General features: G+C 36.8%; 5 protein-coding genes and 1 long non-coding RNA gene across 8 annotated transcripts; 3 read left to right on the forward strand and 3 right to left on the reverse strand.

The window, feature by feature from the left end:
- Positions 1-2,586: 2,586 nt before the first annotated feature.
- gorasp1a (golgi reassembly stacking protein 1a) lies at positions 2,587-11,616 on the forward strand. 2 transcript variants are annotated; one of them, NM_001007411.1, is given in 9 exon segments: positions 2,587-2,775; positions 3,412-3,492; positions 4,463-4,666; positions 5,243-5,329; positions 5,442-5,572; positions 5,682-5,754; positions 7,649-7,736; positions 7,817-7,957; positions 10,042-11,294. In NM_001007411.1, coding segments are annotated over 9 exon segments (1,317 nt in total). In that variant the 5' UTR covers positions 2,587-2,709; the 3' UTR covers positions 10,488-11,294.
- Positions 11,617-15,728: 4,112 nt separating this feature from the next.
- On the forward strand, positions 15,729-26,013 carry vopp1a (VOPP1 WW domain binding protein a). Its single transcript, NM_001115072.2, is given in 5 exon segments — positions 15,729-15,894; positions 17,918-17,976; positions 19,715-19,792; positions 19,946-20,079; positions 21,606-26,013. Coding segments are annotated over 5 exon segments (480 nt in total). The 5' UTR covers positions 15,729-15,849; the 3' UTR covers positions 21,770-26,013.
- A 13,504-nt stretch (positions 26,014-39,517) lies between these two features.
- On the reverse strand, positions 39,518-114,998 carry tgfbr1a (transforming growth factor, beta receptor 1 a). Its single transcript, NM_001037683.2, is given in 9 exon segments — positions 39,518-40,281; positions 50,767-50,897; positions 52,997-53,121; positions 56,248-56,404; positions 58,915-59,082; positions 60,717-60,947; positions 64,240-64,479; positions 73,973-74,206; positions 114,880-114,998. Coding segments are annotated over 9 exon segments (1,503 nt in total). The 5' UTR covers positions 114,971-114,998; the 3' UTR covers positions 39,518-40,155.
- On the forward strand, positions 46,251-49,449 carry LOC147837098 (uncharacterized). 2 transcript variants are annotated; one of them, XM_087240829.1, is made up of 3 exons: positions 46,807-47,367; positions 47,544-48,007; positions 48,090-49,449. In XM_087240829.1, the coding sequence occupies exons 1-3, from the start codon at positions 46,915-46,917 to the stop codon at positions 48,424-48,426; spliced, it is 1,254 nt and encodes a 417-aa protein (XP_087096955.1). In that variant the 5' UTR covers positions 46,807-46,914; the 3' UTR covers positions 48,427-49,449. The 2 variants fall into 2 exon arrangements, with proteins under 2 accessions (XP_087096954.1, XP_087096955.1); XM_087240828.1 differs by having other exon boundaries at positions 46,251-47,367; positions 47,544-49,449.
- On the reverse strand, positions 80,591-84,915 carry LOC147846354 (uncharacterized). The gene is made up of 2 exons (XM_087240816.1): positions 83,271-84,915; positions 80,591-83,189 (listed from the first exon to the last, which is right to left on the reverse strand). The coding sequence occupies exons 1-2, from the start codon at positions 83,716-83,718 to the stop codon at positions 80,821-80,823; spliced, it is 2,817 nt and encodes a 938-aa protein (XP_087096942.1). The 5' UTR covers positions 83,719-84,915; the 3' UTR covers positions 80,591-80,820.
- On the reverse strand, positions 92,455-95,156 carry LOC147846355 (uncharacterized). The gene is made up of 6 exons (XR_015478493.1): positions 95,110-95,156; positions 94,684-94,789; positions 93,629-93,709; positions 93,369-93,454; positions 93,095-93,137; positions 92,455-92,997 (listed from the first exon to the last, which is right to left on the reverse strand). It is a non-coding gene; the product is annotated as an uncharacterized LOC147846355 (long non-coding RNA).
- Positions 114,999-119,270: the final 4,272 nt, after the last annotated feature.

Raw genomic sequence — 119,270 nt, forward strand, 5'->3', positions numbered from 1 at the left:
ATCTATCTAAATGTAGTCTATATCATGGCATTCTATAGATTAAGAAAAAAAAAACGATTTTTATTTGAAGCTGTATGTGATTCAAAATTTTCAGACACCCATACCCCTCATATTTACATTTCTGCTGTTCTTAGTCTAGACGGGCCACAAGAGGGCCCCAGTAAACAATAGATTCTCAAAAAGCCTTAAACGGTTAGTTCACCCAAAACTTATTTCTGTCATCATCAGTTACCCACCCTTCACTTGTTGTCGCAAACCTGTTTGACTTTTTTTTTTCACTGTTGAACAAAAAACAGATATTTTGAAGAAAACTGCAAACCATTAACTGCAAACCAAGTAACCATTGACTTACATGGTATTTCTTTTTCCTTCTATGGATGTCAGTGGTTATACCGGTTTTCAGTTTTCTCCAAGATCTTTTCTTTTGTGTTGAACAATGAAAAGAAACTCACAAAGGCTCACTTCAAGGTGAGTAAATAATGAGTACATATTCTCATCCTATCCAGAACTACAACAGGAAACGATATTTTTGTATTATTTTGTTTTATTATTAGTTTTGGCCGACATGGTAGCTCAGTGGTTAGCACTGTCGCCCCACAGCAAGAAGGTTGCTTGTTCGAGTCCTGGCTGGGTCAGTTCTCCCTGTGTTCACACGGGTTTCCTTTGAGTGCTCTGGTTTCCCCTACAGTCCAAAGACATGCGTTAAAGGTAAATCAATTAATTGATTAAGAAACATAAAAAGCAAAATATGAATATACAATACTTTTTTATTACTTTTAAATTCAATTGTATATAGTTTAGGCGACGCAGTGGCACAGTAGGTAGTGCTGTCGCTTCACAGCAAGAAGGTCGCCGGGTTGCTGGTTCAAGCCTCGGCTCAGTTGGCGTTTCTGTGTGGAGTTTGCATGTTTTCCTTACATTCGCGTGGGTTTCCTTCGGGTGCTCCGGTTTCCCCACAGTCCACAGGTACAGGTGAATTGGGTAGGCTAAATTGAAGTAGTGTATGAGTGTGTTTGTGTGTGGATGTTTCCCAGAGATGGGTTGCGGCTGAAAGGGCATCTGCTGCGTAAAAACGTGCTAGATAAGTTGGCGGTTCATTCCGCTGTGGCGACCCCAGATTTATAAAGGGACTAAGCCGACAAGAAAATGAATGAATGAATGTATGAAGTTAAGCCACGCATGCTAATTCTAAAAAAGGAGAATGTGTTGTGTAGGATTGGCCCTCATCTTCTCCATCCTCTGGGAGTCACCAACAAATAGGCTGACAATCTCAAGAAGTTTCCAAATGGATCCTGTTTAGGTTAAGTTAGGTTGCTTTATTTATACCATAAGGTAGATTTGTTTTGCAATTATGAGTCCTCATTCATGACACAGTGTCACACAGAAACATATTGCCCACATAAAGTAACAACAAACAGACCCCATATAAAGTAATATAGTTATAAACTGAGCACCTGCTTATTGAGAATACCTGACGATCGAGAATAGCTTGAGAATGCTTTATAGACAATTCTATAGAATACAAAAATCATGCTTTATAGAATTATCTGTTGTGTGTTGTCTTAGACTCGACTCATGGCCAAGAATTACACCGGAAGCAGAGCAGCATGTCAGCATGGAGCAGGAGAGGTGCGTGCATGGGGCACATGGGTGTATTTTTTTTTTTTTTTGGGCACATGCTCAGTTTGCTTTTCGATTAATCTACATTGCTTTTATCAGCATTGGTTCAGTTGCACATAAAGAATAACATCTTCATTACTGAATTACCCCTCTTAATAAATACACTTAAAGTAAATTGCACCTCAAAGCATTTACCGGGACACTGGCAATTTTTAGTGGGGCACGTGCCCTGAATCCACCAAGATGGGATGGTCCATGTGAGACCCACCGGGGATGGTCCGTGTGGGACTCAGTGACCACAGTGTACCCATCTTCTGATAGCTACTTCCATACTTCCAGGAATTGGTGTACCTAAAAAAGCCCATGTGGGACTCAATACCTGGTAAAACCAATTAGGCCCCATGTGGGGCCCACCTGGGCTGGCCCACGTGGGGCCCAACTGGGGTGGCCCACGTGGGACCCTCCTTGGATGGTCCGTGTGGGACTCAGAGACCACAGTGTACCCATCTTTTGATAGCTACTTCCATACTTCCAGGAATATATATTTAATGCCCTTGTGGGTCCCACCTGGGCTGGCCAGTGTTATTATTTATGATAATACTTTTTGATAAAATCACATTTTAATTTAAACGTTGACATTTTATTATTTTTTTTTTTACTATAAGTGTGTTATTGTTCAAACTATTTATTATGTTTAAAGTGGCTGACATTAATAAGTATTCATTATAATACGAATTAATCTGCCACGTTTTTGAACTATGCATAGCCTTAGCTGCTTAATAAGGCCTCTGTGTATTTCAATACCAGTCATTTTAGTGGTACTTGGAGAGATTTTCTTTTCTGAGGTGGTACTTGGTGGAAAAAGTTTGAGAAACACTGCTTTAGTTAACAACATCTTTACAAGTATTATTACTAAAAAGACTAGAGTTCGGAGACAGAAAAGTGTCTTGATCGTTGTCATCATGTTCGATTGCTCTCCCCTGTCTAGATGGACAACATGGCCACGATGCGATGAGTAATCTCTGTCTGGGTCGTTTGTTTCGGAAAAGCTAAACATAACTCTACAAAACATCGAAACACTCAAAAGCAATGGGTTTGACGCAGAGCAGTGGTGATGGGCCCGAGGGGGGAACAGAAGGATATCATGTCCATGGGGTAAATCACTTCTATTTTGCTGACTTTGACATCGAACAGCTTTGCATGTTAGCTTTGGGTTGATGAAGTTCTCATGTCCGCATAGGCATATTATATGTTTTGCTTTTTTCATGGCGTACTGAAATGTTTCGACAAATAAGCAACTGTGCCAGATTTTGCCACTAAAACCTGAAAAATAAAGAAAAATAGTTGCTGAAAATGTCAGGAAAATTGTAGTTTATGTTTGACAGTTTTTCTGTAGCATTGAATTGTCTTGTGATTTCCTGAGCACTAAAGCATAGTCCTCAACGTCTATAAAGTGATTGTATTGTTTCTTTGCGTTTTGGAGTGACGTGGTCTGTAGGGTAATCCTGCAGCTCGTGGATTTAGGAATATTTAAGCGCAGCCGCCACGTCATTGAAGAGTAAACCCGCAGGGAGACAGCGAGACATTGCGTAATATTTACATAAACACCTTCTCAGTCTCTCATAGATTTATCACTTCAGAATACACACTACTGTATTCCATGGATGCTATTATAGTTCCCAGTATGTGCAATATAGTACATCTTCAGTGAATAGGGATTTAAATGTGTTTCAAACAATAGATCTGTATGGGATTTGTGCTCTGTAGTGATTTGCTCCAATTGCTTTACAGGTTCAGGAAGACTCACCTGCAGAAAGAGCTGGTTTGGAGCCCTTTTTTGATTTCATCATATCTATTGGCCATAACCGCCTTGTAAGTTTGTTGGATTGGGCAGTTTTTGTTTCGCACAAAGGTTTATTTTAATCCCTAGACCTCAGCTAGTGTCTGAGACCTCAGTGAAGCTATAATTGTTGATTATACATAATAGATGATTATGTTCACATAGAGAATAACAACAAAACTAATGAGTTTTTTATTATTGTACTATAAATATATATATATTTTTGTTGTTTGTGTGAAGAACTTATGTAACTTAAAAGATGCAAAACGTTAGAATCTCCTGACAACCTTTCTGCTGTTTTAAGACACATTAAACAAGTTCTAATGCAATGTTTAAGATAATGGAAAGTGAAATATTCAGTAATGTCAACAAATTAAGCAAAGAAAGATAATAATTCAAATTATAATCTCACATAGCTAGATTTATATAGTTTAAGCCAGGGGTGTCCAAACTCGGTCCTGGAGGGCCGGTGTCCTGCACAGTTTAGCTCCAACTTCCTTCAACACACTAGCCTGAAAGTTTAGTATACCTAGAAAGAGCTTGATTAGCTGGTTCAGGTGTGTTTAACTGGGGTGGAACTAAAATACGCAGGAAACCGGCCCTCCAGGACCGTGTTTGGCTGCCCCTGTTCTAAGCTTTACTTTTAATCAAACTTTAAGAAGAGTGTATTTGTAATCACCTCACTTGTCTGTGTGTTGAGTTATTAAATGGTTTCTTCAAAACATCTACATTGCTATAATCATATACTTTCTTAACTGTTATTGTCTCACAGCGGTCATTTTGTGTTCTGCATACACTGTCCTTTTAATAATGCAATTTATTTATTTGGTTCTTATTAGTCAGTGAAACTGAACAGATATAATCACTGAAATGTACAAGAATGTTCTGGAATATTGAAATATGGCCAATGGCTACTCTTCTAATTCTTTTAATATGTCTACTGTAAATGTGGTCAAAAGTGTTTTCTTGGATTGTAACGTTTCAAATATGGCGTCTGAACAGAATCAGGAGAATGATATGCTCAAGGACCTCCTCAAAGCTAATGTGGAGAAACCAGTCAAGATGGAAGTTTACAGTACAAAGACGATGAGGATGCGGGAGCTAGAGGTGGTTCCCAGCAACATGTGGGGTGGACAAGGACTTCTGGGAGCCAGTGTTCGTTTCTGTAGCTTTCAAGGCGCTAATGAAAATGTCTGGCATGTTCTTGTAAGTGATTTTTAAATTAAAAGAATTTAAAACATTTTTTGGAAACAGGCTCATTTTACAAGTCATCTAGAGGTAAACAGTTGAGTTTTACCGTTTTTGAATCCATTCAACCCATCTGCAGGTCTGGCAGTAGCACATTTAGCTTATCTTAGTTTAGCTTAGAATCAATCATTGATTCAAAGAACAACCATGGCTGCAGTTGGTGCATTGCTATTAGGCAATGCTGTTACCCATTGACCCTGCTTGGAGGGGTGGGGGAGTGCTATTTTCAGGCACTACATAATTTCATTGCGCCTGCTGCAGCCATGGTACTGCAGCAAAGTTTCCTGGTTATTACGCCAGAAGGAGAGTTAATTCAGACTTATGCTAAACTAAGCCAAAATGCTCCCACCAGATCCAGAGATCAGTTGAATGGATTCAAATATGGTAAAACTTAACTGTTTAACAGTAAGGGAATTGTAAAAATGTAATAAGGCATTTTTTTCTTTTAACAAGTGATCTCTGGATTTTTTGAATTTTATCTTGGCAAATGTGTTTTCTCTCTTTATAAAATTAGTTTGCTCTCTTTGGTTTTAGGATGTGGAGTCAAATTCGCCAGCAGCATTGGCCGGACTCCAGGAACATTCAGATTTCATTGTTGGAGCTGACCAGGTTCTGCAAGATGTAAGATGTGAATAATCATTAGGAATTTGCTGTCGCTATTTCTGGAACAAAGTCTGTGTATGCGCTATGCAGGTTTATTGTTATGAAACATTGATTTGTCATTTCCCAACAGTCTGAGGATTTCTTCTCCCTAATTGAAGCCCATGAGGGGAAACCATTGAAGCTGCTGATTTACAATACGGAGACAGATAAATGCAGGGAGGTCATTGTTACACCAAATGGTGCCTGGGGGGGAGAAGGAAGGTATTGACACTGTTACTAATGATATAAAACTGTAATGATTGTTATGTTTTACATCAGTGCCTTTTCTGGAGCTGTTGTTCATTTCATTGTAATGTTTTTGCGTTTATAGTCTTGGCTGTGGTATTGGATATGGCTACCTGCACCGAATCCCAGCACAACCCGAAGGCCCAAAATCTGAAAAGGTCAGTTCAAGAGAGTCACCTGTGGCAGGGACACCAGAGCAAGAATATCCAACAAATGGATTCTCAGAGGTATTTTTTTCACATGTGGTGTTCACAATATTACATTACACTAGATTTTACATTAGAGTTTATTCAGAAATTTTCTGTTGTTTACTTGCCTGCACATACTTTCAAACCTCACAATAAGATATTTGATATAAAATTTTTATTGTTCATTTATTAAAAATGGAAAGGGTCCAGGTTTCGACAGTGCCATGTTTCACAATGAAATTAATTAGAGCTACGTTGAAAAAGCATTTGAGAAATCGATTCTACAATTTCAAAATGCGCCGCATTCTAAGCCTTGTTTTTACAAACAGATGGTGCTGAATGCTTTACAATCAGCCATACTCCACTTGCATCCAGTTTTTCTTTCACTAATACCACCTGTACCAAAAAAATAATCATTAATAAAATTAGGAAAGATTTAGGTGATTTTATGTTTACATAAAATCTTGTGATCTAGAGAATTTATTTAGATCACCAGCTATGACAATTGTACGTCATGATTTTGCCAAGTACGATGTGATCCTGTCATTATCTATGTTGACATCTATGTTGATCCTGGAACATCATTTTTGTTCCGAAATGTAATCCATACCCATTCCCTACCCCTAAACCCAACCATAATTGTAAATCATTCCCAAAATCAGAGGGAAATAATAGTTAGATAACAATCATGTAGAATTGTATAAACCTAAGCGTAAACCTGAACTTAACATAAATGGTAAACAAATCCCTTATTTCTGATTGGCTGATTGGAATGTTGTTCCACGATCAACATAGATGTTAATTCAGGAACATGTCCTACTTGGTGAAATTAGGTTGGCGTTGACAGTTTAATAAATGTATTATAAGCGATATACCAAAAATTTGTTTACTTTTTTTTTTATACCTAGAAGAAAGAAATACAGAATGGTTTAGAAAAGACCTGGGCATTTTACAGCCCCTGGGCCAAATGCGGCCCGCTGGACTTCTTTGCTCGGCCCATGTGAAGTATTTATTTAATTGAAATTTAACCACAAACAGGGCCTTGTAATGCGCAGGTCTGAAATTGCGATTCGACAAGAGAAAACTTCCACATATAGTGTCTTTTTTGTGCTCAGTTTTGTTATTTCAAATGGAGATGCGTGGTTTCAGGGTGAAAATAGGAAGGGATGCACATACGCTCACGTTTTCTATGCGCAGCGAGTTAAAAAAAAACTTTTCGTAGTGTCGTGAGCGAACCATGAGTCATGTGACAAGAACCAGCCAGGTAGTTTCACACGTTGTATAGAATTACACAGTAATAAAGGTAGACTGATTACCTCAGATTAATAATTGAACCAATCCAGATACAGATTCTCTCAGTCATGATCATTACATCAAATATTCATCTTATATTCAACCTGATTTTAGTGCACTTGTTCAGCCCAAGACAGGCTAGAATTCACTCACTGAACATAAAAAAATGAATGAATGAATAAATAATTAAATAAAAATTAACTAAGGTAAAGCAATCAAACAAACAACCCTGTGGCATTTATATAAGATTGATATTGTGATGCTGGTTTTGAAAATACTTAACTGTTTGTGTAAAACTGATCCTTTTTTAAACTCTAGAGTTTGTTTGAGTCTAATGTGGCCCCTTTTATTAATTAATTGCCCATGCCTGGTTTAGAATGATATAAGGATGAACTAAACGCATACACAGTTTTATTTTTTGGTGAAATGCTTAAATGTTTTATGTATGTGCATAAATTTATTAAATAACACATTCAGATTTGAAAAAGATACTGACATGGAAAAATACTTAGAGATTAAATTGCAATATATGCGGTAAAATTATAATATAACCTAAAATGACTATCTTCAGGTGTCGCTGATGGCGTCTGGTCAGTCATTGAGTGGCATGGATCTTGAAACCCCACTGCCTCCTCCCATTCAGAGAGTCATGGATCCTGGTAAGGCCTCGATATAACTCTTCTGTAGAACAAGAATTATGACAAGACACAGTAATGCATCAAAGCAATGGTTTCTCCAGGCTTCTCGGATCACTCAGAAGTGGCCTTGATGAATTCGGAAGTTTCAGACATTGCAGATCGACTGGACCTCTCCACTTCCTCCATCGACATGACAAACACATCTCTGGCTGTCAAAGAAGATGCAGACGTATCAGGTGTCGGTGAGGCCACTTTGCTTACTTTAGGTTATATTTACACTTGTGTGATTTTAAAATGAGAAGGATCCTTGATCATACTGGCAGTTTTTCCCCTACGAGACCTTAAATTCAGGTCAGAAGCTGAAAATAACTATAAAGTTATATTACATATTTGTAGCCTGCACACAACTATTAAATAACATTATACAAATTATAATGGCATTCATTATAAACAACTAGCCAAATGAAGTTAAACTTAATCAAGCAACACGCTTTCGCAACAAATGCAATTGTTTTGTAGTAGTTTAGCAATCAAATATTACATTGCAACCATTTTTATGGAAGCAGTGCATTTCAATTCACACATTCCAGTTTCCACATCTTCATTTGGCAGTACAGATTGTAGTTGATTGTTAGACTGCAGTTTTCAATCTCAAGTTAACAATGCTGTAATATATTGTGTACATGAGAGATGCTCCAGAGTGATCATATATTTTGTCATTATAAAGTCAAAACCGCTTAAATTTTCCATCGTTTTCAGTCTTGCAAAAAAGCCTAAAACATAATTAGAAATTGTAATAGGTTTAATATATTTTTTAATTTTTTGTATATAGTCACAATAAAGTAGCATACAGCGTTTTTTCTCTCGGTTTTTTTTTTTTTTGCAGTACAAAAAAGAAACATGAGAGGGGCTTATAAAAAATACAAAGATACACAATGATAAGACGAGTTAATCAGGAAGTGGATGTGGGCAGCAATGTCTTCATTTTGAAATTTGTTGTGGTGAATGCTGAATGCAATCCTAAAAGTCCAAATAGGGGTCTGCAGCATTTCCAAAAGTCTTTGTTTTTGAGGATCAAATTCTAGTGTAAATGTAGCTTTAGTATCTGTGTATCATTTGTTCTTTTCATATTCCACTTACTCAGTAAAGCAATGAAAACGTTGCATGCAGCATTAAAATAAACGTTGTTCCATTTATAACATGCTAACAAAAAAAACTAAATCCCATTATTACAAGAAAATACCTTTTATAATTGAAGAAAAATAATAGCCTATAGTAGGCTAGTCTGTGTGTGGCAGCATTGCGTCACCGTGAATAAGTCAGCCTTTTTGTTATACGATTTATAAAATGAAAACCTACTCTTTTAAAACTTTGCTTATCCATTTTTTTACAATGAAAAAGAAAAACGCCTCGTATTTCAATATTTGTTTTTTGTTTTCCTTTTTCGTTTTTCATTATTTGTTTCTAAAATGAAAATCCAATGACCAAAATATAGATGGACCCCTACCCTGATTGGATCTGGGACCTAAAACACTAATTTAAATGTAGTGCAAATTCAGAAAATACATTCAGTGCAATACATTGTTTAAAAAAGAAATAATTACTTATTTTTTGAAATGTCATGCTCAGATTGACAACAGTAAATTGGATGCTCAAATTGCTAATGGGAAAAAGCACAGATCTGATTTTGATGTTTAGCTTTCCAACTTGACATGATCCAGAAGTTTGTAAGAGTGCAGTTGTGAGTGTGCAGTGTTTATACAACAGTACTTTGATTTGGTTCAAGAGCTATTTGAAAGTGACAAGATTCATGCAGTGGTAAAGTGCTTTAAAGGTGCAGTATATAAGTTTAACACCCAGTGGTTGAACTGGGTAATGTACTCCTGGATAAAAACAAACACAAGCGCAGGTTGCCAGATTGGGGATAAGAGCAAGTGATTTAAAGCCTTTCTGAATGAATGAATGAAATATGCGGTTTTCCACCAAGGCAGCCTGGTGTGCTGAAGTACAATTGGCTAAACTGGCATTGGGCAGGTAAAAAAAATTCCCAAACAAAATGAGCATTTCGGCATTTTGGGGGGGATGGGGGGTTGATGTCAAGGACGAAAATGAAGTTTTAATAAAGCTTGTCACATATTTTGACCTATATCAGATGGTCATGGTATCAACAGACTTTAAGGTATGCTCCAGCATCAGTTATTTTGGCCTTTGGGTAAACTGAATATGAAAAGATGAAATGACACACAGATTGATTAGGTGAACAGAATTCAATTTGTGAGCTCAAGTCATGGTCATGAAATGTGCTCTGATTTGTCTCTTATTGCAGAGGAGCTTCAAGACAGTGATTTCCATAGTGGTGATCCTGAGGAGCAAATTACAGAGGAATATTCTGCAGTGGATTTCAGCTCCTCCATTACACCACCTTCAAATGCTTCTCCTCCTCTTTCTCTGTCACACTCTCTTCTCCCAAATCCTCCTCTCGAGAATAGCGTGCCGACAGACGTGGCATCTTTGATGAATTCTTCAATCCCGCCTCTCGACTCTTCCATACCTGCACTAGACATCTCTTCCCTGCTCATTGACCCCGCCGCTCTTCATTTGGAGTCGTCTGCTCTGCCTGAAGAACATTTCCCCTCAGAAACTGATGGTGTCAGTCAGGGTTTTTCAGAGAAGCCTCAATCATTTGAGGGCCAAGAGGAGCCTGTTTCCTCTGATCTGACCTCATTTGATTCTCATAATGCTGATGTTGAAGCTGAAGCTGCTCTCCAGTAGTGTCAATACCAGGTACAGTCTTGTATCTTGTTTACGAGGTTGCTCAACAATCATCGAGTGTGTGTTTTCTAATGGCTTTGTTACTGTTAGAATCTTGAGAGTGTGTTTTTTTAATGGTTGTGTGCAATTTATTTTATTTAGTGTTTTTTGTGCTGATAGGCTTTATTATAGGCTGTTGGAATGTAAGTAGGCCACTGGTTCCTTTTAGATACACGATCTTAATTTAGTTTTATGTTACTAAGTTGAAACCTGATTAACTCTGCTAAGATTCCTTAGACTTGTTTAAGTCCCACGGTAAGTTGAAAGTAGCACACTAATCCTTTATTTAATTGACAGTTTGTTTTAAATATTTTAGTATTTATTCAGCTACTTCACGAGCACTCATGGATAGCTGCATTCAATTGAACAACTGTAGATTGTGTAGAGTTAAAGGCAGAATATATACAAAGGATCATTGGAACACTGTGACGCAATAGACTTATTTTGTCTAGACAAAACATTACAATATTTTGTTGCTATTTAATCGTTAAGAAGTTTTGCAACATATTGGGTTTTTATTGATTTTGTTTGGGTGTTTGTAAAGCAAAGCACAGTTTTTAAAATACTGGATGTGGGTTTTGTGTTTTAATCAAATTCTTACTTGTTACTTTGAATTTTTTTCCCGCTGAGTACACAGCCTTTCTAATAAAAAAAAAAATTGATAACATATATATACAGTTGAAGTCAGAATTATTAGCCCCTCTGACGTATTAGCGGCCGTTTATTTTTTCCTCAAATTTCTGTTTAATGGAGGGAATATTGTTTCAGCACATTTCTAAGCATAATAGTTTTAGAAACCTATTTCTAATAACTGATTTTTTTTTATCTTTGTCATGATGACAGTAAATAATATTTTACTTAATATTTTTTAAGACACTTCTGTATCGTTTAAAGTGCCATTTAAAAGCTTAACTAGGTTAATAAGGTGAACTAAACAGGTTAGGGTAATTAGGCACGTTATTGTATAACGATGGTTTGTTGTGTAGACTATCAAAAAAATAGCTTAAAAGGGCTAATAATTTTGTCCCAAAATTGTTTTTAAAAAAATTTAAAACTGCTTTTATTCTAGCCGAAATAAAACAAATAAGACTTTCTCCAGAAGAACAAATATTATCTGACATACTGTGAACATGTCCTTGCTCTGTTAAACATCATTTGGGAAATATTAAAAAAAGAGAAAAAAATCAAAAGGGGGCTAATAATTCTGACTTCAACTATATATATATATATATTTTTTTTTTAGGTGCACAATAAAGATTCGGCCTAATCCAATGCAGGTGCTTTTTGTTTTCTTATGTTATAAGTAGGCTTGCACGATTAATCGAAAGCGATTGTGTGTGCATTTTGTCAGTTAAGCTGATTCTGTAATCAGTAGGAATGTGCTTTTAAATGGAGCAGCATTTACTACACAGAGTCTTAGTTTACTGACAAGCTATGCAAAATCACGTGCATAATCACAGACAATTTAATTGTGTATTTCTAAAATCTGCAGTGTGACCGCTGCTTTCGTTATTTCTAAGTGATCTATGGGTGTGTGTTGCTTCTACACCTGAAAGTATATTAATATACTACATTTAATAACAGTATAATAAATAATTTCATAGTTTTGAGATTATTAGTCGTTGAATTAATGAAGGCAGTTAAATCAGCTCTGTTTGATATCTTGAGTCTCTTCTGTTGCGCCGTATTTACAGTTTGTGCATGAGAGTGCCCTGTTAGGATTTACTACTGATCACAGAGCCATGCTTTCCTGACCTGATGTGCATGATAGTTGCAGCTTATGCTAAATTGCGATATCAGTTTCAAATCGATTTGATCACATAGCTTTAGTTAATGAGTGACAACATTTTTGTACTCATTTAAAACAATATTTTAAACCCCTTACACAAGTGTGTGAATACAAGTGTCTATTGGTTTTGCTGTCAGTGTTTTTTCAATTGCTGTTCTTGTTTTATTCCCCTTATATGTTGTTTGTGAAACAGTAGCACAGTTTAGTTTGATACCTTGTGGACAGACCAAGTTCTAACAATCATGACATTCTAATCAATCATAAAACTAAACAAGGATGAAAGTTTGTATGTGTTGGGTTTATGGTTTATAAGGCTGTGAGTTTGACTATACATGTATCCATAAAAATAATCGATGTACACTTTGGGCTTTAGTTTTTGGGCCTGTCCAAATACCCACATTTGCTTTTTTGGCCGCTTGAAAGTGTGCACATATCTAAAATCCCACTTCAGAGCAGTTTTCAACGCTAAGTGTATCTCCTCATGCATTATGTTCTGGAAACAAATGATAATAATAGACTTTTTGTCAAGATCTTGCTATAATTTGGTAGGTTCATACTGCAGAAATGTTTACTCTATCATTTAAAGAAGAACACCACAACTATTAAATTGTTTTGTTTGTTATATGAAATATACAGATTTTGTTAGTCTAATAATAAAACAGTTAAATATCACAAAATATAATACAATGTAAATTCAGATTTACAGTTAATATACTTTAAAATCGTACAAAATAATACATATTACTCTTTATTATCCTCCAGCAAAATCCTCTGAGTAAAATTTACTCAGTTCAGAGAGTATTTGGTCCCTCTTTATAATAAGGCACACAGGTTAGTAATAAGTAAAGCTGCTGTTTGTTGAGTTGCTTATTGATCGAGTTGATCTTCTGCTGAGATTTTGAGAGATTCAATTTATTATATTTAAGGGTGTGACTGAAGTCAGCAGTACATAAAGTTTTGTGTTTCTCTTCTGTGTTTCTGCTTAATAACAGCAGGTGTTCATCATCAGTCCTTAATCATCACCTAATATTTTCATTGTCTCATTAACTTGATTAACATTAACTCAATTTAGAGAGGGACCAAATACTATTGAAACTGAGTCAATTTCACTTAGAGGATTTTGCTGTTCACCCACTTTATGAACACATAATTTAAATACACGAAAAATATCATTCAAGTAGACATGTGTTTAAGTGACCAAGACTGTAAGTGTGGGTTTGTGGACAGGCCCTTTCTCAGGTGTGTAATTTAGGCTGGAGAGAGTAATGCTATATTCATGCTTAAATGTTAGTTGACAATAGTGTTAAAGCAACACTAGAAAAAGTTGTCAAAGTTATATATTTTGCCACTTTTAACTTTTTTTGACATGTATTCGGTTGTTAATTGTTTTGGATGTTTATTTGTGATTAGTCATTTATTGATCTATGCAAATATGGGTATTGTGTTGAAAATTCAGTGGTGTTAAGATGAAGTGCAACTATCACTGCCACATTTAAGAATAGTGTCATATCTTTACACTTCTCTGTGTCTTGTTGATGGGAAGGTCTGAATAATACAATACCTCTTTGATCGGATGTTCTTAATCATGAAGAGTTTCAGCTATGAATAAAGACTTTATATGTGTCCATTCCTGAAGAAAACATCTCTTTGGGGTATATCATTAATGGTACGTTGTTATGGTTATGAGGAAAAACTATTTGACTTTTTTAAAGACAAATGTACAGAATATCTGTTCTTCCTGATATGTATATTTTTGTATTGTAATGCTACCAATGCTTGACAAGAAGGTTAAACACAAAAATGGTTTAATTTTACTGCACAAATTGTATTCTTTTGGTTTGTGGGGAAATAACAAAGTGAAAACACTGGAATCGTACACGGCAATAAAAGATCCAAACAATTAATTGTCGTTAGTGGTGATCTTTTATACTTTGGTGTTGTTAATTATTGAAGGTAATTACTGAAGAGAATTTTCCTTCTCCCAAAATTAAACATTCTGTCATTTTTTTTGCTTGTTATTATGACAAGCCTTTTAAAAGTTTACCACTTGTACTTATTTATAGACAATAGTGTCTTCATTATTATGGACTAGTACTTTTTTCAGCTAGTCAGTGGATGTTATACTAACACTGATTTATTAGACAGATTTATGAGATCTTTTGTATTAATCATTTTTATTTGACTTGTCAGCTGCTTTTTACAACTAGTCAAAATGGTCACCATATTAAATCTTAAAATTCAATTAAATTAAATCTTGTATTCAATTATCCACAATCTAAAAGTGTATAGTAGGCTATGTAATCAAAAAGTAGCCCACATATCTATTTATGTAATAATTATTGCCTGATAAGTAATAAAAGATCTGGTATCTAATGAATATGTTTAAAAAGGGATTTAAATCTAACGAAAGTAAAAGTACGTATTTGTACTTTTGCAGTTATAATCACAAGGTTTAATCTAAAGATGTCTAATATGCAGGAGTGAAACCACATAAAGAGTCAGTCTTTTTATTTATAATAGAGCAATTCCATCGTTATGGATGAGACATTTGCAGTAAAAATTTAAAACATAAATTCACAAAGAAAGTATATATTAACATTTATAGAAACATCTATTTATATTTTCCAAAACTACTAACCACAGCATTATGGGATCAGAAAAATATCCGTAAATGTTTTTCAGATTTTAAATGACAAAAATAAACATGCGTTATGGATGTGACTTAAAAAGTTAGCGAAAATTCTGTGAATTAAACTGCACAACCTTAAAGAAACAATTCAAATTAAAAGAATAAGCGTTTGCTTACTCTAGAACAAATGTCATTGATTTTATTTTATTTGACATTTTTGCATTCATGAGGAAAAAGCTTTGGTATGGATGTGACATCTCTCTGTTATTGATGTGACTGATGTGAAATTGTCACTTGTGTGACTTTGGTAAATCAAATATAGTTTGAAATATTAGTTTGAAAACACTGACATACATCTGGAGTATTTTTACAGTAATGTAAAATATAAGCCTTCACAAATAACTTAGAAGGGGTTTCACTGTTTTAGCAAAAACTTTTATTTTTTCAAGGAAAGTTGACATTTAAATGGAATTGCTCAATAGAGTTTTTGTAATAATTAGATTAAAAAGTTGTGTGTTGCGCTAGTAGTGTAACTAGTTTATAGATTTGTTTACTGGTTTACACCTTGAAGTAAGGTTTTATAAAAAAAGAAAAAAAACTCCAATAAAAGCTCACAATCCAACGAAGATATGAACGAGTGATGAATGTGATTAGTGTGACGTTTTAGTATGTCTGTAAACAGTGATGAAGTAAAGGAAAGTTTCACAAGGCTGTCTTTGTGATGTTCAGTCATGTGATGTGATCCTCCTCACTGTATAACGGGCAGTTGCTGCTCGAGCTTTGCATGGGGTCTAAAAACTGTGTTCTAGTGCAGGACATGAGGATCAACAACACGCCGATTCTAAGGTTTCTCCGGTAACCGGTCCTGAGGAAAGACCTCAGGTCTGTACTCGTGTATGAACACGATGCGACAAATATGCGGCCTCCTCATCACACTTTTGTTTGCTGAGGTGAGTAACGCGATATGAGTCAAATTTAGTTTTATCCACTTCAAGGTATTTTATATAATGTAAAACTTTATAAAATGCGTATGTTTTTGAAGAAGACTTTGATTTGTTTTAATATACCGTTCTCGCTATGTGACGAAAATAAATTATTACCACACATAGATTCTCTGTTCAGCTAACACAAAACATTGTTTATTGTTCTTGTCTATGACAAAGACAAGAAGCTCTTTCTTCATTGTATCAGTGGTGGCTTTCATTTCAACTGTAACAAAACAAAAACTTTTTAGTTAAAAAAAAAAAAAGCCTACAAAGTCCTTCAAGTTCATTTTATTAAAATGATATTTCAAACGCACACACAAAAGAAAAGAAAATGCAGTTTGCTTATTATTTGCTCACTCGGTCGTTCCAAACCTTTATAAGTTTCTTTAGTCTATCAAACACTAAGAATTTGGAAATTTTTCAATATAGGAAAAACAAATGTAATGGAAGTCAAGGGTTACAGGTTTCCAACTTTCTTCAAAAAGAAAAATGAGGGTGAACTATCCCTTTTATTCTACTTGGGTTCAAGTATATTTTATGTATTTGTTATGTAGTAGTTAATGTCAATGTTCTGTTTCAGCACCAATTGACACTAGAACTAAACTGGCGAACATTTTGCTTATTTTTATTTGATTTATTTTATATTGTTTACTATTTATATATGTACAACTTAATTAAATTTTAGTTTGGTTTATTTTAAATAATTTCACTAGAAATAAAATTGAACCATACTGAAATTAGGTTTAATGTAAATGTTTAATTACCTTATTACCGTCAGTGGATTACACAAAATTCACATTCAAATTGAAAGTATATTGATTGTCTTTAAAAATTCAAATGTATTGCACTGAATGCCAAACCATATTACAATGAAACTGAAATTTACATCACAATCCAAGACAAACTGCATCAGCTAAATGAGATTTGTAATGTAAACTATATGAAATATAAAAAATATGCTATTTAATAAGTTACTCATACATGAGTATAATTAGAATAAATTATCCTATTTTAGGTAGCCTGTATCTCAACCATAAGACTGAGTACAAGTATTATGTAGGCTAAATAGACTTTTCTGTCCGTACGTATAAGTAGAACTCTATGTATATTAAAGTTAATTAAATATAGACTTAATAATTCAAATTCTAATGGTATGGTTCACCTTTTGCTTACTGAATAATAAATGACAGCATCAAGTAAATTGGATCAGTAGTTTCTGTAATCACTGAAAACACACAGTTTTACACAGTTGTCTCAAAATGGCTTGTATGACCCAACTGGCTATACAGGAAAAACTAGTGTCACAACATGGTAATTCTTTTTCATGAGGATGTCTGACACAAAAGACAAATAACACGAGAGCCAACACTAAGGCTGAAAGAGTCTTACTTTAAATATTAGATATGATCTTTTCAGAGTACATTTTTAGTCAAATCTTGATTTTGCTTTGCATTGTTCTTTAATGCAAACTGGTTCAGTTAAGAGCTTATCGCTAAAAAAATGTATGAGTCCATTTGAAAATTTTACGTTTCTTTGGATTTATTAGATTCACAGGATGGCTTTGAGTAAAATCTTAATATTTATGTCAGGTAATATTTTTTCCAAATTTTCAACTACATGGTCATTTCTGATGTATTTTTCCTCTTCTGAAAATGACTGTTGGTCAGAAAAACAAATGTTTTATGTTGTGATTATTGATTACTTAAACCTTTTTATAGTTCAAACAATAGTATTGTGTTGTCTAAAATTAAACACATTTGAACAGATGGCACCTTTTTGCTCTAGAAAAATGCTCAAAACAGTTTTATTTTAACTTCTGAAGCAGAATTACGTTTTATTCAAATCCACACCTAATAAATCAAAATTTAGGAATTTCTCAGAAACTGATTGGCTGCTTAATGTTATCCAAAAGTGTACAAATATCTTTATTTTGTCTTTTTTTTTTTTGCTTTATTTTGGAAACTCAGCAGAATCTCTTCTTTTGCAGACAGTTGCTGAAAAAAAGTACTGTTGGTACTTTGAAGGAGATTATCCTGTGTATTTCATGTAAGTTCAGTAAACAAATGATAGGTTGAAATGGGCAGTAATGGTTTTAAGTACTGAAGCAGGAGCCGCATTTTCTTTTAATAGTCTTCACCAAACTCAGCCCTTTAGCTTTGTTCTTATTAGTCTTAACAGAACAGTGGTTAAATGATTCATTCAGATGTCCATTGAGAGAATCACTTAGCTAAGAAACTTTGCCTCTCTGTTCTGCTGGTGTGAATGAGAGTGATTTATCATTGGTTTTCATGTTTGGCCGGATGCTGACAGACGCCACAGGAGGTGTGAGACTGAACTGAACGGCAGAGGCTTCTTACTTTTACTTCAACACAACACATTCATCATCAAATCAATGTGCTTTTACCTCACAAGTGCAGCGTTGTGCTGAATGAAACCTTTAAATATACTATATATAAACCTATGCTATGATAAATAAGCAGACTTTTCTGAGGTACAATACATTATACAATGTATATTGTTTTAATTTAGCTAAGTTAGCTAAATTGATTTTATATATTTATATTTTATGTAGTTTAATGCTTTTTAAATATGTATTGTATGCCCACTGGGGCTGTATTTATTTGTTTGTTCAAGTTTAGTTGATTCAATACAATGCTGATATACGTGAGCTTAAAAAAAAAATTATTTTCGGCTTAGTCCCTTTATTAATCTAGGGTCACCACAGCGGAATGAACCGCTAACTTATCCAGCATATGTTTCACATATGCTTCATATGTTTCATATGCTTCCAGCTGCAACCCATCACTGGAAAACACCCATACGCACTCATTCACACACTTATACTACGGACAATTTTAGCATATAGCTAATTCACCTGTACCGCATGTCTTTGGACTTGTAGGGAAAACCAGAACACCCAGAGGAAACCCACGCGAACACAGGGAGAACATTCAAACTTCACGCAGAAATGCCAACTGGCCCAGCCGAGGCTCGAACCAGTGGCATTCTTACTGTGAAGCGATCGTGCTACCCACTGCGCCACCGAGTCGCCAATTTGTTTTACATTATATATTATAAAAATGGGTGACGCGGTGGCACAGTAGGTAGTGCTGTCGCCTCACAGCAAGAAGGTAGCTGGTTCGAGCCTCGGCAGGGTCAGTTGACGTCTCTGTGTGGAGTTTGCATGTTCTCCCTGCGTTCGCGTGGGTCTCCTCCGTGTGCTCCAGTTTCCCCCACAATCCAAAGACATGCGGTACAGGTGAATTGGGTAGGCTAAATTGTCAGTTGTGTATGAGTGTGTATGGAGGTTTCCCAGAGATGGGTTGCAGCTGGAAAATCAAAACATATACTGGATAAGTTGGCGGTTCATTCCACTGTGGTGACCTCTGATTATTAAAGGGACTAAGACGAAAAGAACATTAATTAATGAATGAAATTATAAAAATAAATATAGTAGTTAGCATTTGAAGTGGATTAAAAAAGGTTTATAAAAGTTGTCTAAAACTATTGAACAAAACTTTTTCTTGTTTTGGGACAATTAAAAAAAACATTTTTTGATCCACTTCAAACGTTGACTACTTTATCAATAAATCACATCTTAACTACTACAAAAACTATTTTTTAACTAAATTGAAATCGATAAAACGTATTTAGTTAATATAATATTTAAAGCCTCACACTATTGAATGTATATAAAACATTAAGCTTATCATATATATTTCAGCATGACCTTCAAGCCATAAAAGGGCTAAAGGATGAGGATGAATATGTTTTTTTCTTCTAGATGCAAGGCATATGAGGACTGCTGTGGCACAGAATGCTGCGTTCGAGCTCTTGCTGTTCAAAGAATATGGTATTTCTGGTGGGTCACTTGCCTCAAAGTTCATTTTATTTTTGGTTTCCTACGAAATTACGTTCAAAATGTACTTGGCTTAAAGAATGAATTGGAACAACCATCAATCTTCGCCCTGGATTGGAGCATTTCTAGTGATTTTCTGCTGACTTTGATCTGCAGGTTACTGCTGATTATTGCCATTTTATGCTGCTGCAGCACTGGCTACTTCATCCGCAGAAGGGCTCACCCTTACCCCCCATCCGACAGGCCTGAGTTTACTGTAGCCTTCAGCAGAAACCCTATCATAACACCTGGTAATATCTCCTTATCCACATTTTCCCACCCTTAACTATACTGTTTCATATTGTGAGATGTACTTGGGAAATTTCCATTCACAAGAACTGAAACATGTTATTTTTATATAATAAGGCCATGCTACAAAGTACATAAGGAAAACTGAGTGAGGAAAAAAAGCGATTGGTTACTTTAAAAAATGTGTAAACCCATTGTAACTTGAAACTGTTAAAGGGTTAGTTCACCCAAAAATCTAAATTGTGTTGTTTATTGCTAACTTTCATCTTGATTCAAACTCCTTAGACCGTCATTCATCTTAACACAAAGTTATTTTGGGTGAAATCTGAGAGATCTCTAATCCTCCACACACAGCAATGGCCTCCACTCATTCAGTGTGTAGAAAATATACAAAAAAAATTATTAAAATAGCCCATTTTTTTTTCGATGGTTCAATCTGAATATCAAGTTACAATAAGTCTTAAGTGTTCACATAAAACTAAAATAAGGATTCAACAATTTCTTGTCCTTAGTGTCAGTATAAGGCGCACATTCACGTATTACACTTAGTTGTGCTATGAACGAATATCTCAGATGTGTCTGTGTTTTGTTTGGATAATAAGGAATGCTTTCAGATTTCACCTAAAGATCTTAATTTGTGTTCCGAAGATGAACGAAGGGGTTTGAATCAACAAAAGGGTTGATTTTTGGGTCAACTTGTCTTTTAAGTTGGCCTAATTATTATTTTTTAAATCACAGTTCATTTACATAATAATTTTAAGGCAATGAGTTCACTCACATTTTAAAATTAAAGTCAACTGATACTTTTTTTCAGTGTATGTTTTACTTTGTGCTTTATTTTTTGTCATAAAAATAACATTACGATTGATATTTTAATGTGATGTTAGCATAAGCATAACTGCAATCTCCGAATTAATTGTAGAGTGTGAGAGCTGTCACTTGGGGGCAGTACCTTTTCTGAAGGAACCCATTTGTATTTAAATGGTCCATGTTTGCTATTATTACCTAACATATTCAAGAGGTACTCTTGTGTACCTTTTAGGTACTAATATGTACCTTTAAAGAAAAGTTCATCCAAAAATTTAAATTAGCTCATCATTTACATTCACTCATGTGGTTTTGCTGGTTGCCAAGACTCATCGACTTTAATGGTAGGGAAAAAAAACAAACAGAATTCAACCGGAATTCTTCAAATAAACCCTTTCTTTGATTTCAACAGAAGAAAGAAACTCCTAAAGGTTTAAAACCACATGAGGGAGAATAAATTATGAGGTAATTTTTGGGTGAACTATTCTTTACGGCACTAAAATGGATTCTTTGGGATCAAATGTGTACCTTTTGAAAGGTTAAGTGACAGCTCTAGTACTTTTAAATCTGAGAGTGTGTGTTCATTGTTCACCATGTTATGTTTCTTCAGATTTGTTAGTTTAGCAGAAGTTGCTCCCATAATTAACCAAAGCATCATGAGGGGGGATGGAAATGGTGGATAAGTCACTGATGTGCTGTGATCTGCTGTGGTTATTAATAGGCCTGCGTCAGCCTGGCTTTCACAGTTATGGAGACTCAGAAACCGCAGTCATTTCCACTGTCTTCCCTGCAGTGAGTGCGCTTTCCTACTACAGCCAGGGTCCTCATCCTCATCATCCTCCTCCTTCATATGAGCAGGTCATGCAGGACTCACAGAAAAAATAGAAATATCAGCAGGAGAACACTGAGTCCTGAGGATCAACCCTACAGCACTGTGACCTTTACTTACAGCCTTCAAGACACTGACACAGCTCAACAGCTCAGACAAGACTGGAGGAAACAAACTGGAACAAATGTAAGAATACAAAACAAAAATGAAAAGATTGAAATGGCTTCCATTTCTTTGTCAGCATAGAAAACCAAAAGGTTTAAAGGTTCAAAAGTTTAAAGTTCCTCGTTTTTGAAGGGTGTAAAAATGCACTTCAGTGTCTGGTATGTGTTCTAAACTTGTACAGTAGCTTTAGTAAGAACTGCTGCATTTTAGATTTGATTATACCAATTACTAGAGTTTTTTAAAAATAAATTACTGAATCATTTTATTATCTGTATCCATAAGTTATATAAATCAAATTCACAGTGGAATGTTTTTTTTTTTCTTAATAAAAATGAAAGTTCTATATATTTTGCATACATGAATAATTCAAATAATTCTTTGAATATATATTATTTATTATTTCAGTATTACAATTTAGAAATAATTCTGATAAAATATATCTGAAATATGATGCTTTGAAATATGATACAACACTGCTTTGTTTAATATATTAAAATGATTAATTTTGAAATAATATTAATTAAATATTTTTATAACGGCTGAATTTTCAAGTCAACACTGCTTTATTGCATTGTTAAATATTTGTATTATTTATTCGAAGTAGTATTATTAAATAATATATATTTGAAATACGATGTGTGAAATATCTGATCAACGCTGTTTTGTTTTATATATTAATATTATTTCTTTTAAAATAACATAAAAAATATTTGGAACAGGACAACTGAAGTTTCTAGTCAACACTGCTTTATTCCTTTAATAAATCTGAATTATTTATTAGAAATACCAGTAATAAATAACATATATATATATACATATACATTTAAAATAATTTCTGCATGATCTAGTCAACACATCTTTGCTAAAATATATTAGTATTGTATTAATAATTTATAAAGAAAAATTGTGTATATCCTAATTTATGTCAAACAGAAATATACGAGATATTTTTATTGTAAATTTTCACTATCAACCATTCATTAGCACCACAAGGTGGCGCTGCAATGTAATAATCCCCAGTTAGTTCTGCTATGCATTACCAGTACTTACTATTGTATTTGTGAGGGAGGCACACATGCCAACAACATTTTATATCTCATTATGTCATAATTTTATCCTCAAAATGATGATAAATGCAACATTGAGTCAAACCAAAAGACTGAACACCCTTCGGTCTGTCTATTCCATTGCACACTCATGTAGACGAGTGAATATCATGAGTGCCATATAGAAATATGTCTGAGAGAAAGTTTCACTTCAGGAAACAAATATTACAGAAGCGCCTCTGAGGATGTTCAAGGTGAAAAAGAAAGCAGAAGATAAAACGACACCAAAGCACACAGTTTGATGTCGGAGATTGAGTTTGATTAGATCCGAGATTGTGTTCCATTCAGGGTCATATCCATTCATTCTCTCAAGAGCTCTTGCACATTAGAAGTTATGCTTGAAGAAGTCATTCCTCTTAATCCTGCTGCAGTTTGAGCCTTTTCTCAGACCAGATCAGGCATAGTGGCAGATCTGGCCTTGTGCAACTTTGTTTCAGCCTAGAGTGCAATATTTGATGTAGATTCTTTTAGAGCAAACAATATTTCTGTAAGGAATCGGAAGCGAAGGCCTTGAGAACAGCGCTGAATCCATGAGGAAGGTGGAGGCTGTGAGCACACACAAATAATTAACAAACAATTGAACACAAATGTTGTGACTCTTAGATTAAATCTTACAATCTTGATGCTTTTGTTTTGATAGATCTATTTAAAAGATTTTTTCTCCCCTCAAGAAAACAAAGACACACACTCTTTCCTCCATATGCACCAGACACTTTCTTATAAACACTCCATGTTATAAGCACTTAAGAAGATGACCCATGTTCACTTATGAATGCACCACAAATCATATTTCACTGAAAAAAATATAGAAAATAGAATATTATAGATATACACTGTAAAACATGATGATACTTAAAGTTAAAAACTGAAGTCCAGATTGTCCTTTCCCCCTATCATCATGTAAATGCGATTGAAACAAACACCGGCTCATTGGGAAAATGTGCTCAGGGATACATTTTTGAGAACCAAGAAATATGTATTTTGTGTGTAAAACAGTACTACAGGGTGGTACCTCTGACTGCTTACCTCCATATGGACAGCATGTCCAGTGTGCCTGGTTTGCTTGGTAGCTCACCGCAAAAAAAGCAAAGGATGGTTTCTGAAACCAGGTTAAACAAAACACACAAAAAAAGCGGTTGATACCGTGGTAAAACCAAACAGCCGTGATAGCTTTTCTCTCTAGTTTGCTTTTAAGAACACTATTGGTTGGGTTTAGAGAAGGGGTAGAGTCAGTCAGTTGATATCAAACTGATACATTGTGCATAATGACAAGTCGACCGGCTTCTCTGATGGACATGTGAGAGAAGGACATTTAGGCCCAATCCCAATTCTATTTTTACCCCTACCCCTAAGAAATGGGACAGAACTATAGCACCTGCACACGTCATCATGTGTCATCGCGATCTCTTACTCCATGGGATTGATGATCGCGACTGCTGTAGTTATTCTAGTTGTGTTATTTTTTAGTATTTATTTTCAGGAAATCACTCAAGGCATGTATTATGTTATCATAAAAATGTGGCAATAAGATTGTTACCTAGTGGCCATATTTATCTATGTAAACACAAGAAAACAACGTTAACATTATAGCAGACACTGTAAAAAAGCCATTCCCAGCCACTAGACTTTTCTGACAGGTGATTGGAGTGTCATCGAGTTTCAGATGTGAAAGTATCTTGTGGCACTGCTATACAGGAGGTATTATAATGGATTATAGATAGCCAAATTTAGCGGTTTTTATTTGAACTTTTTTTAAAGCATAATGCTAAAACATGAACGCCGTTATTTAATTTTCTTACTCTCTTGGTTTCGAGTGTCGTCCTGAAAATCTCAGTTTCAAGGGCTATCTAGCCCTTCCCCTAAGCCCTACACCTTTAAGCTAAAAATATTTGGGACACCCCTACCCCTTCAAGTGAATGCGCAAAACTAGGGGTAGGGAAAAAAGGAAGGGCTAAGGGAGAGAATTGGGATTGGGCCTTAGATAGGCAGAGTTGTACACAGCAGCCTCTGGGGGATTTGCAAAAAAAAAAAAAAAAACCTGTATGAGAAAACATGCCCCAGTAACACATTATTAAGATCATCACTAGTGGATTTGTTAAAGCAAAAACTGATGTAGTGCAGGATAGATATTTCTCTGTTCTCACAAATGTATCCCTGGCTACATTTTTCCAATGAGACTGGGTTGATTGAAATGATTTCTGAAATTAGAAAAAAATGTAGGGCGGTGCTCAGTTTCATCCAATGGGAAACGATTGGATTGTTGGAAGATAGGCGTTGCTAACAAAATAGAGAATTTTTTTTATTTTATTTTTTTTAATAAAATAATAAATTGCACTGATACATAGTTTATACCAAGTGCTAGAACATATACAAAAAGAATAATACATCTTGATTTCATGGCAACTTTATAAAAGTGAGGTAACCCGTGGCCTTAAAAGCGTTATGTTGATTTACTTAAAAAAGTAAGTAGACTCGTTGTAATTTTAAGTTGGCTTTATTTTTATACACTGTAAAAAAATCCGTAATTTTAGAATTTAAAATACTTAATTTATGACGTAAAATAACAGCCGTTAAATCACAGAAATATACCGTAAAATAACGGATATTAAATTACAGAAATGTCCTTAAATTTAAATTTCTGGTAAACTTCTGCAATTTAATATTCATAATTTTATGGTAAGTGTCTGTAATTTAACAGCTGTTATTATTTAAACCGTAAAATTATGAATTTTTTTAAAGTGTAATTTTCCACATATTTTATTTACTTCTTTTTCAGGCAATGGGTTTCCTCTTGTTTTAAATGTAGTCAACATTACTTTTTTACTCACCTTTTTGAAAAAGTACAATGTATCATATAAATGCAGATTGACTGCTGTATGAATACACTTGATGGCTGTACTGTCCACCCTACTCACACTGATTTTGATTGTAATGCAATAATTTGCACCTTTTGTAAATGTTTGGAAGAAGAATTATTTTGAAAGGTGCTATGCAAATAAACGTGAATTGAATTTGCTGATACTGATTTAAAGATTCGGTTCATTGTTTTTCAGTCACACTTTTATCTTACAGTTTATCTCACAGATTCCTGGTTTACATACTCCCCCCCCCCCCCCTTTCAGAACTTATCTAACAACTTGAACTTTTTACCCTCAAAATTGTGATGTAACATCTCATAATTCTGCATTTTTACCCCATTTATAGGCCAATGACTATTTTATTCCATATATAGACATTGAAATAAAACAAGTAGCTTTTTGTTTCAATAATTTGATCTTGAAAATCCACTTCATCCAGTTCGTTCGGAAAATCCACTCCATATCTTCGTAGATTTCATGATGCTGTCTGTTACAATGAAACTCTATTCAATGAAAAGAAACTTGAAGGATTCATTCATCGATGAGTGCCATCACCTGTGCAGTTGATAGAAATACAGGTAACACAAAACTGCTGGAGCATTCACTGAAAGCGCAGGATGTAGGATGTGTCTTATATGTGCTTCAAGACACTTGAGGCCTCTGAAACAGACAGGACAACATTTGTGTGACCTTCAGCTCCTCTCACTTATTTATAATGCAGACTTCATAAAAGTTTGAGTACAACAGAGCACAGAGACCGTCCACCGTCCAGAATGTTGATGAGTTCAATCTATTTACCTTCAAAACACATACAGACAGCCCTGAGAAACAGACACAGCATGAAATACAACAAACAGACAGATGTTCCAGATGAAAATGCAGAGGAAATGTTTGGAAAGCAAAGATTTAGATGTTTATTCACTTCTGTTTACTTGATTTACCCAGCGATTTCAATTTATCTTGTCTGCATATGAACTTTGCAAAGACAAAAAGAAATTTGCAACAATCAGCAAAATAAATAAGCAAGGTCTCAGTTTGTGAAATATCATACTGTAAAATATTCAGTGGGTAACACTTTACTTGAAGAGGGTGTTCATAAGACTGTCGTGACACCTTTATGATCATGTCATGACCCACGTCATGATTATGAATGAGATTTCATGCATGCATATGACAACTGTCATTAAGAGTCATTTGCTTAGTTATGTCATTTGTAATTCGAAGACACCTCTCATCATTTGGGATGTAAAGATAAGGGATTTTTCATTTGATTAAATAAGTTAAAAACATAATAATTAATAATGTGTCTCGTTAAAAATGCACACATCTATAATGAAAGCATTCGATGGCAAGCATGCAAAGATGACATTGAGATGTCTTTGTTGTGAAAGCTTGACATTAACAAGACAACATATCTTGTCATAAATCTGTCATAAACATGACAGACATGATATTTTCATAAATATTTTTCTGATCACTTTTTTCCAGTGGAACAAAATTAATTTGTACTTACAATTTCTCATTAAAAATGTCAATACTCTGTTAAATGAATTTATTACAATATAAACAATATAAATAAATTATAAATAATCATTAACATTTGAAAACATTTGATGACATTTTAATGACAAATTCCATTTGTACCACTGTAGCTGTCGTCATGAAAAATATTAAAGTTACTGCTATTTTAATGGCCTCATGACTATTATGTTTATGACAGATTTATGATGAGTTTTCGTGTCTGGGTAATGTCAACTTGACATTATAAAGACAGGTTATGATGTATTTGGTTTATCTCAAGTTGTCATAACAAAGACATCTCAAACAAGGTCCATATGTTGTATTTATATTCTTTTTATATATGTATACTTTTAAAAACCAAAAACTAGACTTTTAGAAACCCAAAGTTAATGTTATTTATGCATGTGCTTCTTGCTTAACTGTAGTTTACAATCAGCTGAATGGTTGGATGGTGCCAGTTGCTGGAATATTGAGCTGACACTACATTTACATGGACACCAATCATTTGATTTAATGCGATTAAGACAATACTTCGATTAGGAGTTAAACAGTGATTTTTGATTAATTTCATCAGATTAAGGAACTAATCGAACTAAAGACAAATCCAATTTAGACGTGGAGTATGCCAAATTTGGTCGCATCGCTGAAGTACAGCACAGGCATGAAAACACCTTAATCGAATTATTACTGAAATTGCATGAAACTCCGGAGGAAATGCAAATAGGGTGCTGAAAGTAACACTCAAAAAGCAACTCATGTAAACACCTTAGTCTTATTATTCTCTTAATTAGACTAAAGCAAATCATTTGAATAATGGATGTTCATGTAAATGTAGTTATATTTGATTATATGACAGGATTCTACCGAACTGTTTAGACCATAAATCTGAAACTCAGTTCCTTGAGTGCTGCAGCTCCGCACAGTTTTGCTCCAATCCAAATCAAACACAGCTGATCCAAACAATCGAGGTGTTCAAAAGTGTCATGACAATGATTTGATGATATGATCAATAGGATTTAACTAAACAAACTGTTTAGACTAATGATTAAAGACAATGCTTCATCATCTGTTTGTATGCCTGTGTAAAAACTGTCCTGAATGAATGTCCTTAAGCAGCCAGAATGGAACCTCTTGCGTTTCTTCTGTATTTTTCCTTTGCTGCAAGCACATTAAATCTCAGTAGATGAATCTTCCTGAGTTTGGAATCATTTCTGATTCTGACACATGCATAAAACTTTACTAATATTCATGAATCATGACATGTGTTGTAATAATTATAAAGGCTTTCGTCTTTTGAACACCTCTTCAAGTAAAAAGTTTGCAGTGTGCAGTGCTTTTATTATGATCAAATTTCTTCTGGAATCAGTTTTTCTGTGTGTTTCCTCGATGAGAGGCATTCGTTCCGCTTCTCCAGTTTCCTCAGCCATGATTGTTGTGTTGTTTCTAGGTACAAGAAGCGGGTAGATTCTGAAGTGTTTCGAAAGAAAAATAATTGAGTTGGTTGACTTCCAATGCACCTCGACCCCTTGAGATGCCTGCAAAACCTGAACAGCAACTGGGACGCTCAACACAGAGTGACAACAGCAGTGACTTCATTGTGTGGAGCTGATAATGTAAACGCAGTTAAGTGCTCAGCAATTTAGTGAAATATTGATAGAATTTATTAGCATTTAATGTAGCCCTTCCTTTATTAGTATATTTAAAAATGTTATTTGTTTCAGAGGTTAACATTTTAGTATCATTGTCACATGAACATAAAATCATGGTACACTGTAAAAAAATGATCCGAATAGTGTTAGGACAACATGAAGGACTTAAGTTAGCTTATTAGTTTTTAATTTTATTTTTACAAATTTAAGTGAATTGAACATAAAACAGTAAAGTTGTGCCTAAAAAAATCTCAAGAATTGTGTTGTTTTAGATTATTTTAAATAAGTAGTTTAAACAAACAGCAAAATATGCTTAACACAGGAAAACAATTATTGTACAAGATGATAATTAAATATGAATTATATTATTCAAAATAATAGTAATAATAATAACAAAAAGTAATGAATGAAGGTCCACTTTTAACTAACCGTCATGTATATTTTAGCTTGTTACAAAACTCTATGAATGTGATTGTATAAATTTGTACTACAAACTGAACTAAACTTAAAGTGAAAACACTTGTGCTGCTTATTATTGGTCTTATGATTCCAAATGTGCCAAATCAAACCATACATTGGCATTAAAAATTTTACACAAAAAGGAAAATTCTGTAGGTCATAATTCTTCTTTAATGCCTGATGTGCTCCAAGGAAACCTGTAAAGAGATTGGAGAGCATTCTTCCCTACAGAATTTCAGTATATATCCTTCAGGCTTTCTGACCTTGACCAGTTTTTCTTATATACACTGTATAAAATGCTGGGTTCCACACAATGGATTTGTGTTTGGACAACATAGAGCAGTACTAGTACTAGTACTAGTACAAATTTTTTTTATTTGTACCCCTAAAAAATCCAAGAATTGTGTTGTTTCAGCTTATTTAAAATACTTAGTTCGAACAAACCTGTATTTTTTTTGAGTGTAGTTTGTTTGTTTGTGTTAGTAACCAAACTTTGATTAATAAATAAAAAGTGCTTATTTCTTCATTGTCGATTGGAAATTTCCCCTGACCCAGCTTACCTAATAAAAATAGGAAAAGGCAATTATCAAAATCTGTTATTGTGTTTGTAATAGAATTAGAGCAATCCTCAAAAATATAACGCATACAATATGTGTCAATGATCGACACACACTGAGATCTTCATTCTCTCTCAAATGTAAAACAGAGACTGGACTTACTGCCTGTGGATTGGAGTATAACAGTACTGCATTATACTTGTATTGATATTGAAGCAACACTTAGATGTAAACCTCTTAACGTTGTTATTTGGACTGCCAAACTGAAGTGAATCTCTTTAACATTCTGACCTTTGCAGTGAGGCAGAATATTTTGTTGCATCCAGATAAAGGATGACAGACGATGCAATTTTTTTCCACTAAAAACCTCATGCATAATTCATTTGAAGACAGACTTTTCTTATAAAGTGTTGAAACTATTAAGTGTCATGATACAGTGGTTTCTTCCTTAAGGACTTCTCTGTTTCACTGATAAAGTATTATGCTGCACTTATTCTCTCTTTTGATATAAGTATACTTTTTTAATAACGTTAGAAAAATAATATTTCAAAATGAGCAAGATGATCGTCATTAACATCGTCATTCAGAGTAAAAGATTTATGGCACTTTATATAAGTTCTATAAGTAATGTATTTACCCAAATAAACGAAGAATAAAACTATCATTACAGTATTTATTCATCTTTGCTAACATTAGCTGGTGAAAATGGTTTCATTGTTAGTTTATGTGTAACTTGCAGGACATTAACTTGTGCTACCAGCTGGCACAAGAGACACTTTGGAGTTTAATCCAAACAAAGATTATTGAATGCTGTTCATATATAGTTTAGGTTAGCAAATAAACCAACTACTGAAACCTGAATGTAAAGTATAAGCAGATATATTAAAGTAAAAAAGCATACAATATCTCAGAAAAAAGGCATCATGCTAATATTCATTATATGTGACCATCACAAAACCATATGTCTTATGTTACATGTATTTTATTACAATAAACTTCTAACATTTTATTGTTTTTTTCTTTGATGGCATAAATCATTACAATATTTAGTAAAGGTCATGTTCTATGAAGAATATTTGTACATTTCTTATTCTAAATATATAAAATACATTTTCATAAGTCTTTTTTAATGTGCAACACTGTAAAAAATGCAGGGTTCCTCACAACTTGACCATGTTGTCCCAACACAAACCAAGTAAGTTAACTTAAAGTTATGTGGACATAAAACAATTCAGTTGTCCCAAAAATATCAAGAATTGTGTTGTTTCAGCTCATTTTACGTAAGTAGTTTGAACAAGCAGTAAAAATAATTTTTAAAAGTAGCAACATAAAGGGCTGGTCCACTACGATATCATATTTTAAACTCTAGTTGATGTGTAATCTAGCTGTGTGTTCATAGTTTAATGCAAAGGGAGACAATGGCTTTTACAGAGTTAGCTTAGCAAAGCCTAAAGAGAACGAAGTTTGGGGACTACAAAAAATACGTCCGGGCTAGTGAGATCACAAGGGTTTCCGGTTACACGTATATACCACGCACACACCCTGCACAGTGAAGGGGTGTGGCCAGAGACACTGTAATGTTACAGCAGAGAAAGCTAAAATGCCGTCCAAACACTGCTATTTCCACAGAGCTCATTCTGTTTCTGTATTTGGGCTTCCAAAGGATACGATACAAAGTCAGAGGTGCTTACAGTTGAATTTGTTTCAGAAAATATATAGCTAGCATTTGACAAAAGACAGCTTTCAAAATCTCTACCAGTTCAGTGCTGGATTTGGCTGAAAACTCAAAGAAGGAGCAGCTACAACCATAATAGTTGGAGCTGTGGATTGTGAGCCTCAACCTGTGAGTATTTTTAATTTGGTAAAATTGATCAATTGCATGCACAGTTTCTAGCATTAACGGTATATTGTTGCGAGGATGTAAATAAGGATGTAAACAACGAGAAATGCTGTTTGGCACTGTTAACAATTTAGCTACAAATTCAGATTTATCAGTCAAACTGCTGTAAACACCAACAATCTTCAGCAGTGCTGCAGTGTCTCATTATGCCACCGCTTTCCCTGCATTCTACATCTCCGATAATGAACTCGCACATATGTAAACATTTTATATTACTTACACATGCTTAAATTAGAATATATGTGAATTTCATGTTACTCGATGAGTTAGGAAAAAAAAGAAGCGCGCGCTTGTGGAGGCGTGACGCTTTACTGAAGCCGATAAGAATGGGAGAAAAGGGAAAGTGAGGGGAGGAGGGCAGTTGAGGAGGGGGATCGGTAAAATGAGGTGCTGGATCAGATTTCAACTTAAGCCCTGGACATGAGTATTAAAAACTATCCATTCTCTGAATGAGAGTGAAAAAAAGTTCACTGTAAAAGTTGGCCTTCTCCAAGATAATGAACTTTTTTTTCTTTATTAACATGGATTTCAAATTTACAACATACAGACAATAACAAAGCTATACTTAGTAGACATCCTTAAGCATTCTTATTCTCAGTATTTCATCTCATCATGAAACTAATTCAACTCGGCATGACCTGTGAAAACTCTACTCTGAATGACAACGTGACATTGAGAAAAATAAAATAAGGCTTTCTCACGACTCCCAAACATTAAAAGTATATAGAGAGCAATACAATACTATCACTGACAAAACAAACAAACAATGCAAACCGCTTTCACTTTGTACAAATCAAATGAACAAACCGTTATGTACACCGAGGTAAATGATTGGTCCAAAGAGGTATAATGCTTTGACATGAGTTATGTTTGGGTGTTGCACTGTAGTGTAAGATGTCTGCTTCAACGTGACTGAAACCCCCCGAAATAACTTACATTTTTTTCCACCGACAATATTGTAGGCACTGAATATAAAAAGGCTTCTGGAATGATTCATATGACAACGTTTGTTCAAAACCTTGGAATGAACAAGAGGTATGACCTTCAACTATCAGGTAATAATACAGATTCCTTCAGTATGTGCGAAGTTGGAGCTACCAAGAGTTTGTGATTTCCTTAAAAAAGCGAGGCACTTGTATTGCACTGGAGAACACAGTGAGATTGCATATCACAGCGTAACTCTTACTGGTGGCTTCCCACATCATTTCCTGATGTTTTGTGCAATTGATTGATTGACTGATTGGGTTCGTTCCAGTGTGGGTTGCAGGACAGTGTGGTGCTACTGTAGAGTGACAGTGACCCTATTCCTAAACACACATTGAAAATACTGCACGAGTCACGTTTCCTAATACAGTTGACGTAAGAAAATTGGTAAAAATGGCTGAAATTATGTAGGCCTCTACAGTAAACTAGAGTTCTGATTGAATCTTTGACTAGTAAAATGTACTGAAGGCAGCTGGTGATTGTTGGAGATGAAGAAATGAAAATTCAGATTATTTACTCTCATGCCATTCCAAAACTGTGCTTCTTTTTTAATCTTTGCAACACAAGTATTTTTTTAAAAATCCATTCCATTCAGTCCACTAAACATTCATCAAATTTGAACTTTAATGCTTTAAAATGTTCATGAACCTTTAAAGTTCCTGAATTTTACAGATGGAATTGACATTGATAGAGCATTTGAGTTCAAAAGTCTTCTGAAGAGATGTGATAGCTCAATTTGTATTGATTTCTGTGACAAAGATGTTCTTCATGAACAGAAATCAATGAGGTTTTATAGAAAAAGAGAGGAGTACATCATCTATATTTCAAGGTTTAGCCAATTCAAATGCTACTTGATTTAATGGATGTTATCAGTAGCTGATGCACTGAAAAAAATATTCAGATTCCTTGGATTTAATCCTTGGATTTACGTTAAGTGGTTGTAAAGAATTCATTTGTGTTGAATTTAAACAAACAAATTAAGTTGAACATTATTAAACTTAATTTGTTTGTTTAAATTCAACACAAATTGCAACAATTCTGAATGCAACACTTTTTTTCAGTGCAGATATAGGCCAGTAGGGACGTTCTGGGCCTACTGGTAGGCTCAGAAAGCTGTTATCATCCATCCACATGGTTAATCAGCTATAGATTGCATACTGCTGCGGCCGGAAGTTAATGAGAATTATTTATATTATTTATTAAATTTCCAATTGATTGATTTTTTATTAACGTCTACCAATAACCCAACCCTAAACCAAACAGTCACAGTGATGTAAAAACAGATCTGAATCTGGAGTCTTCTCTATTGGTATAACTAATTAACCATGAGATTTATTCATATAACTTCTTAAATTTCCCATTAATTGTATTTTATTAATATCTACCCCAGCTCCAACTTAACCATCACAGTGATGTAAAAATAGATCTGGAGTCTTCTCTATTAGTATAGCTGATTAACCATGTGGATGGATGATAACAGCCTTCTGAGCCTACTAGTAGACGCAGAAGGCCCCCACTGGCCCATATCTATCAGCTGATAACCACTGATAACGCTCATTCAATCTAGTGATAGCATTTAAAGTGGGTGCAAGGTTTTGGTTGAATAGACAAAAACCACTAAGATTTCATTCAAAAGATCTCAGGTTTTTGAAGCACCAGTTTTAGTTACATGCTTTTAGATTTAACTCCCAACAGGTTTGGAGAAATTTCTTTTATTTAATTAAAAATTTTTAATTTGTCTTTTGAATATGAGCAAATCTCTAGAATGTCAAACATTTGGCTACACTGGCTTTAAAAAACAGTGTGTTTTGAAAATAAGTGTCAACGTTTTGATCACAGACTTTTAAAATCTCTCAGGCTTTATGAAAAATTTGTGTGTTTCGAAGACGAGTGCATGTTTTTCAAAAGATGGACAGATGTTGCTCTGGTTTCTCAAAGATGAGCACAGGTTTTGAAGTGTCAAAACATTGGCTACAAGTACTTCTAAGCAGTGTTTCTCAACCACAATCTTGGAGGACCACCAACACTGCATGTTTTGTATGTCGCCTTTGTCTGTCACACCCATAACAGGCCTTTTAGTCTCTGCTAATGAGCTGATGATCTGAATCAGGTGTGTTTGGTTAAGGAGACATGGAAAATGTGCAGAGCTGGTGGTTTTCCAGGAACGTGGTTCAGAAACACTACTTTAAAGGGTTAGTTCAACCTGAAAATATTGAATTACTCACCTTCCTGTCATTCCAATACCCAGAGACTATTTGGAAAACAGATGACGGTATTTTAGATGAAATCTGAGAGCTCCCTCATCCTTCATAGACAATCAAAATCCAGTAAAGTAACCAAAAACTGTAAAATGACTTTGTTTTTCTGTTTAATGGCTCATATCAGGGTGAACGATTACTATGGGCCATACAGTGCTTGTCTTCTCGAAGCTTCGTGTGATTACAGTTGAACAATTAAAGCCACATGGAATACTTTGACAAAGCTTTTGGTTCCTTTTTTGGGTCGGGACTCTTGTGGTCTATAGAGAATGAGAGCTCTCGGACTTGATTTAAAAAAGCTTAATTTGTTTTCTGAAGATAAACTCAGGGGATTGGAACGACAATCAGTTACAGAGTTGTCATTTTTGGATGAACTAATTCTTTGAAACGACAGACACAATACAAAAGAGGTTTCATTAAAAAGGTCTGCATTTGCATTTTGGAGATGAGTAAAAGTCAATGGAATGACATGAGTACGAGCAAATGATGAAATTGTTCACTTTCAGGTAAACTATCCTATTTTTATGCACTCATTTTTAAATAGTGTTAAGATTTCTATCTGTCTGGACTGTTAAAGATAAAAGACACCCCTAAAGATCCTTCCTGCTTTATATATGGCAGACAGAATAAAGACACATTTCTCTAAAGTGTCTATAGACTTTCTAAAAAAAAAGGAGAGAAATGTTGGGAGATGAGAGTTTGATGAGAGACATAAAACACATTCATTTACTCTCAGTGCTCTTTTTGCCTCAATAATAAAATAATCAGTAATCAATAAAGGAGCACTTATTGCTTAGCTTGACCAAATACAGACTGAGCGACACGATACATCTACAAGATACACTGCGGCTTAATGACTACAGTGTCTGCATAATTATTGTGCAAGTCCTAATTCTGATCTTTTTTAAGCCCATCACTCATTAGCTTTTATTAATTTTGTAAAATGCACTAATTCACTCATTTTCTAAGTGATGATCATTTTTAAGGAGGTCTGGAAGTGAAAAAAAAAAGCTTTATACCGAGATATGTAAATTTTTTAGAGATAATTTAGTTTTTTCCCCTTTTCTTTTTACAGCTATATCAAAATGGTCTAAAATGACAATTCTGACAACATTTACTCATCCTCCATTTGTCACAAACCTGCTTGAGTTTGATTCTTCTGTTGAACACAAAGGAAAATGTAATGAAGAATGTTAACAAAAAGCAGCCATTGATTTCCACAGTATGTTTTAGTATATTTCCCACTATAGATGGCAACAGATGTTTTTTCCAGCATTCTTCACAATATATTTTTTTGTGTTCAACAAAAGAAAGAAATCCATAAATGTTTAGAACCTTTTGAATGTGAGCAAATGGTAAGAAAATTGTAATTTTTGGATGAACGATCCATTTAAGACATAACCAATTCTCACTGGGGCAGCAGACAAAAAGTCCAGGTTGAGAAGAAAGCACTTCAAGAATTAAAGTGAAGAGTCAGGGGTTAAACCATTAACCAATGAACTTCATTAGCACTATTTTGCAGAAACTGCAGTGTCTAACAGTACGAGTTGTCTATAATCCTTACACATGACCCCAAGTTTCCTAAAATGTTCAAGTATGAGAACAGCAAGGTGCTGAGGAAAATGAGCCTTCATGACTGACAATGGACTTAAAATGAACTCTCAAAACCTACAGCCAGATTCTGAAAGATGAATTCTTCAAACAGTGTTACGTGAGAAAATGGAGATGCTAGTCACTTTATCTCCTAACCCTGAAACATTAAAAGCTCCTTTTTAAATGATCGTTTTATGGTACTTATCACTCATTAAGCAAAGGTCATGCTTCAAGATTCACTAGCTTTGTTTCTGAGAATAACTGTACTTCTTGACATTCTATATAGACCGCTGGTCTCAAAAAATAGTAACAGTTTCTAAAGTACTGCATCTTTCTTGTAGGCATTTAATGATTTTTTACTTTTTATTGATATCTTTATCTCTATCTCCGAAAAGATGCTATTTGAAGAGTTAGTTCACACAAAAAGGAAAGTAATGCCAAGATTTACTCATCCTGAAGGCATCATAGGTGTACTTGACTTTCTTCTTTCAGTCAAATCCAAACTGAGTTATTTAATAAATATTATACATTATATATATATATATATATATATATATATATATATATATATATATATATATATTTTTTTTTTTTATATATATATATATATATATATATATATATATATATATATATATATATATATATATATATATATATATATATATATATATATATATATATAATTTAAATCAGAAGACCAAAACTGGTCCAATAAACTGCATTTATTCCTAATTTAAAATGATGTTGATTCATGAGTGCAAACTAAGAAACACAGTGAAGAGAGACAAAACGGTTTATGAAGTTTTAAATGTGGATATTGTTCTTATAAACCTCCTGAAGCCATGTTAGGAACTATTTATTATGGAGGGATTTATTGGACAGCTGATTAAAAAAATAAATAAATAAAATTACCTGGCCATTGCCTAAAAAGCCAAATCGAATACTCAAAATAACATCAACTGGATTTGACTGAAAAGGACAGTCATATGCACATAAAAAAAAAATCCTTTTTGGGTAATCTAAACCCATTAATAGCACATCTGAATATAGGGCAGCGCTTCTTGTTGTCAAAACAATTATACACCACTTATCATGATGTGATTCATGATTAAATACGAAATGAATAGTAGTTATTAAGATTAATCTGGGTTGTAAGTGGTAAATGTGCTTGGGGAAATGTGATCAGAATATTAACTCGTAGTAATTATGCACACGCTATGTATGTGTGAAGGTCACATAGAAAACAATCAAAATGGTGTCTTGCACTGATATAAAAACAACATGTAAAGCAAAATTAAGCCTGGATCACTTAGCTTGAGGAACGTGTACAGGCTATCCCCCAGAATATCTTTTGGGTGAGTAAATGACGACCATTTAATTTTGGGGTGACTAATCTCTTTAAAGTCTCAGTGTGCATGAATGGAAACTGTTAATTATTGTAGTGCAGACAAATCTAATCAGATATGATCAACAACACCATACTTTCCTGCCTAAAAAACACACAGATTAGAGCAGATGCACTGTAACTGAGTTGGCCTTTGTACAAGTGGCTTTCATGAGTGACCCAGACTGTTTTTTTTTAAACTGGTCCCATCAGGCGGCATTGCCAGCTGCTTCTAATATGCAGAAAGGATGTCTATGATGCCCTCATTTGCTCTCTGTCATTAACAATGACCGGTTCACCCCAAAATTTCATCATTATCTGAATATCCCAAATGTGTAGGAGTTTGATGTTAACATAAAGAAAGATATACTGAAGAATGTTGGAAAGCAGCAGCCTTTGACTTCTTTGTATTTTTGTTCCTCACTTTAAAAAGCGATTCACTTCTTTCGTTAAAAAGTGAGTAAACCCAACAAAATTGGGAACTGTTAGTTTAAGTAAATGACTCACTTTTTACAGTGTACTATGGATGACCCAGGCTCATTGGAAATACTTGCCAATGTCTACAATCATGTGAAACATGACATAAACACTGACATTTCCTTGCAGCTTGTGATGACAAATCCACTAAAGGGCGCTGTGTACATGTTTGCAAATCTCAAATACTGGGATAAGTTATCTTATAAATGCTATTTACACGTCCTTCCCGTCCACTGTCCATGAGAAGTCGAGCCTTGTTGCGCACATATCACTTTGCGATCGACTGACCCATCCCCTTCCCTAAACACATCTGATGGTTGTTTTCAAAAACAAGCATGAAGAGAAAACTTAGCCGCATAGCTTTATCAGGATTTTTACATCCTCTTTTTAACCATTTAATAGAACTGTCCTTCACTGGACTCAAAATCGGATTTCAAGAAACTGACCACGCTGGAGATGTCGTCTATACAGAGATAAGCAGGTGAGTCAAACACATTAGATTACAATCCATAGATGGATTTAAGTTGCTTTTGAAGCATTTATTCAGTAACGTGCAATGAATTGCACAAAAACAATCCTTTATTCCTAGATGTATGCCTCTGTAATTGTCAGTAGTCTGAAAATGAACAAATGTTGCTAGCAGCATAGCGCCCGTAGCATTTGTTTCACCCAGAAACTGCAGGCAAACATTAGTCGAAGCCCATTTTTGCAAAAAAAAAACGTAGCCCAGGGGATGTATTTCCAATGAATCTAGGTTTACAACAGATGTCAATGGATGCTTTTTTCCCACCACTATTCTTTAGAATATCTAGTTTTTGCATTCAACAGAAGAAAGAAATTCAGTTTAGAATCACTTGAGTGTGAATAAATATTAGGACACTTTCTTTTTTGGGTGAGCTATCACTTTAGCATTGAAACTACTTCTGTGTAATGAGACGAGACTTCAGAGTCAATGTTAGCAGAACATGATCATTTTCTGATTTCCTTTGCAAACAAGTGCTTGATACTAACAAACTTCTTTTTTCATCAAATGTGAGTTATTCAGAACAGTGGCACTTTCTGGGACTAAAAATAAACATACATACACACACACACACACACACACACACACACACACACACACACAGTATGCCTGTGTGTCTGCCTACCTGTGACTGCACGAACGAACAAGTATACGTAAGCAAGATATGTACATCTATAGACATCAGGCTATATACAGAAATAAGTCAAGTCCAGCTTGCAAATCACATAAATGACACTGAATGGCTGTCGGTTGAGTTGTTTTATTCACTCACCGGTTAAAGCATGAGTGACTGATTCCTAGTAAAGGTTGTCTGAGGTGATTTTGCATGTATTTTTTTCATAGACTAATCCTAATCCTAACCTTAACAGGGAAGAGCACCAATTAAATCTGGTCCTTCGGAATCCCTGATTGAGGTAAAGCTCCTCAGAGGATGAAGCTCTATCGCTGAGCTCTCTGGATGTGTGGAGCGAGCGGACAGGCAGTGGAAAGATGATGAGTTTGCCTTTATATCTTGATGCCCTCTTGTTGACTGAGCTGGGACAGTGACTTCTTGACTCTCAGCGCGGTGAGACGAGCGCCTCCATTGGCGTACCAGCATTCTCTCATGATCTTGGCCATCACACGCAAAGCCTGTGGACAGATAAGAACATCAAAACCTTCAGCTATGGAAAACACTACGAGACTACTTGACAATTCTCTGTTTTTTGGATTCACATTTTGTTTGAGTACTCTTATGACTTATGGTTAATTTAATATTGATTTTACTGTATATACATGCTCAGAGTAATGTTTCAACCAAATTAAACTGTAGAAAGATAATGAAGTATAATAATGAAGTCTAATTAGTAAATGTTAGTTAATGCATTAAAATCAGCGGTGAAAATAAGGTTTATTACAACTGAAATGTATTATTTAACTAATGAATAAAAGAGTTTCACTTGTAATAGGATTATGATTACTTTATAACACATTATCAGACAATAACCCAAAAAAATCAACATCACCAAAGATTAATAAAAGCTTTTTAAGTCTAATGAAATATTCTAACGTTAACATTTGTAGTCTTATTGTAATGTTTAGTAACTGAATTTTCAATCAATAATTTCAATCCCATACCTAATTAAACTAGAAAAATAGATCTTTTTTTAAAGCTGTATAATTGTGATAAACACATCTCTAATTTTCTGTCTGCATTCTCAGTCTCTCCTATACACGCAGTAAAAGAAAGGGCTGCTGTAAATTAGGGGATCTTCTGCAATATATTTCTATTGTTACTGAATATTAAAAATGTATTCAACATTGATGACAGTCAGGAAATTGATTTGGATGAGCATTTGTGTCAGAGTTAAAAAGGTCCTGCACATGATGCCAAATCAAGTTCAATATAAAATTTTTCAATATACAGTTGAAGTCAGAATTATAAGCCCCCCTGAATTATTAGCCCCCCCCCCTGTTTATTTTTTCACCAATTTCTGTTTAACGTAGAGATTTTTTTAACACATTTCTAAACATAATAGTTTTAATACCTCATTTCTAATAACTTATTTATTTTCTCTTTGCCATGATGACAGTAAATAATATTTTACTAGATATTCTTCAAGACACTTCTATACAGCTTAAAGTGGCATTTAAAGGCTTAACTAGGTTAATTAGGTTAACAAAGCAGGTTAGGGTAATTAGGCAAGTTATTGCATAATGATGGTTTGTTCTGTAGACAGTTGAAAAAAAAAATAGATTAAAGGAGCTAATAATTTTTACCTTAAAATTGTTTTTTTAAAATTCCTAACTGCTTTTATTCTAGCCAAAATAAAACAAGACTTTCTCCAGAAGAACAAATATTATCAGACATGCTGTGAAAATGTCCTTGCTTTGTTAAGCATAATTTGGGAAATATTTAAAAAATAAAAAAAGATTTAAGAGGGGCTAATAATTCTGACTTCAACTGTATATACACAATTAAAGGGAAAATTGCCACTATTTAAAATGTATCATTGAAAAGCATCATAAACACATAAATTAACAAATAGAATGCAAAATTTACCACAAAAGATGAAAAAAAAGTTACCTTTATTTTTTTAAAGTTTTATGTAATAAAAATAAACTATATAATAAATTTGTGTTATAAATTGTTTTTAATGCATTGTCCCCACAAATATTATTGGTTAACATGATGTCCAATTGTATGATTAAACCGTCTGTAAAAAAATATGTTAGAAACCATTTTTCTGCAAACAGGAATAAGTATTCTTACAGTTCAGATAAATATTCATAAGGTTCAAATAAAGTCACTATCACTAGAGTGAATAAAAAAGTAACAAAATGTATTTAACTAAAACTTAAAGAGTTCACACTTAGCTGATGATTGATTATAAAGCATGTTTGGTATGCTGTCCCAGGAGAGAGCCCTGAGCTCAGAAGATACTCAGAAGATAAATGAACCACCAACCATACCAGCATATGGTTACGCGGTGAATGCCCAGTACTAAAACACTCATATACTGTGATAATTTGGTTTACCCAATTCACCTATAGCGCATGTCTTTGGGCTGTGGAAGGAAACCGGAGTACCCGGAGTAAAGCCCACGTGAGCATCGGGAGAACATGCAAACTCCACACAGAAACGCCAACTGGCCCAGCCAGGACTCAAACCAGCGACGTTCTTGCTGTGAGGCAACAGTGCTAGCAACTGAGCCACCATGCCACCCTGTCCTGGATTATTCTAAGAAAGACAGGGAGGAGTAGGGATGGATGGAGAATTCTTCACGGCGAAGATGACTAAGGTAAGGAAATCTGGATTTTTATATGCATTTGGATTCATCTGATTAGTCAATCATATGATAGCTAATGTGGCATCAGTGGTCAATCATAAGCACACAATCCTCTCAAAATTAGTTTATAAATAAACCACTTACAGAACTTAAATCTAGAAATAAGCTATAATTCAATGTACAGAAGCGCTTCTGAAAACCCAGCTTTATCAAAAAATTATGCTGTTTATGAATTAACACTGCAAACAAAAAGGTTATTTGGCTCCTAAAGCTATTCAAAGCTATTCAGCCAAAGATTTTATTGTAATTTTTAAGACCATAAATTGAATCTGCAGACTTGGGCAAACATAAGTGTTCAGTGCAATACTTACAGTAAGGTCATGTAAAGAAATCCCTATAAGGCTAACATGTGAAAGAGCTCATATCATTTAGCTGCTTCAGAAAAGCCCCAGAATTGAGTTGGAGATGATATGTTCTCATTGTAGTCGTTTAATGCAAAGAACCTGCTGTGAACAATCTGACGTGGCCTTCTCTCATCCTTTACACTCAAATGAACCGTCTAGACAGCTTTTTCTATTAAATGTACCTGTGTGTATAGAAAACCTTTAACTTAAAGTATTTCGAACTTTCTTACGCAAGGCGAGCAGGATCTTTGGGTCACATCAGAACTGAATATCATCCCACTTCTTCTTAATGTGTCTACATTAGGGCTGTGAAACGATTACATTTTTAAAAAACATATAATCATTTGAAACTTTTTTAAAAAAATCTAATTCAATTACAAGATTATTTGATCTTATTAATCTTCTTTAATCACAAATAAATATTGGCTGAGATATTTTGCCCTAATATAATATTTGAAATTATTTTCAATGAAATTTAAACAGATATTATAAAAACAACTTACTTCACATTTTTATCCAACATTTGTGTAACTGCACACAAAATTCACAGTTTGGTACATATTTAGGTTAAGTCATCGCCACAGTGAAATAAACCACCAACTTATCCAGCATATGTTTTACAAAGTGAATGCCCTTCCAGCCGAAACCCATTACTGAGAAACACCCATACACACTCACATTCACACACATACACTATGGATAATTTAGTTTATTCAATTCACCTAGAACACATATCTTTAGACTGAGGGGGAAACCGGAGCACCCAGAAGAAACTCACATGAACACAGGAGAAATTGCAAACTGCAACTGACCCAACCGGGACTTGGACCAGCTTCTTGCTGTTAAGTGGCATTGCTAACCACTGAGCCACCATGCCACCCTTAATGACTTTTCAACAACAAGAAAAAATCTTTATCACTTTGAGTCAGACAATGTTTATTTTCCCACAAATCGACCTGTGAGATTTGAGTGTTTTAGTGTTTTAGTGGTCCAGGGTCACATTTATTAACAAACTGAAACTAATGATATCAGAATAGAAAAGTAGTACAATTTATGTGGAGTGTCTGCTATTCTAAGGTAGTTTCTGAGGGATCGATTTCATTTCCTACATTTGCTCATTACTTTGTACCCACAGGCAGGTGTTTTTGTTCTCTCTCTCTAACCAAATAACACCATAAATGTGACAAATGAACAGTGACATATAATTCATAGAGGCAAATAGGACATATTACAGATGGGTAGGCATAATGCTCACTTGCGACAGTGCTTTCTGGTGCATGCAGCTTTTGGAGATTGGTGGATGAGTAAACGAGTGTGCGCTTTCAGACTCAACTGGCTCTATGGGGTAATCACTTTTTTCCACATGGATGCACTCTTAGAAATAAAGGTACAAAAGCTGTCACTACTGCAGTACTTTTTAAGAAGGCAGACTACTCTGAATATTCGGTCTGAAATAGCATGGAAGTGTGGCTTAGTAATACGAGTAATTCCTGCATGCTGTCGGCCAACCACTAAGCATAGAGTAGTCGCTTTAAAACAAAGAGTGTGAGAAAGTTAGACCAGCGATGCTTGCATGCATGAAATATTCCACATTATGACAAGTTCTGCTTGCTACATAACTGAACACGTGTTAGATATAATACAGTTTTTCATTTGGAATTGTGGTATTATAAAGTACTGTAAAGGTTTCTAACTGGCGAATGACATGATCCAGCGCAGGGATTCTCAACCAGTGGTCCGCGGCCCAATAGTGGGCCTTAGTGATCCAGCAGATATCAATATTATACTATAATTTTGGGGCTTCATTAATAACATGCTATATTAAAATGATTAAATAATGCACTTTCTCCTGTTCTCTCCTTGATTACTTTAAACTCAGCGCAAAAATAGCCTCATGATTGAATCTGCAACTAGTATACGTAAGTCTGTTCATTCACAAAATATCCGTGAAGTGAAAGTCTCTCTTTGTGTATTTTTGTGTGAGCTATTTAAGTTGCCCTGTGAGTTTTTTATAACGGACACGCGCCCATACAGGAGGATCTAGCGAGGCTCAATGTTGTTTCTGCCATAGACTATAAAATAAACTTGCATATGAGCTTCAGACCCGCTCTGGAGGAGCTGTTCTCTGTTCCTGTCAGTGATCTCCCAATATTATCCAGCTGCAAACTTAACTACCATCAGATTGACGTGTTTCAACAGATTTAGGGTGTTTAACATTTGTCTGTATATTTTTAAATAGTAGATATTTAATAGTAGATTCAGTCAGTCCAGTTCAAAGCAGTAGCTGGTCTTTTGCAATCTCCCTGCAATCTCCCAATATGTGTTGTTTTAATTAATAATATATATTTGGTAAATAAAGGTACAAATTATAGTAAGTATTATAAGTATTATAGTAAGTATTATAAGTATAGTAAATAAAATTATAGATTTTTTATAAAATGCTGATAATAGGAAATAATAGAAGGCATAACAATATATATTTATTTGTTTTTATTTGTTAATAAATAAAGGTTTAAATGAGCATTTCATACAAAACATTTTAGAGAAAATGTAAGACATGTGGTCCTTCAGAAATTGATTGGAGAAGGAAGTGGGCCCCGTGGTGAAAAAAGTTAAGAACCCCTGATCTAGCGGGTTGTCTACTGTAACCTTTAAAGGGTCATGAAACACCAAAACACATTTTTTGAGCTGTTGACAGTCGTATATGTGTCCCACACTGCTAAAAACACTATTAGGACACCTATATTTCACTAAAAAGTGTAAATTGGTTGTTTTTGCGTTATTTCAAGCAAATTCGTACTTCCGGTTTGAAACAAATTTTTGAAGCTGCGTCACGGCCATGACATAATAGCGTTGTATTCCAGCGTGCAGACTGGACGTCTGTGCCAGAGTGAGTCATATTACGTCTTACAGTGTGATGCATTAATGCATGAGTAAGGCTTGGTTCAAACCAATCAGCGCGCTCTATTGTGCAACTTCATTAATATTCATTACTGTCAGAGTGTAGACGACAGAGACGCCACGTTGTGTTGGCAAAACAAGCGTGAAGTGTTGCTTTTAGAGTTTGCTGCAGTTAAGTTTTGTTTTCATTTTCTCTCTGTGAGAGCGCAGCTGGCGTCACGTGTGGATTAACAGTGTATGCGACGTGCAACAACAATAACTTACGTGTCTAAGGAGGATTATTGTTTACCTGAGAGCTGTTCTCATCTGCAAACGCTGAGATCCGGATTCGCTTGTAGTCTTCTCTTAATAAAGACGCGGCTCTAGTTGCTGTGGATTGTCAGGGTTCTGCCACTCTGATCTTGTAAATTCTTGTTTTGGTGGCAGATCTCGGACACTACTCGTGTCTGGTCCTGTTTCTGTCTCTGTGTCTCTGTTTCTGTCTCTGTCCTGCTTGACGTGGCCGCGCGCGCGCTCTGCGTCCCTCAGACGCGTGCGCTCTTGTACTCGTGTTTGTGTTTTCGTCTGTCAGCAGCATGGTGTTTCATTCCCAGCGTCTCAGTCTTGTTGGTTTCGGTTTTGGTCGGCGCTGGGATGAAGCATGCATGCTGCATGTGTGAGCGCATGGTGAGTGTTTTCATTCATCGTGTGCTCGTGTCTTGCGTCTTTTGTCAAAGCACGTGGCTCGGTGTTTACATTGTGGTCACGTGCTTTTGTCGTGTGCTTCAGTGTTGTGTTATGTGAGCGCATGGCTTGTATGGTCTCTCTGTGTCATGCGCTCTCCCGTATATTGTCTTGTCCCACCCACCTTGTTACCTTGTTTGTAATTATTATTTTCACCTGTCCGCCTGTCTGTTTATTGGTTTGTCTTTCCTATTTATTCTCCTAGTGTGCTCTGTTCTGTGCTGGTCCGTTATTGATTGTTCCCTTCCCTGTTGCTGATTTCCATTCTACAACAGCGGTTTAAAGTATTGTCTTGAAAAGTTCCAGATCTTGTCTAGTTGAGTGTGTAATATAATGTTGTGTTTTTCCCCACATGGGGAGATTTGAGTTTTGTTTTTGTTTTATTTTTTCATTAAATTCTTCATTTCCTGCATTTGGGTCCTCGCCTCTTCATCACCCCCATACCCTGACAGAACGGACCAGCCAGAATGAGGACCCAGCGGAGTGAAGATGGCTCCTTCGCTAGCCGCATTACTAAGTTGCTGCATTTGCAGTCACTGAAACAGTGTGGCTTAAATTTGGAGGAGTTTGCGGAGAAATTCCGCAAGGCAGCTGAGGGGCTGAATTTTAATGACTGGCTGCTTATGACCCACCTAAATTTTGCTCTGGACAAGCCCCTTCTTCCTCTGCAGATCCAGAGAATGGTGGGCTGGTCATACCAGCAATTTATTAATCACATGGTTCAGCAGCAGGAGAAAGGGATCCTTCAGGAGGAGAGGATCTCTCGCACCACCACCAGCGCCGCCTCCCAGCCCATGTCCAGCCCTCATGGGCTGACCCGCACTCAGAAGCGGAGGTTAAAGAGGAAGACCTCTGCTGCAGTGTCGGCTCCAGCCCCAGAGCGCCCTCCAGTGTCGGCTCCAGCCCCAGAGCGCCCTCCAGTGTCGGCTCCAGCCCCAGAGCGCCCACCAGTGTCGGCTCCAGCCCCAGAGCGCCCTCCAGTGTCGGCTCCAGCCCCAGAGCGCCCTCCAGTGTCGGCTCCAGCCCCTGAGCGCCCTCCAGTGTCGGCTCCAGCCCCTGAGCGCCCTCCAGTGTCGGCTCCAGCCCTTGAGCGCAGCTCAGTGCCGGTCCCAGTCCGGCTCCTTGCCCTGCTGGCACCACCCAGACGTCTTGCCCAGCCGGCCCCAGCCCGGCTTCTTGCCCTGCCGGCGCCACCCAGACGTCGTGCCCTGCCGGCATCAACCAGACGTCTTGCCCTGCCGGCACCACCCAGACGTCTTGCCCTGCCGGCGCCACCCAGACGTCTTGCCCAGCCGGCCCCAGCCCGGTTCTTTGCCCTGCCGGCGCCACCCAGACGTCTTGCCCTGCCGGCGCCACCCAGGCTCTTGCCCTGCCGGCGCCACCCAGGCGTCTTGCCCTGCCAGCGCCACCCAGGCGTCTTGCCCTGCCGGCGCCACCCAGGCTCCTTGCTCTGCCGGCGCCACCCAGACGTCTTGTCCAGCCAGCCACAGCCCGGCTCCTTGCCCTGCCGGCGCCACCCAGACGTCTTGCCCAGCCGGCCCCAGCCCGGCTCCCTGCCCTGCCGGCTCCCCACAGGCCTCTAGCCCAGCCGGCTCCCCACAGGCCTCCAGCCCAGCCGGCTCCCCACAGGCCTCCAGCCCAGCCGGCTCCCCACAGGCCTCCAGCCCAGCCGGCTCCCCACAGGCCTCCAGCCCAGCCGGCTCCCCACAGGCCTCCAGCCTCAGCCCAGCCGCCTTCAGCCCTGCCGGCTCCCCAGCAGCGGCCTTCTGTCCAGCCGGCTCCCCTCAGGCCTTCTGTCCAGCCGGCTCTTGTCAAGTCGCCTCCAGCCCAACCGGCTCTCTACAGACCTCCTGCCTTGTTTCCCCTCACAGACTCTCCCTGGGTCGTCCCCCCTGCTCCTCCCTGGTGTTCCCCTCTTCCACCCTGGATGGATCCTCCGGCTTCACCCTGGTTCCCTGCCGGGGCTCCCGACCCGCTGAACCCACCCTGGACTGTCCCTCCTGATCCTCCCTGGTTTTGCCCTCCCATCCCTCCCTTGTTTGTCTTGTTGGGTCTGACTTGGCTCCCCTCCCTCCCCCCCTTCATGTCTTGCCTGTTCACCTCCCTGTCTTGTGTTTGTTGATGTTGCCTGTTTTGTTGTCTTGTGGTGTTTCTTGTCTGTCTTGTACCTTGTTGGATGTTCCCTTTAGGGACGCCAGGTGGCGTCCCTTTTGGGGGGGGGTAGTGTCAGGGTTCTGCCACTCTGATCTTGTAAATTCTTGTTTTGGTGGCAGATCTCGGACACTACTCGTGTCTGGTCCTGTTTCTGTCTCTGTGTGCGCGCACGCCGTCGTTGGTGTACGCAGAGTGTGCGCGCTCCTGCTTGACGCGGCCGTGCGCGCGCTCTGCGTCCCTCAGACGCGTGCGCTCTTGTACTCGTGTTTGTGTTTTCGTCTGTCAGCAGCATGGTGTTTCATTCCCAGCGTCTCAGTCTTGTTGGTTTCGGTTTTGGTCGGCGCTGGGATGAAGCATGCATGCTGCATGTGTGAGCGCACGGTGAGTTTTCATTCATCGTGTGCTCGTGTCTTGCGTCTTTTGTCAAAGCACGTGGCTCGGTGTTTACATTGTGGTCACGTGCTTTTGTCGTGTGCTTCAGTGTTGTGTTATGTGAGCGCATGGCTTGTATGGTCTCTCTGTGTCATGCGCTCTCCCGTCTATTGTCTTGTCCCACCCACCTTGTTACCTTGTTTGTAATTATTATTTTCACCTGTCCGCCTGTCTGTTTATTGGTTTGTCTTTCCTATTTATTCTCCTAGTGTGCTCTGTTCTGTGCTGGTCCGTTATTGATTGTTCCCTTCCCTGTTGCTGATTTCCATTCTACAACAGCGGTTTAAAGTATTGTCTTGAAAAGTTCCAGATCTTGTCTAGTTGAGTGTGTAATATAATGTTGTGTTTTTCCCCACATGGGGAGATTTGAGTTTTGTTTTTGTTTTATTTTTTCATTAAATTCTTCATTTCCTGCATTTGGGTCCTCGCCTCTTCATCAACCCCATACCCTGACAGTGGATTGTCCTGTCTCTACAGATTTGGTAAGTGAGCGACCAGTGCTCTTTGTTTATTCAGTTCGTATTTTATTCGTATCAAACAAACTATTGCACCAGTGTAAACAAGTTAGCACTAACAGTTACAACCAAACTATAACCTCGTATTGGATTTTGTGACCGGAATAACACACGCGGCTTTCTGACACTACCTGCCGTGTGCATCTAAGTTTCCGGGAAATGCTGAGTTTTTTTTTTCTCTCATTCGCCGTGCGGTATCAAACATTGCATGAAAAATACACGCTTAGAGCAGCTCCTCGAATCAAATATCACGTTTGTTGGGAGGGACATGAATGAATTCCCTGAATGAAAGAGCCAAACTGCAGTTAAGGTCCACCATTTAATAATTTGCCAAATAATTCGACTACAGATGTCCATGTAAACACAGTCACATTGTCCGCTGTGGTTGTGTGTTTTGACTCTGAAATTCAGCGCGCCCAAATAGACACTCCCACACCAAGCCTCATTTCTTCCTCCGACACTCCCCCCTAAACAGAGCTGGACACGCCCGCTTTTTTGGCTTTTTCCAAAGTAGAGGTGTGAAAACACCCTGCTGAAACGAGGGGGTTTCATGGCCCTTTAATGTGCATGTGCTCATGTTTCAGGAGGTGTGGCTTAGGACAGCAGGGGAGGGACTGTTTCAAAGATATTATGCTAACCGGTTAGCATTTTGGCAGCTACTGCACCTTTAAAAAAATCATGAACAATTATAAAAATAAAAATAATAATGCGATTAAAAACCTGACATTCAACATAAGTTACGAAAATGCCAAACACTTGATAGCATAGCATAGAGTCCCAGTGTTTCATCCAGAATATCATTTACAGCCTGATCTAATAAACCTGTTCTCTGCATCTGCTTTTCCCCAAATAACCACTTACGAAGTGTGGAAATCAGAGAACAGCCATTTAATATCGGCCGGCACTGTCATCAAACATGTCTTTTCTACAAGGGCAAGCTGAAAGAGCTCTACAAACAGATAGTTAGATTAGAGGCTTTTTAGGACAGCAAATTGAATGTAATCGAATCTTCCCTTTCATAGCAGTCAAAAGCGCATCAAGACTGAGTGAGGAAAGAGTGGTGTCTCCAATTATGCTGATAGCGATTGAAGAGACACGAGAGGGAATGCAATCAAATGGAGATCAACGAGATGAAAAAGGAGCAGCTTTGGGCAATCGCTTCGTCTACAAATGAAATCCTCCACAGAGTGAAGAAAAAGCAAGCTGAAGGATGCTCACCTCGCAGCTCTGCCACCTGTTTGGGATGTTGGGACGCAGCTTTTGGTCACACACTACCCGCTTCATGTCCTCTACTGATGGATCCGATGGTACAAGGTCATAGTAGGGAAGCTGGTAGTCCTCATGGATGCCTGGATAAATTAGCCCACAAGAGCACACAGTAAATGAGCGTGTATATCGTTATGTAAACTGTTATCAAATGAAATCCTCATTTCTAAGAATAGTGTGTGGGCAATGTAAGGGGGCTTCAAAAGTCTGAAAACAATCTGGAAGTGAATTTTTATATATGATAATATGTGACAGGATCACAAAATTTGAATTGTCTGAAGTCTATATAGTCTTATATTTGCACAAGAACATTTTTGGCAATAATCAAAAATAAATGTATGGGTCAAAAATTTTATTCCAAAAATCTTCAAAATATAATGTAAAGATCATGTTCCACGAAGATATTTATTATTTATTTATTAAAACAAATTTTTTAAATTATTTATTTTATTTAATTTATTTTGGACAACTTTAAATTAGATTTTCTTAGTATTTAGATTTTTTTTCAGAAACTGCAGGTTCCAGATTTTAATAAATATCTGCTAAATATTGTTTTATCCTAGCCAACCAAACATCAATGAAAAGCTTATTTTGTCATCTTTCAGATAATGCATAAACTTCAATTTCAATTTCAAAACCACAGTTTTGGTCTATGCATAAAAATGACAAATTATGAAAAAAGTGATTTTACATACTTTAAAAATATGTATTTTATTGCCATTGGTAATTGATCATTATGTTTTAACATCTGCCTATGTATTAATGCTGTTATTTACTCATCAATATATAAACATATATCTTTTAAGAGTAACAATGTAACATTGCAAAGCCACTAAATTCTCTTTTTTGGGCAAAATGTCATTCAGTCTAACAAGTTATCATCATTCAGCAAAACAGACGCAGTCATGTAAAAATGTAACAACATACTTATTCTAATCTGTATAACCTAAAACATTTAATCACACTAAATTTAATTAAATGTTGAATTATTTGTGTTTCCTTAATGTCTTCCTAACACATGGTTAAAAGCAAGCAATTTAAAGTATAAAGATTTAAAATAGAAATTACTACTATTATAACTATTATTTTGGGGCTTCACTGTCATCATTAATAAAAAAAAAAACATAATGGAAAATATAGAAATAAACAGGATACTAATGCATATACATGTACATAAAAAGCTGCATTTAATTACACCTTAGTTTTATAATGCTTAAAGGGCACCTATGATGAAAATCAACTTTTGCAAGTGGTTTGAACAGAACTATTTGTAGGTACGGTGTGTCCACTGTCATATTGGAGTAATTTGTACACAACATTTTCCTGATGTTAAAATACGATGCAATTCCCAGTGATTTTGATGCCCACTGCAACGTGACGTTGGAGTGCCCTTTTCCTGCCCACCAATTTGATTGACAGACCCCATGTTTCTATAATAACATGTATACACATGTCCATAGAACATTTTTTGCAAAGAAACTGGGATTAAAACAGGTTACAACTTTCTGTAATTTTTATAAGTTTAAAACAGAGCATGTTTGTAATAAAGACAGTAACATCGCTATGTAATTCTTAACCACTATAATCAATACGGCAGCATGGTGTCAGTAAACGCTATTATTTTTGTGTGCAAACAGCATCCGTTTGTGACTCATTGTTTCAAAAAGGCTTGGATAAAATCCACCACAAATAAATCAAATATACTTGATATTTTTGACTAATCAGCTGTATTTCAGCTTCATCCGTGTCTGTCTCTATCACTGACTGCTGTTTATCTGATGTAATGTAGGAGAAGCAGACACGCACGTGGGAACAGTGGGCAGGGAGAAGCAGCTCATTTGCATTTAAAGTCAAACTGTACTCAAGACACCAAAATGGGCGGATTCTGGAGCTATAATGAATTATTTGATGGGTATTTTGAGCTGAAACTTTACAGACACATTCTGGAGACAACCAAAGGCTTATCTTACATCTTGTAAAATAGGTGCCCTTTCACACTTTAACCTTTTATAGACACGCATACTACACTATTATATTCACACACATACTGACAGAGAAAAAGAGAGAGACAGCATTGCCATCATTAGTATGCAACTCAACAAGCAGGAAGAAAGAAAATAAAAACAGCAAACTGGAAAACATATTAGTATTAGTCACTGTCAGCTTCATCAAAGTGTCCTACCTCCAATTGAACACCTGCGAGCAATCTCCCAAAACACCAGACCCAAGGCATAGATATCTGCCCTTTTAAAAGACTCAAAGTGCCTCATGTTAATGGAGTCATCCAGCACCTCAGGGGCCATATACCTGTTAACATCAGAGATTAACCTCAGATTAACAAGCCTCACACAGAGACGGACACAAACATGTTTTGGAACAAACTACAAATATTCGCTCATCAGATTTGTATAATTAAAACTGAAACAGATGTATTTAATTCAAATATAAGTAATATATGAATTGACTTTTTTCCTACAATGAAAGTCAGTGGTTACCCGTTTAAAACATTCTTCGAAATATCTTCTTTTGTGTTCAACAGAAATAAAAAGTGTTTTGAAATCATTTGAGGGTGAGTAAATGCTAAATAAATTTTCATTTTTGGGCAAACCATCCATTCAAAAAGCTTCTTTGTGTTATGTAACACAGCAGTGAGCAACAGTTGCTCAATAGGATTGCTCTACAGTGTTTTAAAGATTCAGCTGGTGGTTGTACGGTGGCCTAAAACTTGGTTTTCCTTTAAAAAGCAAGAAGACGGAGCGAGACGGTTCACTCAAGTGAGCCCCGGGGGACAGAAGGCTGTGAGGCTTTGACATTCAGAAATCACATTGGGTTATCATCACAGCAGGGGATGGCAGTGGGTGTTGTATACTGTGTGGGGGGTGTCAGTCTGTCACACCCAGGAGGAGTCTGTGTGTGTGTGTGTCCAGGGGGCACAGACGTGAATGGGTGCTATACTGAGAGCCTCTCGCTGTAGATGAGATGTGACAAACTCCTGTGGTGACAGCAAGCAGCAACCTAAAGGACTGTCCTTTACAACACACATCTCACCCTCAGAGAGTGTCCTCAGATTCAACTCAAGACCTGCTGAGGGTCCTGCTACCTGATGGGTCAATGACAAGAAAGGCTCTCTAATAAGAAAATGAATGTGCTTTATTCTTAGAAACACTCTTGTGTTGGTTTAATATGTTTTTGTATCATTTTGTAAAAAAAAAAATGCTTGCATGTCATGAATCTTAAAGTGTACATATTTTTGTTAAAATGTTAATAACAGGTGTACAGTACATAGAAAGAATGTATGTCTGGTATGTACCTCAGTGGTGAAATCAAGGTTTGGTATGTTTTCCGGTCTAGAGTTAAACTAAACTAACCAGTTTCTGTTATCCTTTCTTATTAAACAGTGGTTTGCTAAAAACAAATTGTGGCCCTTGTCTTAGAAATGAATTATTGAATGTGTATACTAAACCCTATGACCCATAAAAAAAGTTCACACCTACTTTAAATATATAAATGCAAATAAAATTTGTTAGGGTTATTTAAAAAGTAAAAGGTTATAATTATTATTATTTACAACTGTTAAAATATTTTTGGCACATTATATTTGAACTAATCTGAAATGAAACCTTGACAGTAATGGAGTTCCTATATAGCATCTCCTTTACTTTATGCAGTTTTACATGTTATTCATACTGTTTGACCTAGAGCTGATAACACATTTCCAAATATTAAGGTATTGTTATTTTTATTTTATTTATTTATCCTTTATTTTACCAGAAATTTCCCATTGAGATATGCATCTCTTCTACATAGGGAATCTTGGCCAAAATGGCAGCACAAAAAGTTTCAGATACAAAAACACACATTTGTAAAATATCACAAAATAAAATGTACACAAAACATTGACAAAATGATTCCAGGTAAGACTTCAAACTATTTTTAAAAACATTTAGAGATGGAATTGTTTCTACATTGATAACACTTTGCATTTCATTCCATAATGTAGGGCCAAAGGAGGAAAATGTTGTTTTACCAAACTCTGTACACACTCTAGGAACAGTTAAATGTAATTTATAAAGATTTATGTAATTTATGTAAGAATGTTGTGTACTATGACTACAAGTATAATATGACAAAAGTTTTCAGATATAATAAGATGACAATTTATCCAATAATGTCCTAGTGGTGTATAGAAGCATATGCATTTTTTTTCCTTTAGTGCAGGGAAAACCATCCAACCATTTTGTTCAAAATACAATGATGGGTATGTGAAGATGCATTCATCACAACTCAACAGCATGATATACTATCTGGCTTTTTTAATGATGACAAGTTTGCATGCATATAAACTACATCCCCATAATCCATCACTGAAAGGAAACAGCTTTGGATAATACTTTTTCTTGCTTTGAGAGGAAGGCACTACTTAATAAGAAAAAGATAACTCAATTTAGGCCTGAGCTTCTTTACAAAACTTGAATTATTATTGGGATCCAACTGTTTATCAAGCCATATCCCCAAATATTTAGAACTGTTTACTCTTTCAATACAGTCCCCCTCCAGGGTTAAGATTGGTGAAACCTTCATTTTCGTACGATTACAATTAAAAGCCATTTATTTAGTTTTTTTTGCATTAAAACCAACTTCAACTTTAGTAGTGAAAGTTGCAATAACCGAAATAAATAAATATGTATAAATGTGTATTTTTATTAAGCAATAAATATGCATTTTAATGCATAAAAATAAAATTTATAGTAATAAGAATTTAAAGTAATAAGAATTGTAATAATTTTTTGATTATCTCAAAGTAATTAAATAAGGGATGAAAACCAAAAAAACAAAACACTATTTTACCCTTAAACTACAGAAAATTTACTTTTGTTATTTTTTTGCTTTTATTGCACATTGCAAATAAACAAACCACACATAAAAATATTGCCATAACTAAATTGATATCAATATAATAAATATGATAATATATAAATAACAAACAATGCATAAATAAAATTTAAAAAACAAAAACAGAGTAACTTCTATCTGGGCTATTATTAGGCATGGGGTCAAAAATGGCTTGTTATGTCACTTCCAATTTTTTTTTTTTACTCTACTTCAAAAGACAATACAAAGTTGACAGGAAAGTAGAAAGTAGGTGTGAGAGTGACGTTACGTCACAAACACACACACACAAAAAGCCATAAAGTGCTGTCTTATGAAACCGCACACATTCAGTAGCCTCTGTCAAATCTCACGCTAGCTTGAATCGTAGAGTGCTTCACAACACTAATATTCACAGGCACACAAAGAGCCCTCAGCTCAAGCAAACACTCAGTTATAAGCCATATCTCTGCACACAGGAATACAAATGTGGGAAAGCGCGTGTCTGCAGACAGGATCTAGACATTCGTCGCTGTGAATGGTGCCGAATGATGAATTACTGACCTTTTTGTGCCCACTCTGTGATTGGGTGCAATATCAATGGTGTCTGTGGCAGAGTCGTGGCGCACAGCCAGTCCAAGGTCAGCGATACAGCAGGTCCCATTCTTCTTTACTAAGATGTTTTTGGATTTCAGATCACGATGGGCAATGGCAGGCTTACCTGAAGATTGAACATGACATGGTACAGCATGTCAACTTTAAATCAATTTTTGAAAGCTTGCTTCTCTGAATATGAAGGAAAACTTTGAGAACCTTGACTGTTCCACCATAATTGAGTTTTTCTCTTAAAGTGCCACTAGGAGGCTTTTTAGTGAAATGCCCACCACGGTTTATCAACAATATAGTAGTCAGAGTGCATCGCTCTTGTTTTTCCCAGGGGTCTCCCATATTTTAGACCCCTCTCCCGCCACCCTCCCGTTTTGCTATTTATCTGGAAAACTCCCATAATTTCCATTGTAAGCGTGTAGTTACTGAAGCACTCGTCAGAAAAATGAGGACTATAATGCTGAGGTATTTTTGCAAAAATAAACCTCAACCACTGACTCTTCACAGTTTCATCTTAACACTAACTTACCCCTCACGCTTCCAATAATATCCAGCTGAGCACAGCATCTTCATGGCTTGATTCAAACAGGATTCTTAGCTACTGTTTGTGGGCGGAGCCACAGGTTTTAATTTTCCTGGGTTTGCGCGCACAACAAATGGACGGGCTTAAGTTTTGTATTGACGTCACGCTAAAACAGCTAAAGAACTCGTTATCAATACGATTCATTAGAAGAACTCATTTGAAAACTCTTTTATTAATGAATCAATAGTTTTAAAAACTGCACTTTTAGATTTAAGCCTTAGCTGGATTTTTCACTTCACTTAGAGCTGTTACACACTACATGCAAGGTAATTTTTCAAAAACCCATGATAAGCGTTCTTTAAGGGCATATGCATAATAGGACTCTTAGTGATGAATGGTATATTGGTATTGGAAGATAAATGCTTATTTTTAAGCAGTTATAATTATTAAGTTATTAGTATTTGCTTGATAAGAAAACAAATGATCAAATGATTAGATAAGGATTATTTTAGATGTTTTATCCACAAGGGTTTTAACTGCCGTACACATGAAGTGACATTTTGCAAACAACAGATGCTCAATTTAGAAGTGTTTAGGCAAAAGGAAAGACAAGATGTCAATAATGTGGGTGTTTTTCACCATAGAAACTTCAGACTTAAGAATTGCTATTTGTAAACAGGTAACAAATGGATATAATTTGAAAATAGAATCATTTTACAAGTCCCCTAGGGTTATAGATTGTATAGGCTTAATTTTAACTTACAAAGCTGTTCATGGTTCTGCACCTGCTTATATATGTGACCTAATATCAACCTCCTCATCCTCTCGCAATCTAAGTTCTACTTCGGGGCTCACCTTGTATTAGCAAACTTAGCAGCATGGGAGGCAGGGCTTTCTCTTATCCTGTGCCTAAATTGTGGTATGCTCTCCCCACAAACATCAGAAACGCCAGTTCCCTGGACTGTTTTAAGAAACTTCTTAAAACACATCCTTTATTATTGCTTATAACTTAAGAGGCCTTCTTTTAATATGTATATTTTTATCATTTTTATCATTCTTACTTTTTTGTGTATTTCATGTTCTTCTGTGTGTTGATGCTCTTGTTAGCGCTTTGAGTTTGAGAAAAGCGCAATATAAGTAAAATGTATTATTAAAGAGTTTTTATTTTTAATTTATACGTTTTTCATTTTTTTATGCGTTCAGCCAATCTCCAGCTCTGACGACACTTTTTAGCACTTTTTAGCTTAGCTTAGCATAGATAGTTTAATCGGATTAGACCATTAGCATCTTGCTCAAAAGAAAAAAAAGAAAAAAAAAAGAGTTATGAATATTTTCCAATTTAAAACTTTACTCTTGTGCAGTTATTAAGACTGACAATATGGGAACTATACTCTGATTTTGGAGCGTTATTCAGGGAACTTTGCTGCCATACCATGGCTGCAGCAGGTGCAATGATATTATTAAGCACCTGAAAATAGTCCCTGGCTAGGTAACTAGGTAACAAGGTAAACAGCACAATATAATTGCTTTTGCTGCAGCCATGGTACGGCAGAACATTTCCTTAAGTATTACAATAAAATGATTAATAAATGAGATGTATCTGATTTAAATATATGAACTTGGTTCACCTAGGCATCCATATTACGTGCATTAAAGGCCAAACCCCTGATAGTCAATGTATAATTCACACATTGACTATAAGAATTACACTAATCAGAACAGACTGATACATCTGTCTAATAAGAGCTGAGTAGACTACAGGAATTTAAGTGTTAAGAGAGACTGGATTCTGAGTAAAGCACTGTAAGAAAAGAGTTGATACTGAAAATTAAAACTGTTTTTTATACCTTGGATAGATATAAATCTATTATGAGAGGCACCTTTTAAAAAGAATAATAAGAACACTTAAAAAAACGAATCACCTGATTATAACTTCACATACCTTTATATAGACCTTTATAACTTCACATAAAACATCACAAATAAACATTGTGAAGGAACCGTGTAGCACCACAAATTTGGATATGAAAACATGTTAATTTTCATGTAAATATTATTATGTGTCAGGAAGAATAAAAAGTGATGTGAGTGTTGTGACTCACCCTGAGTACCCACAATCTCCATATGCAGATGAGCCAGACCACTGGCGGTGGACAGAGACAGCTTGATCATGCCCTCCACCGTGACCGTGTACCTGTTCAGGTAGTCAAAGAGAGAGCCGTGCTCATGGTAATCAGATACCAGCCACAGCTGAGTCCATGTTCCGTTATCTGATATGCAGAAAGAGAGAGAGGAAGATGAACCAGTGAATGCTGTGCTTGGAGGAATGACAAACTTTCACATATATCAACATAAAAATGTACAGCTAAACTGATAGAAAAACACTCAGTTCCTTTTTTTAAAAATTGTACTATACATAATGAGCGGGTAAATGATGCTATTAGCATTGCAAAGTTCTTCATTTATTAAAAAAATACCATAGTGTGGATGAAGAGATTTTTTTTAAAAACAAAACCATGATTCTCAAATGAAGTAGAGTAGATGTGTCCATTAGCTCAACATTGATTCAGTGTATTGAATCAACTTTGAATGTTTCAATGCACATTAGTTCTGAAGTGAACTCAGTTTAACTGCAGTGCAGCCTCCCTGTTGATTTCCTCTTGAAGAATACAAATAAAATATTGGAAAATGTTGTAAAAACAGCAGGGGACTGATGCTGGTTTCTAAAGGACAATGCCAATGGCAAAATCTAAGTTGGATTAAAGGGTGATTGATATTCATTTTCTTGTCGGCTTTTATTAATAAATTTCCCATTATTAATCAGTGGTCGCCACAGAGGAATGAACTGCCAACTTATCCAGCATATGTTTTATGCAGCAGATGCCCCTCCAGCTGCAACCCAACACTAGGAAACACCCATACACTTTTACATTCACACACATACACTATGGCCAATTTATCTTGATCAATTCCCCTATAGTGCATGTCTTTGGACTGTGGGGAAATCGGAGCACCCAGAGGAAACCCACGCAAAAACAGGGAAAACATGTAAACTCCCAACAGAAAATGCCAACTGACCAAGCTGAGGCTCTAACCAGTGACCTTCTTACTGTGAGGCGATTGTGCTAGCCACTGCGCCATCTTGCTGCCCTGGATGTGTTATAATTAAGTAAATGACAACAAAAACTGTTAAAAAAAATCAATTTTCAAAGCCTGTTTTACAGAATTTTTCTTCAAAAAGCTGTACAAATAATTGACAACTTGTCATAAAAATTGAAAATGAACACACCTACCATAGTCTTTCAGCAATACAAAGAATACAGTTATTTTGAACAACAATTGCTTTCTTTATTGCATTTCTTTGTTTACTTGTTTATTATAATGTAAACTAATATATAATTATATTTTAACTATTTGATTTAAACTATTTTTATTAACAGCATAAAAAGTAATGTTACAAATTATTGCAAAACATATTTTAACAACAATGATAAAAATATATTTTTTTTAATTATTAAAAAGTTTAATTAAAAATATATATATTTTAAATAATTATTAAAAAATATATAAAAACATTATAAAAATTATCAAAAAATGTATAAAATAATTAATATAAAAATGATTAGAAATGTAAAATTAAATTTAAAATATATACAAGTATTACACTTATTAAATTAGTATCATTATTTAAAATAAATGTTATTAAAAAAAATAAAATAAAAAATTACAAAAAATTATTACAATTATTGAAACTTCTAAAAATACAGCATAAGCAGCTAGATAAAAGATTTGGCATTGAACTGTTACTCAGTGAGTGTGAATATTACCTTCAAGATGAGCAAATGTGAAACACTATCCACACAAACACACTGAACTGAACTCACTGCTTTCACTGTTGTCTGACCTTTGTTGTCTGCAGCAATAAAGCCCAGGATGTTCTCATGACGGAGCATGACAGTCTGGTAGATTTCTGCCTCGCGGAACCAAGAGCGCTCCTCTCTGGAGGAGAATATCTTCACCGCCACCTCCTCTCCACGCCAGCGGCCTCTCCACACCTCTCCAAAACGGCCCTTCCCAATGCTCTCTTGGAGGATGATGGTCCTGGCGATGGTCCGTTGCACTAGCAGAGGCAAACCTGAAGACCACAAGAAAAAAATACTCCACTCAAGCTCACTGTGTTTGTTCTAATTTATATTTAGTTATAATTATAAAGATGCATTTTGTCCTCAAAAAAGTGTAGTTACAATATCTGCCAGCAGAGCATAAGAGAGCCACGCAAACAAGCCAAATCTTCAAATTTATGCACAATTTTTGATAGGAGATTGTGACAGTCCTGCTTAAAGGAGCTGAAAAACAAACATTCGATCAAAGGCACTGCCAAATTTAGCGTTCCTTGGCTTAGACAAAAGAGCTTCTGGACTAAAGAAAAACCTACAATGAATTCAACTTGGAGTGAGGCTCCGAACACACTGGAAGCAATAAACTGTTGATTTACACATCCTCAATTGTTCCCAACGGGCACTGAAGGCAAAGTTATGGAAATTAAATTGGCCTGAGCGCACTTTGGGATTTATGATTGGGTTTACAGGGAAAACAACTAGCAAATACAAGCAAATTAAAAAGGATTTGATGAGTTGATGGGATCTTTGCATATCAAATGGGAATAATTATGTTTTTTTTTACTTTCTTAAGTGCGGAAATATGCTGTTTGTGCATGAAAATTATGTGCAAAGTTACAAAGCAAAGGGACTAATATTACTCCAAAGAGAGTAATCCGTAAACAGCTTTTCTGAACTCCTTTTAACGCCTTGATTGTTTGCATCTGGGAATGCTACAATATCCATCAATTTACAAATCTCTTAACAGGCAAATGCCAATAAAAAGATAAGAGTTTTTGTTTTGTTGTTCCTTTTAAAGAAAGTAGCAGGTGGCAGCAGCTCATTTGCATTTAAAGAGAGACACATAAAAACAACACAATCCCCTTCCACAAAAAAAATTGGGATTTGCAGTTTGAATTAGGGATGCAGTGGTTCTCTGTAAAAAAAAACATATTTTCCCGTTGTCCTCCCACGGTTTGGTGTGCCCTGTGATCCGCAGTTCTGAATATATGCATTATTAATATTGGTTTGTTAATAAAACAACTGCAAAAAAAGCATTTCCGCCATTGTACACTTCCGAATACCTTCCACATACATAGCACGTGTGAAGGCCTGTCCAATCACCTCTTAGTATGTAAATCTGTTGTTTACATACTAAGAGGTGATCACACCTGATCACACCCGCTATTCACTCTGTTTACCCGCTGTCTGCTAAGCACAGTTTTTAGTTTTCCGAACGCTGAATCATAACAATCTGGTAACACAATTATATAGAAATCATAAATAAAAGTTTGTTGCTGCCTTGGTAATGCAAGCATAATGTAAACAGAGGTAATCAATTATTGTTCAATTATTAAGATGTATTGACAATTATTTTCTGCATAATTGGTTGAAACTGTTAAGTTGAGATGTTTTTCTCTTTATTTTTTATCAGGCAATTTATTTGAACATACAATTTTCAAAATGCCCTACTTTTAATTAAAATCATTTATTTTAAATGTTTAATTAATTAATTTTATTTTATTAAAATTATTATTATTATTTTTTTTTCATTTGTGTGAGCTGTTGCATTGTCAGGTGTTTGTTACCCAATAATTATGTTTCAAGAGTTCCCACTTAGATATGCTTAGCATTTAAAGATTTTTTGGCATGTTGTCCCAGGAGAGAACCCTGAGCTCGGAGATATTTGAGTCCAGGGCTCCCGCCTGGTCAATAAGCATATCAGGGGATCCGAGATCAGGTAGGTCTAGATAGCTTCCCCCTTAGAAAAAGGGGGGAAAAGGAGGAGATGGGGTGGAAGGGGGGATTCTTCCAATACGAAGATAGAGCAGTGAGGAGAAAATTATCCATTTATAGTAAGCTAGGATCACTCTGATTGGATTGTTGCTGATTACAGATGATTGGCCAGCAGTGCTCAATCATATCACGTGCTCCTCTCGAAATTAGCTTATGAAACTTCACTTATTGTTCTTTGAATTGACCTGTAGACATTTTTTTCTAAGCATAGCACAAACCGTATCATACCGAAACTGTGACCCTAAAACCGTGATACATACCAAACCGTGTGTGGATTGAATTGTTGCACCCCTAGTTGGAATGTGTTATATTTATAGACTAATAAAATATTCATTTTAATTGTTCTTAAATTTTATACTGCCTCTTAAAATAAAGATTTCAATTTGTGTCTCAGAACACAGCAGTTTCAGTCCTAAATTAATCAGTTTTGAATAGAAATGATTTGGGAAAATAGCTTAATTACACAATCTTTTAAGACTGTCACTTGTCTCATTTCTAAAGAATCAGCCGTTTTAAATGAATAGTTTGGATGAATGATGGTGTCTACTGGTGGTTTTAGTTTCATATTTAATACACTGCCCTGCAAAAGTCTTGCCGTCGATTGCAGTTGTAATTGTCACAAATAATAATTTGACTTCTAGTTGATCATTTGGAAAAGTGGCAGAAGGTAGATTTTTCTGATGAATCATCTGTTGGCAACATCAACAGCCTGAGGTATCAAGACATTTGTACTGCCCATTGCAATACAAACTCAAAAGAGGGAAATTTCTTCAGCAGGATAGCGCTCCTTCTCATACTTCAGCCTCCGCATCAAAGTTCCTAAAAGCAAAAAAGGTCAAGGTGCTCCAGGATTGGCCAGCCCAGTCACCACACATGAATATTATTGTGCCTGTCTGGGGTAAGATGAAGGACGAGGCAAGAACGCCTGCAAGAACGCTTTCTTTGCCATTCCAGATGACTTTATTAATAAGTTATTTGAGTCATTGCAGAGATGTATGGATGCAGTCCTCCTTGCTCATTAATATTGTGAGTCATACACAATATGAATTCTTTTTCCACTGCACCATGACTTTATATTCTATACTGTGCATTATTTCTGTTAAGTGACAAGACTTTTGTCTTAGCACAGTCAGACCTTACTGTCCTGATTAAATAATTAAGAATCATGGCGTGATCATATTTTATTTTGGTAAAATATTAACAATGTAGAGGCCTTTGCCTGTCATATAAGCCACCTCTGATACCAAATCATCAACTAGAAGTCAAGTTATTATTTGTTGTTCCAAAAACTTGCATAGGCAACAAGACTTTTGTCAGGCAGTGTAGATTTATTAATACATCACAGATTCAAACCAGCCAAGGTTCTGGCACAAAGAGTGAAATATTGCATTGCAAATTAGTGCTATGGAACACAATTTAGTTTCCAATATCCCACATCTCTAATTTAAACATAATGTGTGGGAAAAATGTTTAAATAGAAAAAAGGCTAATTTTTAGTAAGATTATAAAAGTCTAAGCTGTAATATACAGTACCTGAGCCTGATCCAGAGGTGGTCATGTCATAGATGAGGTCCTTAAGTGTGGTGCCATCAGCAAGGAATGGGTGGTCCATAGTAGGGTCTTCTTCACTTGGCACACGATGGTGGATGATTGAGCGATTATGGCACATGTAGAAAAGCAGCACCAGCACAAAGCTCAGCACACAGATGGGGACAGCAATCATTGCGGCCAAGGCTATGGGACTCATAGACTGGGGTTCAGCTTCAGGCAACTCTGAAACAGGTAGAATCAAAGCACACATTTTAGGCTTTAAGCTAAGAGTGCGCCGTCTGGTATTTTATGGATTTTGTTCTTACATGTAAAAATTGTTATAATAAAACAGTAGTCACAGACTTTTAAAATAAATTTCATATAATTAAAATAAAAATATTTTTTAATTTAACATTTATGAATATACTGCCATTATGATTTATTTCAACATCATGAGTAGCAGAGAGCCTCATCAACTGTATTCAATCAATCACATAATATCCTTTGGGTTAGTTCTTGATTTATTAGGGGTCTCCACAGCAGAATGAACCTCTAGTTCCCCTTCGGGGGGAACTTCAGCACTATAAGTGGATTTGATTGTAAAATCCACGCATTGGGAGGTTCGGTTCAGAAGCTACTCGTCTGAAAGAGTATTGAACGGGCCAATTAAGAATGAATTGGCAGCGCAAGCCTGCGCAGGTGAGCGGCATAAGCAATCAACTGAGTATATAAGCTCACCTGGCGCCAGCAGACGCTATCCTTTTCGCTTCAGAGACTTTCTGATCGAGTCGATGAGGGTTCCTCCTGCTGTGACCAGCGATTCTGAGCGAACGAGAGCATTCTCCCGGTCCAGAGTGTGTACACGCAGTGGCAGACGGTCGAGCTGGGTTTCTCCCTTGCCTGGCGTTCTTTGGGTCCGGTCCTCCAGAGCGGTGCGTATAAAGTTGCAAACTTCACAGAAAGAGCAACACAGTCGTGCAGCACGTCCTTATCAGGACGGCGCTCCGACTGTGCGTTTCTGGATGCGGTGGTTTCCTGTCCTCGGATGATGGGCGCGGGCACTGCGTTACATGTCTGGGGGTCCAGCATGTTAATGCGCTGCTCGCGGGCAGTTCATGTCGTCATTGCGATGCCATGACTGTTGCGCAAGATCGCGGTTAGCCTTTGCAAAAGGGCGAACCACCCCAGTTGTCCCCTGCTCTGCAGCGGGCACTCGGGCAGATCTGAGGGTTTCAGCTAGAGATAATCCGCGTGATTACGGATTATCGGGCTTCGGGCTGGTGAGCGCTGTCACTACGGATCCTGAAACGGACATGTTAGCCGTGCTTTCCCGGGCTGCTTCGGCCGTGGGTTGGAGATGGTTTATCCCCCAGCTCCGCGGCCGGACCGACTAGAGGGGCGTTCCCTTCTTCCCGGAGGTGCACAGTAGGCTCACGCGGTCTTGTAAAGCACTTTTTTTCTGCTCGTGCTGCGTGTTCCTCCACCCTAACCACTCTTGACGGTGAAACAGCCAGGGGGTATGTGGCGATTCCTCAGGTTGAGTGCGCGATGGCGGTAAATCCGCGCGGCGCCTCTTCTTGGCGGGGTCCGCCTCGTCTCCCATCCAAAGCCTGTAAGTTATCTACCTCCCTCGGAGCTAGAGCTTACATAGCTGCGGGCCAGGCTGCTTCCGCCTTGCATGCGATAGCCACCTACCAGCGCTACCAAGCGCAGGCGCTGGCCGAGCTGCACGAGGGTGGGTCCAGCCCAGGCTTACGAGCTTCGCACCGCCGCCGACTTAGCTCTTCGGACTACTGAGTCCGCTGCGTGTGCGTTGGGGAGGACGATGTCCACATTAGTGGTCCAGGAGCGCCACCCCTGGCTGATATGCGCAAAGTCGACAAAGTCTGCTTTCTTGACTTTCCCATATCCCCAGCCAGGTTCGGCGACACTGTCTGTGAATTCACCCAGGAATTCAAGGCGGTGAGAGAGCAGTTGGTGGGTGATGTCTTATCGGCAGTCCGTAGCCCGCTCCGCCCGCCGTGCCATTCATACCTGCTCCTCGCCGAAGGCGCCCGCCTATAAGAGCTGCTCCGCCCCCGCACACGCCTCCGGCGAAGTGAGCGCGTCGGGCACCTCGGAAGCAGGCAGCCCCCCTGCCCAGAACGCCGCTAAGTCCGGCAACGGACCGCGAAGCGCCCCTGGGACAGGCCATCTGGAGAAGAGGGAACTTGCTCTTTCCCCGCTGGAGGGCGGGGCCCCATTTCCAACGGCACTTTTTACTGCCATGAAAACATTATGAAAGGGCACTTTTCACTTCCCCAGATGTGACAGCCCGAAATCTGCCAGTCTGGGACGCTATGCTTTCTAGCTTGTAGATTCGGTGCGTTTCGCCAGTGGCTCACGAGCGCTGGGAGGACGGTCTCCTTTCTCCCACCCCTCGAGCCTCCCCTCCGGAGCTCGGGTTTGGAGTGAGAGTAAATATCTCACCTCCAGCTTTTCCGTGGGACCCGCGAGCTTCCCGGATCAGCACACCCACTCCGCGCTGCCCCACTGCTGGTACGTCAGCGATTGTAGCGATGAGTCCATTAGCGAGAGCTCTGCCTGCCTGGTTAGCGCGGGCCAGCTCTTCGCGGTGGCTCATACGCACAATCAGACTCGGCTATGCGATTCAGTTCGCGAAACGGCCCCCCAAGTCACGGGTGTGTATTCACCAGGGTCAGCCCCCTGTCCGCCCCTGTCTTGCGAGAGGAGATTGCTGTCCTCCTGGCGAAGGATGCAATCGAGCCGCTCCCTCCAGCCGAGATGGAGAGCGGGTTTTACAGCCCACGCTTCATCGTGCCCAAAAAGAGCGGTGGGTCACGGCCAATCCTAGATCTGCGCGTTTTGAACCGCTGCCTGCACAAGCTGCCGTTCAGAATGCTCACGCAGAAGCGCATCCTCCGGTGCGTTCGTCCTCTGGGTTGGTCTGCAGTATTAGACCTGATGGACGCGTATTTCCATGTCTCCACTCTTCCTCGCCACCGACAGTTTCTGCGGTTTGCGTTTGAAGGTCGAGCTTGGCAATACAAAGCCCTCCCCTTCGGGCTCTCTTCGGCTCGCGGGCATCTGCATACTCTTTCTTTACGACTGGCTGATTTTTGCCCTCTCTCGGAGCAGTTGATTATGCACAGAGACAAAGTGCTCTGGCACTTCCACCTGTGGGGGTTTCAGGTCAACCGAGAAAAGAGCAAACTCGCCCCCGTGCAGAGGATCTCTTCTCTCGGGCTGGAGCTGGACTCGGTCACCATGGCAGCGCGCTGTCTCTCACTGTCTGAGAGAGCTCGACAGTAAAATAGTGGTCCCACTGAAACTATTTCAGAGGCTCCTGGGGCATATGGCATCCGCAGCCGCTTCATGCCGCTCGGATTATTCTATATGAGACCACTTCAGCACTGGCTTCACGATCGAGTCCCCAGACGCGCATGGCACGCGCGCGCACACCGAGTCTCTGTTACTGCGCTGTGTCGCCGCGCCCTCAGCCCTTGGAGCGACCCCTCGTTCCTACAGGCCTGGGTGTCTCTAGAACAGGCGTCCAGTCTTGTTGTCGTTTCAGCAGACACTTCCAACACGGGCTGGGGGGCTGTGCGTTGCGGGCATGTGGCTGCGGACCTGTGGAAAGGTACCCAGTTGCATTGGCATATCGCCTGGAGCTTTTGGCAGTGTTCCTCGCTCTCCACCGTTTTTTTCCGGTGCTGGAGCGGCAACACGTGCTGGTCAGGACGGACAGTACGGCGGCGGTGGCGTATATCAGCCGTATAGGGGGTATGCGCTCTCGCCGCATGTCTCAGCTCGCCCGCCGTCTGCTCCTCTGGAGTCATCCGCGGCTGAAATCGCTGCACGCCATTCATATTCAGGCTAGCTCAACCGTGCAGCCGATGCGCTCTCACGGCAGCCTTGCGTCCTGGAGAATGGAGACTCCACCCCGAGTCTGTTCAGCTGATATGGGCGCGATTCGGGGAAGCCCAGATCGATCTGTTGCTTCCCCCGAGATCGCTCATTGCCAGTTGTTCTTTCCCTGACCGAGTGCTCTCGGCACGGATGCACTGGCTTACAGCTGGCCTCGGGGCACGCGCAAATACGCGTTTCCCCCAGTGAGCCTGCTCGCGCAGTTACTGTGCAAGGTCAGGGAGGACGAGGAACGGGTTGCTGGTTGCGCCCCTCTGGCTCAACCGGACCTGGATGTCAGAGCTCTCCCTCGCGATAGCCCTCCCCTGGCAGTCCCTTCGAGAGAGCACCTACTCTCTCAGGGACAGGGCACCACCTGGCACCCTCGCCGATCTTTGAAGAGATTTTAGACGCGAGGAAGACTTAGGTAACCTCCGATTGCGGTGGCTAATACCGTCACTCGGGCTAGAGCCCCCTCCCCGAGCGCGCCTATGCCCTGACGTGGAGTCTATTCACTGAATGGTGTGTCTCTCGCTGAGAAGACCCCCGTAATTTGCCAGATCAGCGTTGTGCTTTCTTTACGCCGAGAGAAGTTGGAGAGCAGGCTGTCGCCCTCCACACTCAAGGTTACGTGGCTGCCATCTCCGCTCTCATAACGCGGTGGCTGGCAGCACCGTGGGAACGCATAACCTCATCATCCGGTTCCTCAGGGGCGTTAAGAGAATTAATCCACCCCGCCCCCTCTCATGCCCTCTTAGGATCTCGCCCTCGCTACACAAGCCGCGTCAGATCCCTTCGATCCTCGACTCATTATCTTTCTGTCCCTGAAGACAGCTCTGCTGGTCGCGTTGATATCGATTAGAGGGTCGGGGACCCGGAGGCATTTTTCGGTCAGTGACTCGTGCCTGTAATTGGGCTGGCTTCTCTCACGTCCTGAGACCCCGCCCGCGATATGTGCCCAAGGTTCCTACCACTCCGTTTTAATACGAGGTAGTGAGCCTGCAAGCGCTGCCCTCGGAGGAGGCAGACCCAGCCCTTCTTATTGTCCAGTTCGCGTTTTGCGTATTATCCGGACCGCACTCAGAGTTTAGATCATCTGAGCAGCTCTTCGTCTGTTATAGCGGTCGGCAGCAGGGAAGTGCCGTACCGAAATAAGTTCCCACTAGATTGTGGATGCCTTTCTTTCACTATCAGAGCCGAGATGAGCGCGTCCCCCGAGAGCGCGTGCGCACTCCACTCGGAGCTTCGCATCCTCTCGAGCGCGCGCACGCGGCGCCCCTCTAACAGACATCTGTAGAGCTGCGGGCTGGGTGACACCCAACACATTTGCAAGGTTTTACAATCTGCGAGTGGAGCCGGTTTCCTCAAGGGTATTAGGTAACCCTTGGTGATTGAGGAAACAATTCGGTAGGGTGTTGAAACACGCTTGCTGCGCCATTTTCCCTAACACGGAGATACGTGCGCCTTTTTATCTGTCAGTAAAGTTCCCCGTCAGGTGAGCCCTGCAGATTCCTCCGTGGCCCCCAGCACTGACTCAGCGGAGGAGTCACTTGCTGGCCCACTACGTTGTAGGTCTGCCCGCTGGTCAGCCCGCGTTTTGGGTAAAGGTGCCTGCTATGCGTGATCCCCACTAGGCGATCCCATATGCTTATTCCGCCACGGTTAAGTCCCCCCCCTGGGCGGACCCGTGTCTTCCCTCCCCGCTAACCACTCTTTTGCTATGCGTACTCCCCCTTTTTAGGGCTAGTCCATATGTAAATTCTGCCATCTATCCCCCCTTGGGTAACGGATGGCCTCCGCAGCATCCTCCCTATCGGGATTGCACGCTTCCCAACGTACTGTCGTATTTTCCTAGAATTATCTAGATGCTCACGACTTCCCAAAAAATATATCTAAATCCGTAAAACTTCTGTTGAAGTAGGATAAATTAGGGCCAGGGACACGTTGGAGGACCGCGCCCCCCATGATGTGGGTGCGTCACGCTTGCTTGACTATCTCCTCATCGGGGGTGTTGGTAAGGTGCAGTCATTATGGCGCTTTCAATGGGCTCCCAATGCGTGGATTTTACAATCAAATCCACTTATAGTGCTGAAGTTCCCCCCGAAGGGGAACGTTCGAGGTTACTAAAGTAACCCTTCGTTCCCCGAGGAGGGGAACGGAAGCACTATACTCCGTCGCCATAATGACTGTCCCTTAGCTGTTGAAAGTCTCTTCAGCTTAAAAAGGATAGCGTCTGCTGGCGCCAGGTGAGCTTATATACTCAGTTGATTGCTTATGCCGCTCACCTGCGCAGGCTTGCGCTGCCAATTCATTCTTAATTGGCCCGTTCAATACTCTTTCAGACGAGTAGCTTCTGAACCGAACCTCCCAATGCGTGGATTTTACAATCAAATCCACTTATAGTGCTTCCGTTCCCCTCCTCGGGGAACGAAGGGTTACTTTAGTAACCTCGAACGTTACTCTGGTATATGTTTTATACCACAACTTATCCACTTAAGTCTTTAAATACAGTTTCTGAAAAAGGTGAGCTTCAGATTCAAGAAAGTTTTCAAAGCCACTGCTTTAAGCACACTCATACAACAAAAGTAAAACAAAAATGAACTTTCTAAACTTTACAATATAAACCACGAGATTTTGACAATTTGAACTACAAACCAGGGAAACATTTACAGAACATCTGTAACATTCATAATGGTGAGGCAAATAATGTTATTAAAAAATGTTTTGAACAATCATGATAAAGTTGATAGAAAACCTTTTTCGAATATTATCAGAATGTGAACTGTCAAGAGTCAAGACTTTTAAAAATATGTTTTGAGAACATTAATATAACATGACACTGGAACATTCTAAAATCATTTTAATAATGTTATTATAACCAAACAGCAGCGTTATTATATGATAATATATACGTTTTAATAAGAGTTATTATAAGTTAAATTAAATGTTAGGAAAACACTGTGGATGGAATGTTCTATTAACAGTTTAAATAACATTTTGAGAAGAACATTAATATAAAATTTGACAATTTTAGATTGAAAGCATTACTAGCATGTTTTGTTTTCTCTCTGATTCTACTTAAGCTGTACTAAATATGTATGATTTTTAACTAATCTGAACTAAAAGCAAAACTTTGAAAAAAATGTCAAACAGTTAAATTATTCTGTTATTAGAATTCAAAAAGTCAAGGAAGTCAAAGTGGCATAAGTGGCAAAGTGTACACAAACCGTTTCTTATTTGTCCTTTGGTAGTTTTGTTGCCAGTATTTTTAAATTCCCGTGGTGAAAAGTGGCTGAATCAACTTATGCTGACTGATTGTTTTGATCCATAACACAAACAGTTTTGAAGAAGAAAACTATTTTTTTTCCCCAATTTCTATTCTGGCATGTGGTCGGCAAACATTCTGCTGGCATAAACTGGATCACTTTAAATCCCTTTAATCAGCACAAACACCGAGTCTTCTGCCTCTGCCATCTCATTTTACTGGCTGTTTAATTTAAGAAAACTCCAGAAAATATATACTTACATGATCAATATGAACAAAAAAATAAATAATTAAAAAAAATACAATAAATGCAGGGTATATTCTGGATCATACTGAAACACATTGGAGTACTGTTTAAAAAAAGAATGCTTGCTTAAATATGATTATAAACATAGAGAATAGAAAAAAACAGACACAAAAAGTAGGTTATAATAACAGTGTTTCAGTAACAGGAATAAACAATAAGTAGTATTTATAAGCTTAACGTATTACTTCATTCTGAAATCTCAAACCATTTCACCCAACCCAGGCTCATTCTGATTATGTACTTCTATATACATTTCTGGAGAGCCCCAAATACGTCCACATTTGTTTTTGTTTTCACAAATTCACCAGAGGCCGCTTTGTACGCTTTTTGAGATTCAATTCAATTCAAGGTAACACTTTATTTTGATGGTCTATTTGAGTAGACTGTCTGCTTAATATCTGTTGATACAGCTTCTTCAACAGACATTTAACTGACTATAAGAAACTTAGGAAGTGCATGCCAACTTACATCAACCCCAAACCTAACAGTCTACTTATAATCTAATGAAAATTGGTAGATGCAAGGTAACATATATTCAACAAATGGACCATCAAAATTATTTCTACAGCGCTTTTACAATGTAAATTGTGTCAAAGCCACTTAATATAGAAGTTATAGTAAAGTTCAGAATTTAGAGTTTAGTTCAGATCTTAAATTTCTCTCGAGTGCCATTTGCACCTGCTCTTCTTGTGTAAATTCACTAGTGGCCGCTGTCTACCTACTGACTGACTGACTGACCGACCAATACCCCCCACCTATCCCTAAACCCAACTGATAGTGTTTTAAAAAGCACCGATTAACCAGCGCCTACCCACTTTCCTAAACCCAACCAACAGTGTTTTAAAAAACAATACAAAAAAAAGAAAAGGCCTCCCAGCAGAATGATTTTTGCCACATTTTCAGATTTTACCACACTATCACCCTGTTATTGACTTGTTTGTTTTATTTTTTGGCTTATGCTTTTGTCTTACGTGCATTCAGGAAACATTCTTCACCAGACACAAACCCAGTCATCGGCATCAACTCTGCTCTGCATCTCAAATCCTCTGACATACGCAGCAAGCCACTAGACAAACTAGTAACAGTGGAAAAGCCGTCCATACGGAGGTAAGCGGACAGCTGGTAAGCAGGAAAAGCAACGCCATCATACCACCAGTATCGTTCGCTTTAAAAATTTAATGCAGCCATCCGTTCTTCTGGCTACATATTTCATGATCTCCAGAAATGTATATGATGTACGTTTTCAGAATAAGCTTATGTTGATTTTACCACCTGATAAATTACTATTTCTTTCATTTTTCTCTTTTAGAAAATGCGAATCAAAAAACAGCCATAATAGTAAATCCTTTGAAATGTACAGTCATACATCAAAAACTTGAAGTGTAAATAAGCTTTCTGTTGAAGTATGGTTTGTTAGGTATGATGATAACTGACTGAGATACAACTATTTAAATCTGGAATATGAGAGTTCAAGAGAATACTGTCAGTGAAAATCCCCTTTAAATAAAGTGCTTAGCAATGTGCTTTACTAATCAAAAATTGAATTTTGATATATTTATAGTAGGAAATGAAATTTGATTAATTTAAAATTCTAATATTTTGGCATAACATATTTTTTGACTCATACAATGTGTTTTTGACCTGTGCAACAAGACATTTTTGGTCACAAATAGAGAATATTAGGGGCACTTCAGAAGCAGATCAGTGCTCATAAAAAATGTTATGAATAAATAAATGCTTGAGTCAATCACCTGTGTAACATTAATACAGGCTGCATCAAAGCCTCAAAACAAAAACTCTATTAATTGAAGCCATTTCTATGAAATGAAAACCTAAAGCAGTAAAGTTGACTTTAAAGAGCCAAGCACTCATGTCCATACCAATTTCATCATTGTAGAAAGTGAAAAGCAAGAGAACTGCATATTCATTATTAAACCTCCCTATCTGTGACGTGAAAGCCAAGGTTTTCCGAATACTGCAGGACACAATTCACCTTTAATATATAAAAGAGGCATGGAAATGTATTGGTAGAATACATCTTGCATCTGGGAGCTCAAGGTTACCACAAAAAAAAAAAAAACGACTCAAAGCTGATGTAGAGCCAAATGAAATAAAAGATTTGGATAGCAAAGTAAAAAACAAAAGAAAGCTCTACATGTGTCACAATATACTCTATAACCTTAAAACACAAACTCAGGCATTGCAAACACACAAAACAAGCCCACTCCATGTTCATCATGAGTATATTATTTGCTCACCTGGGATAACTTTTGGGTTCTTGTTGCACATGTGAGTGTTGCAGCAGTACGGATGCTTCCCGTTGTTGGAAGGAGCGCACTGGAAAGGCCTGTCCCGGGGGTAAAGATCATCCTGCTGAATACACTGATGCTCCTGTGTCACGGTCTGTCCAGAAGACTTAGCGATGACGGCAAAACACAGTCCAGTTGTGTTGCACGACCGATTGACACATCGTTCACAGTAACACAGCAGTCCTGATTCAGAAAAAAACATAGAAAGAGACTTTAGATTAGGAAACATTTAGATGGTCGGCTTATTCAACAGCACAATCATTGTCCCAAACAGATTCACCAGTGTTTTCTGCACGGTGGGGGGCGTGGCATGGCCCGGCTGTTCAAATAGACACCGACATAAGGAATCATGGTTGTTAACTTGTTTCTTTTCATGACAGCAGTAAAAATACTGAGCAATTATTTGAACTGTACAACCGTACAAGCAAAAAAAATGTGTAATATATATATATATATATATATATATATATATATATATATATATATATATATATATATATATATATATATTAGGGCTGTAACGATACACCAAACCCACGATTCGGTTCGTATCACGATTTTTGACCCACGATTCGGTTCGTTTGACGATTTTTTTTCCGTGTGGGGTGGGAAAAAATATTTTTAAAACAATTTTTTATTAAATAACATTTGAAAAATCTTTATAAACTAAACATCAAAGAACAATATTAACAATGCAAATTATTAACAATATAAATAGCCATATATAAAATAAATAAATAGCCAAAGCTATATCACTTTTGTTTAATTTGTAACAAAATACTGTTGAAAAACCAAACAGAACTAAACTCCATTGTGTAGATGGTTCAAGCATGTTGAAAATTCTTTTTCAATCAAGTTCTCTTACATAGAAAAAGTCTAGGGATGCTCATTTCGGTTAATTTTGCTAACGACAACCGCCGCTCATTAATCGGTTTTAACGGTTAACTGGTCAGATTACTATTAATTTTATATTAAACAAATTGACGTGTCTATTTTGTGTCTGACACATTAAATATTGCATTTTAAAATAGGCTACTGATTTATTTTTAAATGCTAGCATATTAATAACAGAACAGAACAACAGAGCATCTTCACGCACCTGCAGTGTTTTGCACAGAAGAGCAGAATAATCTAAATAAAATGAATAAAATAAATAGGACTGCCCTAAATTATTCTCATTTAAATAATTAATTTATATTACAAAACGAAAATACTGACTGATTCTTTTTAATAACCGGCATAGGCTGTTTTTTTCCAATCATGTTTTTTCTTCCGTCAAATAAATATCGCAGACTTCCTCAAATTGCTCGCTCCAAGAAAAATATGCATTTATTTAATGCCCCGCTGTTATTATTATAATAACAAAACCTTTTACATTTTTAATAGAAATCATTATTTTAAAGAATATGTCCTGATGGTTTCCTTTCTCTCCCTCGCGGGTCAAGTGCGAGCGCTGCGTGATGAAAAGACAACAACAACAACGCGCGCATATGTAGACTTTTTGTAAACAGTTTTGTTGTTTAAATATGCTATTGCATTAATGTGCATACATGCTTTATAAGCCGAAAGCAAGGCGCATCTCACTGCTTTTATGTTGACAAGGAAAAAAGAAGAGAAGAAGCGCGGTCCTCTTATAAAACGACTGAATCAGCTGGGTATCGATTGTGCATAAGTGTTGCTGTCTGTGTTGTTACAATTGTAATATTTAATACTATTGTGATATTCGAGATTTGTACATACAGCTCTGGATAACTTAAAACAGCGATTAGACCTTCAGAGCAGCATTAATGTGTCCTGAAGTAAAGCGAAACGGCTATAAACTCCAGCAAGATAGAGTGATTATATGCAGAGCCATATACCTTTATCTCTAAATAAAGTATAACTATAGAAACTGTGTTCATCTTAACTGAAAGCTTCGTCCTGTTTCCTGGCCTCACGCATCGCGCACCTGTCAGTCAGCATGTAACGTAACTCCCAAAGGGTTAAACAGAAAGCGCACAGCACGGTTACAGAAAAGTTTCCTCTGCAGAGGAGTCGGGGCATCTGGTGAACGCCCATCTCTCTCTGCACAGCCACATTAACAACAATGCTTTGACAGCATTGGCAATGTTTCTGCCGTTGTCGGTTGTCAAGCGGGGTTAAGTTGGTTTTGTTTTTGATATTCCTGACACATTCAGACAGTCCCTTACTAAAAGCTCCGTGCAAGCTCTCCCGGTTAAACGCTTATTGCGAGGGCTTAAACGGAGCAGTGCTCGTAATGTCGAGCGGAAAAAAAGTGTTTCCTCACGTTCTTCTTCAACTAGCTCAACTTTTGCAGGCATGCGTGACGTTATTGGAAAGGTACGGGGTGTGTCGCGATTCTCCCTTATTACACCGCGACACAGGATCGTAGATCTGAGTGTCGCGATTTCGATTTCATATCGTGCATCGTTACAACCCTAATATATATATATATATATATATATACAGGTATATATATATATATATATATATATATATATATATATATATATATATATATATTCATACATATATACATATATGTGTATATATACACACACATACACACACATATATAAATACACATACATACACATACATAAAATGTTAAAAAAAATAATAAATACAATCAAATAACCATACATACCATATGTACAGCAAAATCAAATTATTTGAGATTTTGCACACAATCAATAAAAGGTTGCCACTATGCCACACCTTAAAAAATTCCCCCTTAGACTCTCTTAATAAAAACCTGATTATTACCAAATAAAGACAAGACATATTTTCTCTAATTCACTGAGCATGAGTGGGAGGACATAATCCTTCCTATTTACAAAATAGCCCTACGTGCCAATAAAGTCGAAAAATCGATGATTTTACACTTTGCAGAAGGCAACTGTATTTCCTCTGAAGTAACCCCAAACAGTGCCACCTGTGGATCTAGTTATATCTTGTGCTAAAGAATCACAGAAAACGAATCAAACATTAACCACCAGAAATGATTTAAGTTAGGACAAGTCCAGAACACAAGCTAAAAATGAACATTTATTTTTATATTATTGTCCACAAAGTGTGCAGCTTTTGTCGCGGCAATGCATCTTATGCCGAGTTCAGACTGCATGATTTTCAAAGTAGTCGTGTCACAGATGTTTTCACACTGCATGACTATCTGGGCTTGCGTTTCGTCGCTGCTTTGTTTACACTGCAAGATGGATCGGTGACAGGCTTTCACATTGCATGACTTTACTATAGAAAGAATCGCCGAAAACTTCGTCCAAACTACGTCTCACAGCCAAAAACACGTATTATATTTTTTGTTATTAACTACATAATGAGAAAAAAGCCTTTAATGGGGTAGAACATGTACATATTTGCTCACCTGGGTTTAAAGGGAATTAGCCATTTCTCCTAAACGTTGATAATAAACTAATTTCTTTCTGTATTAAACGTCAAACAGACACGGTTGCTCCTGAGTCCTGTCAAACCTCCACTAGTTTTTCCTCCATTTCGTGGGTCCAAATAAACCGAAAAAGAGCGCTTTTAACTTCTCCCCCAGCCTCCTGCTGGCCTGCAGCAGTTATACACACACACACACGCAAGTGAATGCTGCTCTCTCATTGGATCTCACAGGCTATCGCTGATGTTATTTTCAGTGAAAACTCAATTCACACGGCATGATTTGAATCGCTAACAGCTCCAGATATTTAGCACGCCAAATATCTCTCAGGCATCGGCTACTCATCGGCGATTCTCTCAGATCGCGTTTTTGATAGTTCATACTGTGTGATTGTCACTCACGTGCACGAGCACCGATTTGCCTGTGATTTCAGGCATTTGTCGGCGATTTCTCAAAACCTGTCGGCAAGCTGAAATCGGGGCTAAAATCACGCAGTCTGAACTAGGCATTATTGGGCTTATTTACTTACTAAATAAAGTTTACTTTCATACATGACCTTTACTTAAGTATACTTCTTTTTCCTAAGGGTGCATTTACTGACTTACCAAGATCAGTCTTGTACAGCCAGGGGGAGTATTGCCGCTCTAAAAGCAAAGTTGTGTCAAAGCTAGGCATGCTCCAATTAGGATTTTTGCAGCTGATCTAGAGTACTGATTCCTTGTCATGGTAATCAGCTGATACGGAGCACTGATTCTAATGCTTCAAGCTTTAAAATGGATTAAGCACATTTTGCCTCTAAGTATAAACTATAAGTGAAGACCTTGCTTTACCTAAGAGAATAAATCAAGGATGCTGCATATACCTTAAAAACGTCTTTTATAACCATTTAGTTGTGACCGTGTCATGGCCAGAAGCAGCTTTACAGAAAATGATTCATCCATTCATTTGACTTTGAATTAGTCCCTTATTTATCAGGGGTTGCCACTGCAGAATGAACTGCTACAGCAAATAATAAAACACAGATATAAAAATTATGAAAAATTACAATGCAATTTGAAAACATTGCAAACGATGAAAGAAGAATTCAACATGACTCAATCAAGAAAAAGTTTGGAGCTCACATTTGAAGGTAAAATGCACACCTTTAAATCTAACTTCTTTACTAAAAGGAAACAGGCCTATAAACTACTGTTTAATGAGTGTATTACAATAATTTATATTATTAAATATTAATGTAAAAAAAAAATTGTTTTATTTATCTAATAATTCCAGCCAGCTTTTAGTGAATTTGCAAAATTGTTAAAACAGATCTTTCAGTTGTTATATGTAAAAAGACCTAAATGCATGCAAGACCATTCAAATATTTTGCTCGTCTATAACTATTGACAGCAGATCCCTCAATGAGGGTGATAGAGGGAAGGAATGTAGGCTGAAGCTTAGACCATCACTGGGCCTCTTGCGATCTGTTGTCTTGCTCATTCACTCTCATTGCCATGATTTCAGAGTATTTTAATTTATTTTTGGGGATCAAGGGGCCGTTATAAATTTGCAGGAGACTCAGGGTGCTTCCAGGAGAGGTCATAGGTTGGATGAGACGCTAGACAGGGGCGAACACATCACAGCAGCTCAAAACACTGGAAATACAATGGCTGCACCCTTGCAACAAAGAGAGCATCACTTGCGCGAGTCACACCAATAAACTAAACAGGCCCGTATTGGCTAATCGGCAGGGGTGTAACGATATTACAAACCGAACCGAAATATCGCAATACACCAACCACGATATGTATCGCGAAACTCTCGGCGTGTACCGCAGTACTCTCACGCCCCCTGCTGCCCATTGTTGAGGTTAACGTCCCCTGTATCTAATTAACTGAACTAATTTAAACACATATTTATTTTATCACATTTGATTAAAATGTATTAGTAATGATGAGCTTTTGTTCTAAATATTATATTTTAAAGTTAGTATTTTCCAAGTGCATGTCATGTCATGTGACTTGAGTAAGCGATAATACTCGGTCACTACTGTATAAGCAGGATGGCTGCTTCGCATATATTGAGATTGCAGATCCCCCAGACACATTTAAGTCAACTGTGTGGAAACTTTTCTGTTTTCCAGTAGAGTACAGGAATATCATTCGTGTCGTAGACAAAGCACATGCCTATCTGTCCTAACTTTTATGAAACTTGCTTATAAGGAATAACATTTAAAAAAGTGTAGAAATTTCACAATGTGAGGGTGTAAGCAAAAGACTGACAACAGTATTTAATGTACAAAAGTGAAACCAGAATAATGCCCAAATATATACAAAAAAAGAGAAATATTTACAGTTATAAAAAGAATATAATAAATTAGCAAATTCAAACAAAGTATCAAACAAAAATTTGTTAAACTCAAGTAAGGGGACAATAGTAAAGCCAAACAAAAGAAAGAATTATAACAAAACAATTCTAACTCATGAATAACCCCTTACCTCGCTAGAAACTGATGAAAAGAAAAGGTCTTCAGCGTCATGCGCCATATTCTTCCCTATACTGAACTGTAGAATAAAATAAAAACAAAGATGATCTACACCTCTTACCTGATGTCTTTAACAATACATTTTCTACATGTTTGCCAAATGGAAGTCGTACAACATCTTTCCTATCCACCTTACTCTGAGAAAAGAGTGAACTTAAGGAGGTAGCCTATATCTCAATCGACAGGATATGTCGAACCAAAAAGTAACTAACAAATCAATCGAAAATTAATTTAACAAAAAACAAAAAAAAATTTAAAGTGGGCAAAAGTAATGCAAAATAATTTTACCCAAATGAAAGTTAAGCAAAAACAACGAAAGTCATAATCATGTCAGCAAAATACACAAAAAACGAGATCAAAGGAAAAAGCGATTTCCTCCGCATTTCCTAGCACCCTTTTTATATCCCGGCGTCATCTCCGCTTCGCCTCCAAAACGTGGCCAGCTGCGTTCGCTCGCACCGCGTGTTGTAGGAATGAACAAGATTCTCATCGCAAAACGTTGCAGTCGTAGAAATAAACGATCTTGTTTCTCTCAGAGCAAGAGCAGATTTTCCTTTGATGACTCCTCTCACTGAAACGTTGAACAGTATAGGCTACTCGTGCACTGACTTCATCCATCAATATTGGGCGTCTCATATCTACATTTACATTTACATTTAGTCATTTAGCAGACGCTTTTATCCAAAGCGACTTACAAATGAGGACAAGGAAGCAATTTACACAACCAAGAGCAACAATGAATAAGTACTAAAGGCAAGTTTCAGGTCTGTAAAGTCTAAGAAGGGAAGTGTTAGTAGTTTTTTTTTTTTTTTTTTTTTTTTTTTTTTTTTTTTTGTGTACAATTAGTGTGATATTCAAAGAGGCAATTGCAGCTTAGGAAGTGAAGTGGAGACTAAATAGTTGAGTTTTTAGTCGTTTCTTGAAAATAGCGAGTGACTCTGCTGTTCTGATGCAGTTAGGGAGTTCATTCCACCAACTGGGCAGATTGAGCGTGAGCGTTCGCGAAAGTGATTTTTTCCCTCTTTGGGATGGAACCACGAGGCGACGTTCATTCACAGAACGCAAGTTTCTGGAGGGCACATAGATCTGCAGAAGTGAGTGCAGATAAGAAGGTGCTAGGCCAGAAGTCACTTTGTAGGCAAACATCAGAGTTTTGAATTTGATGCGAGCAGCAACTGGCAGCCAGTGCAAACGGACTAGCAGTGGAGTGACATGTGCTCGTTTAGGTTCATTGAAGACAACTCGTGCTGCTGCATTCTGGAGCAGTTGAAGAGGCTTGATAGAGTTAGCTGGAAGCCCAGCTAGTAGAGAGTTGCAGTAATCCAGTTTGGAGAGAACAAGAGCTTGAACAAGGAGTTGAGCTGCATGTTCAGATAAGAAGGGTCGGATCTTTCTGATGTTATAGAGTGCAAATCTGCACGATCGAGCAGTTCTAGAAATGTGGTCAGAGAAGTTTAGTTGGTCATCAATCGTTACTCCAAGGCTTTTCACCATTTTGGATGCAGTAATGGTTGCCCCATCCATCTGGATTGAAAAGTTATGGTGTAGAGTCGGGTTGGCAGAAACTACAAGCATTTCCGTTTTTGCGAGGTTCAGCTGAAGATGATGATCTTTCATCCAGTGTGAAATATCCAACAGGCAGGCTGAGATACGAGCTGGAACCGAGGGATCATCAGGATGAAAAGAGAGGTATAGCTGGGTGTCATCAGCATAGCAGTGGTAGGAGAATCCATGTCTCTGGATGACTGGTCCTAGAGATGATGTGTAGATGGAGAAGAGAAGTGGCCCAAGAACAGAGCCTTGAGGTACCCCAGTGTTTAGATGCTGTAGGTTGGACACCTCTCCCCTCCAAGACACCCTGAATGACCTGTCAGAGAGGTAAGATCTAAACCATTGTATAACAGTGCCCGCAACGCCCAGTGACTCAAGCGTAGATAGCAGGATCTGGTGGTTGACAGTGTCAAAAGCAGCTGACAAGTCCAGCAAAATGAGGACTGATGATTTAGAGTCTGCTTTAGCCAGTCTGAGATCCTCCACGACCGAGAGCAGGGCAGTCTCAGTTGAGTGGCCTTTCTTAAAGCCGGATTGCTTGTTGTCCATGAGATTGTTTTGAGTAAGAAAGTCCAGGACTTGATTGAACACTACTTTCTCCAGAATCTTGGCCATGAATGGAAGCAGGGATACTGGTCTGTAGTTTTCAAGTAGCGTATGGTCCAGGTTGGGTTTCTTTAGCAGTGGGGTTACCCTAGCCTGCTTAAATGTAGTGGGGAATAAACCAGAGTCAAGAGATGTGTTAATTATGTGAGTCAGTGTTGGTATGACTGCAGGAGAGATGGCTTGCAAGAGATGAGAGGGAATGGGATCGAGTGGACAGGTGGTTGCATGGCTAGATAGCACAAGTTTGGACACCTCAGACTCAGAGAGCTGAGAAAAGGAGGTGAGTGTGTGTGGTGTTGGTGTTGTATCTTGCGTGTTTGTTGTAGGTGCAGCAAATTGAGCACTGATTTTTGCAGTTTTGGTGCAGAAGAATGTAGCAAAGTCATCAGTAGTAAGTGTGGAGGATGCGGGTGGAGGAGGAGGATAGAGGAGGGAGGAAAATGTTTTAAAAAGTAGGCGAGGATTAGTGGCATTGTTGATTTTCAGACGGTAATACGTCTGCTTTGCAGAAGTAACCTCAGCTGAGAAAGAGGACAGAAGAGTTTGGTATGTTAAGAGATGTGCAGGATTTTTAGTTTTCCGCCAAATTCTCTCTGCAGCCCGAAGTTTTGAGCGATGCTTACGGAGAGCATCCGAGAGCCAGGGTGCAGGAGGACTGGCACGGGCTGGCCTGGATGCAAGAGGACATAATCGGTCTAGACATGATGCTAGTGTGGAGCAGAGTGTATTAGTGGCACTGTTCGAATCAAGTGCAGTGAGTTTGCGAGATGGAGGAAGAGAGTCTGAAACAATGGTGGATAGTCTATTGGGTGAGAGAGATCGTAGGTTTCTGCGAAAGGTAACCAGTGTTGGAGTGTGTGGCGGCTCAGGAGTAATGTGGATGTTGAGAGACAGAAGGAAATGATCAGATATTTGTAGTGGAGTTACTATTGTTTGATCAGTGAAGCAGTGTCGTGTGTAAATAAGGTCTAGCTGATTACCTGATTTGTGGGTAGCAGAAGTAGGTGCTCTTTTTAGGTCAAAAGAGGCAAGCAGAGTCTGAAAGTCTGCAGCTTGCGGTTTGTCAACGTAAATGTTGAAGTCACCTAGCACCAATAAGGGAGTGGCAAAATTAGAAAAAGATGAGAGAAGAACATCCAGTTCATCTAGGAAGTGACCTAATTTACCTGGTGGGCGGTAGATGACAACCACATTTATGTAGAAGGGGTGGATAATGGTGACTGCATGGAATTCAAAGGAGCTGATTGTTGGCAGGGACGGTATCAGAGTAAATTTCCATTCTTTGGAAATTAGTAGTCCAGTCCCACCCCCTCTCCCTGTCTGACGAGGAGTGTGGGAAAAAGAGAAATTAGCAGAAAGAGTAGCATGTGTAGCAGTGTCCTCCGGCCTCAACCAGGTCTCAGTTAGAGCCATGAGATTATAGTCAGAATATGTAGCTATGGAGGTAATAAAATCAGCCTTGTTAACAGCTGATTGACAATTCCAGAGGCCCACGGAGAGAGAGAGTTGTGAAATAGTAGATACATGTATTGAACGAAGGTTGTGAGGATTACGCCTGCAGCGTACCTCCCGTGTTTTGCGAGTGTTAGTAACAACAGGAATTAGAAAACACATAATAAAAGTGCACTGACAACAAAAAAAATAAGTGTAAAGTAAAACAACAAAGTAAAGTACTCAAGTGCTTTGTCGGTGTCTTTGCTCGGTGGAGTCGCGCAGGTAGAGTCGATGGTCTTTACCCTCGTCGGTCTTCACACGAGGCGGTCTTCACACGAGGCTGCCGCGACCGCTGCCGCGGTGAACTAGTTGTTTATATAACCCCTAAAGCACTAGCTGATTGAATTCAGCTGGACACGCCTCGAGAGTCAAAACAAGGGCCGAAACTGAGGCGGACGACGCGAACCGCGTCTGCGTTCGCTACACAAGCTCTTATAGTAACCAAGGAAACAGTGGCTAAACAACTTCTAGTATTATACACAACTGAAAGCAAGTTTAAATGTCCTACAACTTTACACAAACAGCTGGAAACAAGTCCTCAAACCATACACAACAACTGAAACAAATCTTAAATGTACTTACAGGCTGCTGTTCTAGATGCTGCTAAAGTGCTTCTCCTGCCGACTAATGCTACCGTGCTCACTATATAGTGGTTACCTGGCGTTTGGACACGCCTCCCGAGTCAAAACAAGGGCCGAAACTGAGGCGGACGACGCGAACCGCGTCTGCGTTCGCTACACAAGCTCTTATAGTAACCAAGGAAACAGTGGCTAAACAACTTCTAGTATTATACACAACTGAAAGCAAGTTTAAATGTCCTACAACTTTACACAAACAGCTGGAAACAAGTCCTCAAACCATACACAACAACTGAAACAAATCTTAAATGTACTTACAGGCTGCTGTTCTAGATGCTGCTAAAGTGCTTCTCCTGCCGACTAATGCTACCGTGCTCACTATATAGTGGTTACCTGGCGTTTGGACACGCCTCCCGAGTCAAAACAAGGGCCGAAACTGAGGCGGACGACGCGAACCGCGTCTGCGTTCGCTACACAAGCTCTTATAGTAACCAAGGAAACAGTGGCTAAACAACTTCTAGTATTATACACAACTGAAAGCAAGTTTAAATGTCCTACAACTTTACACAAACAGCTGGAAACAAGTCCTCAAACCATACACAACAACTGAAACAAATCTTAAATGTACTTACAGGCTGCTGTTCTAGATGCTGCTAAAGTGCTTCTCCTGCCGACTAATGCTACCGTGCTCACTATATAGTGGTTACCTGGCGTTTGGACACGCCTCCCGAGTCAAAACAAGCAATCTTCCCATTCTGCAAAGCCCACTCTCTGCTTTTTCGCTGATCCACTGCCATGTCCCGCTATACACGCGCAACCGACCCACAATTAATTATAATGTATTTTTTTTATTACCCGACCCTCGAATTATTCGCAGCACTCGCGGATATAACCGCCATTCACGCATCACTAATGGGAGGAAAAATACAACCTATATACGGCTGCAACCGTGACATTAGTGTCAGACAAAACTGCAATGTATATTACTGATGAATATGTCATGTTAAAAACACTGTACAAAGACATCATATGTATATTTTTTTCATTAATTTAAACAGAAACCTATCTATCTAAATGAAAACTTAGATAATCAAAAATGAGCATCACCATGTCTGTACCTGCACAGAGATCAAGCCTCTCACCTGAGAAAGTGGACATTTTTGACATGGACATGTTTTTGAAGAACAACTTAAAACTTAATTGAATATTCCAAATGTCCTTAGAGAGAACTGCAATTATTTATTTAATTTTAGTTTACTTAGATAAGATGGCTGCACTAAAGAGAATTGATTTTTCTGACTAGTCTATATTGGAGGTGTTTATTTAATTTTTGTTGTTTACTTGGGTATCCTGACTGTACTAAAATGTGATGGCAAAGTTAATAAAGAAAAAGTTTAGTTGTTCTTGTTATTAAGTGAATCTATCGTTCCGCATAGCTGTTAAGATGACAAGTCTCTCCTCCATCTTTTAAATTGTCTATGGTCATCTTGACAACACAAATACTGCTATTGTCTCAACAGAAACCTCGTTTCTGCTTTAATTTGATTAGAAAATGAAAAAGAACCAACTAATGCAGCATGCATTTTCTGTTCATATTTAAACTTTATTTCAGCTGCAGAAGTGGCAAAAATGCAAGGCGGTTAAAATGTGAGTCAAGCTAGGTACATAAGCACATAGATACATAAGTAATGAAAACAAGCAAAGCGAAATGAGAGTGGTTATGCAAGTGATAATGAGAGATGAACATGACACGGCACAAAACAGAGAAGCTTTTACTATTCCACAGTCCACCACTGGGTCCTCTGGTCATGATCACTGTGGAAAGAAGAAGTGCTGTTTTATTATGAGAAATATATGTTAGTTATCTTTTATAATGCTGCTCTGTGCAGTCTAATAAAAAATAAAAAAGTGTTGAAGTGCCTTTGCCGTTTTCGCTGATTTCTACACAACCAAACCAGAAATGGAGGGTGCATGATGTCATTAGCATGGCCATACAGGACGCAGACCATGCCACTAGATAAAATTGCTTATTTCTCTGAATTTTATCCTTATTCATAACATTTGGGATAATACATAAGCAAAATCTAGAACACTGTGCAAGTAGTTTTTGGATAATTTAATGAAGAAAATATTACATATTGTGCCTTTAAATAAAAGAAATAAATAATTATTAAATAGATTAAAAAAATTGCAAAACATTTTTTTAATCTTTAAATAAATATCAAAATAGTACTGAAGTCTATATTAAATATATAAAGAGTTTAGATGCAAAAACCTCTAAACATTGTCTAAAATTTTCCTCTAAAATGAGTACTTTTTAATCAAGCTTCTCTGTGAATGTTCAGTATTATCACTTTTATGGCAAAGAATAAGTTCTTTTGTTGTTCTCTAAAGTAAAATATCTAAAAGGCTGAATAAAATGTTCAATTTCAGACGGCAATTAGAGGTTTTTGCATCTGAACTCTTCACATGCATTTTAGTAACATTAAATGTCTCACTGTGAAAAATAAATATTTTGATGTTAAACTATATCATATATAATCTCTCAATTAATTTCACATGAACACAGTGATGCCAATAAAACAAATTACAATTAAAAGTGAATGAAAGGCCATCAAAATGATACACATAATAAACATAACAATTAAAAAAATTTAACTGAAAACAGTATGTCGTGGAAAGGGCACAGATTTTGTCAAACCTGTTATGGCATTAGACTTTACTCTTTTAACAATTTCCAATAAAAGCACAAAGAGCTAAATCAGTACAGACTCAACAGTTGGCTATTGGCTCATGTTTACACCTATGAAGAGTGAAAGCACATTGAAACAAACTTAAATGAAAACCCTTTGTTCAGTCTCAGTTCAGGATACACAATACTCTGATATTGTCAAAAATACCTAAATGCAACAACAGTTCAAATTACTGTGCATGTTCAGTTACCCAGGTTACACGGAAAAAAGAGAAACAGAGTGGGTCTCAAATGGGCTGAACCGTCCCAAACATGTCTGAAGCAAATAGAGATACAAGGACACAAACCTGCAGAGACAGCAGCAGCCAAACCTCAGCAGCCACAGGCCTCAATTAAACCAGTGCTTAGACAACTCACAACTGAAATACGCTGAGAGATGCAGTAAATCTGCTTTCCTTAGGGGAAAACAACCCGCATTCTTGTAGGAAGAAATATGTATCTGTACTATATAGACAGAGAATGAACTAATTAATAACTGAACTGTAAAACGATGATGATGATAAATATAGCTGCAAGCAGCAATTAAAGTGACGACAAAGCACAACAGAGGTAAAATGAGTAGCCAAGTATGGAGGATCGGATCAGCCAAAACCAGTACTACAGGAGAATTTTACAATTACAAAATGGTTATTTTTCATTACAAAATTAATTAAAAGGGAATCTGACTGGTCGCTTTGGCATTGAGTTGGCATCATGCCAATTAATTTGTTAAGGCAATAAAAAAAAAAAAGTATTGTTATTTGAAACTAAATTTGTAATTTGTCCCCAAGATGGTCTAAAGATGATCTGGGTCGAATTTGGTAAAAACCGGGCCAACGGTCTTGGAGAATAAGCATTTGAAAGAGAATCAAAATCACTCATAGAAAATTTGATCCATTTATTCGCCACATGAGAAGTCAATTGGATGCAGGATTCTAGATAGGTATGCTCATTTTGTTTAATTTTGCCAATCGACAACCGCTGCTCGTTAACCAAATATTAACCATTAACTGGTCTTATTAATATTAAATTATTATTTAAAAAAAAAAAACGTTTCTATTTTGTGTCTGAAGCATTACATTTTAAAATACTAATTTATTTTAACATCCGAACATATTAATAACAGAACATCTTCACGCACCTGCAGTGTTTCCAACAGCATAGGAAAAAATAAAAAGAATGAAATAATCCTGCCATAGAATTTCTTACTTAAATTTAGATTACAAAATGAAAACACTGACTGAATCCTTTTTAAGAACCATCATAGTGTAACGTGGAGACTGACACAGAGGGATCCATATGCAGTATTTATTAATCACACTTACTCAAACATACAATATGCACAAAGGTGCAAACACACATCGACAGTAGCAGTAAAGGTATCAAGGCTGGCGGCTGACAGACACAGAGTGAATTACCAGGCAAGGGTCAGAGGCAGGCAGCGTGATTCAGGCCCCGTTTACACTAATGCGTTTTAGTTTGAAAACGCATAAGTTTTGCTACGGTTACGCCAACCGTCCACACTACACCGGAGTTCTCGAGCGCCGAAAACGGAGCGTTTCGAAAACGCTGGAGAGGCCGTTTTCATTCTGAAACGCTGCTGCTCCGTCTCAGTGTGGATGATGGAAAACGGAGACATCTGAAAACGGAGGCGGGACTGCAGACATTCGCCTCTCTGATTGGGGCTTTTCCTGAATATTAAGTAGCCTAACACACACAGTTCAGTCCTGCTTTCTCTCCGTGTAAGTTCAGACTTTGCAAGTTTGATTAAGGCTGCAGTCTCTTCTTCTCAGTTTGATATGGAAAGCAGACTATACCGAGGACACGGGTAAATCTTCAAAGGGAACAGTGTACTTTATAACTTCATTCACATCACCCTTGCTACGTTGTTTCACTTTCTCAACAATAAAATGTAAACATGATTTAAGGAACTGCCTATTTTCATTTTAATATTAGCAACTTAGAAAGCAGAAATGTTTAGGCGTCGTGCTGCATGAGCGTCATCTTCACTGTGTGGATATTTATAACAAAACGGAGCCGATAACAACTGCCTCCTTTCAATTTCAGTGAAAAGACGAAACACACCCTCTCTTTTGCTGAATATCAGTTTTAATAATCGATAATGGCCATTAGGGGTGTAACGATATTAAAACCGAACCGAAATATCGCGATACACCAACCACGATACGTATCGCGAAACTCTCGTGGCGTACCGCGGTACTCTCACGCCCCCTGCTGCCCATTGTTGAGGTTGACGTCACTTGTCTCTAACTAATTGAACCAATTTAAACACATCTTTAATATCATATTTGATTAAATTGTTTTAGTAATGATGAGGATTTGTTCTAAATATTATATTCTAAAGTTAGTATTTTAGTGCATGTCATGTCATGTGACTTGAGTAAGCATCACACTCGTTACTACTGGATGCAGGATGGCTGCTCCCCATAGTACTGAGATTGCAGATCCCCCAGACACATTTAAGTCATCTGTGTGGAAACATTTTGGTTTTCCAGTGAAGTACAGGAATAGAATTCGAGTAGACAAAGCGCCTGCCTGTCTGTCTCAACTGTTTCACGAAACTTACTTGTAAGGAAAAACATTTAAAAAGTGTGGTAATTTCACAATGTGAGGGTGTAAGCAACAGAACTGCCAACAAAAGTGATTTATTGCACAAAAGTAAAACCAGAATAATGCCCAAATATACAAAAAAAGAAAAATATTTACACTAATAAAAATAATATAATAAAGTAACAAATTCAAACAAAAGTATCAAACAAAAATTAGTTAAACTCGAGCAAGGGGGTGATAGTGAAGACAAACAAAAGAAATAAATATAATAAAACAATTCTAACTCATGAATAACCCCTCTTACCTCGCTAAAACTGATGAAAAGAAAAAAAAGGTCTTCAGCGCCGTGCGCCGCATTCTTCCCTATACTGAATAAAATAAACAAAGATGACCTTCACCTCTTACCTGATGTCTTTAACAATACATTTTCTACGTGTTTGCAAAATGGAAATCGTATGACATTTTCCCTATCCACCTTACACTAAGAGTGAACTTGAGGAGATACAGCTATATTGTCGGGAAGGAGCGGATAATATACAAATCAATTGAAATAAAAATGTACAAACCTCACAAAATTTCTTAAAGTGGGCAAAAGTAATGCAAAATAATTTTACCCAAACGAAAGTTAAGCAAAAACAACGAAAATCATAATCATGTCAGAAAAAAACACGAAAAACGAGATCAAAGGAAAAAGCGCTCTCTCTTCCGCTCTTCCTGACAAGCTTTTTACATTCCCGCGCTGCGTCGCCAAATGATGATAGATCGGTCTCCTGACCAATCAGCTGTCAAAAAGGCGGACCTACAGAAATGATGAAGGCGGACCTACATAAATGCCCGGCATAGAGGGAGCGGGAGAGAGAGAGAGAGATCGGGAGGCAAACGACATACAGCCGGCTACAACCCTAACATTAGTTTCAGACACAACTGCAATGTATTTTACTGGTGAATATGTCATGTAAAAACACTTTACAAACACATTATATGTATATTTTTTCATTAATTTAAACGGAAACCTATCTATCTAAATGAAACCATATAATCAAAAATGAGCGTCTGTGTCTGCACAGCGATCAAGCCTCTCATCGGAGAATGTGGATATTATGGTGTTTTTGAAGAAGATCTTTCACTAGTCTACACTGCAGTTATTTATTGAATTTTAGCTTACTTAGTTAAGATGGCTGCACTAAAGAGAATAGTTTTTTTTTCTGACTAGTCTATATTGGAGGTATTTATTTAATTCTAGTTGTTTACTCGGGTATCCTGACTGTACTAAAAATGTGATGACAAAGTTAATAAAGAAAAAGTTAAGATGTTCTTGTTATTAAGTGAATTGTCCCTTAGCATTGCTGTTAACATGACATCAACCCTAACCCCACAGCAAACAGAAACCGAACCGTACCGAACCGAACCGTGGCTCCAAAACCGTGAACCGAACCGAACCGTGCCTTTTGTGTATCGTTACACCCTTATATATATATATATATATATATATATATATATATATATATATATATATATATATATATATATATATATATATATATATATATGAGCAACTCCAGCGTTATGGATGTGACATTTGCAGTAAAAACTCAAAACATAAATTCACATAGAAAGCATGTTAACATTATATTCAAACATCTGTTTTTATTGTCCAGAACAAGTGACCACAGAGTTATAGGATCAGACAACTATCAATATTTAAACGTGTTGTACTTTAAATGAGAAAAATACACATGCATTATGGATGTGACCAAAAAAGTATGCGAGTTTGCAGTAACATACTCTGTAGAAATTCTGTGAATTAAACTGCACAACCCTAAAGAAATAATGCTAATCAAATAAATAAAATATGTCGCTCTATAAAATAAAAATGATTGACTTTACTTTATTTGACATTTCTGCATTTAAGGAAAAGTGTTAATATGGATGTGACAGATGTGAAATTGTCACTTGTGTGACTGCTAAATCAAATAGAATAGTTTGAAAACACTGACAGAGACATTTTTGAGTATTTCTAAAGTGCTGTAAAATACAAGACTACACAAAAAAAAAACCTAGAAATTGTTTTTATATTTTGGTGAAAACTTTTTTTCATGGCCAGGACATTTGCATGGAATTGCTCATATACAGTAAAAGTCAGAATTATTACCCCCCCTTTGAACTTTTTTTCTTTTTAAAATATTTCCAAAAAATTAAAAATTAAATAAAAAAAATTTTCACAGTATGTCTGATAATATTTTTTTTTCTGGAGAAAGTCTTAATTGTTATATTTGGCCAGAATGAAAGCAGTTTTGAATAAAAAAAAAAACACATTTAAGGTCAAAACTATTAGCCCCTTTAAGCTATATATTTTTTTGATAGTCTACAGAACAAACCATCATTATAACTTGCCTAATTACCCTAACCTGCCTAGTGAACCTAATTAACCTAGTTGAGCCTTTAAATGTCACTTTAAGCTGTATAGAAGTGTCTTGAAAAATATCTAGTCAAATATTATTTACTGTTACCAGGGCAAAGATAAAATAAATCAGTTATTAGAGAAGAGTTATTAAAACTATTACGTTCAGAAATATGTTGAAACAATCTTCTCTCTGTCAAACAGTTATTGGGGAAAAATAAACAGGGGGGCTAATAATTCTGACTTCAACTGTATATGTATTTTTAATCATTTAAAACTGATACCATTAATTGGTTAAAAACAAACCCTTTTGCACAGCAAAATATGGGGACCCAAAACAACTCTATGGGTGTTAATTTCAACCCTTTGAAAGTGTCTCATGGGGTCCACTCAAAACAGAGTTAAATCAACACTTTCAAAAGGGTTGGCACATTGACACCGAAGTAAGGGTTAATTTTAACTCTAGGCAGAGTTAAAATATGTAACTATATTTAACACCCCCTGGTGTAATATATAGTTATTTTATTCAACTCTCTTGAGTGTAAATATGGTAAAAAGGTCAAATAGACTGTAAATTAAAAAAGAAAAAACATTTTATTTGAAAACATTCACCACTTCAACAATTCATTCAGTTTTTAAAATGCAACAATGTCAAATATGCTTTAAATGTTTTATTAGTACAGACAGTATCAACAAAATATGTATGACCAGTGCTCAAAAAGGCTGTTTCAGTCCTTTGGTCCAAACTTGATGTTTCATCAGAGCCATTTGAAAGTTCAATATATCGTGACTCATAGTTTTCTTCTGAACGCATAGTTTTCTTCTGAAATTACATTTTAAACAACTTGGCGTGCAAATCTTTCAATTCTGGTGTTTCCTTGGTCCTCCATATCAAACACAGCAGTTTAAATGAAGGTACAAATGCTGTAAACTTGTGTGAAAACAAACTGGAGCTAGGAAATCTCATCAAGCATGTCCTGTGAATGAAGTGCTTCCCAGCCACAGGATGACCTTTTTATCCATGACGATGTAGTAGCTGCTGATCGCTCGTCTGGTGGTTCCTGATGCACGGATATAGGGTGATGCTCATCTAAGAACTCTTCAAGACTCCAGCATGACTAAGAAAAATGTTTGAAAACAAATCGCAATCAAATTTTATGATATATTTAAAAGAACATTTAAAGTAAATGAAAGATTCAAGAAATCTAAACTCACCTTTTGAAAATTTTCATGATGATCCACAACTTGACTCTCCCAGCTGGTTGAGGTGACAGGATATGGAAAAGTAGAAAAAATACATACATCACTGTTGGATCTCCAAAAACAATTAGGTTAACCACTATGACTAGAACAATATTGTGTAAAACAGTGTAAAACATATTCATAAACTTACAGTTTTCTGTAAGCGTGTGCGTGCATGTGTGTGTGTGTGTGTGTGTGTGTGTGTGTGTGTGTGTGTGTGTGTGTGCGTGCGTGCGTGTTTCTTTACCAGATTCAACTTGTTAGGCCCTTTCAGGTCCAGTATTGACGCCATCTTTCCTGGAGTCTAGCAGATGTTTCAGGTCCAAATATAATCTAAAATATTAGGATAAGCAGAAGAGGAAAAGTGCAAAGCAGAGCAAAACATTATTTAAGTAACAGTTCACCCACAATACAAAACTTATTACCTTCATGTCATTTGTTATTCTCTAATGCTCTAATACCCTCTCAGCTTATTGTGAAACAAATACAGAACTTTATCAAACATACCTTCATTATTATCACCACATATGACCCGTCTCTAATCAGCCACCGTCACAGGGTCTTGTGTTATTGTATAGAGAACTGTGGCTGTTAAAAAACAACAACACATTAGTATCAAACACATATGCATAACCTTCAGATAAAAAAGAGAGATGAACATCACAAAGTATGCCTCACACTTTTTCAGATATCTTTTGATTCAGATGTTGATTATTGATAATAAATCTACAAATGAAACCTGTATCATCATTAGGCTGCTCAAATATGAATCAGTTGATTAATTTTACAGACAGGTGGCTGTTTACAACGCACTAAATTGTCTTTAATAAAACGGAAATGTTGTGTACAGTACATGCTAAGTTTAGCCTATAGTTTTAAGCACAATATCAAGTGGGAGAAAAAGCTTGACTAAGATGTTCCTGACTAAAGAGATAGCCTAACTTACTAACGTCAGACATCCCGAGTTGGGAAAAGTCATTTTCAGGGGATACAGAGTTGATTTGCGGGAGGTAGCAGGAGAGATGAGTACCTTAAGAGCGATGAGATGAGTTGCGCGCGACGTACCTAAAGAGCGGTGGGGGTGACTTGCGCGCGACGTACCTGAAGAGCTGGGAGGGATGCGGTGGAGAGGGGTGTGCAAAGTGTTTAATGACCGGGCGGGAGACGCGCGATTTCCGGGAGATTATCATTCATTTGCGGGCATCTACTTGGGCATCTGAGAGTCTCTGTGCATTTGCGGGATAACGTTAACGTTAGTCCCGCAACTTCCGGGAGACTTCTGTAACGTAAAATGTCTGATAAAGTGCAAACGCGGTCATTTAAAGACATTAATGTTAACATTCCGACTTTAATGGTTGTCAACACTTAATATAATTCAAGCGTAACTGTTACGTTATAACACGAGTCTATGGACTAACGGTAACGTTATATGGACGGCCACGAATGAACCAGTTTAAAAGGGCCGCGGTGTTTAAAATAACCAAATTAACGTACACGAATAACAAACAATCATATGTTTCAGTCAGGAAGCCTTTTACAAGTAAGCATGTTCATTTACTCACCAGATATGTTTTAGAAACTCTCCAGAGCTCATGGAAACCGTCCTGTGTTGCTGTTAGCATCCGGGCAGAGTAGGCTAGGCGCTCCGGGGATTCCCTCGCTAGTTTGCTTTGAATTAAAGGAAAAGTGTCGATTTTATTTTACAGATGGGTAACAACGCACAAAATGGCATTAAGCGTGACAGAAATGTGTTGAACATGTACATTTGATGTTTTTATGCACTATGTATGCGTGAGCATATATAAAAACATTCTTGAAAAGAAGTGAATAGTAATGCAGTTAAGCTAGATACACAAACGACCATGAATGAACCGCAGAAGTTTAAAATTGTCACTCCATTCTAAAGTTATTAACTTAACAATATGTTTACAACTGTATTTCCTTAAAGAAAGTCAGTAAAATACCAACATTTAGGTAGTTTGACTCACCAGTTGCTGTTCTAAACCTCAGATGGAAAATGGCGTCTGGAAAATTCTTCAGTGACTGGGGCTGCATGAATTCCCGGATGTTGGAAATAACACCACCAAGTGTTGAAAAGATAACTCCTTGATTTCGCACTGAATAAAATCAATTTTAACTCTTATTATATTCATTTATCAAAATCTAACTCTTTAACGTCAACACTTTACTCTGAAATGCTTCAACACCGAGAATTTAACTCTGATGAATTTGCTGTGTGGTTAACAATGAATTAGTTATTATGAGCATCCCTAGTTCTAGACATAATGACATTCATTAGAGATGAAAACATGTTCAATCCTCAACTTCAGAAGCTTGAATAGTCAATGATGAATACTACTGAAGCTTCAAAGTTCAACAAAAAAATTTTTCAGCCCTTGTAATCTCAGTTAAATCCACCCAGATATTTTAATCCGATTCGCAAACTTGTTTGAAGTACCAAATTAGCCAAAGATCAGTTATCATGATCAAAAGGCCCAGGATCTGCCAAATAATCTTAAATCATTTAAGTGAAGTACAAAGAACCGACCCCTGGTTGTTTAAATCAAAGATTTATACAAAACCTAGAAACTACACTACATCAACTCCACTGTTGGCATGACAGAATAGTCATAACATTACATTTATAGATTGGCTTCAAACAAATCACATCAGTGCATCCTCTTACACACTTTCCCAGCAGACTGTTGCTTTTATCCTCTTTATCTCTCATGATGCAATTTCGTTATGTCTCTGAAATGACTGACAAGTCGCTTAGCTCAGAGAAATATAGACCATGCAGATAAAGAGCACATGAAAAGCAGAAGCGGTGCAGGATAAAAATAACTGTCTTTTGGCACAAATGGAGTTAAAAATCAGTAGTAAAATCTTTGCACTGGATGTTCTGTGTGTGTGTGTGTGTGTGTGTGTGTGTGTGTGTGTGTGTGTGTGTGTGTGCATACCTCAAGTATTGGCATCTTTGACTCCTGCTTTTGCTTTATTTAGAGAAACGAACAAATTAAAGTTTTTTGGAATGTTTTTCATATGTTATTCAGCATAATAAACATTGTCTTTGGCGCATCAGGAGAATGCTAAAACTCATTGGAATCAGTCCTTGTAAAATCGAACAGTAAATGACAAATATGCCCACTGAGAGTGTTGTGTTCTCAAGGTTTCGAGGAACACCCTGAACTTGTTTTTACCTTTCTTTCTGGTTTAATTGCAGTGCAGTTTCTCTTTTACTAAAGCTAAAATGCCACAGGAAACAATCATAGATGCAGTCATCAAGATGCAGATAATACCATAATAAAACACACACACACACACACACACACACACACACACACACACACACACACACAAAACGCAGTTAAGGACACTTAAGCCGTTATTGGACCACTGTCCACATATTTTATGAAATGGAAAAGGACAAAGCTTCACAGCAGAAAGACCCTTACCCAGAAATAGCATTTTAACAGACAGGAAAAGTTTCAAATAGTGATAGCACAAAAACAAATTACTCATAAACATGTTCTGTGAAACACCAAAGGAATCATTCTGAACAATGAGCTTGTTACTTTTGAATTGAATTAAAATAATTATAACTGAAAGTTCTAAAAAGTACACGCAAAAGTCTTTGAACACCTCAAAATTAAATAGTTATTCACTGACAATCTTCCTTGAGCCATTTTGTGACCACCTCATAATTTAGAAACATTAACTCAAGAAAAGAATCAGTCTGATTTAGAAATGAGTCATTGAGTTTTTGACCTAAATTCGGTTTTATTGAATAGATTGAATTTGAACAGTGAAGGAATAATTCAGTTATCAATCAGTCACTATTCACTATTGGATAATAGCACTTGAGAGTCAATTTCATGATTATTTTAAGGTGCTTTTATCATTTTTAAATGTAGTCCTCATGAAAACTTTTATTTTATTGGTAAAAGTGGCCAGGGAAGTCTTTAGAAATGCTTGCAGTACATTTATTTTATGTTGAATATTAGTTTAAAAAAAAAGCTGTTTGGCTGGCTGGCTTAACTTCTGCAAAAAAAAAAAAAAAAAAAAAAACAAGCCAAACATTGGCTCCCTCCACATAATTTGGACATGTACATGTGGTTGGTACAACTTCAGGACATTATAATGTTGGAATTATCCACAACTTAAAGGTTCAGTAGGTGATCAGTAGGTAGTCTTCAGAAGCATTTTTTGTTGTGCTGGTTAAAGGTCTTTTCAGAGTCTAATAGTAATGTTTAAAGTAAATGATCTACATGTGTTTATATGTATTTTTATATTTTGAGTAAGGCATAAAACTAAAAAATGTTCATCCATTTAAATTGAGTCGGACCGACATCTCTTATAATTTCGATAAGTAGGCAAAACTGTCTGTCAGCAAAAGCAGATTTGAACAACTGCGCAGCTGTTCGTACGCATCTCAGCCGATCGCTCTTTGTGCTGCGCATTCAAGAGATTGGTAAAAACCTGCTGGATCCAAACTTTTCAAAAACCTGAAATAATATTGGAGTTACCTTTGCACGCTGGAGAAAGTATGAAACAATGGCTGAAGGATTTCTCTTAGACAGGTAATGTTTTGTTTTTAAACTATTTTAGCTTCATGCAAAGCTGATGTAACATTAGATGTTATTGTTACAAATGGGCTATATCTTCACAGAAGTGTTGTTTAGCCACTAAAATCTTCCGATGAAAGATTGATAAAACTAATTTCAGTTTCACAAGGGACCTTTTACAGCATCGATAATGTAGATTTTAATTAGTTTAACAACAAAACACAAGTAAATAGGGCTATTCCGCCTAGTCTCTTCCTATATTGTTTACCATGCAACTCTAAATTTTCACTCTGAAATAGCATGTCAGTTTGGCTTGCTCGCTGCCGGATAAGCACTAGTCGCTTTTAACACATGAGAGAGGGTTCTTTTGCTGTGCTCGTGTTAGAGGAGGCTTGGCTCTAGACGGCAGGATAGGGACTGTGATTCAGAGATTTATGCTAAGCTGTTAGCATTGTGAAAGATCACCTACTGCACCTTTAAGTGAACTTTGTTCAAAAATGAGTACATTAAAGATCTGGACTTCAGTTGCAGACAAAATCCCCATGTTTACTGCACAAAACAATGATTAGGATCCAGAATAATTGCCTTATTTTGTAAAATTTATACTTGATACTGTACTTTTTTTTATATTTTGTTTTTGTCAACTTCTATTCATTGGATACCCCAGACCGCAGGGGTCCCCAGACCGCAGGGGAGGGTGGGTTAGCTGAATTGATATGTTTCATTATCAGGGCTTGACATTAACTTTTCGATCTCTAGCCACTGTGGCTAGTAGTTTTCCAACTTTACTATCCACTCGCCATTTTCACTAGCCACATTTTTTTTGTTGAGAAAATAAATGTTATATGCATAAATTTGACTTTGGCATGCTAAAATTAATTGATTTAAATTACGTGTTATGTCCTGATTCCTCCTTAACTTTTTTATTTTGCTTGCCTTTTATGGTTTAACACTAAGTATTTACCTTTTTTTTCTCTGGCCTTACCAAACTAATTATTTCCTTGCCACATATTTTTAAAAATGTGTCAAAACAAGCAAAATATAGCTGTTTACATGCACTTTTTATTCAACAAAAATTTTCTTAAAAAACAATTGACATTTAAAATTATTCTCATGTATCTAAAACTATAAACAGTAGTTTGTCTGGGACTAAAGGTCCCAGATCATCAGGTAACAATAGGTAAATGGAGAGTTAATCTCCAAAAGCAATGTTATAGTAAAGGATGATAACTAAACCATATTACAAAAATAACTGCAAGCAAAAGAAAGTAGGTGAAAAACATTCTGTGTGTGGTAGTGAAAGGATGATTACGTGCACACGGTTAACATTAGGCCCATTAATAATCTGTTCAAAGAATGGTAAAAGCGAAAGCGGCAACACAAGCTGCACAAAAATTCTGGAGATCTCTTGAAAGCAGCAGGACTATGGGTGCACAAGCACCGCTTTTTTCTAATCTATTTCAAAGAGAAATTATCACACCAGTTGCGTTTCCAGGCATTATTATATATATTTTTTTCAGCCTGTATTCTTTGTTAAAAATAATAATTTAAAAAAATGCTTACATTTTGATATCAATTGTTCATGTAACATGCTATTCCTTATATTACATTGCATGTACTCACAGTAAATAATGACTTTCTTTTTGGATTTTGGACTTGTTTAGGGGGGCTCTGAGAAGTTTTGAGAAGACATGATATTCAAAAAGAGAAACTTATTTAATATTTTTAAAGATATACCTCTATATTAAACATGTTTTTGATTGAATGCTTGCATTTATTACATAATCACATAATTTAATGATTACATTATACAGTAAAATTATAACAATATAATTACGTAATAGAATGATAATTATCATTCTATTACAGGTATATTTTTCAATTTCAAGCAACAAAAACAATACAACAATACAGCAAAGATTTGTTTACCTTTATATTTAAAAACTTATATTTATAATATGTTTGCATTTTGCACCGATTTGCCGCACACGTCCAAAGACATGCGCTATAGGTGAATTAGGTAAGCTAAATTGTGTGTGTGTAATAGTGCTAATAGTGAAGGTGTGTGAATGAGGGCGTATGGGTGTTCCACTGTGGTGACCCCAGATTAATACAGAGACCAAGCTGAAAAGAAAATGAATGAATGAATGTTTGCATCTTTACTTTCACTTTCATAAGATTAGCACTGCACTGTATTGGAAAAACATTGCAATTTTTTTTTCTGCGTCAAATATATTGATTTAAATCTAATTTTTCTGGTTAATTATAATCACAGATCCACATTGCAGATCCTGTGATCTGACTATTTTGGGTGCACACATTGCAATATAGATGTTGAAATGATAAATTGTGCAGTTATACGCAAGATTAGGGCTGGGTGAGTTTAACATTTTACCTTGATTACAATTAATAAACGATTATTTTATTTATTTATTTAATGTTTTTTCCCTCATAGTTCACAGACAATTTTGTACAGTAAATATGCTCACATATTACAAGAGAGAGATTTTTGAATGTAGGATGCATTACACACACGATCTAAAATCTATGATTAGTTATTGAATATCAACGCTGAACAACTATTAAAACAATTTAAAAAATTAAAACACACATTGCCTAAAACACAGCTCCCTGCGCCGCATGTCGTCACCGCTCCAAAACCGACCAATCACAAAGCTTTTGCTACGCCGTTGTGATGTAAACTGTAATTGCATTTTTTGCGAAGGCTGCTTCGGTAAGATATGATATAATAAATCATAATATAATAAGTATAAATTATCCTTAACAGAGTGGGGTCACATGAATCCACACATAGGGAAGTAATTGAAAAAATTGGCCTGGAAAATTTGATTAATCACAGGTTCTCAAAGTCGATTTCAATTACTTTTCGAATAATCGCCCAGCCCTAAGATTATTATTATTATTTTTTTTAATTTCAGTTGTTATTCTGATTTTTAAAGAAACTATTTATTTATGATTGTAGTTATTAAGCTAAAACAAAACTGGAATTACTTGAGCAAGATGTCACTGTCACACACACACACAGGAGTTTCACAAGCATGTTCAGCAGTACCAAATTGAAAATAAAATACGATAAAAAAAACTGCATAACACATTCGACAAGCAGATTAATATGCCGTACAGAATATCCCTGAGTCTTGTTTCCAACTTGCACATTAATTTATTATAGGTGGGAGATTGTACATCAAGCAATGTTCCAATTAAATGATTCCCGCAGAAGAGAGAGGGAGCAGAAAATCGAACAAAGCGTGCACCCTCTGAGGTCATTATGTATGCAATATATGTTGTGATTTGTCACAGTCATTGCTCAGAATGAAGCTGTAAGTAAATGATTTTCTGACTAACTAGTTTCTAAAGGTTTAATCAAACTAATTATTAATTGTCATAACTCACTTTGGAGGCATCTGCATTTCACATGAGTTCATGAACAGGAATTGGAAGGCACTTTTAGTAAATAATGTAAGTAATAAGATACTCCAAGCCATGTTTTATCATGTAAATCAGGTCTGAAGGGTGGCACAATACCTTCAGCCCTGACTTATTCACAAAACAGCACGACTCAAGTGCCTCATTGCTTTTATAAAACGGTTACCACAAAATACAAATATGTGAAAAAAATGAATAAAAGTTATTTGAAGGAAATTCTTTAAATGCTCCCCTCCCTGACAAAGACAGAACGAAAGTTCCTGATAAAAATGATTCTAATGAAGTTAAAACTACGTCCTTTTAGCATTAAATACTTTGGCAGGCAAGAGTACAAGCTTGAAATGAAAGCTTGAACTTTGTATTTTACAGTGATTGTTTGAGAAAATGCCATCTGGAGGTAATTTCTTACAAATAACAATCCAGTTGAATGTGATTTTGATTAGTTAGTAAAAAATGTTAAAACTTATATTATTTAATACTCTTCACTTGTGATTGGGATAATCACTGTTTGGGAATAACGGCGCTATAAATAAACGGTGTTACTAAAGGCGATACTTTTTACTGTTTACCCTGTTACCCCCGCTACTGACAATAAAATATGTGTTTCTATAACTGAGAACACTGGTGGAACGCTTTTAATGCAAGCAGCGTCTCTCTCAATCAGGACCTCTCTTTGTGTGTGTGTGTGTGTGTGTGTGTGTGTGTTTGGGGCTAGGGTGGGACACATAACCAACCAGGGATGATGGTTGGTGTGTCTGTGAACATGATGATTGGCTTAGGTAGAGTACATTTCCATTGTTTGCCAATCAGAGGCAGAGTAGTGCAGGTGTTTACGCACACACACACGGTCAGTCGCACACACCAACGACCTGGATTTAGAACAATGGCAAATCCAACAAATTCAAAGATAGCTTTTGCAAACTGAAAAATAAGCACTAGTTTTCCCCTGTTGAGGTGTAAGGTATAAGAATGTTTATGTATCGTGCAACTTATGCCCGCAGGAAAAAAAAAAAAAAAGAGTATCAGTCTCGGTGACAATTCTAATGAAGCATTTCACATCTTCAAATGCTGCCACAAAATTAGTGGAGTTGCAATGAATACTTAAAGTCCTAAACCATCTATTGTGTTATATTGTTCTGCTAGTTATAATATTTACTATTTAATATTTATTATTTTTGTTGCCTTAGTTGCTGCAGTAAACAAAGCAGCATGATGTCACATCTAGCAGGATTTCATTGATTTTAATAAACTACAATGTACAAACTGCACGATTAATCGAAAAAAGATTGTGACCTTGATTAGACTCCAATGACAGATTGCAAGCATAAGTCTCAAGCACAATAATTCAACATAAGAATTATGAAAGTTGCATTCTGATGTCATCACTTTACTGTGTATTAATAACCAGGACAAATTTAAAGTCTGTTTAAGTCTACCATTCAAAGTCTATTTAAAATGAAGCATTCTAACCAGTAAACCTACACATAATATTACTATTGCTGTTTTATCACATGTTTAAGAATTAACAATAATAATAGCCTACTCATATTAACCTTTATTTTACATCTACAGAATCGTGAGAAAATCATGATCTTGATTTAAAAAAAACAACAAAAAAAACTTGTGATTCTCATTTTAGCCAGAATCGTGCAGCTCTACTACACATCATCCTGATATTCACAGATTCAGGCAAACTTTATCTTACAACCATACATTGTATAATCAAAGGATATAAAATGTAATACCTTGCAAAATAGCATTTAAGACTTTTTAAGGGCAATAAAGTTCTCTTTATTAATTTATCAACTTTTAATAATTTATCAATACTTTAAGACACCGCGGACACCCCGTTTAAAGTAACGCAAAGATTATTTTTAGGGTAATTAGTTACTTTTATAATTATGTAACTCAGTTACCATGCTTGATCGTAATACCAGGTGTAAACGGTGCATCTGGGTTTTGTGCTGTGGTATGCTAATTTATTTTGTCAGACATTTATAGCCTTTTCTAAAAAAGAGAATAAAACAGGCCAATCAGCATCAAGGCCTGGAACTAACCATTTTATAAAATCCATTATGTATTATTTATTTAAGAACTGAAACACAAACAAATGGAGAATGAATATGTTTTGTCAGTGAATAAGCAAACAATAAATGAGGGTTTAGGTTTACCTTGTTAATCTGTTTTTCTGATGAAAAGCCCATGGCATGAAATAGTTTTTTGTCCATCTCCAAACTTACAATGCAACCACAGGGAAAAAATGCATCAATTACTTCTGTCGCTTAGCAACTGTAGTTGCAGAACTGAACCCATTGCCTTCAGTTACCTTTAAAAATCCCATTAATCACTCAACACATGCATTCACCTCACCTCAACATTTTACAGCAATGTTAGTAAATTCATGTATGTAATTTATTCACTACTTCTGTCTTTACTCAAAGTGTTTTTTTAACGTTTGAATACCAAAGATGACTTGATAGACAAGATAGTATGATGAGCGCATGTTATGACTGGGTGTCTTTTCACTCACTGTCATAAAACTGAAATATATGAGGCTTGAAAAAAGGAAGTGGGTGTGTCCAGACAGCATACAGACTAAACCACAGCCAGTGTAATGAGTAATCTCTGAGTGTTCTGGCATTTCCATCAGTTTTCTACACTAAATGAAGGCAGGTTTCTGTCCTAGGCAACTGGAAAGAAAAGATCACGTTCTTTTAATAGCACAGGAAATGGAGAGAATAGAAGACAAAACAAAATACAGACTAGCAGAGCTGAATCAGATGGTTTTCATACCACCTGATGAATGTCCCGCACCTGACAAACACTTACAAAAATGGACACATACTCTTGGTATGTCAGTAATCTATGTTTGGGTTCAGTATGAATTTTAAAAGAACTGAACAATTTATTTAGAGTGAAATACATCACATTTGTCAAAAATGACAGTATGTTTATTAGAGCTGCACAATATATTGTTTCAGCATTGATATTGCAATGTGATTATTTGCAATAGGTATAGTTGAAGTCAGAATTATTAGTCCCCCTTTGAATTTTTTTTTTCTTTGCAGGGAAATTTTCACAATATGTCTGATAATATTTTTTCTTCTGGAGAAAGTCTTATTTGTTTTATTTCAGCTAGAAAGAAAAGCCGTTTTTAATTTTTTTAAAAACATTTTAAGGACAAAATTATTAGCCTCTTTAAGCTGTATTTTTTTTTTTTGATAGTCTACAGAACAAACCATTGATATACAATGATTTGCCTAATTACCCTAACCTCCCAAGTTAACCTAATTAAGTTAAGCCTAGTTACGCCTTTAAATGTCACTTTAAGCTGTATAAAAGTGTCTTGAAAAAGATCTAGTCAAATATTATTTACTGTCATCATGGCAAAGACAAAATAAATCAGTTATTAGAGATGAGTTATTAAAACTATTATGTTCAGAAATGTGTTGAAAAAATTGTCTCTTTGTTAAACTAAAGTTAAATTGGGGGAAAAAATTATAGAGGGGGGCTAATAATTCAGGGGGGCTAATAATTCTGACTTCAACTGTATATGCATTATTGAGTCTGAAGTATAATTGATAATTTCACAAGTGTTTATTGAGGCCTGTGACTGTTTAAGGATTTTAAAAGCATTCAGACATAAGAAATTGTAGCGTTTATAACTTTTACAAATTAATAACGATTCATTTTATTGAATTGTTTCTAAAACAAAAATTATCCAGTATCATTTTACATTTGAAGTACTCAATTACTAAATACCTAAATACAGTTTGATGCCTGGGAAAACAATAAAATGCTCTTATTTAATTTGTATATTTTTTATTATTGAATTTATCTTTGCTTGTAGATTATTTATTATATTTTATGCACTTCCCAGCAGAATCACCCCAATCGATCTCAAATTATAAATTCTTTTCAAATAGTTATTAAATTTATATAGTGAAATTATATTCATATCACATTATTTCACAGAATTAAAAAAATATTGCAATGTTAAATTCATGCAATATTATGCAGCTCTAATGTTTATGATTTATATTTTAAAGAAATTCAGCTTTTTTCTGAACTTTGTATCCGAGGCTAAGCACACAAGAGCATGTGCTTTTAAAAAAATATGAATGATTCGAACGTCCATCAATGAATGATCAGTGCATGATGATTGCAGCATCCTGTGCTGCAAAAGTTACATTACAGCAAACGCTTTGTCATTTTCACGTGGAACTGAGCTTTGCAGAGCAACACGTGTACAACCGGAAAGGGGGCGGTAAATAATGGAATAATCATTTATCTCGATTAATGGTTTTTGATAATCGTTAGAAGCCATAATCGAAATCGAAATTGGATTTTCAATTAATTGCACAGCCCTAACATATATAATAGAAAAATACCTAAAAACCTTTCACTCTGCATACAACAGGTGTGAAGACTTTCAACGTATGCACTATCAACCACTGCCAGCGGCAATCAATAATACATTGGATCAGATTACTTTCATAATTTAAACCCTCATTTGGTTGAATGCATTCAAACATCTTCATGAAACAAGCTACTCTATTCTTACTGACAACATTTGACTGCTATGGGATGCGTTGAATAAGGTGTTCAATGTGTTCCCCTGCAGAAATGATAAAATTGTAGTTCTCATCCACACCCTTTTCATTCCCTTGCTTTCCAGCTGCCTCGTAAGATGCATAACATGGGTTCATTCATTAAACAGCACTAAACGATCCCACAAAAGTTATGTAGGGCTTAATGAAATAAGATAAAAGCATCTCAATGAAATTTAAATCCAAGTGGTCATAAGAGAAGCATCTTGACGCATGTTAATACCAGGTAGAAAAGGTAATCTGTCTCATCTGACCACTTGCGATTGGATCTCTGAAAACACAGTAATACCAGGTGGATTACAGGTATTAACAAGATCTATGTGCTGGTTTCATTTGATCCCCAAGTCTGGTCTGCTGAAAGGTTTTTAAGAGGCGTTTCTGGCCCTTTTCAGCTAGTTAGGCTGGCGTGTTTTATTAGCAACATGAGTAATAAATAGATTTTATTCAAAAGCTGCACTCTTACATATGCTCTATAACATGGTGACAAAAAAATTCTTCAAGGGGTGAAAAAGGTTAAATTTTGCTATATATTATCTGAGGGTATTGGAGGCCACCCTCTGGCTCTGAACACATTTTCTTTAGTCGTATGTGCATTCAGCAGGGACCGGGAGTCAGACGTCGTAAGCTGCCAAGATTGGAAAACATTACACACAAAACTCTGCGTCCAAATCAGTCGCCTGCTGTGAGTCACACTCAGAAACACACTGTGGCCAAAAACAAAATGCCACCAGCTTAATCCAGATTACCACAACAAACGGACACTCGAGCTCTAACCATATGACCAAAACAAACAATGACATGGGGAAATAAGATTATATAATAGACAAATAAAAAAAACATGAATTCAAAATCCTGTATGCATCATTTAATCAACTTTTCCATCAGTGTAACCCCAGTCAGAGATGGCATATTTGCTGACTAAACTGAAGAACGATCATTGGTTGTTAATTTGTTGACAGAAACGCTTTCTGAGAATTCCATTTCAGTGTATTTGCTGTTGTCTGAAGAATGGTAAGAGTCAATAACCCACTCCGTAAACATTTATGTTGACCCTCTGCTATTTCCACATGAGAGAAAATGCTCAGGCATGCACGAATATCTCAATGGATTTCTCTTAGCAAAGGTTCCTATTTGTTTATAAGTGACAGTGCCCATAGAGATTACTCATTAATGACTGGTTGTGATGATAACGGTGTGTATTTAGCTCAGGAATTTCTAAGAAATTGAAAATAAATCAAAATAAAAAATGGTCTTTCTTTACTGAGTGAGCAGGTCACAATATGAATCTCTTGCACCGACTGAGAAATGTTCAATCTAAGAAAAGAAACTCGGAAAATGAAAGTAGATATGTGCTGACCCACATTTTTAGTGAGGCATTCTGTGACAGCAAACACAGCCCGATATAGAAAGCGTTCAACACTATTATTCCAATGTTGGCCTGACATTTTTCAAAACATCACATTGACATTTTATATTGCCAAAAATTAAAAATTGCAGTTTTAGTACATATTGTAATCAGTTAGAAAACTTTGCCTCTAATTATTCTGCCACATAACACTTTTGTCTCACAGCCCCAGTTTACACCTATAGGACTTGGGATGCCAAAATGATAAGCACAAACTGAGTGCCAAAAATGGCATACAGCTTCCCACTATCAGGAGTTATAAAGAAAAGATTTTGTACTGTATATTAGCATGTGCACTGTCTGCACACTCTAGATTATTTGTTTATTGGTAACTCCAGAGATGTAATAATTTACTTAAGAGAACACAAAGTAAAAAAGTAGTTTATATTGTAGAAATTGTTATAGAAGTATTACTATATTACAGAAGAATGTACTGTACCCTTCCCAATAAATAGATCTTTAACATTTTAAAGGCAATAAATCAATGTTGTTTCCTTCTTTTCATTTTAAAAAGAACCTAATGGGATTTGAGAGTGGAAAAGTTTTTCAAAGCCTAAAGATTTAATTGTACAGCCTAATTTGCAAAACTGAATAAATGTAACAATATTCAATCAGCTGCATATACTCAAATTTAATTTAACCATTAACCTGAGGCCAGGAAGACAAGTACCCAGAGAAATGGATGGACTTGGGGGAAAATTTAAACAGACTCAATTTAAGTGAATATTTTTTTAGAAAAGAAAACGCATTAAAGTTTCATGCTTTCAGAAGTTTCCCAAAGCATTTTAAAACATTTACGTGTTTTAATTGATTTCTCAGATAAGACCTCTTTTAATTCCTGTGGGCTCTAAAATTGCAGAAATCTTATTAACAGTTTTTAAAAAGAAATAATTTTCATTTAAATAAACACCAGTCTCTGTTGTGTACTTCGCTTGCGAGAGCTGGTCTGGCAAAACAGACTGTATCTCTCCCAGACACCTTTAGAAGTCAATCAGACCATTAGTCAGTGATTTGCTGTCTGGTTACATCTAATGCTTATGTACTGTTCTGTCCCTAGCAGTGCTGTTGTGCTGTGGGTGGAATAAACAAGGTCCCAAAAAACCTGGCTGCTTTACGTCTGATTTCAGAGAATCTTTTTAATTATCATAATTTTTCCTTATTGTACGATTCCTTGCTGTTTGTATGTTTTTGTTCCCAGAGTAACTCTTACTTACATGGGAATAAAATGACATTTAATTAAATATTTTACAAATTATTAGGGCTAAAGGCAAGCAATAAAAATAAAATCTCAGATCTCGGACAACATTGCTGACTCTACACAGGAAGCCGCCCCGGGGTGTCACTTTTTGAGGTTTCCTGACACCTCTCTGTTGTGGTCTGCACTTTTTGCAGCATTTCTGTTCTTGCACATGTTGTGAGAATTAGCTTTCTTGATGTTATCTCAGTTTGTTTAAGTTTTTCTATTTTCATGTGTTTTCTTGAATGTGTGTTTGAGCTCCCTCAGCCACCGTATAGTATACTTCCATGCTTCAATGTATTTTCTGGAGCCACAGGGAGTAACAGGAGCACAAGACAGAACAAAGACAAACAATACCTGTAACTTCAGACCACAGTTCACAGCTCAACAAACACAAACTGAGTACTTTCAGACTGTATAATCAATGATAAATCTTTTTGGCGGACGAAGCTCAGTGTCGAGGAGAGGAAGAAGAGCTGGAGTAAAAAGGATGTCTCTTCTCTCCTTATCACAGCATGTAAATTCAGGACATCCCACCCACACATAGATCACACATGTAGTACAAGAATGAACAGATCTTTATGATTTTTGGCAAGCTATCTATCTTTAAATGTAAATACTCAAAAATTTCAATGTCTTTATAGTTGAATTGACTACACATGTGCAACACCCTTTTTTTTTTTATCGCATGAATGTAAGAACTTTTCTTGAAAAAAGAAATAGATAGCAGTTCTGAACCAGATAAAACAGTAGTTGTTTTTTTTCACCACTTATGGAATGTTTTTGATTTCAGATTGCAACTATTTTATTATTTGTACACTACAGATTGCTTTTAATTTGATTACTTGACTTTACCTCAAAACGTGAGTTAACCCATTGCATTTTTTAAGAACTATTTTTTAAGTAAATCAACTATTGTGCATAATTTTTGAAAATTAAGTTACACCAACTTAAAGATTCCAAGTTGCAACATGTTTACTCAATTATTTAAGTAAAGTCAACTTTTAATATAACAGGTTTACTCACTTTTTTGATAAAAAATTGTGACTAAAACACTTAATAATAGCTAATTACTAATTGCTTTTATATCATGAATTTCTGTCATTATGCTCCATTCCACAACAGTGAATTAATGTGGTAACAAGCTTATACACAAACTAATATCTGGGGCGCTCTTCGTACGTGGGTTACTAGATTTGGTTGTTGACGATTCAGGATTATTTCGTTTTTCAAAACGCATCTAAAAGCAAGTCTGGTAGCTGGCGTATTTCACATAAAAAGGATTAGATCGGGTCTGCAAGGTCGATCGGGTAAGCAAAGGTAATTGTGAAAGTATGTACTGAATTCTGATATTTTCTTATAGTAATAGATATGTACACTTGGAAAAATAGCAAATAGTTTAAACAAATTATATACATTTTAAAAACATATAAATAAAACTTGCAATCTGCACTCCAAAATAAAAGTACAAAGACTGTCACAGGGTGCTTCTCCCCAAGGGGCTCAAAGAGAACATTTATTAATGTGGACTTTTTAGATACAAATTTGTACAACTTTAGGGTACCAGCTTTAGTACAATTGGTGTATGATAATAGACATACACAATATTCAACGTTTTTTTTTATGAAATAATTTAAGCAGTCAAACACATATGTTGACAACTAATATGACAGTGATTTGATGCATGGAGTATAAAGCATGGAGCCCACAACAAACAAAGGTGGAAAGTTATTGTATATCATATTTAACAAACCGTTTACTATAAATTATATGCTTTGCTCTTATGGATAATTGAATATTAATCAGATGATGCCATTACGCTGATGTGCAGTCAGCCAATCATTGCATTGCTGATCATGATTTCGGGGATTGATAGATCTGTCCTTTAACATGCATGCAGGGATCTCTGATTAGGTTATCCAGACATTTTGAACTGATTTACAAACTTGTTTAAAGAAACAAACTATAGCCAGAAATCAGTTATCAAGATTAAAAGATCCAGCATCTGCAAAATCATTAATTTGATAATTTAAGTGAGGTACAAAGAACGGACCCCTGTATGGGAATATCCCTTTGTTTAGGATATATTTCGAAAGATTCCAATCTATAGAAAAAAAATAAATTATAGTCCATAAATCTAAATGTATGAGAAAATTTCAAATTTTGCAGCTAGAAGGGCATCCGCTGCGTAAAACATGCTGGATAAGTTGGCGGTTCATTTCACAGTAGCGACCCCGGATTAATAAATGGACTGAGCCAAAAAGAAAATGAATGAATGAAAATTTTAAATGACTTACTTGATTATTATCACTAATTGAGAACAGTGGTAATTTCTCTCTCTCTAATGTTTCAGTGTTCTGTTAAAACAAGAGACTGTCAGGAAAAAAGAACAGGACTGAACTTTCAGAAAATGATTATTAAACTTCTCTTTAAAGTTTTCTGATAATTGTAGGACAACAAATACCATTGCATTAGTATTAATAACTGCAAAGATCCGAGAAGCAGTCATACAACAAAAGAATGAACAACTTAAACTCAAAAAGACTCAGGAAATGAACAAATAATTTCTGTTTCTAGCACAGTCTGCACAGCTTCAGCCTATCTGGTGCTGTCATGTGATATAAAAACTCCTCAAACCCAAAGACTCGCCAGGTGAATTTATGATTTCCATTTCCAGACTGGTACAGACTGCAAACAGTTAATATGGATGTGACGTCAGGTTACAGAAGAACTAGTAAATCAGACTTGAATTCTTTGGAGGTGAACTAACGGACTGCACAACCTGAAAGGCCAGTTAGGCAATAAATTTATTATTTCAGTTTCTAATCATTGAGATCTGGCTGCTATAATGTTGTCCTATTCAAAATGTGTTCAGTGTGTATAGATGTGTCTGGGAATCTGCTTTTAAAATGTACCATTTATATATATGCTGCAGAATTTAGCGTTAATGACTTAAAAAGCCCTTCCAATCACTTATTAAAGTTACCCCAATTCTTATACAAATATTTGCCAGTTCTTTACTCAATAGAGAGGTATTCTCAAAGGTTAATGTACATCCAGGCAGTTACTCCTGCACAAAAAGCCAGACAGGCTTTTCAGATTTATATAAATTTATCTCTGATCTGTGCTGTAATAGTTTACTACCTCTTTTAGTAAATGAAAATCTTACAGAAATAAATATGGGCTGGATGCAGTCTGCTTCTTATATCTCATAGCCTGCAGCTTTACTTATTATGATACACTCACTGGCCACTTTATTAGGTACACCTGTCCAACTGCTCATTAACGCAAAATTAGCCAATCACTTGGCAGCAACTCAGTGCATTTAGACATGAAGACATGGTCAAGATAATCTGCTGCAGTTCAAACCGAACATCAGAATGGAAAGCAGATATCCAGTGAGTGGCAGATCTGTGGGCACAAATGTCTTGTTGATGCCAGAGGTTGAAGAAGAATGTCCAGACTGGTTCGAGCAGATAGAAAGGCAACAATAATTCAAATAACTATTTACAACCAAGGTATGCAGAAGAGCATCTCTAAATGCACAACAATGTCCAACCTTGAACCGGATAGGCTACAGCAGCAGAAGACCATGCCGAGTGCCACTCCTGTCAGCTAAGAACAGGAAACTGAGACTACAATTTGCACAGGCTCACCAAAATTGGACAACAGAAAAAAAAATGTTGCCTGGTCAGATGGGTCTTGATTTCTGCTGCCACATTTGCATGGTGGGGTCAGAATTTGGCATCAACAACATGAAAGCATGGATCCATTCAGAATTGTATCAGCGGTTCATGCTGGTGGTGGTGTAATGGTGTGGGGGATATTTTCTTGGCACACTCTGTGCCCATTAGTACCCATTGAGCACTGTGTCACCGCCACTGCCTAGCTGAGTATTGTTGCTGACCATGTTCATCTCTTTATGAACACAGTGTATCCATCTTCTGATGGCTACCTCCAGCAGGATAACGCACCATGTCATAAAGCATGAATCATCTCAGACTGGTTTCTTGAACATGACAATGAGCTCACTGCACTCAAATGGCCTCCACAGTCTCCAGAACTCAATCCAATAGAACACCTTTGGGATGTGGTGGAACGGGAGATTCGCATCATGGATGTGCAGATGACAAATCTGCAGCAACTACGTGATGCTATCATGTCAATATGGATCAAAATCTCTGAGAAACATTTCCAGTACTTTGTTGAATCTATGCCACAAAGATTTTTTTTTATATATATAATTATTTTTAGGGGTTTTCCACCTTTAGTTGGACAGGACAGTGAAGGTTACAGACACGAAAGTATTGGGAGCAGGGAGAGGGGAAGTGTCGGCAAAGGGAATCAAACTCAGGTCGCCATGAGCACCATGGGGCTACACCCCCTGAAGGTAAAAGGGGGTCTAACCAGGTACTAGTAAGGTGTACCTAATAAAGTGGCCGACAAGTGAACATTCAAAGTCACTTAAGGCACATTTCATCCCCATTCTGATGCTAGATTTAATCTTCACAAGATTTTCTTGACCATGTAAATTTTTTTTCAGCCCAAATGTTTGCCATGTGATTTGCTGATTAGATAATTGTTTAACAAGTAGTTGAACATCTATATGTAATGACGCTGTCATTAGTGTATGTATGTTTGAACTTCTTTAGTATAATATTTGTGCACTCATTCTTTTTTGACATTATTTCCTAATATGTTAATATAAATGTTTGCGTACTCATCCCTTTTAGCCTCTTCTGCTTCTGGGACATTCTACCAGGAACTTACATTTTCACTTATAAAAAATGTGACAGGGCCTAAACTTTAAGCTTGTCCTCATCAAAAAACACAAAAAGTAGCATAAAATCGTAAAATTCAATGACAGAATGCATCCTTGATTACCATCAGCTTCTCCTCCATCAAATGTCACTTCTGAGTTGTAGCCTTAAAGGTGTATTGCACACATTTAATATTAAATTTATTGCAAATGTGAAAGGACTGACAGAAACTTATTGTGAAATAATATTTATTTGTAAAAATTTATTTATAATTTCATGTTTTTAATCAATTGATGTGAATGATAACAACCTAAACCTGCTATTTCTAACGTTTTTTTTTTTTCTCCTAAATAACTGTTTTTAGCATAGCCAAACTATTAAAGCTGTAGCTTCAATTGGGCGGAGGACAGGAAAATGACAGGGTTTGTGAATTTATAAAGTGTTTTAATAAAGAAAAAAAATCTGACAACCAAATAAATGACACTGCTTTGCAGAACAACTCACAGAAATCAACCATCAGTAAATTTTAGGATTTTTGGGGATGAATTCTTTTGTAATTGCTTTTCTTTTTACTTCCTTCTGCTACCGCAATCTTAACTTTAACCTTGTATTTCTTATTTTCTACTGTAATCGCTTTGTATTTTACAGCTTGAATGCAGGAATAAATGAATATTGTTATTTGTCCTTGTATGTTGGATTTTTGATTAATTAAAATGCTCAGAATGAGTGAAAACAGAACAGCGTGTGTTGAAAGCCATTTGTTTGTGTAAAGGAATGCCAATGCACTGGAGCGAAGAATCCAAATACAAACAACAAGCCTCGTCCTGTTATCTCGCTGCAAATCACAGAAGCATTTAAACTGATGTGTTGCTGTACGTAAGGCTGAGGTTTAAAACGTTACGCTTTAAATGACATTTGTATCCTCCTTGCATATGAACTGTGAAAGCTGTGCGCGTGCGTTGTGAAAAACACTCTGGTCAAACAAACAAACTGTTGCACCCACTGACATTCAATCCCCTTAAATTGACTTCACTAAAAATGATGGGTGGGTGATATCCGCTATCCAGGGCTGCAGTCTGTTAAGAATAGCCTGCGATATTCGTAACACTCATAAATAGTAAGTCACGATCTGTTATTACAACTCAAGTAAACATGTAAAACAGGTTCCATATAACTTGATAACAGATGCATCCACAAGAAAGCTATTTGTGCGGAGGTACTGGCACGATCTGTCTGAGTTATGTCCTAAAACCATAAAGAAGAATGACATTTCACAACAGAGTTTTTAAATGTCATAAAAACAAACAAAAACGGCCAACACCACATACACGTGCAGAACAGACGTGAAACAGGAACTGACAGAAGATTAAGCGACTCAAGCTCGCTCATGAAAGCAAATCTCGTCAACAGTTTCAAATGACTGAAAATTAGATCTAGAGGTTGTTATAAATTAACAGGAGCTCTGAAGTAAGTTATAGTAAAGAACCACAGCGTCGCGATACCCAAACCTCGCGCGCCACTCCATCTCTCTTCCTGTCCGAAAACACACAAACACACTCTCCACACAAACTGTTGGGGACGTGTCACGAAAATGACCAAACACTCAAACCAGCGCGAGCTTTAATGACCTGCGCCATATTTGGACACCCTAGGTAGTGTTCTGGGGGAAAATGAAACACGCGCGGATAAAACTTGAGAAATGCCTGCGAGAGGAAACTATAAAGTGTTGCTTACCTTGCGCCTCATGGGTCACCGAGAGGACTAGTAAAGCCAGCAGTAACGAGCGGCTGGTTAACGATGCTACGTCCATCGCGGCGGAGCTCATTCTTTAGGACTGGTCAGTTTTTTTCTTCTACTCACATTGAAGTAGTCGGGTTTTTCTTTGCTTCGCGAAAGGGAGCGCTCTGATTGGTCAGCACAGAGAGTGAGGCCCCGCCCACCTGTGCTCGCTCGTGCCCCTGCTTCGGTTTGGCCGGGGGTTCAACTGAGACTCTTCACTGTTCAGTGTGTCTGAACTGAGTTCAGGTGAACGACGGCGAGGACATCGATCTGCTTACGGTCAGCTTCTCAAAAGATGTCAAGCAAGGTAATCGTAATGAAATACTCATTTCGTTGATTTCCTTTGCATAAAAAGTAAGAGATGCTAAAAACAACTTTAAGGTCACCCATATCTATGCATATAATTTGCTAAAAATTCATTTATTTATAACAAACAAATGTTATTATTATATACCATGTTGTATGCTGTATAATAATATAATAATAATATGTTTATATTTATTATAAACTAAAATATGTATTATATAATTAGTTTATATGTATTATATAATTAGTTATGTTTATTATCAATATAAGAGTTCATTTGTAGGGATATACTGTATATCAGGACTGGGGGGTTCGGGGTTCAAGGGGGAACCACCCCCCACTGACAAAGTCTAGGAAATGACCCCTTTATAAACCCATTATTGACTGCTATGCTATCATAAACTGTGAAAATTATCGTTATAAGAAGGCTTTAAGACAAATTTAATTTTCAATTGTTTAAAAGGCCAAATTGAGACTTGAATGAGCTGGCCAGTTTGTTATTTATATAGGGTATAATTTTAACAGATATATTTTAAAAAAAATGAATAATGATAATACATTTTTATTTAAAGATAAGTATTTTTTGTATTTTTTAGGCTAATCTCATAACAATATTTATAAAATGCATTAACTTAATGTTTAAATCCAAATTTGTAAATAAACATTTTGTAGTAAAAAAGTATGGTAAGTACTTTGACAAAATTGTCGAAAATATTTTTGGTGCATCAAAAAAGTGTGATTATGATCACAATTCGACAAGCTGATCCAGCAAAGATTAGTTCTAAAAAATTCACTAAAATGCAAAATTGAATAGAAAATTAGGCAAATAACTGCAAAAAGGTCAACTTTTCAAAAAAAAAAAAAAAGGAACATAAAAAGGAAAAGGGAACATAATACATACACTATATATATATATATATATATATATATATATATATATATATATATATATATAAAGAAGATGCATTATAACATTTTCTTTTTTTCCATTAATTTAAAACCTGTTTTAAGACATTTTAATGTTTTTAATGATTTTTTTGTTATTTTGATCTTTAATACTTATTTCATGTTTCTTTTATGTCATGTTTCATGTTTTGTTTATGTAATGCACTTTGAATTACCAATGTGTATGAAATGTGCACATGTGTATAAATAAACTTGCCTAAACAACATAATTTATGGAAATGAATAAAAAACTGTTGCTTTTTGCAAATAAACTCTTCAGCTGAATCTAACAATTGATACATAACACACAAATAAATGGTGTATACACTAATTAATCTATAACTACATAAGTTATATTAAAGTACATCTCAATATGTCACGTTATATTGTGCAATATATGAATAGCAATAAAATGAACTAATAATACAAATAAATGAATTATATTAAATTAATTTAAAAAAATGAATAATTAATACTAATATTTGTAATTATATGGTTCAATAATACTTCCTAAAAATATAATTTATTATATGATAAAGAAAATGCAATTGTTTTCAGTATTTTCCCTACAATATAATAATATTGAATTAATTAATATAGTAATAAACAATAGATGTTTTATTAATATTAGTATTACAGTTCTGTTATTACATAATGAATATCATTGTGTGCATAATTCTGTATATAGAATCTTAACTAATTAGGGACCACTGATCAATTCACTTTGTTATATAGTACTAATAATATTATTATTTATATTTTTTGCGATCGTTTCAATTAGTTACTTATTACAATTTAATACATGTTATTACAATCACAGAAAATGCAATAAGAACAACATCATAACATGTCATTGCACTTATGAGGACAGTTATAAGTCTAAACTTTTTAACTGAACAGTGTTGTGACATACCCTGCTTCTCATGCATCTTCCGAGCCATCCTGGCATATGGTTCAGGCATAATAAAATAGGGGAAAGACTCTGAATGATTTGATGAGGCCAGAAATGACAGAACTATATGTCCTGTCGTCAGCACAGACACAAAGCCTAAAGGCAGAGATTGATGAGCTGCTATCATTCTTCTGCACTTAGCAAACTCTCTTTCCTGATGCTCACAGTAGAATGGCACCATTTGAATCAGGCTGATGGGGCAATTCTATTCGCTAAGGACTGCAATGTAAAGGAGTACAAAACACAGCAAATGACATGCTGCAATGCAACAGAAAGATGACAGCAATGACTACCTCTATAAAGATAAATCTGTACATTTGAGATCAAACCTGATATTAACAGGTTCACATTGTAGACAATAACTATAAAAATAATTTTGCCTCTTTTGCAGTTAATCATATCAATTTAACACGTTACATCCATGTTTTTAATTATTATTATTATTATTATTATTATTATTATTATTATTATTATTATGAGAAATAATAATACCTATAATAGGTATTATTAAAACAAATAAAATTTATACTGCTTTCTGTGTCTCTATTCTGCCCCCTTGTGACCTGGTAAACACTGCCATTTGGAAGTTGAGGCCAGTAACTTTTTTAATGATGAATAAAATAACATTATCCAGTAAATAATATCTGTAGGACATTGTGAAACTGAAGACTGCAGCTGAAAATTCAGCTATGCAAAAAACAAATAAATAAATGAGAAACCACTTGAAGTATTTTTTGTGTCTACGTTTTTTAACAAAATTTAATATTTGCTTTATTCTTAAAGGTCTGATAATATTTTGTTCCAAATTTCAAATAGAAAATATTTGAAAATCAAGGTTATTTAACCAAATATTGCTTTCTTAACTCTCTCGAAGTTAAAACATTGGCATTTTTTCTCTCAACATATCTTTTTCAACTGTTTTAAACATAGTTCTAAAAAACTATATTTTTATTCATCTTTGCCACAGGGACAAGGCACCATAGTTTGATAGTTATTTTGCAAGATTTTCAGCCTACAGTATTTAAAGGCTCAACTAGTTAATTACTATAACTAATCAAGTTAGGTCGACACAGTGGCGCAGGAATAGTTCTGTCGCCTTACAGCAAGCTGGTTCGAGCCTCGGCTGGGTCAATTCTGTGTGGAGTTTGCTTGTTCTCCCTGCATTCACGTGGGTTTTCTCTGGGTGCTCCAGTTTCCCCCACAGTCCAAAGACATGCGGTACAGGAGGATTGGGTAGGCAAAATTTTCCATAGTTTGAGTGTGAATGAGTGTGTATGGATCTTTCCCAGAGAGGGGTTGCTGTGTAGCAATCAAAAAAGTTATTTCTTAAGGGAGCCAATATTATTGAGTCTTTACATTTTTGTGAATATACTGTATATGAAGTTGAAATCAGAATTATTAGCCCCCCTGTTTGTTTTATCCCCAATTTCTGTTTAACTAAAAGAAGATTTTTTTCAACACATTTCTAAACACATAATAGTTTTAATAACATTACAATAACATTCTGACAGTAAATAATAATTGACTAAATATTTTCTGTTGGTTTGTTCTGTACACTATACGAAAAAAATATTGCTTAACGGGGCTAATCATTTTGACCTTAAAATGGCTTTTAAAATGTTTAAAACTGCTTTTATTATACACACATACACACACACACACACACACACACACACACACACACACACGCACACAATATTTCACAATAGTCACATCGCAGGATACACATGCTGAGCTTGTATCATATTTTATCATTTGCATGTGTTTTTAAGGCCTGTGAGAATATGATTTTAAAACCATTCTAAATTGTACCATTTGTACCATTATTAATGAGTAATTGTTTTTAAAATATTTTTATTATTATTCAATTACTGTACCTGAATACTGTTACACCTGAAAATAAACAGTGTTTATTTCAATGATATCTTTTTCTTTAATGTATTTGTAGGTTGTTTATTTGATTTTACTCCTGCTGCAGAATCTACTCAATCAATCTATCATTGTAAAGTCTCTCCAAACAGAGATAGTAAGTCATCTGGCGAAATTGTTTTGATATACTGTACCAATTGCAGAATAAAAAAAATATCGCCGTGTTAGTTTCTTTCAATATCGTGCAGCCATATTTTAAAATAATTTATTACCA

This window comes from Danio rerio, chromosome 2, assembly GCF_052040795.2.
Source record: "Danio rerio strain M-AB ecotype USA chromosome 2, GRCz13ab, whole genome shotgun sequence".
Classification (NCBI taxonomy): Eukaryota; Metazoa; Chordata; class Actinopteri; order Cypriniformes; family Danionidae; genus Danio; species Danio rerio.

What these genes read in the sequence shown, in the direction of transcription:
- gorasp1a (XM_087239301.1), top strand. Translation starts at nt 2,710, where the DNA reads ATGGGTTTGACGCAGAGCAGTGGTGATGGGCCCGAGGGGGGAACAGAA. An exon ending in AAGGATATCATGTCCATGGG is followed by an intron (nt 2,776 to 3,411) that starts GTAAATCACTTC and finishes ATTGCTTTACAG; the next exon opens with GTTCAGGAAGACTCACCTGC. An exon ending in TGCAGACGTATCAGGTGTCG is followed by an intron (nt 7,958 to 10,041) that starts GTGAGGCCACTT and finishes CTCTTATTGCAG; the next exon opens with AGGAGCTTCAAGACAGTGAT.
- LOC147837098 (XM_087240828.1), top strand. Translation starts at nt 46,915, where the DNA reads ATGAGGACCCAGCGGAGTGAAGATGGCTCCTTCGCTAGCCGCATTACT. An exon ending in CAGCCCCAGAGCGCCCTCCA is followed by an intron (nt 47,368 to 47,543) that starts GTGTCGGCTCCA and finishes CCTTGAGCGCAG; the next exon opens with CTCAGTGCCGGTCCCAGTCC.
- LOC147846354 (XM_087240816.1), bottom strand. Translation starts at nt 83,718, where the DNA reads ATGTGTTTTCTAATTCCTGTTGTTACTAACACTCGCAAAACACGGGAG. An exon ending in TGTCATCTACCGCCCACCAG is followed by an intron (nt 83,190 to 83,270) that starts GTAAATTAGGTC and finishes TATTGGTGCTAG; the next exon opens with GTGACTTCAACATTTACGTT.